The 144,179-nt window shown below is 49.2% G+C and overlaps 1 protein-coding gene across 1 annotated transcript; it reads left to right on the forward strand.

Annotated features, from left to right (window-relative positions):
• The first annotated feature begins 27,183 nt into the window (after window positions 1-27,183).
• WNT7A (Wnt family member 7A) lies at window positions 27,184-91,428 on the forward strand. Its single transcript, XM_019753572.3, has 4 exons — window positions 27,184-27,566; window positions 32,387-32,613; window positions 50,961-51,232; window positions 88,879-91,428. The coding sequence occupies exons 1-4, from the start codon at window positions 27,496-27,498 to the stop codon at window positions 89,356-89,358; spliced, it is 1,050 nt and encodes a 349-aa protein (XP_019609131.1). The 5' UTR covers window positions 27,184-27,495; the 3' UTR covers window positions 89,359-91,428.
• Window positions 91,429-144,179: the final 52,751 nt, after the last annotated feature.

Genomic DNA, 144,179 nt, shown 5'->3' on the forward strand with positions numbered 1-144,179 from the left:
ACAAAATGCCCATAGTTGTGCAAGGAAGTGGGCAATGCAGGCTGGGCTGTCTGCTGCCTGAGAAAGTGCCTCTAGTGTTGGGTGAGTTGTGTGGAGCAGGGTCCCAGGGAGTCACCAGGGTGGAGTGAGGAGAGTTCACCAGACCAATTCAGATTTGGCCATGCGCATGGGGGGAAGGCTTAACATAGGATAGATGGTACCTGTCTGCTGACTGCATGGGAGAAAGATACCACACAGGGAAAATGGTGACTGTCCCTCCAGGTCTTGCCCTGTAGCCACACAACTCAGTTTCTCCCCATACATCTCTGACACCTCCTGAGTCACTGTCCCTCCGCTGGAGCCCAGGGTGAGTGCCTGTGAGCAAATGAGTCTGTGCATGGGCCCTTTAAGGGGGCATCTGGGTTTTCTGCAGCGTTGTGTCAAACCCAGATGGTGGGAATCCCCACTGTTTTCCACAGCCAGATGTTGTGGGGTTCCTCTTCTTGGTACCAGCATTCTGGGCTGGGGAGCATGGTGTGGGGCTGGGGTCCCTCACTCCTCTGCAGCTGAGATATCTCTCCTGATTCTCAACCACCACATTGAGGATTGGGTCCGACTCGTTCTTTGTTTCTGCCCTTCTTACCAGTCTTCATGTGGATTTTTCTTTATAATCCTAGTTATAAAACGTCATCAACTAGACTTCAGATGGTTTTCCAGGTTGACTGTTTTATAATTTAGTCGTAATTTTAATGTGTGCATGGGAGGAGGCAAGCACAGCGTTTATTTACTCCGCCAGGTTGGATCTCGCTATAAAGTTTAATTTATTTAATCATTTAATTTAGCAGACTTTAAGTACCTGAGTAACCAAAGGATTTTGGAAAACTATTTACTGAAAAATTCACTCAGAAAGCTGTATCCCATTTACTTCTAGCTAAATCATTTGTTTTTAACAATCAGTTTGATTACTCCCCAAAGATTTAATGTGACTTGCATGATTAACCATTATCTTATTTTTCATTTTTTGCTAACAGTTTTGTATCAAAAATAATATGAGCTTTTTTGACTACTAAACCCAAGTAGCATGACAGTGGTATGTTTGCATTATGTTACAGTTCTGATACTCTAAAGACATGTCTGTTTTAATTAAATCAACAGCCTCAAGCTAGCTTTTATTTATTTTATTTACTTAATCCTAGATGGTGTGCACTTGAAGAGCAGTTGGATTAGTTTCCACTATATTTCTTTAATTCACATAAGTGCTTGTTTGTTTTTAAGCAACTTGAGTAGGGCTCCTTAACAACCTAATTTTGAGTTTGCAAATTAATCCTGGCCATACCATAGAGAGGTAGATAAATTAGATAACTACCATATCTATAACATATGTATATAGATATACATAAACAGACAGAGACAGAGATCTCATAGCTTATATTTTATAACCATTACCTTTTGTGTCTCAGGCACAAAACTTAAATGAATAATTGGATCCAAATTATGTTTCCGGATGATGGACCAAATTAAGCTTATTTGTTCAGATGGGTTAATTTTTTGCATGCTGTAAGAATTTCTTTAAAACTGTTTTTAAAGTTAATTAATCTTCTACAATTTCCTCAATCCATCAAAGAATGCATTCCATTGTCTCTGAGAGTTTCGGGATCCTCTCTTTTAAAGGTGCCCCTTGAGGTGGACTTGTGTCCACAATAAAGTTGGAGCACTCAGAATGAATTTTAAAAGGGGCAGATTTTCCTAGAGGGAGATAGAAGAAGATGGCATTGGAGGGGGGGCCTGAGCACAAGATGGCTGTCATACCCCTGGAGACAAAGAAGATGGAGAAGGGGAAGAGAGGCCTCCCAAGTCATTTCACTTCTTTCAATTGTTTGTTCAATTTGGTTAATTTAGAGTTCTGAATACATTTGGAAGCCTCGAGGTACCATTTAGAATAGGTTTACCATTCACTTTGTTTTATTTTAGAGCCGTAGTTCTCTAATTTAGTTTTGAGAAAACCAAGCTTTGGGAGGTCAAAAGTTCCCCATGATGACCAATTTAGCTATTAATCATTCTGGGTAATCATAAAAGGGTGGCTGACCAGTAGGGAAAGCTTAGAGCATGGGTTCCCCACATGCCCTCATCTGATGAAGGTGTCCCTATGAGTGCCCTTAGCGTGAGTGTCCTCATAAATCTTATGAACATGGTCTGAAGAACCATGTGGACTGAGTCCAAGCTTTATGGATGAGGTCTGAAGAGCTGTATGGACAAAGCCTGAAGGGTCACTTTCCTGAGCTACTCCATGTAGACAAGTGGAGACAGAAAAATCAAAACCCGAACCTCTGACTTGAAAAAAAAAGGAGACAGAAGCTGGCAGACAGAAAATGAAAAAGAAAAGAAAAGAAAAGAAAAGAAAGAAAGAAAGAAAGAAAGAAAGAAAGAAAGAAAGAAAGAAAGAAAGGGAGTTCCGGAAAAATGGCGGAGTGAGGTGAGCCTCTGTAAAGCTCCCCTGGAATTTACAAAGAATCGAACAACAAAAACTCCACAAAGGACTCCCTGCACAGCAGACAGGCAAGACGAAGAGGCCCACTACCGACTGAAATCACCTACAGGTGGGAGATTCGCGCGCGCGAGCGGGGGGAGGAGGAAAGTGAGAAGCGGGCGGAGACGCAGCTCCGCGGGCGCAGGACTCAGACCCAGCTCAGTGCGCCGAGCTCGCTGCTTCCCGGAACTACCGCAGCTGCGGGAGATCGGACTGCTAGGGCTCCGCCAGGGCTCCACAGGGCTGAGGGGACAGCATATAACACGGCTGAACCCAACGCTCACGGCAGAGACCTCGGAGAAAAGACTGAGGGAAAAAGGCTGAAAACGGTGGTTTAAGCCCACACTGCCGAGCAGAGAACGGAGCCTTAGGCACTGAGACTAGCCGCCCCCTCCCTCCCCTCTCAGAGCTCGCCCCGCCCCCACCTGCCCGGTGCTAGAAGCGAAACAGTAGCAGTGTCAGATCAAAACAACAGAAAATTTGCTATATTTGAGAACTGTGGCCCACAAACACAAATCCACAGCCCAACTAGTTCCGGCAAAGGGAAGAGAGCTGTGGAAGCAGGACAGGCTGTGGTGGTGGTCGCTGCCATTGCTCTGGGCCACCTCTCACAGCTCACCCCGCCCCTGGCCCCACCTATCTGGGCGGTTCCCTGCAGGAGTAAACAGAACTGCTGAACAAAAGAAAGACCTCTTCCTATCAACTTGTTGCAGAAGTCACTCCTGTAGATGTCTAGGAAGAGAAATAGTAAACCAGTAATCGCCATGAGTAACCAAGGCAACAAGATAGCTCAGAAAGAAAGTGAAAAATCTCTAGAAAAGGCACTTAAATATACAGAAATATGTGACTTAAATGACAGAGAATTCAAGGCTGCAGTTCTGAAAAAACTCAACGAGATACAAGAAAACACAGATAGGCAGTTAAATGAACTCAGAAACTCAATTAAAGAACAGTATGAGCATTTTACGAAAGAGATTGAAATTTTAAAAAAGAACCAAATAGAATTTCTGGAGATTAAGAACTCAATAGAAGAAATTAAGAATGAAATAACCAGCTTAGGTAGTAGAGTTGACCAGATGGAGGAAAGAATCAGTGACATCGAAGATAGAAACCTGGAAATGACACAGATAGAAGAAGAAAGAGACTTGAGACTTAAAAGAAATGAAAGAACTCTACAAGAACTTTCTGACTCCATCAGAAAGAGCAATATAAGAATAATGGGCATACCAGAAGGAGAAGAAAGAGAGAAGGGAACAGAGAATATATTCAAACAAATCGTCGATGAGAACTTCCCAAATTTGTGGACAGAACTGGACCCTCGAATCCAAGAAGCAAATAGAACACCTAGTTACCTCAATCCCAACAGGCCTTCTCCAAGGCACATTGTACTGAAGCTGTCTAAAATCAACGACAAAGAAAGAATCCTCAAGGCAGCCAGGGAAAAGAAGACGGTAACTTACAAAGGAAAGCCCATTAGATTATCATCAGATTTTTCAGCAGAAACTCTACAAGCCAGGAGGGAGTGGAACCAAATATTCAAACTATTGAAAGAGAGAAATCATGAGCCAAGAATAATATATCCAGCAAAGATATCCTTTAGATATGAAGGAGGAATAAAGACCTTTCCAGACATACAGAAGCTGAGGGAATTTTCTAATACACGACCTGCACTACAAGAAATACTAAAGGAGGCTATTCGACCACCATCAACAGGGACAATTTGTGGCAACCAAAACTCAAAAAGGGGGAGAATAAAGGCCTGAACCGGAATATGGGAATGGAGAAAGTAAGCGTGCTGAAGAAAATGGAATACTCTAAATATCAAACTTACTTTTACATAAACTTAAGGGTAACCACTCAAAAAAAATCCAGAACTGAAATATATACTGAAATAAAAGAAGAAACAGAGGGAAACATCATAGAATACCACCACACAGAAATAATAGACAACAACAAAAAGGCAAAGAAACAATGGAGACACAGCCTTACCAGAAAACTAAAGATAGAATGACAGGAAATTCTCACATATCAATAATCACCCTAAATGTAAATGGACTGAACTCACCAATAAAAAGGCACAGAGTAGCAGATTGGATCAAAAAACTAAACCCAACCATATGCTGTCTTCAAGAGACACATCTCAGCTACAAGGACAAGCATAGACTCAAAGTGAAAGGGTGGAAATTGACACTCCAAGCAAATGGTGCCCAGAGAAAATCAGGTGTAGCCATAATGATATCAGATGAAACAGACTTCAAGGTGAAAAAGATAACAAGAGACAAAGATGGACATTTCATAATGGTGAAGGGGACTGTAAAACAAGAAGACATAACAGTCATCAATATTTATGCCCCCAGTCAGGGAGCACCGAAATACACCAAGCAACTACTAACAGAACTAAAGGGAGAAATTGACCAAAACACAATTATACTAGGGGAATTAAATACATCATTGACAGCTATGGATAGATCATCCAAACAGAAAATAAATAACGACATAGTAGCCCTAAATGACACATTAGATGAAATGGACATAATTGACATTTATAGAGCACTTCATCCTAAAACATCAGACTACACATTCTTTTCTAGTGTACATGGAACATTCTCAAGGATAGACCATATATTGGGACATAAAATCAGTCTCAACAAATTTAAGAAGATTGAAATCATACCATGCATATTCTCTGATCACAAGGCTTTGAAATTGGATATCAACTGTAAAAAGAAAGCGGGAAAAAACACAAATACATGGAGACTAAACAACATACTTTTAAAGAAGGACTGGGTCAAAGAAGAAATTAGAGGAGAGATCAAAAGATACATAGAAACAAATGACAATGAAAATACATCCTACCAAAATTTTTGGGATGCAGCGAAAGCAGTTTTAAGGGGGAAATTTATCTCATTACAGGCCTATCTCAAGAAACAGGAAAATTCCCAAATAAATAACCTCATGTTACACCTTAAAGAACTAGAAAAAGAAGAACAGGTAAAACCCAAGGTCAGCAGAAGAAAGGAAATAACAAAAATTAGAGCAGAAATAAATGAAATAGAGAACAGAAAGACAATAGAAAAAATTAATGTGACAAAGAGCTGGTTCTTTGAGAAGATTAACAAAATTGACAAACCCTTGGCTAGACTTACTAAGATAAAAAGAGAGAAGACACTGATTAACAAAATCAGAAACGTAAAAGGGGAAGTTATCACGGACACCACAGAAATACAAAGGATCATCCAAGAATACTATGAAGGACTATATGCCACCAAATTCAACAACCTAGAAGAAATGGATAAGTTCTTAGAAACATATAGCCTTCCAAGGCTGAACCATGAAGAACTGGAAAATCTAAACAGACCGATCACCAGTAACGAAATTGAATCAGTCATCCAAAACCTTCCCAAAAGCAAAAGTCCGGGACCAGATGGCTTCACTAGTGAATTCTACCAAACCTTCAAAGAGGATCTAATACCAATTCTGCACAAACTCTTCCAAAAAATTGAAGAAGAAACAGTACTCCCCAACACATTTTATGAGGCCAACATTACCCTGATACCAAAACCTGGTAAAGACAGCACAAAAAAAGAAAACTACAGACCAATATCTCTGATGAATACCGATGCAAAAATCCTAAATAAAATTCTAGCAAATCGAATACAACAATGCATTAAAAAGATTATTCATCACGACCAAGTGGGGTTCATCCCCGGGGCACAAGGATGGTTCAACATACGCAAATCCATCAATGTGATACATCATATAAACAAAATAAAGGGCAAAAATCATATGATTATATCAATTGATGCAGAAAAAGCATTTGACAAGATACAACATCCATTTATGATTAAAACACTTAATAAAATAGGTATAGAAGGAAAATACCTTAACATAATAAAAGCCATATATGACAAGCCCTCTGCTAATCTCATAATTAATGGAGAAAGACTGAAGCCCTTTGCTCTACGTTCAGGAACACGACAGGGATGTCCCCTATCACCTCTGCTTTTCAACATCGTGTTGGAAGTCCTTGCCAGAGCAATCAGGCAAGAGAAAGAAATCAAAGGCATCCAAATTGGGAATGAAGAAGTTAAATTATCACTCTTTGCAGATGACATGATGCTATATATAGAAAACCCTAAAGACTCCACCAAAAAGCTATTAGAAACAATCAACGAATACAGTAAAGTTGCTGGCTACAAAATCAACGCACAAAAGTCCATTGCCTTCCTATATACCAACAATGAAATCTCAGAAAAAGAAATACAAAAAACAATTCCTTTTACAATTGCATCAAAAAGAATAAAATACCTAGGAATAAACTTAACCAAGGATGTGAAAGACCTATATGCTGAAAACTATAAGACTTTTCTGAAAGAAATTGAAGAAGACACAAAGAAATGGAAAGACATTCCGTGCTCATGGATTGGAAGAATCAACATAGTTAAAATGGCCATATTACCCAAAGCAATATACAGATTCAATGCAATCCCCATCAAAATCCCAATGCCATATTTTAAAGAAATAGAACAAAAAATCATCAGATTTGTTTGGAACCACAAAAGACCCCGAATAGCCAAAGCAATCTTAAGAAAAAAGAACTATAATGGAGGTATCACACTTCCTGACTTTGGCCTGTACTACAGGGCCACAATAATCAAAACAGCATGGTATTGGCAGAAAAACAGACATATAGACCAATGGAATAGAATTGAGAACCCAGAAATAAAACCACATAAATATGGACAGATAATTTTTGACAAAGAAGCTAAAAACATACAATGGAGCAAAGACAGCCTCTTCAATAAATGGAGCTGGGAGAATTGGATAGCCACGTGCAAAAGAATGAAACTGGACTGCTATTTGTCACCATGTACCAAAATTAATTCAAAATGGATCAAAGACTTAAGCATAAGACCTGACACAATAAACTGCATAGAAGAAAACATAGGTACTAAACTTATGGACCTTGGGTTCAAAGAGCATTTTATGAATTTGACTCCAAAGGCAATGGAAGTAAAAGCTAAAATAAACAAATGGGACTATATGAAACTTAAAAGCTTCTGCACAGCAAAAGAAACCATTGACAAAATAAAGAGGCCACCAACTGAATGGGAGAAGATTTTTGCAAACAGTGCCTCCGATAAGGGGCTAGTATCCAGAATATACAAGGAACTCATGCAACTGAACAACAAAAAAACAAACAACCCAATTGAAAAATGGGCAGAGGACTTGAAGAGACATTTCTCCAAAGAGGACATACAAATGGCAAATAGACATATGAAAAAATGCTCAACATCACTAATCATCAGAGAAATGCAAATCAAAACCACAATGAGATATCACCTCACCCCAGTCAGAATGGCCATCATCAACAAGACAAATAGTAACAAATGTTGGAGAGGCTGTGGAGAAAAAGGAACCCTCATACACTGTTGGTGGGAATGCAGACTGGTGCAGCCGTTATGGAAGGCGGTGTGGAGGTTCCTCAAAAAATTACGAATAGAATTGCCATATGACCCAGCAATCCCTCTCCTGGGTATCTACCCAAAAAATCTGAAAACATTTAGAGATAAAGACACGTGTGCTCCAATGTTTATTGCAGCTTTGTTTACAGTGGCCAAGACATGGAAACAACCAAAATGTCCTTCGATAGATGAATGGATGAAGAAGTTGTGGTATATATACACAATGGAATACTATTCGGCAGTAAGAAAAGATGATATAGGAACATTTGTGACAACATGGATGGATCTTGAGAGTGTAATGCTGAGCGAAATAAGTCAGACAGAAAAAGCAGAGAACCATGTGATTTCACTGATATGTGGTATATAAACCAAAACAACAAAAGAACAAGACAAACAAATGAGAAACAGAAACTCATAGACACAGACAATGGTTTGGTGGTTGCCAGAGGGTAAGGGGGGTGGGGGGTGGGGGGTGGGGGGTGGGAGATGTGGGTAAGGGGGATCGAATATATGGTGATGGAAGGAGAACTGACTCTGGGTGATGAACACACAACGGGATTTATAGATGATGTAATACAGAATTGTACACCTGAAATCTATGTAATTTTACTAACAACTGTCACCTCAATAAATTTAATAAAAAAAAAAAAAAAAAAAAAAAAAAAAAAAAAAAGAAAGAAAGAAAGAAAGAAAGAAAGAAAGAAAGAAAGAAAAAGAATGCTCAAATAAAGTCCAGAACTGCCTAAGGAATGAGGTTCAGATCCAGGAGGATTTATCACCAAAAGCAGGACCGCCTGATGAGACGGTAGAGAGCAATGGTCTCTTGCAGGTACTTTCGCGAATCGATGGCAACAGCAAGAATCAGAGGTTGGTCACTCTGAATCTTACCACTACCACCATTACTGTAAACCAAAATTAATTGTAGACTGTAATAAATAATAAAAAGCATTTGTTTGAGTGAAAGGAGCTGCAGCCCAGGAGACAGATTCAGGTAGGAATCTAAATAGTGCTCCAGGAGAACAAAGAAAGCCAGAGCTTATAAAGGCAAAAACCACAAGCTGGAACAAAGGAAACCTTTCATATTAGCTAGTTAACGTAGTGTTATGGGTAATTCAAAAAGGATTAGTCAAGTCCAGATGATGAAATTCTGAGATAAGTGTTGGCATGGAAACAAGAGGGACCAAGCTCCAGGATGTACATTTATGGCAAGCACTAAAATCCAACAGTCCAAACCTCATCTGGGTTGGACTTGCATAAGCCTGACTTCCCTCATGACCTCCTGACTCCATTTTGGGGTCCCCTGATATTGGTGACTCCGTTTTGGATATTTCAGTTCCCAGAAGGAAGTAGCATGTGCTGCCTTCAACCTAGCCCCTAAAATGTCCCCCTCATTCCTCCTCTCAGAGGCTGGAAGCAGGGATCAGGGAGTGGGCAGCGTCACAAGTTCTTCCAGCCCAGACCCCAAGACCTTCTGGGCTTGCTGCCCAGGGTCACCTCCCAGCCACAGCACCGTGCAGTGAGTGAGAAAGAAACTTTTTTATGTTAGCAACTGATATTTGGGAGCTTCTTTGGCACTGCAGCTAGCATGTACTCTTCTAAATACATGAAAAATACACACAGAGATGGAACCATTTAGAACAGTAGATGCCTCTGTGAGGGTGACTGAACTGGGTACATCGGCACGGTGAACTTCAGCCTAATCTACAATGATTTTCTTTTCACAAGGATAAGGAACATATGGATTTCAGGTGTGGACAACAGTTAAATGTAAAAGAGAATCCCTGTGGTCCCCTCCTCTTGTTCCTGGAAAACTCTGTCTATCCTCCAACATACCTTCCAGCATTCACCTCCATGGTTCCTTGGTCTCCATGGCCAAGGTTCAGCTAGGGCAGGAGAGGAACTATAAGACACAGTCAGCAAGTCAGTCAACAAATACCAGGACAAAGCACTTGGGCTCTGGGCTGGTACAAGCCAGGCACCAGCAGGAAAATGAGTCATGTTCCCTGGCGTTGAGCAGAGTGACCACTCTGTGCTGCATTAACTGAGCTCACATGCTGAAGACGGACTTGCCTGGGAAGCAAGGGAGTCCATTCTCTGGGTCTCAGTCTCTTCATGTTTGCCCAAAGCTAGCAGAAGAGACAGAACAGAATAGATAAGTGCATCAGGGCTAGCCTAGCACAGGGGTGTGTGCTTAGATGGAGGGGAGGGGCCATAAAGGTAGAAGTGATCAAATCAGGAAACCTTAAAGACTTGCTTAAAGTGTGTCATCATGAAGGAGCAGGAGACAGCAGGAGTAAGGGGGGGGGGGGGCATACAAGTCAGTGGGACCCACACATGCCAGGGTGTAGAGGGATGAGATGCTCCTCTACTTTCAAGGCACTGACGGCTTCGGTTTGGTACAAACAGGGTATGTGCATGGGAGAGGCACTCAGGCAAGGTCCTTCTACATGAATTTAGACTTGATCCACAGGGCTGCCACCACCATGGTGTAGACTGTGTCCTTGGATGCCTGGCCAGGAGGGCAAATGGGGTAGAAATCCAATCAGGCTCACTCTCCATGCCATGGACCCTGGCACAGGTTTGGGTCTATCAGGAGAAAAATGCCTTTTTCTAATCTGCCTAAATGTGCTAGTGTTCTAACAGCAGCCTTGTATATCCTGCCCTCAATACCACAACTTTCACAGCCTTTTCACATGCAGGATCTTACTAAATTCTCACAACTCCATGTAATAGGGATTATGAGAACAATTTCAGAAATGAACAAATGAGGCTGAGAGGTGGAGAAAAACAAAATTCTCCAAGGGACGTTACTCAAGTTGCAGTGGTTCCGGTCGGGCCAGAAGATCACGGGATGACCCGAGAAGACTCCTGGCCATTTGCTCTGTGCAAAACACAAGGTTGATGAATACAACTGAGATTTATTATGGACATTACACAACATGACCAAAACATAGAAAATTTTAAAGGTAAAGTAAATAATAACTCTTTTTATCATCTTTATATTTTCCCCACTCTATTAGACTTTCTTTGGTGAAAACTCATCTGTAGAAGGATGGTATGTCCCCTAATGACCTGGCAGCAAAGCCCAGGTCACGACTACTTTTTGACACCAGATGAAAATCCATGTTGTGGTCCCTTTGAACATGTGGAGAGGCCTACAATCTCACACATTTGAAGTGCAAGAAGTTTTGCTGGGAAACGAATGCAAGTAATATCTGATTAGTACCTAACACTACTCGGGTGGAAAACAAATAGTACTTGGAGGGAAAGATCCTTCTGATTGAATTCTGTTTCTGGCTTATGAAAAACAGAGCCTGAAAACGAGAAGAGAATGTCCCAGACCTTGGCCAAGGTCCCTAAAGCATCCAGGGAACAAAGGCTGTAGGAACAGGCTGTGAGTGAATTCGGACCCTGAAGCAGTTTCTGAGTACAAGTGGCTGGCAGCCTGCGGACTAGGTGATGGACGGGAACACTGGGTAGATGTCTGGAACCTTAATTAGATACATAAAAATCATTGAGAGTTGTACTAAAAATATATAGGCTGCTTGTAAAACAAATTGTAAGGGTCTTTCTAAAAGGTTAATAAGCAAGCCAGTTTACAGATAGCCAGTACTCCCTGGCCGTGAAAGAGAAAGCCGTGAATATAGTTCTGGCGCCATCTCGTGTCTAATATTGAGATCAACACTTCTAAACAAGAACAAAATATGTGGAGCAAAGGATGAAGGAGATGACATACTTTGGGAGGGGTGAGTAGTCAAGAGTTCCTGAAAATATGGGGAAGGAAGGGAGCTGCAACTGGAGAAGTAGGCTGGGAGGCCCGTATCCCAGAGGCACAGAAGGGCTGTGAGCACTTCAGGGACGTGACCAGATGTGTGCTTTAGAACAGTTCAGCTGTAGGCATGGACTGGGTGAGGCTGGCAGAAGGTACCAGATGCCCATGGGGTCAGCATGTCCAACACTGTGCTTGCTGCCTGAATTCTTGGGCCAGACCACTGCAACAGGCGCCTCCTACTAGAATATAAGCAGAGAGTATTGCTTACTTGTTCAGGTCAATATCTAGAACTGTGCCTGGTACATAATAGTTTTTATTAAACATCAAAAGAGGCATATTTTACTATGTAAAAGATTACATGATAATACTGTCAAAATAAAGATCCCCTACCGCATCCATCCCCAAAGAGCCTTTGTGAGAATAAAGAATAAGCTCTGGGCTTCACACGCCCTGACAGGCAGTCCTCAGGCTCCTCCCCTTGCAGACGCAAACAAAAGGCCCAGTGAGGTAGTCCTCAACCCCATTTACGGGCCCGTGTAAGGGGCAATTACAGTTCCAGAAACACAGTCTTTCAAGGGACATTCCCCAGGCCCTCTGCCAGGTTAATGGGACCCGAGGAACCCCAAAGAAAGAGGTAACATCTAATCCCACTAGAAAATATGAAAACTCTATATTATCTTACAAGTGGGAGAGCTTCAGAAAGGCTGCACACACCAGAGTCTTCTGCTTCCCTCCATTACCTTAAATTTATTAATACCAATGGGGAAACCAGGGCCCCCAAAGGAAAAGATTCTCTCTGAGGTTACTTCGCAGGCTCGGGAAACCATAGTGCCCTGCTTTCTGTTGGTCCTTGAACGGTTGGGTCACAGGTGATGGGTTTCAAGAGCAGCCTCACCTCTACACACTGACATCGCCTCCACTAGGCCCGGCCCGACCTTCTCGGCCTCCTTCCTGTCACCGGCTCCTCCGCGGGCTGGACCAGCTCAGCGCAGCAGCTCGGCGCCGCTCCTGCCCTCTCGGGCCGCCCACCCACTCGGCTGCACGCGGCCCCGTCGGCTCCAGTCGCCCCTCGTAGCCCACCTCCGCCCACCTGCTTGGCGTCTTTCAGCTGGTGGAACTACGAGGACGCACACGTTGGCTTCTCCTCGCTGGGTGGAGTCGTTTGCTGGTCCAGCCAAGCCCCAGTCCTGCCTCCCGCCACCTTGGGTTGTGTCCGGCACTGCTTGGCTCCACCTGGCCCGCCTCACTCCCTTCTTCAGTTCCCTAAGAAGTACTTGTGGACCTGCCAACCCCTCGGCGACCCGGCCGCTCTGGGGGAGTCCGTCCCACACGACACCGCAGGATCGCCCAGGGTTTGGTCGTCACCGAGGCCGCGGGGGCTGAGGAAGGAACCTGAGTTCTGGAGCATCGTGGACTTGCCATCGCGTCCAGGCGTCCCACATTGCAACTGGATGGGCTTAGGGCAGGTCTCTCACCTCTGAGTCCATCTCTCCATCTGCAAACCAAAGCTGCTGAGAACCCCACTTTCCTGGGGCTGGTGGGAGGACTAGGGAGCGTGTTGAGCGCCTCGGTGTGCTAAGCCAAGAGTGGACAGAAGGGACAGTTAGTTGGGTGACAAGATGATGAATGCACTGCCCCTAAATCCTCCAGGGGCACACAGAGGACGAACCGGAGGGCGGCTTGTAGAATACCTGGCCCTCTGCTTTCCCTAGCTGCGTGGCTTTCAGCAGGTTGCTTAGACGCAGGGAGCCCAGTTTCCTGAACGTGAAGTGGGCACAGCACCTTGGCCAGCAAGAACTCTATGTTCTGGCCCTGCCCTCCAGCCTGTTACATCAGAGTCAGTCCCATTCCCCATCCGTCAGAAGGTGGGGTTAGGGGAAATAACGGCCTCTTATAATGACCCTCCGTTCATTCCTAAACCTTCAATAGCTTAGAACTTCAGACTGGGCAAGCAGCAAAAACTGAATTTTCTGATTTAAATAACAACAGTTGTTGAAAGGACATAGTGGAATAAGAGAAACTGGAAGACAAGGGAAGCAGGAGCTGGGCTGTCTCTGGTGACCTCGGTACTAAAAACTTCTGAGCCGCCCCAGGACACTGCTGCGGTATGAAGGCATCCCAACCCTTTCTGTTGTGCCTGCTCAGACTGTATGTGTCCAGAGACAGGATCTGATTAATGATGTGTAGGTGTTAGGAAATTCTTCACATTGGAGTAGGTTTTGAAGGATGAATATAAGTTTGCCACATGGAGAGGGAAGGACCGTCCAGGTAGGAGCTACCTGTACAGGGCATGAAATCATGGGGCAATCTCAGAAGTCTGATTGCCACACCATGCCAGGCACTTTCCTGGTCATCTTACTCAGTGCTCACGAAATCCTACAAAAATAAGTGCTACAATTTTTTGGAAAGTGATTTTTATTTTCTTTATAAAAATAGTAAGTGCTTTTATAAAGAATTCAAGCTACACACCAAAATGCTGCAGAAATGAATGGGTGGGGGAATTGCCGCAAAGTCTAGTACCTTAAAAATCCAGTGTTAATATTAGGCAACATCGTTCCAGATGTCTTTCTAGGCATACAGACATATATATGGCAGGAGGCAAGAAGGAGAGAGGATTGATGGGGAGGAAGGGAGGGAAGGTAAAAGGAAGGAAGAAAGGAAAAGGAAGACCATTTTGTAAAGTGGGATCACACTCTATAGTCTAAATTTTAAAATACATGGAGTTTATTTAAAATTTTAAAATATATGGAGTTTATTAATACTTAAATTTAACAAAACGAAAAGAATTTAAGTGAAATCAAAGCAGTTGTAACTTTACCTATTGTTTTATTACCACAACAGATATTATTTCCTACAATACCCCCTCCCAAGTTTATGAGGTTGGGGGCATTTGTTTTCTTAAATTACATGTTTCACTCTTAGGTCTATTTTTCCCTATTATTAAGAATGAAAAAAAAAAAAAGTTCCTCACATTATCTTCCATGCCCACACTCAACATTCTGCTGTTGGGCTATTGTTCCTATAATGCCAAAGTCTATAAAATTCACTGTGAATGAAAAATGGGTTCTATGGAAAGTAACCTCACAGGGTGATCTGATCATAAATTCCTAACTGGGCAGGTCATGGTGGGTATGCCCCAGGCATCCACGAGGTCTGATAATTAAGTTCGAGAACTTGTTGGAACGATGTTGCTAACCTTTTCTTATGTCAGAGGGATTATTCATTATGAATTTGTACCAATTGGATAAACAGTTAACCAAGTTTACTATTTGGAAGTGCTGAAAAGGCTGCGTGAAAAAGTTAGACGACCTGAACTTTTCGCCAACAATTCATGGCTCTTGCATCACGACAATGCACCAGCTCACAGGACACTGTCTGTGAGGGAGTTTTTAGCCAGTAAACAAATAACTGTATTGGAACACCCTCCCTACTCACCTGATCTGGCCCTCAGTGATTTCTTTCTTTACCCAAAGACAAAGGAAATGTTGAAAGGGAGACACTTTAATGACATTCAGGACATCAAGGGTAATACGATGACAGCTCTGAAGGCCATTCCAGAAAAAGAGTTCCAAAATTGCTTTGAAGAGTGGACTAGGTGCTGGCATTGATGCATAGCTTCCCAAGGGGAGTATTTCAGAGGTGACGGTAGTGATATTTAGCAATGAGGTATGCAGCATTTTTTCTAGGATGAATTTGGGATCTTAATTGTCAGACCTTGTATCTTCTTTAGTAAATGGTTTATCTTTGCCTTAAGAAAGCCCTGTCCATTGTTCTTGGGAATCTAAGTTAATACATTTTTGAAACGCCATAATAATCTTCTTTTTCAGACCCTTTTGAGGCACAACTACCCTCAAGGGAGTATATAATCTTGTTAACTATCCTATAATCCACTCCCACATTACTTTCTCCCACCTTCATTTAATCTTCCTTAAATTCCCTCCTTAAATCATAAAAGAACCTGCAAACTGTCATTTCTAGGAAGGATTTTTCTCAGTCATTCGAGATCTTGCTTCCATGTGTATTCTCTGTTTGGCTCAAATACATTTTTATAAAAATCCTTTAGAGATTTGGATGCTCTTAATTACCCTTCCCTTGGGTGTTTAGTCCTAGTTCTGGGTTTATCTGAACTATTGTTCACCTCTAATCCTCTTACCTTGGCTTTTCCCTCTCTGAGTTTCTTGTTTAGGTTTATCACTTGGCTGGCATAGCCCCACTTTACAAATGTGAACATGAGGCTTGTTCAAAGACACTTTGCCCATGGGGTATCAGTGCAAGAGGCAAGATTCTGATCTATATTTGCTGACTCCAGAGACAGTGCTCAGGATCCATGAGCTCTTGGACTTGGGGGTTAGCATCTGGGGAAGAAGGGAGTCATCTCTCTTCTGGAACCTTCTGGGGAGGCCAGAGCAGCCTGGACAGGACACAGGGCTAACTCTACCTCAAGGGATCAGATTCAGGGCCGGGCAGGTTTCCTGTGGTGCCCCTAACCCAGCCCCAGAGGTCTGAGGAGGGAATTAATGACAGGCTGCTTGGTCCTCTTGTTCTAGATTTATCTGGAGCCTGAGGACTGCGGACAGAAAGTAGGACGGTGACATCTGCTTCCCTTCTACTAGAAACAAAAATTCCCAGCCAGAGGCCTAAACCATAAGCAGTTTATTTTTCTTTCACTTGGGAAGAAAAAAAAAAAAGCCCAGAGGTGGGCTGTCTCGGTTGCAATTGCAGCTCACCCATGCCAGCACGTCCCCGGATCCTTTTTGTTTTCCATTCTGTCATCCCTTCTCAAAATGGTGACCAGAGAACAGGAAAGAAGGGAAACCTAAGGGACTAAAACCCAGTGACTTCCACCTATGTCTCATGGGCCAGAAGAGAGTCATGGCCACTCCTAGTTGCAAACGATGCTGGGAAATGTAGTTATTTTAAGTCTGTCAAAAGACAGACTTCACTTTATCTTCATAAGTGATATTTCTTCATCAATTTTTAATCTCCAAAACGGTAACAGCTACACTTGTTCATTTACAGATATTTGTTCAAAGTGCCACTTGCGGTGCTCAGTATGTGCAAAGCACCTAATATCTATTGCTCCTTTTAATTCTCATACAACACTGAGAAATGTGTATGATTACCCCATCTTATAGACAACAAAATGGAGGCTCTGAGAGGCTGATAATCCATTCAAGCCTCTGTAATCATACAACAGAGGCAGAATCCAAACCCCTGTTGGTCTACTCCAAAGCTTTTGCTCTTAGCAGTGATTCCATACTGGTGGTTTCTATCCCTGGCTGCACAAATGCCTGGGCCTACCCCTCAGAGATCCTGATTTCGTTGGTTGGAGGTAGAGCCCAGGTATCGGTCTACCTTATTCAATCCTCACAACAACTGGAGTTGGAGGTGTTTTTCTATTTAAAATCAGGGAAACTAAGATCCAGAGAAGTAGACCCACTTGCCCCAAATCACACAGCAAGTCCACAATGGAGATGGATGTGTGTCCACATCTCTTTACCTTCTCCAAAGAGCTGTCCTTGGCTCCAGAAAAAAAGGTGGCTTCTGTACATTTATGTGTGTGTCTGTGTGTGTGGCGGGGGGGGTGGGTATGACGGCCAACCCTTCTGCCCCAGCCGCTAGCCCAGAAGCCTCCCTGGGAATGTGTGTGCCGGAGGGACAGAGCACCACGTGGCAGCTGGGTGATGGACGGGCCAGGCCATGCCAGGAGGTGCAGTGGAAGCCCAGCCTGCTGAGCACAGAAGTGGGGCTGAGCACAGGGTGGGGACTGGATGTGGGGACGCACTTTTTCCCCAGCACAACAAGTGTGGACTTCCTCCTTCCCAGCTGAGTCCTGCCTGATATGTCAGGCCCAGAATGGGTCACCCAGGGGCTGAAGGGCTGGTAGGCAGGCAGGGTTCCAGGGCCAGTCCCAGAGGAAGTCACATGGTGAGGGGTCACAGGCCTGACCCAGGAATGGTGGAGGGAGGGAGATATTTCAGGCCTGAGAGGAAGGGCCCAGCCCACAAGATGAATCACCCGGGACAGAGCATCCTGAGGAAGACCTTGGGGGTGGAACTGTGATAAGCACCCTCCTCCCAAGGTGACTAGGAGCTCACGGTCAGCTGGCCGGTGATCAGCAAGTCCGAGTGTGGCGGGACCACTCCCAGATGTATCTAAGAGCTCCCACTAACTCCCTCCAGGTGCTTCCCACAAGTGACTTCTCAGCGACGTTGCAACATGATGGTGAGCACCTCCATTTGAAAGGTAAGAAAATGAAGACTTGCAGATAAGTCACTTGCTCAAAGTCACACAGTCAGACATGGGATTTGAAATGGGAGTGTGCCTTTCTGTCATTGCCAGCTTTTCTCCCCAAAGCAGGGAGCTAAGGCTGCTACCTCCCTCCCCTTCCACCTGCTCCCAGCGTGGACATGAAGTCTCGCACATAAAATAACCAGGCTCTAGATTCATAACGCAAACCAGGCTTCAGGTCTCTTGCTGGCTTCAGGATGAGTCACTAGACTTGTCCAAACTCTTCATTGTTCAAAGGATGGAGTCCAGAGGGAGTGAAAGGCTTATCCAAGTTTCCATAGTAAGTCTGGCAGAGGCCCACTCAAACTGACTCCTGCCTCCCATCACATGGGTCTGTGCACGGCACTATTTGGGGTGAAAGTATTACTGTGGAACATTTTCTGGATCTCTAAGTGTGGTCCTGGACCATTAGCACCAGCGGGGGACTTGTTTGACATGCACATTCTCAGGCCCCACCCCAGATATACTATGTCAGAGCCTGGGGTGCGCAGCCCTGTGCGTTAACAAGCCCTCCAGTGGGTTCTCATGCCACCAAACAGCAAGCACACACACACACACACACACACACACACACACACACACACACACTAAAGTTATTTAATGTAAAATGGCCTCATCTTAACTCCAAGTTCAGTAAAAAAAATCCCATTCACCTGATGGACTCATAGCCATTAGAGTGCACAGGCCCTTGAAAATCAACGGACGGCGTTTCTCATACTTGAGGAACATGCAGGCTCCTTGAAAGGGGGAGGTGTTTATGTGCTACTTCCTGTGCACAAAAGGGTGGTTTGACTAATTTTTATTGTGCCATTGCTTAAGTGCATGCTATCATAAAACTAAGTTTAGGCCCTTATACAATTCTAAAATCAGCAGGTTCTAGATTAAATAGACAACTACAATCAACATTACAAAGCCTAACTTTTAACTTAATGATATTGACAGCACGGCAGAGAATGCTGATTTGCTGAGGCCAAATGGCAACCTGACTGAGGAGCCCTTTAAATTTGACACCATGAATTACCTGTGTGGTGTGATGAATCAACCTCCCAGCCTTTCCTCTATTCCAGCACCTCCTAACCCTTCCTTCGCACAGCGAAGGGGCTTCAATGCGTCAGCTACATGGCCTCGCCTTCTGCGTTCTCTGAAGCTCCAAATCATGACGGTGGCAACCTCACGACTGTAAACACAAAGGCAGGCCCAAGCAGGGAGCTCAGCTGGGAGGGACACCTCAGTTATGAAGTTATCATCTCAATAGTCCAAAGAGGGGGCATCAGATTCATGTGCAAATGAAACATGACAATTTAAAATTTTTCACTCTTGGAGCCTTGAGCCCATCTCTGGAAAACTACGGTGCTGCAGGAATCGCTTTTGGAGAGATCCTCATGTAGAGCTGCCATGCCTGACTCTATTTCTGAGCTGGAAAAATCAAGGCCCACAGAAATGTGGGGACCTGCTCTTCTCTTCTCTGATCCCTCTAATGTCCACCAGCTGATACCACACTGATTTGAAGAGCTGTGTCCCAACCACAGTTGTCTGCCAATGCAAGGGGCTCCCCTAAAATGAAGTGAGCTGCCCTTCCTGAGAGGGGTTTGTGCACGGAGAGTGTGTGGACACTGGGCAAGCACTGGGGTGCCGCAGGGTCTCCAAAGGCCTCTGCTCAGTAAGCTGGACATGATCAGCACCTAGGGAGCTGCTTATAAGTAGAGCAGTTGCTCCCACCTCTACCAGCAAGTCCTTTAAGATTCCTTCTGGTCGTAAAGGGCTGGATTCTAATATACATCATTCATCACCACCTTCTTCATCTTCATTATCATCATCACCACCAAATAGTTATTATATGCTGAGGACATGACGTAACACCAGACATTCTGCTAAATGCTTTATATATATGATTGCATGTCATCCAAGTAGCAGCATTATTGCTCTCACTCCCATTTTACAGGCAATGTAACTGAGACTGAGGGAGGTTAATCACTTTCCTAAAATCACACAGCAAGTGGCTGAACCAAAACTCAAGGACGGCTGTGCTGCCACAATGCTCTCAACAGCATTTCACATCTGACTCTGCTCAGCTGGCCATGTGTCGGGAGCTTCTCGTACCTGCTTTGGGATTCAGCCTCCTCGTCTGTGGGACACACCCTTCTGCTCCACTCTCTGCCCAAGTTTGCAAATAGGCCTTTGGGGTTTGCCACCCAGCCCACTGGTCAACAGGACTTTGGCAGAGGGAGTAAGAAGCTGCTTTTCCAGCCCTGATGCCCACGTTCCAACTCCTCCCTGTCAGGATGCTTCAAGCATCCCTGTCCTGGCTCTCCTGGGCTAAGCCCTGAATCACTGGCCTGCAGTGAGCAGACCTCACACACAGCAGTGGGAGAGCTGTAGAAGAGGCCATGTGGATGAAATCGGCGTGGAGGCCCCCCTTCTTAGCCGGGGTGGGGAGATGTGGGGAAGACAAAAAGGGGGCTGAATGCTGGGCAGCCACAAAATGATGGAGGCTCACCTTAGGAAAAGCCACATAGGACTGTGTCACCGTCCTTCTCAGACACAGATGACATGAGCAGCTTCCCACATCTATGGAATGAAGTCTACAGACTTTTGCTATCAACTCCTGAACAGCTTCTGCAAACTTCTCTCCAACTCCCCCTCTTCCTAACTCTGCTTTGCATGGGCTGGTTACTCTGGGACCCTGTGAGCCTCAGCTGGGGTCCCAGCCACAAGTGCTCCTCTGGAGGTGCTCACATCAGGCGAGGGGGCAGACCAACACACAGTGCAATGGCAGCGTGACGGGTCAGCACAGGACTGTGGAGATGGATATTCCAGGTGGAGGAGTTGGCCAGGGACGGCTTTGGGGAGAACTGAATCTTAAAGTGCGTTTTCGTTATTCAGTTCTTGGCCACCCTGGCCGAGACTCCTCACCAAGTCACTCTCTGACAGCTGCTTAGGTGTGATGGGGAAAGGACACTGTGCCAGCCCCTGACACCATGGAGCTCCCCTTCTTGTGCAGGGAGACAGACAAGAAAGAAACAGTGGCACAGAAGTAAGGCAGGGTTCCCTGGAGTGGCCAGTGCTCTGAAGGGATTAAAATGGGTGAAGGGAGAGAAGGTGGCTGGAGATTAGGCTACTGTAGGTTGAGTGGCCTGGAAGGCGGCTCTGAGAAGTGACATTTCAGGGACTTTCTGAAAGCCATACAGAGTGGTGACAAAGCTGAGAGGAGAATCTCATTCTCTTGGCTTCCACACAGGAGCCTCTGGCCTGTGTCCCATGTCCCCAGTGTTCCCCGATGCTGGAAAAGCCTACACTTTTTCAACTGCCTTCCCAGGTGCAAATCACTGGGAACCTGGCTTGTGGGAATCTCCACTCCTCCCAGCTGCTCCCAGCAGCTCCAAATACTTTAGTAACAGAAGCTTTTTCTCTGGTTTGCATTGCTGAAGTTTTCTTATAAGTACAAATGAAGAAAAAGAAACCCACAATAAAAACCTCTGCAATCTGAGCCCCAGGAATCCATCGACGGAAACTGTCTTAAGCAGGGATGTCCTTTACTGATGGGTAGTGACACCAAGTGGTGGCTATGGTCTCCCCATTAATGTTACAAATGCATTCACAGCACTTACCTCTTTCCAGGTAGCGTTCTAAGCTCTTTACCTGCAGCATCCAAACCTCACAACCCTTAGTAATAGAAACTGTTATCGCCGGTTTATACAGGAGGAAACTGAGGCAAATAGACATTTAAGTAACTTTCCTAAAGTCACAGAAGTGACAAATAGTGGAGCTGAAATCTGAATCGTTTTAGAGCTCTCATTTGCAGCAGTTTCTGATAACTAGCAGGGCTGAGTGCATGTTGCAAATTATTATTAATGCAAATTATTATTAATGCAATCCTTGGGGCCCAAGCCGCTTCTCCTTCTGTATTCAGCAGAGGGAGCCAAAGCCCCTGGCTCGTGAGACTGAAAGTGGAACAGCCCTACTGAGTCGCAGGCCCTTCTCCTCCCAAGATTCAGGCTCCTGAGAGCGAGCCAAAGGGAAGGAAGACTGGCTTAGCATGGCTCTGTGAAAGAAGAACTTACCGCAGTGCGCCCCACTGAGTCATGAAACAGTTATTCACACCTGGTTCCTGCCTTGGAACAGATCTGACAGTTGCCCCGTCGGGGAGCTCTCAATTGAGTGAGAGATGAAGTGACCTGGAAATTGTTAGCCCCAGGGATAGCCCAAAACTTTCAAAAATCAACCTGTCCTGGATCATGCAGCTCTTAAGTGGCAGAGCTGGGATTCAGACCCAGGCTTATTGGACCCCAAAGTCTGTGGTCTTTTTATCAAGCTACGGTCCTCCATCCATGCTGGGTGCTGGGATACAGAGATGCACGACACAGGGTCCCGTAGGACAGGAGCTCATGTTGTGCCGGAGGAGGGAGAGGCGTGAATCCAGACACCATTTGGGTGGGAAGGGCTTTGCCAGGATCAGCTCAGGGGTCATGGAGCACAAAGGAAGAAATGTATTAAAATGTGCTTTCCTCAAAGGAGGGGGTGCATCTGTTGTGTGTTCTGCTGTATCCTGTACCCAGCACAGGGTCTGGCACACCTCAGTCTTCAGTAAAGTTCTGCTAAATGTATGAACCAGAAGAGACCAAGTGCCTAGCACAGAAGCAAGGTTCGTTAGGCAAGGCTTTTCCGATGAAGTGCTATGTGGGTGGGCCTCGAAGGATGAGTTAGGAGTTTGCCAGGTGGAAAAGAGGGGGAAAGACATTCAAAGGAATAACAGGGTGGAACAAATAGTCTCTCACTGACTCTGGGTGGTGAACGCATAATGCTATGGGTAGATGATGTGGTATAGAATCGTACACTTGAAAACTATGTACTTTTGTTGACCATTAGTCACCCTAACAAATCCTAATAAAAAAAGGTAAAAAAAAAAGTCTCAACATTTTTTTAAATCACAACTCACAACACACACTATATATTAATATATATATGATATACACATGATATATATGTACACACACAATTAGAACTTTATTATGTACATGCCCTCTGTTATTTTCTGCTCTATTTCCATTTTGTAAATGTTAGTGACAACCCACTAATTTGTTGTGATATGTGTACAGGGAATTTGGGAAAAGTGGAGGCTGGATGGGGAATTTGGAGCCAGAATGTAAAGACCTTTGGAAGCTAGGTGATGATTTGGACCCTTTCAGTCTTTGCCTCCCTTGTAAGGTTGGACCCTGCAAACTCTTTGCTCCTTCAGTAGCTCTAGCAGTAACTTCCTGCAGTTCTAGCTAGTCTGCTTCAGGTGCCTCTTGCAGCTCCTTTCCCCAGCTGGTTCTTTAGATCATGCTGAGTTCCTGGGGCTCTGCCCTGGGCTCCCCAACTAGGCCTACTGCAGCGTCCCATCCATGCTTGGGTCTGAAGGACTGCCACTTCTAGCTGTGGAGATCCATCACCTTGAAAGCCCACACCCTTCCTCGTGAGTACCCCACGCACACTTTGGCTGCCCCTCCAGTGCCCTACAGATACCTTAGACTTGGCACCTCTGAAACCGAGCTCATCACCCTCTGACTGGCTGCTCCCCCATCCAGCTCCATGTTGCCCTCACCAGCCAGTGTCTCACAGGACAGAGTCCTGCCCTTGCGGCCTGTCCTCCTGTCTATTCTGCTTTCAAATCCAGCTACTTCTCTCCCTGCCACTGCCACTAGCCTTGGCCGGGCTGGGCCTTTTCTCCCCGGATAACAGTTTAACCTCATGCCCTCGTCTCCTGCTCTCTTCTGCCCCATAGCAGCTGCCACGAGCCTTCTGAAACATAGATTGGATCATGTGACACCTCTCCTTCCCATTATGATAAAGCCCAAACTTATTAATATTCCCTAGATATTAGGTTGGTGCAAAAGTAATTGTGGTTTAAAAGGTTAAAAAAAAAAATTACAAAAACTGCAATTACTTTTGCACCAACCTAACAGCTCCCCAGACTTCCTGTTGGGCTCATTCTCTGCACCCTTCTCCCACCCCCACTGCCTGTAACACTCCGTTCTCCAGACCCTTCAGACCTTCATGGTCCCTGCTTCCTCCAGCTTCAAACCTCTACCTGGTTACCACCAGCTCATTCCTTCAGATCCCGGTTTAGACACACCTCCTCCAGGAAACCTTCCCTGAGCCACCCACGCTGGCTAGGGAGCCCCTCTCTCTGTGTTCCATAGTCCACTGTGCACCCCCCAGCTCGATGCCTAACACCTTTTCTATTGCAGTGGCCCACGTCTCTCTTCTCCATTAGAGAGCCAGCATAATCAAGGGGTTCAGGGCAGGTGTCAAAGCCAAAACTCTCTAGGTTAAAATCCCAGCTCTGCCATGTACTGGCTGTGGGAGATTGGAACTTTATTTAACCCCTTCATGATTTGCTTTCCCCATACTGTAAAATGATGATAATTATGCTGGTAATAATATTAACCAGAACAGTAACACCTACCTCCCAGTACTGTTCAGTGAGTTAATATGCTGCTGAAGTTCTTAATGACAGTGCCTGGTACACAGTAAGTACTGTCTATGCATTTGATAATTAAATCAGCCTTCAAACTAGTTACTCCAGGGCAGCAGACACTGGATTTATTTGATCCATTGCTGTGTCCCCAGCACCTGCCCAATGTCCGGGTCATGAGTGTGACATGAATGAGTCTTTGCTCTAAGAGAGTGATGATACATATAGAAAAGAAAGTAGGCATTTGAGCACTGCTTTTGTAGGTAGACAGCGGAGGGTTCGGTGCTGACTGCATTAGGGTGAGTCAGGAGGGGAAGAGGAGGAGTACAGGAGGGAGAGCATGGCCACGACAGACGCTGGGACTTTTCTTCCCATACCTTTGGCTGTTTCAATTCATAACCACCCCCCCCACCCCACCCCCCATCATTCAGTGACTTCTCCATCCATTCAAGGACTCCAGCTAGCATGAGTCATTGTTTACTCCTCTCTTCTCTTTCTCCCCCTCCACCTCTCCACTGGGTCATTCCAAGTTCTATCAGTGCTGCTTTTGCCCTAGGCCCAGCGTCCTCCATCTTTTCTGCACTTCACTTCTACTTTAGTTGTTTCTGTTTGACTGCTGTGTAACAAGGTGACCCCCGAACATAGTGGCATAAAACAAGCATTTCATTATACTCACAGTTATGGGGCCCAGGAATTTGGATGGGGCACATAAGGATGACTGCAAAAGCCACTGTCCACAGTGCCTCAGCTAGGAAGACTCAAAGGCAGGGATGGCTGGATGATCGAGGGCTGGGACCATCTGGTGACTCCTTAGCCCACATGTCTGGCACCTGGACCCAGGTAACTCCAATGCTGAACTCAACTGGGACTGTGAACTAGAAGACTTGTGACCTCTAAATGGTCCTGAGCTTCCTCACAGCATGGCAGCCTCCAGTCTCCTTCCAGCGTGGCTCAGGGATCCAACAGGAGTGTTCCAGCCAAGGCAGAAGCTGCATTGCCTCTTGGAAGTCTTGCAGCATCTCTTCGGTCATACCTGATTGGTTGAAGCCCTCACAAACCCATCCAGATTCAAACAGAAAGAGCACTGGAGGCATGTCAAATAATTTTGTGGCCATGTTTTAAAACTGCCACATGAACCGAAATCACCAATGTTTCATACCTGGACTGATGGGTGGTCTGCTTACTGGTCTACCTGGCTCCACTTTGCCATCTGCTAGTGGATTTGTCACCAAACACCCAAGCCAGAGGAATCACCCTTTCTTCCTGTCTCTCCAATGTCTTCCCACCAAACTTTTCACTGAAATCTAAGCTCCCTGACATGCCGACACAGCTCTTTGAGATCTGTGTACCTCCTTCCGCCCACCTCCACAGCCTTCCTTCTTTTCCTTGAGCACAGGCCCATGTCCCCTTGTGGGACATTTCACTGCTGCCCTTCCTGAAATGCCAGCCCCCACCCCAAATCCTGTGTCCTTCAGATCTCTGCTGGAATGTCACCTACTTGGAATAAACCCTCCAGCACCCAATGTTGTCTCGCCCATAACTCTCTTTTAATCATCTTCATTTGCCCCTGGGATGTCTGGAATTATGTACTTGTTTATTTCTGGACTGTCTGCCTCACAAGCTCCAAGAGAGAAAGAAGCACACTTGTCTTTCTTGTTCCTTGTTGTATCCATGGTTCCCCACCATGGTGCCGCCCCCCACAGACATTTGTGGAATGTGAATGAAATGCATGAACGGTAGGTAGTTTTCAGGAAACGAGTGCATGGTTTAAAACAGCAATTCTGAAGGATAGGCAGGCTTGGCCTGGGAGGGTGGGGGTGGCATACTAACGTCAGGCACGCCTTGTTTCCAATCTAGCTCTGCCACTCACTAGCTGGTGACTTTGAGAAAACACTTTCGCGTCCCCGAGCCTTAATTTCTTCAGCTAAAACTTGAGTCTAACTGCCCCAAGGTCACTGGACTGGGGTGTATGTCATGGGAAGGGTTCAGCACCTCTAGTTAGCCAGGGCGCTGTCCCCTGGAGTGAGGCCGAGCTGCACCACCCAGTGCGCCCGCCAGGTGTCGCCGTAAGCGCGCGCGGAGTGGTACGCTGCACCCTGCGCTCCTGGCTGGCTCCGCAACTCCACGTCTTGGATCCTTGTGGGGCATCCAGGCCTCAACCTTACTCCGACTGTCCGCTAGGAGCCGGATTCGTGGCTGCCCCGCCCGGGCAACCACCTGCTGTCCCCACTTGAATAGAACGGGTGAGGGAGGAATATTGCTGAGCCGGTTATCCCCGCTCTGCCAGTAGCCCTAAGGAAGGGGGCGCTGTCCTCCAGAGCGGGTCTCGGAAGCCGGGGGAAGGCAAAACCAGGGTACGACCTAACACCCCTCCGCCAGTTCCAAGCCCGGCCACTCGAAGGGGATGGGAAGGCAAGGCCAGGGCGCAGCGGTTCTTGGCCGAGACCTGATTCCCCCCCACTCGAGGGCAGTCCTTGGGCGCCCACTCTCCCCGAAACTTGCGCGTTAGCGACGGGTGGGGGCTCCCACGTCCCCTCACTCGGTTCCGCGCCCCGGAGCCGGGAGGGGGCGCCGCGGGAGCGCGTGGGGCAAGGCGCGAGCGCGCGCCGGGAGCAGGCGGCCGGGTCCCGCGGGCGCGGGGGCGCGGGGCGGGCGCTCTGGGGAGGCGGGCGGGGGAGGGACAGGAGAAGGGAGGGAGGGAGGGGCGGGGGCGGGTGGCTACAGCGCCCCCGCACTCCCCGCACCTTGCACATTTGCACCGGCAGCTAGCGCGGAGCCCGGCGTCGCCCCGCGAGGCGCTCGCTCCTCCCTCCCTCCTCCCGCTCCTTGGCTCCCGCGCTCCCGGCGAGGCTCAGGCACCTAGCGCGCGGACGGGCGCACAGACAGACGACCCTGGGGACGCCTCGGCCCGCGCCTCCCGGGCGGGCTATGTTGATTGTCCTACCGGGGCCGGCCCGCGGGATCAGCACAGCTCGGCCCGCGACCCCGGCGGCCAGCGGGGACTATGAACCGGAAAGCGCGGCGCTGCCTAGGCCACCTCTTTCTCAGCCTGGGCATGGTCTACCTCCGGATCGGGTAAGGGCCGCTCGCAGCCCCTGCACGCGTGGCCCGGCAAAGTTGGCGTGGCCCGGGGAAAGGTTGTGCTGTTCGCGAGCCGCCGTAGGCCACCAACTTCCGTGGCCCCTCAGAGAAGCCGGGTGGGCACCATGCGGGAGCGGTGGGCGCACAAAGGCTCCTCGCAGGCGGGCATCCCAGGGCCGCGCACAGCTCGAGAGGCATGGGCAAGGGGACCGGCTATCCTGAGAACGTAGGAGTCTGGAAGTCCCCAGAACCGGAGACAGCCCGTGGGGACGCTCCACCTTGGGGGACTCAGAAGAGGGCTAGCTGCTGCAAAGGGTCAGCTAATCCCAGGAGCCCTTCAGACCCGGGCATCGGAACAACAGGTCCAGCAGGAAAACCGAACCCGAAGGCGGGACCACACCGTTCCCAGGGAGCTTAGCCCCCAGAACCCGAGAGGAACTAAGTACACAGAGGCGCGGGCACAGCCGCTTCTAGAGAGACAGGGCATTCCCCGGGTGGCAGGCGGGGCCGGTCCGTGCAACAGGGAACAGGTACCCAGAGGGAGGGACGTGCGCTGGCAAAAAGCACAAACCGCTCCTCCGAGCCCTGGCACCACCCGATTTCCAAGGACCCTCAGGCTCCCAGAGCCCTTTCCTAGGCCGAGGGGATAGCGCCTACCAGCCGCAACAAATACACACAAAGGTAGGACGAGAGCTGGTTTGAGACACCCAGGGAGACAAGCTCGCAGAGCCAGTGCCCGAGAGAGGCGGGACACCACGCCCCCTAAAACTGGGCGCCGGAGTCCGCCGACTCGCGGGTAGAGCAGCCCTCACCGCTTCAGCACTGCGTTTCTACGGAGGTGGGGCCTGGGGCGGTGCTCTGGCTGGAAGGTGGGAGGGGGTGACTCGGGACGCGTCTTGGAGTTGCATTTGCACCACCAGTCACCCTTTGTACTTAGGAGATAATGCGTGTGAAGAAAGGAGGGGTGGGGGTGAGGGGGCTTTAAGGATTGATAGAGGTTCTGGCACTAATGGGCCACCTTGGCAGGGTGTATACAACCTGCTCCCCCCACCCGCAGCAGGGAACCTCCCCACCGCTCTCCTTGGGGAGGGGGCGGGATGCGGGAGCTGCGGCGAGAGGGTGTGTGTGGCAGGTCCTTTGTGTTTTGTCACTGCCACTCCTCCCCTTTGCCTACCCCGCGTCTCTAGAGCGGGGATTTCGCACGTTGACCCGCAGTAGCAGCAAGCAGGTGCGCGCAGAGCGAACTAGGAGGTCCGCCAGCCCCGACCGCGGGCCGAGAGGCGACCGCGGGCGGAGAGGCGGCTGCGCGGCTAGCGTGCTGCCTGCCGGTGTGTTTTAAGTGTTATTGATTCGTCAGTGTCTGGATGGTTTTTCTTTATTCCCCTGCTTTAATCTTCACCTTGGCTCGCGCCCTCTCCGCCCTGCGCTCATCCAGCATCCAGGAAGCCTGTCGGGCCGATTGGCGCTGGCCGCTTGCGGCTTTATCTCCTTTTTAATTAGAAACGGGGCGGAGGGACTCGGGAGGGGAGAGAAAGGGAAAACAACAGAAAATAACCTCCCCGGGCTGCCCCGCCCGCTCGACCTCCCGCCGGCGCCAAGACCTCATTGGCCCCGCGGGGGCCCAGCTACCCAGAGGGAGGGAACCAGGGAGGGCGCCGGCCTGCGACCCAGCGGCTGCCCTTTGGGGCGGGGCGAGGTCCAGGTCGGAAGGAGTTGCAGGGCGATTTGGGGCCAGGCCCTAATGCTCCCTGAGCCTCAGGTTGTCCATCTGTAAAATGGGCATGAGGGGTAAAATTCCTAAGAGGCCTTCTAGTTCTCCAGATGTGACTGGTTCCTCCTTGCGCAGGACTGATGTAAGAGCATGTGTGGCATTCTTATTTTATTTGGATAGTTCAAGTGACTCAAGCACCAGCACTTTGTTACAATCAGATCCAATAACAACAACAACAAAAACAACAACAACAATAATATCAATAACAGCGCCTCCTAAGCACTTTCCATGTTTTAACACGTTTAATTTTCACAGCAAGCCTATGAGGTGAGGTGTAATTACCAATATCCTCATTTTAGCGATGGGAAAAACTGAAGTACAGAGAGGAAACATAGCTTGCTTTAGGTCACACAGCTAGTAGGTGAAGGAAACTTACTTGGCACTCTAGGCCTGCTGACCTATTACATGCTAGACTATTGTTCCTATAAAATTTTGACCCTAATATATCGTTATACTGTCTGCTGGTTTAGGAGTTACCTGGTGGTCAGCTAGGTGGTCAAAGTTTCCTCCTGACTTGTGACCAGAACATCCACTTGACTTAATCTTTCTATGCCATCTGTTCCTCAAACATTTCAAATATTCTAGCTCTATGCTAGACTCTCTTTTAATGGCTGAGATGAATGACCAGCAGCTCTCCCCAGGCTCCTGTTTCAAATCCATCACCTGCTAGCCTCCATGTGTCAATGTCTGTGAGCCTCAGTTTTCAGATATGTGAAATGGATATGGTGAGTCTTGCCCAACAGGGCTGTTTAGAAAGTTCTCATGGGCTGTTTGTTACAGGCCGTACTGCCTTGGTACATAGAAGGGCTGCTGTAGAAGTTCACTGATGCAGTCAGTGCTGCTCACTCTAAGTGACATTTTTGAAGCTCTACAGTCCATTCATTCAGTAGCCATTTAGTGAACCAGTAGACAGCCTTCCTGCCCTCAAAGAGCTCTAATGAGAAAGGCAATAAGCAAGTGAGCACACAAATTAAAGACAAAACATACAGTAAGATATTTCAGAGGACCGTGAGTAATCAAGAGTATTAAGTAAATAAAACAGATTGTAATGGAAAGTTGGCAGGAGTGGGGTGGGGAGACAGGTAGCCCTTGAGGTCGCATGAATGATGACAAGAAGCATGTGAAGCTCAGGGGGTGAGAGAGCTTCCAGGAAGAGGGACCAGCAAGAACAAAGGGCCTGAGGCAGGAAGAGGGCTGATGTGAGGCAGGAACAGAGTGAAAGAGAACAGGGATGGTCAGCTGTGTGCTTGGAAAGGCATAGCATCACCTCATCTCTGGTGCTGTTGACACAGGGGAGGGAACCTCACTTTTAAAAAAAAATCCCAATTCCAGAACAATTTCCCAGACCTGAGTCCAGGATGGAAAGCCTGAGGCACATAGCCCAGTGGCTGACCATGGTCCTTGATAAGTGGAAGCTCTTATTATTATAACCAGAGTGAGACATCTGGGGTTAGGTCTTCTCTTTCAAAGTACTCTTGATGACGGTTAAAGGAAGCTCCTGACAAGTGGGCCAACTTTGTGTAAAGGAACGGCTACCCGCATCATCCTGGTTACCGTGGGAGACTGTTTGGGGTTATCTTGATATTAGGAGATGGCTCCACCCTCAGGCCAGACACCCTGTCTTTACCTTGTACCTCCCCCATCTCTCCCCTCAGCCCCACCCCTTCCATGAGTCCATCAGCGAGTTTGGTCAGCTCCATCTGCAGCTACCCCATCACTGCCACCAAGGCCAAGCCACCACCACCTCTTGCCTGCCCACCTTCCCTGTTCCTGCCCTGATATCCCCAGTCCTCTCCCATGAGGCTGGAGAATGGGATCCTGTCAGTATTGTGCTTACAGCCCTTCAGTGCTTCCTGACCACCTGAGACAATTCCAGCCCTGAACCATCTCCTCTCCCCAGACTGTCCTCCTTCCCAGACTCTGGTTATGCTTCAGCTTCTGTGGGTTCTTTCTGTTCCTTGGCAACCCCAAGCTGGTTCCCTTCCCAGGGCTTTGCATTTTCTGTTCCCTCTGCCCAGAATACTCTTCCCCAGACCTTTCCACTGTTGGCTCTTGACCAGTCAGGTCTCTGCTTCACTGTCACTTCCTCAGGGAGGCCCTCCTTGACCACCCAGCTAGTTGTCATCGCAGCAGCCTTCTTTACTCTTTTCATAGTATGCATCACTGTCTGAAATGGCCTACTGTGTTCCTCTGTGACATGTGCATTGTCCCCTGCTAGCCTGCCTCACCTGCTAGCCTCCACGTCTCAATCTCCATGAGCCTCAGTTTTCAGATATGCGAAATGGTTATGGTGAGTCCTGCCCAACAGGGCTGTTTAGCTCCTTGAGGACAGGGCCCATCATAGTGCTTGGCAACTGATAGGTGTCCAGTGTGTGTCTACGCAGTGAGTGACTCTTGCCAGAATAGTCGTGAGTGTCCTCTAGGCCAGTCGTGTCCAGAGAGGGATACACATACTCCATCAGCATGCAGGGAGAGAATGCTTAGAACTCCTATCAACAATTTCTCTTTAAAGATTTTTTTGGGGTAATCACTCATACATATATACCTGAGCGTATCTATAACATGTGCGAACAGTTGTTTTTTAATGGACATCTGTGCACCCACCATCTTTCCAAGATCACTGCTTCATGAAACTTCGTAGTTTCCCTTGCTTGCCTTTGTGGTTTTACCACATAGAGATGATTGTAAACAATACCAGGGTTCATTTTGCACGATTTTAAACTTCATCTCAATCAAATCCCACGATCACTACAATGGCAACTTTCTTAGTCCATCAACATTTATGTTTGTGACAAACATCTTTTTTTGATCTAAAAAGGAAACCCAGCCTCACTAATTACTATTGTATATACACACTGCACAGATACCAATGTAAAATCACAAATGAATAAGCAGGGGTTGGGGGTGCAGTATCAGAAAAGTTGGGAGACCCCTGCTGGGAGATGCTGGGTGAGGTGACCTGGCTGCATACCCAGCGGGGTCTGGAGGCTGTGCCACCAGCTTGCTGGCCTAATGCTCGGTCTCTCTGTGTCCCCTGCTCCAGTGGCTTCTCCTCGGTGGTAGCTCTGGGCGCGAGCATCATCTGTAACAAGATCCCAGGCCTGGCTCCCAGACAGCGGGCGATCTGCCAGAGCCGGCCGGACGCCATCATCGCCATAGGAGAAGGCTCACAAATGGGCCTCGACGAGTGTCAGTTTCAGTTCCGCAATGGCCGCTGGAACTGCTCAGCGCTGGGGGAGCGCACCGTCTTCGGGAAGGAGCTCAAAGTGGGTATGTGCTCACCCAGACACTGCAGAAAGGGTCTGACAGGCTATGGGAGACCAGAATACGCTGAGGAGCCCCCTGGGACAGCCTTCCTGCCCCATGGTGGAGTGTCCCCCAACATGGGGACCTGAAGGTGCCTCTACTTGAATTCAGATCTCCTAATGAGGGTTGGTTCTCTGGTTTGAATCCAGACCACCCTGACGGTTTATGGCAAAGTTGAAAACCAGCGGCCAAAATGTTAAGTGGCTGATACAGCACTTATGTTGTTTTTCAACTGAAGCCCCAAATTTTAAATGAGCTGTTTTACCTAACAATATGAATTTCTGGCTCCTTTTGAAAAGTTGGCTTACACATGTACCCACATAATTATAATGGGCTGGAGCTGAGAACACAGCTTCCGTTAGGTGGAGCCTGGGCAGCTCTTTCACTGCCACTGTCCCCACCACTCCCTATTGCCCACCCTATATCCACTCTTGTATGCCTTGCCTGGCTACCATGGGCATTTGAATTTCCAACACCGGTTTTGTAGGAATTGTGTGTTGCTCAGACATCCATGCGCCCACATACACAGACATGCACAGTTTCGGGCCACACACTTGGTTTTCAAAGCAATTATGAGAAAAGTCTGGTGGAAGGGGTTGGTCGCTGGGAGGCTGTGATCAGGGTGGGGAAGGCTGGGGTGTGTGTCGTGCTTGTGTGTATCTGGACTGGGGGGCCAGGAACTCTGCAGGCTTGCTTTGAGCTGTGAACTGCCCTGAAAGTCAGATCAGCCTCAGGTTTCTTTACACTGGAGTGTCTCACCTGGCCTGCTCACCTGCTCAAAGGGCACCCCTGAGTTCTCTCTCTCCTTCAGCCCCAACATCAGCAAATCCAATGGTAATGGAAAAGATCCACCTAAAACCCAGTCACTGCTTCGTGTCCTCACTTCCTCCCCCTTGGGTCACACAGCTAGCATGTACGGGCCCCCCACCACCCTGCTGCCTCCTGGCCTTCCTGCAGACCTCCAGCAGCAGGGTCACCCTTTGTAAGTGGAGTCATACCATGTCATTTCCCTACTTGAAACCCTGGGGTCAGAATGAAATCCCAAGTGTGGATCAGGCACGGCTGTCCTCTGCCCCCATCTGCTCCCATCGTCCCCTCCCCCTTGCCCACCCAGCCTCATCCTGTTTCCCAAGCACAGCACGATGGGTCCTGCTCTTGGGCTACAGCACCATGAGTTTCTTCCACCTCAGATCCTTTCCCACAGCCCATACCCCAAGCCTCGGTGCACGTGGCTCCCTCCCAGCGTCCAGGTGTCCCACAGCCTCCCTGCTCACCTGTCTGAAGTCCCCTTGGCCGTGAAGCCCTGTCCCCTCAGCCGTGCACTTGGCACTGTCTGCATCTGTTTCTCACCTGTGGAGAATGCCAGCTCTGTGGGGCCAGAGCTCTCCTGCCACATTCACCCTTGAATGGTTTCTTCCCCCTTCTTCTTGGAAGGAGGAACAGTTTCCTCTTGGTCCTGCAGCAGCCTTGTTTTCTCACCATCTTCTGAAGCCGCTGTCTTAGACCTGAGGGGACCCTGAGGATCCAGGTTTGGGGTGAGGCTGGCAGGGGGCGTGGTGACCGCCTCCTGCAGGGCCTCTCTCCACACGCACGCCCTTTCTGGTATCTTTGTGGTGTAGGTTTTGCCTTGCACCCCCTGCCCTTCTTCCCACTCTTTCCAACATCAGGGCTTGCTTTTCAGGTGGAGAACCAAGGCCTAGAGAGACAGGGACTGCCCAGCTCACACTCCGAGGTGGCACTCTCATTTAGGTCACTGAAATCCCCATATTGTGAGCCTTCCCTTGTCATCACCTGTGGTTTTTCTGCCTTCTCTTGCTCACATCCCGCTCCCTATTTCTGAGTGCCAGGCCTGGGCTCTGGCATTATTTCCATGATGAGGAAATTGAGGCTCAAAAGGGACCCACCCAAGGTCAACAGAAGTGAGTGGCAGGGTCTCCCAGCACAGCTTGTGGTCTTGGGACAGCCAGCCCATTGGTGGCACCGTGACAGTGCCTGCTGGGGTGCAGTGGAAGGCCATGGTGCAGGGCCTCTGCTGTCCAGCAGAACCACCCCCTCACTCCCCCAGGACAGCCAGAGTTGAACAACTAAGGGATCCCTGGCAGGCAAAGGTGGGGGAATGCCACCAGGATGCACTGCCAGTACGTATATATGGGGGGAACAGAGGCCTGAGGCAAGGAGTATTCTTCAGGAGGAGGGCTTGGGGAGGCAGGGTGGCCTCAGAGGGTTCAAACAAAGAGAGGAGTCCTAGAAAACCCATGGGACAGTGACACCGGGGCCTGGAAGAGAAGGGGAACCACAGTGTGGTCAATCTGAGCAGTCTGGATTTCTAGGTGGTGGGAGCAACTGGAGAATTTTGAGCATAGGCGTGACTGCCAAAGTAAGGTCACATTTTATAAAAGAGCCACGATTCAATTACTTTTGGCCCACAAAAATGACAACATCGTATGATTCAACCAAATAGGAATTCTGGAAGAGTCCCGGTACAGAATTCATTCGTTCATTATGTCATTCATTGATTCACTCATGCATTCACCAAATATTTAGTGTGTGCCCACTGTGGCTGGAGGTGGCTGCTGCAAACTGTTGTCAGGGAAGACCTTTGGATTGATGAGGGCGGTGAGCCCCAGGTGTACCTGGGGGAAGAGCATGCCAGGCAAAGGGAACGGCATGTGCAAAGGCCTTGAGGCAGGAACATATTTGTTGTTTTGAGAAACAGTGAGGAGGCTGGGGTACCTGGAGAACAGCAAAAGAGGGGAAAGAGGAAGTCTCAGGGTCAGAGAAGGAGCCAGGAGCTGGACACTGCAACGTCTATGAGGCCAAGTCAGGGGGATGGGTTTTCCTTCAGTGAATGGAAAACAAGGGAGTGACAGGATCCAACTTCAGATTTAGTAGCATTGCTCTGGCTGCTGAGAATGGAATGAACTGCAGAGGGGCAAGGGTGGGAGTTAGGAGTCTGGGACCGTTTTCTAGGCAGGAGGTGACATTGGCTGTGGACACATGAGTGGAGATCCACTTTGGAAGTGAGCTGCCAGGATGGAGACGAAGACCTAAAGGCCACTTAGGAAGGAGTTACCCTTCTAAGGTGGTGGTAGTGGGAGCAGAGGAAGATGAGGTCAAGACGGGAACTGCATCCCCACAAGTCTGAGAAGTCACTTCCCTTCTGAGCCTTGGTTTCCTCGTGTATAAATAGGTATCCTGCTCAAGGATACCAAGAAGCAAGTCTCAAATTTAGACTTTCTAGGCTCTTCATCAGTGATCTCACTCCATGGGGTTGCTTCTTTCTGGGAATGACCAGCCAACAAGGGCTGCTTTGTAGCGTGAGGGATCAGGAGTGTAGCCTTTGACTTTGGGAGCCCTGGCCATCAAATTCACACTTGGACAGCAGGACACATCATTTGCCTTTGAAGAGACTTCCCAGAAGCTCCACCCCATGCTTCTGTTTATATCTCATTGGCTAGAACTCAGTCACATGACCATACTAGCTGCAAGGGAAGCTGGGAAGGATAGTCTTTTATTCAGAGCAGCTATGAGACCAGCTAAGGGTCTGTGACTGAGGAGGAAGAGGAGCATTGGTATGGGGTGGGCTGCATTCCCTGGCATAGGTTCTCCGTCCTATGGTGAGACCTGAAGACTCGCCTTGCACCACTTCCACAACCTCCACTCCAGCCCACCATTCTGCCTTTGTTGCATGGTTCTGTCTCCCCTCCTGAGTGCTCCAGATTCTATTGCATAGATCTGAGGAGGAGGCCATGGGCAGGGCCCTCTTAGATGCTAGCAACTGAAGCCCAGTTAAAGCCACCTCAGGAGAAAAGACTTTCCCTGGCGGCAACTGTGGAAGGTTCATTCTGACTGCATCAGCTAGCAGGGCTTGACTTTTGGTTGTGTGTCCACCCAAACCAATCTCAGAGGCCACGGGCAGCAGTGCTTTTGTTGGCCAAGCCTGGGAGCCCCACCCAGACAATTTCTCATGGGAGAGGGACTGCTCACGACTCTGTTAGAGAGCTTAGGCTGCTGTAATAAAGTACCACAGGCTGGGCAGCTTAGACACAGACGTTTATCTTCTCACAGTTCTGAAGGCTGCAAGTCCAAGACCAAGGTGCTGGCAGGTTTGATTTCTTCTGAGGTCTATTTCCTTGGCTTGCAGATGGTCGCTTTCTTACTGTGTCCTCACAAGGTCTTTCCTCTGTGCGCGTGCCTTTAATATCTCTGTGTCCTAATCACCTCTCCTTAAAAGGACACTAGGCTGGATTAGGGTCACCCTAATGGTCTCATTTTAACTTAATCACCCCTTTAAAGGTCAAACATCCAAATATAGTCACATTCTGAGTTCCATATGAATTGTGTGGGGAAGGGGATACAATTTGATCCCTAACAATGAGCAACCAGATTGCAGCCTGGGGAAGGCCTATGGGGTGTGGTGGGGGCTCAGGGGTGAGACTCCAACGTGGGAGGAGTGGACTGGACAGTGAGATGGCCCTTGACCTGGGTCTTGAAGAGTGGGAAGAATTATGTTGGTCAGTGAATGGGATCCCAGGCAGAGGGAACAGTGGCACAAAGACATGGATGTTTGATGGCTAAGCGGGTGGTGAAGAGGAGTCTGCAGCTTCAGGGGGTAGGGGTGAGTAGCCTCAGGTGAAATGACAGGCTGGCTATTCAAGGGTCTTAAAAAATGCCAGGGATTATTTGGGCGTGGTGTGTGGCCCCTATCAGCTTTATCAATTGCTACCCAGTGTGGCCCTTGAGGACTTAAGAAGGCCTTCAGCCCCCTCCAGGTTTTTCCTTTTCTTAAATAGTACAATGAACCCTCCCTTGAATCTACCACCTGATAGAGCGAGGGTGGGTAATTTACACCCACCCCTGTGAGGATCCCTTGTGCTCCCCTTGCCTCTCCCTCCCAGGCCACACTTTCTCTCTCCTGGTTCTTGGGGTTCCCATTCTTTGCTTATTTTTAATTTTTATTTTGTTTATTTTTAATTTATCATATAAATGTATTCCTTGGAAGTCAAATATTTGAATTTAATTTTATGAAGAAAGGCTTCACACTATATGAAATCTTTGGCGATTTACTTTTTCACTCACTGGTAATAAGGCTTATTTATGCTCCTGGTAGCTGTTGTTGGTGCACTTTGGCTGTAGTGAATAGATGCCAGTCTGTGCACGCATGCTTTGGGTTGCGGGGTCCGCGTTGTCTCTGACCTCTGCCGTCCCTAGCAGCGACACCATCGTCCTGGCGCACATCTCCGGCACCCCTGTGCATGCATTTCCCTTGGGTCTATACAGAGGAGTGGAATTGCTGGTCACAGGGTGTGAGTGTCACCTGATTGCCAAACAGCACTCCCACCAGGAAGCGGTGTTGACACACGGCTTCTCCGGCACATGGGTGGCCTAGGTGTCTTCGTTTCTGCCTCGGGGATGACTGTGAAGTGCTTTTCCTCTGTCATCTTTAGGCACCGCCCTGAAAAGTGATGCAGTTCAAATTTTTTTCCTACATTTACTGGCTGTGCATGTTTACTCTTCTGTGAGTTGCCCATTCATACTTTTGCCCATTTTTCCATGAGGTTATGTGTTCTCCCCTCAGTTTTGGCCATCGTGGTGGTATCGTGTCCTGGCGCAGGGAGCAGAGTGAGAGAGGCTGGGCTGTGAGGGGCTTCCCTCTCCTGTCCTTCGCATTTACACTGAGGACCAGTAGGGGCCAGTGGCTGAGACAGCTCTCCCTCATATATCTCCTCGTTTGGTGTCGTCCACCCCTGAAAGGAGGCCTGTCTGCCTCCGTCTCAGGCTCAGAGCAAGGTGGAGGCTGACCAAAGTCACGTGGCTGTTCTGTGGCAGGACTGAGATCAGTGGTAGTTCACTGTTGCTGGGAGATTCTTCTGTTTGTGTGAGCCTGCCAGGTTTGAGATTTTCAAGGCTGCTGTGAACTTGAGAACCTTGTCTTGTTGCTGGGTTGTGGGGCAGCCAAGCGAGCACTGGCATCAAAGTCACAGAGCCAGGATTCCATCCCAGCCCCACCCCTACCTCGCTGGTGACTCTGAGCAGTACTGCACCTTTCTGAGTTCAGTCTGGCCATCTGCAGAATGGGGGCGTCACACGGACCACCTTGCCAGATGGCAGCAGTGTTCTTCAGGGTATAAGACCTTGGCATCAGAGGATGTCCCTTTGCCCCTCCCTGGAGGCCTGCATGCTCCTCTCAGATGAAGATGAGCTTCAGAAATTGGAGATGCATGCTCTAGATTTTATTCTTGTTACAACAGAATGTGGAGATGGAGAGTAGAATGGGGAGAAGCTATTGGTTCAATTACTAATCTAAGCTCACCTGTTGGACTCTACCTACAAAATCTATCCCCCAGCCTGTCCACTTCTCACGACCTACACCACCACATCGTGGTTCAAACCTCCATCTTTAGAGAGTCGTTGCCCAGACAACTAAGTCAGCCTCCTAATGCACCCCTGCCCCACAACCCACACAGCCATCCAGCATAGCATCTTCTCCGTGTTGCTCTGATCGTGGCGGCCCCCGTGTAAAACCTTACTGAGATTTCCTATTGCTCTGGGAACAAAATACTGACAGGCCCCTTACAGCCTCAGTGACCTGCCTACCAACCCCATCTCCACCCCAGCTTCTCTGGCCTTCTTCCAACCCTCAAGCATTCAAAAGTCTTTCCCACCTCAGGGCCTTTCCCCTGGCTATTCCCTCTCCTTCTGTTCTTCCCTTCTGGGCTCCCATGTCACCCCACCCTGCAGACGCCTTCATGACTCCCACATAGTGTAGACTGCCTGTACCTATTCACCCCTCACCTTGCCGTGCTTTCTTCGTGTCACTTTACTACTCCAGGGCCTATTCTCAATGTATATGCTCATAGCGATGTGTAACGGTTCAGCCCTGAAGCCAGCTGCTCAGTTCTTTTCCCAGCCAAGGACTTAGACCAAAAGGCAGTAATGTCAGTGCCCATCTCATAGGTGTAGGAGGAGATTACGTATTCCCCGTGAGACACTCAGAGCCATGCCAGAGACATGCTCCACAAATCATAGTTGTGCTGTTGTTATCGTCTGTCTCGAGCCAGAAGGCAGCTTCACCAGGAAGCAGTGCCTGGCACAGGAGGGCATGGTCACCACGGGCTCAGTGGATGTGACGACAGGCCTGGCGAAATTCTCTCTGGAACAGGAGGAAGAGCAGAAGGGTGAAAGGCAGAAGCTGCTAACGGCAGGTGACTGGCCCATGCCCACACTCTGCAGTCTCTGCTCAATCGCCCCTCCTCCAGAGGCCTTCCTTGGCCACGTGGCCTGAGACAGCATCCCGGCAGGTTCCTCTGTGCTGCTGTCTGTGCATACTTGCCACTTGCACAAGTGACTTCGCTGACTTTTGTAATGGTGTGTCCAACAGCAATCTTCTTCCTCACCACGGGGAAGTCCTTAGAGCCCGGGCCTATCATGTTCTCCCAACACCCCCAACTCCTGGCACATAGTAGGTGCTCAGGAAACACATGGAGAAATGCATGATTCCCAGGCAGGCCAGCTCCTCCCTGCCCAATATGCCAACCGTTGTTCTGAGCCCGTGAGGACCAGGCCCAAATCTTGTTTACCTTTTGACTCCCAGGTCTGGGTGGCACTTCATACACAGGAAACACTCTTTCCTCTCTGTTGTGTGAGCAAATGCTTTTCATTTCTGACTCGAAATACAAGATTGAACATTCGTTCCTGCACATTTTCACATTTACCCATTTTCGCCCAGCAGTCTGTTAGCTCTCTGCATTGGCTTCAGAAGGGATAAAAATGTTGATTAAGTCAAGGCCTAGGGCAGACCTGTCCCCCACAGCATGACTCAGAGGACTGTCCCCAGGGTCTGCTCAGCAGAAGGCTAGTCTCTACTTCTATCCCATCCCCACCAGCTTCTCTGTGGAAAAGGGAGGGAAGGGGCGTTCCTGGGATGATAAATTTAGAACTCAGAACACTGTACTCCCTGCTCAAGACATCCAGAATCCCCACACGCATGCTGAAGGTTCTTACAAGTCCTGCAGATGAGAGAGGAGTTTGAGCAGGCTTCCGCTGCAGGGTCCGCTGTGCTCTCACCTTAGACTCGGCGACCTTCTGGTGGAGCTGCTCTTCAGAGGCATCCACACCAGGGAGCACTGCTCTGGAGACCCTCACAGGTTGACTGTGCACGTGGCGTGGGTTTTGTACTAACCAGGAATCCTCCAAAGTACATTCACTCACACCCACATCCAGCATCTTCCCACAAGGGCACAGCAGAAGCACTTTGGAGCTTCTGACGATGTGGATGGTGAAATGTAATTCTAGTCAATGTTACCCTTGAAAGTCCCTTAAGTCAGGCACAGAATTCAGAATACCTGGTTTTCTATACAAGTACAGTATAGACATTATACCTGTGGACTCATGTGTATAATGACATGCAGTAATGCACAATACACAATGAGGAGTACCTATCCAAAACATACGTATAGTATTTTTTGAGTTCTTTTCTTTCTTTTTTATAGTCCACATATAAGTGAGATATATATGGTATTTGTCTTTCTCTGTCTGATTTATTTCACTTAGCATAATGTTCTCTAGGTCCATCCATGTTGTAGCACATGGCAGGATTTCATTCTTTTTTTATGACTGAGTAATATTCCATTGCACATATACACCACGATTTCTTCATTCATTCATCCTTCAATGGACACTTAGGTTGTTTCCATGTCTTGGCCATTGTATATACTGCTCCACTGAACATAGGGTACATATCTCTTTGAGAGAGTGATTTTGTTTTCTGACATAAATACCCAGAAGTGGAATTACTGAATCATAAGGTAGTTGTATTTTAATTTTTTGAGGACTCCCCATACTCTTTTCCATAGTGGCTGCACCAATTTACATTTCCACATATACAGTATTTTAATCTATTTTTTCCCTTGGTTCATTTTCTTGAATTCATATAAATTAAATGTTCATGGGATCACATACTATGTCCCCCACCCCATGTGTCCACCATTTATTCATTTATCTGTCCCACAAATATTTACTAGAATCTTCTGAGTGGCAAACAGCTGATGAATGGGCCACAGGCTCTGCCCTCAAGGAACTCACTGGCAGGGACAGACAGCCAAGTTGGGGCTGAAATGTGCTCTGGGGGGTTCGTAGAGGCCCTGAGTAGATGAGCAGGTGGACTGTAGCATGGAAGGCAGGGGTCACCTGAGAGGGGCTGGCCACACCTGGGAGAGGAAGCGTGTGGCAGGGAGGAGCAGCCAAGAACAGCTTTCAGGTGTGACCCAGCTGGGGGGCAGGGATTCCGAGATGGAGCACCCTGGACTGCAGGGTGTGGGGAAGGGAAGGACGAAAGGCTGCAGAGTGACAGCTGCAGAGAGACGTGGGGACCGTCAGTCCTCAGGGTTTTATGTTCCTGACTCATGGGTTGCCTGGGAGCGGAACTGGTAGAAGAGTTTCTCACCTGTCTCAGGGGAGAGATAGGACATGGGAAGATAATCAAATTCTTAGCACATATAGAAATCTGCTATGTCTCCAGCATTATTGTCAACAAAGAAATGGTGATTTCCTGACGTGTGCTTCTGGGGACAGCTGCATTCTTTTGCAAATACTCATGACCTCCTGTTTGGTACTTCCCTGCCAGAATTTTTCCAGGGATGGGCACAGATGGCCTAGGATTCAGGCCCTGGGCCCCACCCTCCTCTGCCTACAGACTGGGTAACTTCGGTGCATTTCTGGGCTTCTGCTCCTGGCACATTTGTCAGCACTTCTCCTCCTGAATAGTCACTTCAGCAGCTCCCCTCTCTCTCCCTGGGGTGACCAACTGGGCCTAGGAGCCCTCCTCTGGGAATCCATGTGCCTTGCACAAATGGCACAGCACCTTCTGGGGCTGTGAGAGTAGATGTAACAAACACACGTCTGGTGAGCTAATGACTTCTTGGAGGGATGTGTTGGAAGACCTTTCCAATGAGAGAGACAGACACAAGGGGTGGCCAGCTCCACTTTCTCGCTGCCATTTCCTAACAAGACGCCATCTTGCCTGAGCAAAGACCTTTTCTTTCCCTATTCTTCTCTAGAACACAGCTAACAAAGAACTTTTTGTCTCATTTGCATTTTTTGCCAAACTCAGTTCATCCTGGGTTTTATCTCTCCTGACACTATTTTTAAGATGAGTCTTTTGTTGCAATCTCTTCTTTCTAGCTTTCATATGGTAGACAAATAGACACACACAGACACACACACACACAAACACACACGCTTTCACACCTTCCATCATTCATTCATTCACCTGTTGAGGCTTCCTAGATAAATAGTCCAGGTCACCACAGCACAGTGGGCAGAGATTGATCATTCAATTCCACACAAATTAAGGATGGCTAAGGTGCTCGCCACAAGCAGAGGAAGGGACTATCACCAAGTCCCTTCAGCAGGACACTGGAGCTGCGTGCGTCTTGACGGGTGTGGTTAACCAATAATACATCTAATCAGAGCTACTGCTCGTGGATCCCCTAGCAGGTGTTGTGTGGGCCTGTCATGTGCCTTGGGCAGAGACTGATAATTCAGTTTGACACAAAATAAGAATGGGAGGAGAAGGCATTTCCAGGCCGAGGGAATGCAGTGTGCAGAGGTATGGAGACAGGAGGGAGCAGGTGCCAGGAGGTCAGCAGTGTGCTCCGCCCAGCTTGGTGGCGAGAGAGACCCTTGAATGGAACCGAGACAGGAGAGAAGGGTGGAGGCGGGGGCCTGCACAGGTCCCGTCTCTGTGTGCCTTCTGCCTTAGCCAGGCTCAGCCCAAACACATACTCTCTGCTCCCTCCGTTCTTCCAATTGTTCATGGAGAGGCCCCCTGGATTCCCTGGATGGAGACAGCCAAGCGTGGCATTCTGAGCGCAGGAGGGCTGTGAACTGCCATGCTACAAGGCTGGCAAAAGCAGCCTTTTTCCATCTGTGTGTTTTCCAAATCATCATATATTTCAGCTTGTGTCATTGCAGATTGCTCACTCTCTGACCCATTGGCTTTAAATAGAAAAAGAAAAAAAATACAATGCACTTTGTGGTTTCCAGTAAGATACCGTAAATACACCCAGATAATATTCCGGTGCAAACCATTTACAGTGGCCGCACAGGGCGGTGGAATGGAATCTTTTGGGCAGGCTTGGCCACTAGTGTATTTCCTCTGTACCCGCTGTGATCGTTATACAGCTGGAATGTGTGGAGGGCGTCAGCCAGGCTCCCCATTTGCATCTCAGTGATAACACCATGCTTTACTGGGCACCTTCTAGAAGCCTGGGGGTTTCACTGAATCTTCATGGTAACATGGAGGGGCCCTCCTGGCAGTTCCCATTTTACAGATGGGGAAGCTGAGGCTTCCATGGGATTCCATGCTGGAGACCCTGGTTCAAATGCCCCTGGTCTCTCTGAGTCACTGGAGACTTTGGGCAAATCTCCTGGCCTCTGTGAACCTGTCATTCCAGGTGGTCTTCATGTCTGTGGCTCTGCGAGTCCATTCTCTGATTCCAGGGACATTTGGTGGGGGTTGTTAGGGCCTGCCACTGCCCTCTATAGCTTCAGCTCCCCATTTCTCCTGGCTCACCTGCTCCCAGCACCTGCTACACCATGTCAGGGCCATCAAACAGGCTGCCCCTGAGCGTAGAGCCCTCTCTCCCCCTACAGAGAGCCTCATGGCTGGCTCCTCTTGCCCCCTGATCTTGTCACTGCCCTGTTCTACGTTTTACAGAGTCCTCAGCTGCCACTGAGTGATTTGACCTCACCATCTGTCCCCCATAAAGGCAAGGCCTGTCTAAATCCCTCCTATCAGTTTCCCCAGCCCCCAGCATGGTGCCTGGCACACAGTAGGTGCTTAGGAAATATCTGTAGAGTGAAGGAAGAGGGCACATGGCTCAACCAAGGGGAGGGCTGGGTTTCATGGAGGTTCTTCCTCTGCTTGTGAGCAGGAGGGAGAGGTGGATGGTCAGGGCAGAGGTGGAGTGAGCCGGTTCCTGGAGGGTGCATGGTTAGCAATGGCAGTGTCCGCTGCTCACTGGCTCCACGTGGACGACTCAGGAAAGAGCCTGGGCCGGGGTCAGTAGGACTGGAGTGGGTATCATGGCCCTGAGGCAAAGAGTAGCTCAGATGCTGGAGCCAGGCTAAACAGGTTTGAACCCTTGGCAGCTTACATCACATCTCTAGGCCTCAATTTCCACATCTGTAAAATGGATATAATAACAGTCCACACCTCATAGGATTGTTGCAGGATTGAATTGATCCATACTGAGATTTGAGAACAGAGCCTGGCTAGTAGTAAGCAAATTTCTGACTTTGTTATGCTTATTGTGAACTATGTGCCATTGGGCATATCCATCTCACTCACCCATTTCTGCAGCAATTGAACATCTTAGAACCATCTTTACAGATATCTCATCAGAGACAAATGAGATGGCATTCAGGAAGTCACCCAACTGGAGGGGCATCCCCAGGCTAAGGAAGGGGTCCTTTTTGAAGCACTGAGCATGACCAGGGTCCGGGGGTGTCCCCTGGAGCTGTTGACAGCATGTGACCTCTGAGTCTGCATCCTGACTGTCTGGGCAAGCCACAGCTCTGAGCCTCAGTTTCCCCACTGATGAAGAAGGAGTTGTTAGTCATTGGGGTAGGTGAAGGAGTCATAGATGGCTGGGATTCAGTGTGGCTTCCCACCATGAGAGTCTGAGATTTTAAGATTACGGGATCATTTTCCACCTTCTTTCTGCCATCAAACCCTGTTCTCAGCTTAGAAAGCGTAGCTCATCTGAGTTGAATGGGTCTTATAAATTATTTATTGACAAGTCTGAGCTGATAACTGAGTGGCATCTCTTGACAGAAATAAAGGCGTTTTGATAAGAGTCGATGCCTTAGCCAAAGGAACAGTGAGCTTTCAGACACAGCAAGGGGCCAGGAAAGGAGGTAGGTGGGACTTAGGAAGGATGTTGCCCAGCTTGGGCCTAGAATCCCATTCTGGCCAGTTTCTAGGTGGGTCACCTCAGCGAATCACATTAATTCCCAGGGCTTCAGTTTTCTCACCTGTCAAATTGTGAAGAATGGTGTCTAATCAATGGAGCTGGTGTGAAATGCCACACAGATAGCCAAATGTGGGTCTGGTTCATCATAGGTGCTCAACAAAGGTTACTTTCTTTCCATGCTTCTCCCCACTGAAAAACAAAAACAAAACCCCAAGTGCCTGCCTAAGTCTGTGCTGACCCCCTGGGGGAAGTCATGCTGAGGGCTAGAGTTCACCACTGCTCCTTTCTGACCTCAACTGGTTGTTCTCTGTAGGAACAGGTGAGCGTACTTTCCAAAGCGCCAGCACAGAAGCACCACATGAAAGTCACATGGTTCTTGGCCACTGTTGGGAGCTTGCATTCATTCATTCATATTTACTGAGTGCCCACTACTTGCCAGGCCCTGGGGACACAACAGGAAACATGACAAAGTGCTTGCCTTCAAGGCAATTATTTTCTAGAGGGGCAATGGAGGTGTGGGTGTGGTGGACAGAGCCGATGATAAACAAATAAGTCTAACCTAGCAGGAAGGCTATGGAGAAAACTAAAGCAAGGGGCAGCCTCTTTCTGTACCTCCCAACAGTGCCTATAATTTAATCATTTTAATCATTATAATTATATTTTTAATTTAAGCACTGGTATGTGACAGGTGACACTGACTTTTTCCTATAAGGCAGGAATATTAAGAGTTATGGAAGTGGAGGTTGAGAGGTTATGTGACTTGCTCTGGTAGGGTTGAAATTGAACTCAGGTCTGCTCATTCATTCATCCCTCACACATTATGGTGGGAGTTGTAAACAGGGGGAGCAAGACAGCCATGGCCCCTGTCCCCTTGTGAACTGTTTTGGGCGGCATACAGATGTCGGATCAGCTCCATACACTTGCCTCAGCATGAGGCTGTCCTGTCCTCCAAGGTATCATGGAGCATGAGCAGGTGACATGGGACACAGCAGGAATGATAATAACAACAACAATAGCGGCCATTAACTGAGCACTCACTACATATGAGGCACTGTAGCCAGCACCTCCCCTTCATTCTGTGATCCAGTCCACTCAGCCCCAGTCCCATAATGTATAGATGCTGCTCTGCCCATTTCACAGAGGGAGCAACAGAGGCTTAGAGGCTAACAGGCCTCCTGACATTAGTTACACAGCCAGCCTGATGCCCAGGGCAGTTCCCTCAGTGGTCAGTGTTGGGTCGTGGGGGGAGGTTGGACTGGGTAGTGCTAGCCTAATGTTGGTGGGCAAGGTCAATGTCAAGGTCAACGGCAGGGGTCTACAGTGACCTTTTATCATCTGGAAGCATTAGACTTTGGCAGCCAGTCCCTGGGTCCCTGGGAGCTCTGAAGCCCAGAATGACTGCACCTCAGTGTCTCCCAGACTCTAGGGCACTGCCTTCACTTCTCAGGGGCAGTAAGTGCTGAGGTGAGGGCCAGCTACAGTGTTTTCCTGAAAATAAGACCTAGCTGGACCATCAGCTGTAATACGTCTTTTGGAGCAAAATTAATATAGGACCCAGTCTTATTTTAATATAAGACCGGGTCTTATAACATAACATACCATACCATACCACCAGGTCCTAGAGGTATTCACTTTTGCTCCAAAAGCTGCATTAGAGCTGATGGTCCGGCTAGGTCTAATTTTCGGGGAAACACGGTAGGTGGGACGTGGAATGCCATGGCCCATGATGACACTTCACTCTGGTCTGGAGATTCATCTCAAACTCACGGGAGGTAAATGTGTTGGGGTACAGCTGCCCTCCTCCCACCTCAGGGGATTTGATGGGGGCTTGCGTGGGAACAGAAGCCATCATCATTGTGTCTAGTTAGTCGTCTGTCCCTCATCATCTGCATAATCATGGGGCTCAGAGAGACCTCAGGGACTGTCACCACTCGGTGGTAGAGCAGCTGCACATAAGATTACCAGGAAGGGTGTTGAGTGGCAGCCCCGACCCACAGGGAGGAGCCTGGGAGGCAAGTCTCAGATGGTAGGCCAGGCCCCTCCCCTCCCAATTTGCATACTCCATTCTTGGTCTGATTAAGGGGGCTCAGTCTCCTTTCTTGGAGTCACTGACTCCCTGGGGACAGTGCTTGGTCTGCATGGGGTGTCCTGAAGCTGAATCTGCAGCTCAGCTCTGTAGCCCACCAGTTAGCTGGGTGGCCTGGGCAAGCCAGACCTTTCTCTTGGCCTCACTGTAAATGGAGATAAATGAAGACTTGTACTCCCTACCTCACAGTTCTCTTATAAGGAACTGTTACTATTGTCACCAATAGGCATTGTAATAAATCTAGTATTTAGAGCCACTTTCTTATGCCAGTCTCTGCGTAAATACTTTACCTTTGTTAATTTTTTTTTCTAGTCCTAAACAAAGTTGGTGGTTAGCATCCCTATTTTATAATGGAGGAACCTGAACACAGAGAGCTTAATGACTCAGCTGAGGTCACACAGCTAGAAAGCGGTAGAACACGGATTCCCCGCCACCCACCCTGTTCTGTTTTCACTCTCCATCTGATTATTCTTCCCTCTGAGGTCCACGAGGGTCTAATCTCACTGTTGGCTGTCTCCTCTAGTATATTGTTATCTGTGCACTTGATACTCTGTAGCAGTTTGCGCTGGTGCCCGGGGGTGGAAGGGTGGTTATCTTTGCTCCTCCGGAGGTTTTGGGAAATCATTGGCCTGGGACAAGTGTTCCCCCTTAGCTTGGGAGACCTTGGAATATGCAGGGGAATAAATGTAAGCCTTCAACCTGTGCAGAGGCAGGAATGAGGCTCCAGTTCCCAGGAGATCCTGGTTGCCCACCCCTCGCTCTCCCAGCTCCTGTTCTGGCTAAGTCAGACCCACTTGCTCGCTGTCCAGCTTTGTTGGAGGTGGGGGAATTTTTCCAGTCCACCCTCTCCCTGGGAGTCTATCCGTCAAGTGCTCTTTTCAAATGTCCTGCCTTAGTGGGACCTGAGGCCTGGTCTCTTGCCCTTGTGACCTCTGTTCCAAAGCTCCCTATTTTGCAGAGCCCAGCAACATGAGATGGCCACATTCTGCCCCTATCTGCGCTGCTGGTGGTCAGTTCTGTCTTCAACACGTGGCCCCAAAGTTCCCTGCCTTCCTGAGAGCCCAGCCAAGCACGGCTGGATCTCATGCATCATTTCTTAATTTCACATAATGAAAGCATTGGCAGGTATTACCCAGCCTCCCAAAGCGCCACACTAGAAGGCAAGCCTGTGTGTACGTCCCCCTGGAGCTACTTCCATTGAAGCAGCTCTGTCCTAGGCCCTCTGTCAGGCACGTGTTACACACATATGGCTTCCAATACAATACGATAATGTGTGCAGAGTCAGGAACCTGGTAGCTGTGTGGTAAAGCTGGCATTTGAGCCCCTGGGCTAACCGAGATGCCATGAATGTCACCACAATGTGGCCCTGGCACACGGAAGCCAGCAGTCCAGCAGATGGACAGGCCTACGTGTCTGCAGGTGGAGAGTGACAGTCGGGGCTGGGGAGAGGAGGTGCAGGTTGCTTGTGTCTCAGCAGCCCCATGAGGGAGGCCACGAGGTAGGTGACAGGTGGGTGGGAGAAGGGTGTGTCTGAGTGTGGGTCAGAGTGACCTGGGGCTCGAAGCCACTTGGAGGTGGCCTCACCCACCTCCTCCCCTATTGCGTAAGCCATCTCCATTCCAACATCCTGAAACACTTCTCTCCTATCACGTCTGGTCAGCTCCGCTTCCTCAGTGTGCTCTGGGCTCAGGGGTCTTCTCCTCCAAGGTGCCTTCCCTGCACCCTACCCCACGCTGGCACCAAGAGTGTACTTGCTGACCACCCGTCTGGGGCTCGTGCTGCACACAGGGCTTCCCACAGAGTGCCTTGGTTCACCTTCATCCTGTACAGTAGATGCTGCTCACCGCCCATTTTTCAGATGCAGACACTGAGGCCCAAAGAGGCTGAGTGTTGGTGGCAGCTCTCCTGCAGCCTGGCTACTTAGGACCCTCCTACCCCAGCACCATCTGGCTGGGCCATCTTCAAACAGATCGGAAGACCTGTGGGAAAGCGACTTCTCAGCAGCTCCCCAGACTCTCCACTGCACCTTCTTGTTGGTGTATTATACCTGCCCCTTTCCACATAACCATGGGCAGACCACTCTCCCTTTCCCCAGCCTCTGCCTTCTGTGTTGGACCAAGCCCTGCGGATGCAGACATGAAGGGGGCCAGGTCCCAGCCTTCTCAGGAGGTGCTCACAGTCTAGTGAGAGGAGCACAAAGAAGAAGAGGAGACGGACCTATGAGTGGCAGGTGACACACAGCAGTAATCATAGGGGCCAATAGAGAACAGGAGCTACTGTGACGGGCAGCTGCCCGGAGCCAGGCAGAGCTGAGAGTGGGAAATTGTTCTTTAACGTCTAATTTTTATTTTTTGAACATTTAATAAGAAAAAATTTCAACCACATTTTAAAGTTAGGATGGATTAATTTACAATAAAATAATCAACTTAAAATAGCAGCCCTTTTATTTAGGGCCAAGGAGGCCAATAGTTCCCATTTAAACAGAGAATTCCAAAATTCATATTTTAACCTATGTTTGATGGCACAGAAATATGAAAGTCATACAACTTCCACTGAGATCTTCTTTTCCCCAGAGTAGAATTCGTATAATTGCTCCTTAGGTCAGGATTCAGACTTTAAAGAAACACTAGTTCTGTTGTGAAATACCTACACTCCCCTGATAACAAGAACACTTTTAAAACAATTGTTATAGGGCAATTTTTAACAATTGTTAAAGTCTTACTGTTCTTTGTCGTCACCGTGAGAAAAGTACTACTGCAAAGTTCCCATTTTATAGCTGAGCTCACTGAGGCACAGGGAGGGGGTGTCCCTGGCTAATATTCCTGGCACGGACGCCCAGGCCGCTGGCTCCAGAGCCTGTGCACACTGTAGGTGTCCAGGAAACGCTGCAGTGTGGCTTGTTCCACAAGCTGTGAGCCCTGCGCACATGTACAGTTTACACCGCGATGCTGAGTGTGGTGGGGAGGGGTAGTAATGGACAGAGGGGTCGCTGCCGGAGGCTGGGCAACCTGGTGCCCAGTCAACCGCCTAAGGGTATGTTGTGACTGGAGGCTAGTGGGTGTGTGCATGACAGGGCTGCTCAGGCATCATCACAACCCCCAGACAGAGCTTTCCTGGAGGGAAGGAATGAGTGCTCAGAGGGTCTTTGTGGAGCTGTGACAGCGAGCTCAGCTTCCCTTCCTATCTGCCCGGCCTCCTCCCAGGATGCTCTGGACCTGACCCCTGTCCTTCCCCTTTTTTCCTTGCAGGGAGCCGGGAGGCTGCCTTCACCTATGCCATCATTGCTGCCGGGGTGGCCCACGCCATCACAGCTGCCTGTACCCAGGGCAACCTGAGTGACTGTGGCTGCGACAAGGAGAAGCAAGGCCAGTACCACCGGGACGAGGGCTGGAAGTGGGGCGGCTGCTCCGCCGACATCCGCTACGGCGTCGGCTTCGCCAAGGTCTTTGTGGACGCCCGGGAGATCAAGCAGAATGCCCGGACACTCATGAACTTACACAACAACGAAGCCGGCAGAAAGGTAGGCAGCCAGGGTGGGCGGGGCTGGTGGCTCCCACAGAAATGCATCGTACAGCTTGTTCACAGGGGCTGCTCTGGGGTCCCTGGTGATGGGCCACGGGGCACTAGCCTCCGCCTCATTCTCTTGACTCTGTCGTCAGTTTGCTTCTGCTCAGGATCTGTGTGTGGCATGAAGCTTGTAAGCTACTAGAGAGATCGAATAACTGAATCCTTGTTAAAACAAATTGGATATAACTCAGCAAGATGGGAAGAGGGATGCATGTGAACTCCACCCCTTAAGTCCACAAAATCATCTGTACAAAACTCTGATTGTGGGCAGGGGTTGAGGTGAGTTCAGTAGGATTCATCATGGTGGGGCAGGGCCACCAACATGTCACTGGTCATCTCAACCCAAATCTAGAGCTCAAAATAAAGGAGGTGACCATCTCCTCTTTATTGCCTCCTCAGATCCTCCTGGATTCTGGGCTTAGCTTAGAAGAGAGTAGGGATGTTCCAGGATGTTTCTAGTGGAGATGGCTGGGATCGAAAGGGGCCCCATCCCGGGAGAACGGAACAGATGGTATGCAGGTCCAGAGTACAGAGGAAGGCCATGGGGTTGAGGGGTGGAGTGGGCATGTCACACACAAAGAGACAGGCCCTGGTGAGGACACGCCTCGGCCCGGAGGCATGGAGTGTTCCTGAGAAAGGAGTAAGCTCTTTATCCCAGGAAGTATTTGGCAGAGGCAGCCTGACCAGTCATCTCAGGGTACCCAACTCAGTATTGCCTGGCTCAAGCAGTGCCTGGGCGGTGCCCTGGGGTTGGGAGTGGGCTCTGAAGTTCCTTTGAAAGCTGAGGTACTCACAACCCACCCTGGAGCCCCAGGCCCAGGACGTGCTGGGAGAGGACAAGCTTCGATGTGGGGTTGGAGGTCCACAGAGAATTGTGAGCCAGGGCAGAGGGAGTGGGAGGGCTCGGTGCTGCCTGGGTGGGGGACAGACCACTGCAGTGACAGGACTTGTGCTGACACCCCTGGGGGCCTCAGATGGGGGTGCCCAGTGGGACTAGGCGACCAAGGAATGCAGACCCCATCTATGGGGACCCCAGCTCGGCTCCAGCCCATTGTGACAGCAGGGATGCCAGCCCTCAGTGGCCAGACCCCCTTTAGACTCAGATTTTTATGTACAATCACTGCATTTTTAAGTGTTGGCATTTAAAACTGATAATCACTAGTAACTCTTAAAAATATAAAAAAGGTGAAAAAGGCTTAAACACACAAACCTACTGGCTAAGTGTGGGCTGAGCGGCCCCGTCAGGTGACAGATATACAGATCTGTTCTAGAGCACGTGCGTGGGCCAGCCAGTCCTCCAGCGCTGGATGCATCAGCTTCCCTAAAATCACTGGCAGCATCACGCCCATTTTACAGGGGAAGAAACTGAAGCAAAGTGGTTAAGGAACGTGCTGAGGGCCCCACAGCTAGTAAGCAATGCCAGAGTTTGAAGCCAGCGTACCTGGCTCTCCAGCTGACATTCTTTGCACACCACATGCTTGGTGGCAGGGTGGTCAGAGGTTTGCCTGTGGGCTGGCAGTGGACTGCCTGGGTTCAGATCCCAGCTGGGTCACTCATTCCATCCCAGGAAGGAAGCAGAGCTGTCAGGAGTGTCCTCTGGGCTGAGGTGAGGAGGGAAGGAGACAAGGCAAGAGAGCACTTAGCACAGGGCCTGGCACACAGTTAGGTCTCAGCACAGGGTGGGTGTGATTTCAAGTTGTGCAAACATGTGTCAGGCAGGAGGCAGTCTGTCTGGTAAGTGGTGTTGGGGGGTAGCCTGCACACCCTGCAGGTGAATGGGAGGGGACAAGCTGGTACTCCCGCCAGCCCTCAATACGCCTCCAGCCATCTTCCACTCCAGCCTCTGGCCACATCCTGTGTGTCAGAGCCTCCCAGGTGGCCATGGGGAGCCAACTGGCAGAAGCGCTCACCTGGCCTGCCCCAGGGTGATGTCCAGGGGTAAATAGCAAGGCCCTGCCTGGCCCTACCTGTTCAGTCCTGTGGCTGGGACCTCCTGCCTGGGGCCAGCACATCCCTCTGGGCTTCTCAGCTGTTCATTCCTCCTGGTTTCTGTGGTCAGATCACTCCTTAGGACACAGGTCACAGATCACAGCCTCCCTCCTAGCCTTGAAGCTCTCACTCCCTGGGGGCTGATGAAGGAAAACAACTGCCTTCCCTCTTCCAACCACAGTTTCCTCACCTGTGGCTTCCTGGTTGGGCCACTGGGAGAACTAAAGAAGAGAATTCCTAGTGTGGAGTAAGAACGATTCAGTGCATATCAAATGGGAGAGGGTTTGATAAGCCACACAGCTCCAGCCGGCGTGAGGGCCGTGGTTGCTGTTCAGGGCAGCTCTTGGGTGGTGCAGACTGTAGAAACTGTCAGAGTCGTATGACCAATCTCAGCGGGTTTCCTGGAGGAGGTGGACCCCAAAAGATGAGTGAGGTTTGCCTAAGAAGGGAAGAGAGGGGAAGGCAACCCAGCTCTGGTGTGGGCAGGTAGTGGGACTTGGGGCAAGTTCAGGGGACCAGACTGGCTGATCTGTGGATCCCTGATGGGATAACAGCAGTAACAGCAGCTGGGAAGCCTGCACAGTCACCTGCCAGGCCGAGTGAGGGCCTTGCTTTCTCCCCCCAGACTTTTCTGTGGCTGCACTTCAGGTTTCAGCTGAGAAGTCCCTTCCTCAGACAAGCTTCCCTGTCAATTCCTTCGTAGCCTTTCCTTGGATGTCACCTTGCTCCTGGGCTTTCTCCCCACCCCCAGACCATAAACTTGAGGGGGACAGAGACCCCATGTATCTCATTCACAGCTGCACCCCCCAGGCTGGCATACAGAGTTGATCTATATATGTACAGAGTGAATGGCTGAGTACCTGGGGTCATTGGGGAGCCACTGATGGTTCTAGAACAGGGAAGGGGCAGAAGTCACAGACACTGACCCCAGGGAGGCATAGTGAGGCCACGGGCGGTACCAGGGCGGGAGCCGTCTGGACTAGAGCCATCTGGGCCGTTCCAGCTCAGGGAAACTAGCCGAAGGGCTCTCCCTCCACCCATCTGCTTCCACTCTGGTTTGTGAGGATCGTTGTAGATGGAACAGCATTCCAACCTGACGCTATGTGTTTTCCAGAGCTAAGATGTGGAATTTGGGACTCTGCAGTGTATACAGGGAAAGACCTGGCCAACTACCTTTGTGGTGTGGGAGTGCAAACAGAGGTCCAGTGAAAGTCTCAACTGGCCCTTGGGCACCCAGGGCAGTGGCTACAGTGCTCAACCAGAGCACAGCAGGAAGCTGGTCTCCCATCCTAGCCCTGGGGTGGCCAGACCCTCACTCTCTGCCACAGGGCATCCGAAGAGTCCAGACACATATCCAAGTGGTCAGGAACAAGGACAACCACCTAGGCTGGGGGAAATAAGGCTTAGTGTATATCAGCTCTGAGTTCCCCAATTGGGGTCTCAGTTTCCCCATCTGTCAAATGGGACTGTGATACTTGATTTGTTCTGGATCCCCAGGTGCTGGTCAGGGCCAGGTGACGGCACACACGGAAAATGCCCCAGGATCTTGCTATGTGCCATTTATTCTCCACCCCAGAACCTCCCCCTAGGTAGGCTTCTGTGGGCCTCACACACGCACGGCAGAGGTGGGGAACCAACAGGAGAGAAAGGGCCAGCCGGCAGCCGCTCCTGGCTGAGTGTCTTGGAAAGGATCACAGATGTGTTTATCACTGGCTCCCTCACTCCTGCTGTGAGGAGACAAGACTCAACCTGACGACGGGCTCTGGGGCTTGTTGGCAGCTGGTGTGCAGAAAGGAGGAGGCAGGGGAAGTCAGGGAGGGGCGCGTGTCCCAAGGGCCAGAGGTGTTAGCAGGCCCAATGAAGAGGATCCAGGGCAGCCCACTAACTCAGCTGGCAGAATACACACCGTGGAAGCATCCTGCCCTCACAGGTCTCCAGTCTGGGTCCAAGCCCCAGGCAGAGCCAGGTGCAGGCCTGTGGATGTGGGCCGCAGGGCTGAGGCGGTGGGGGCGCCGCTGGCTGTGCTGGCCTTCCCCTCATCGTCTCACGCAATGCTGTGGTCTGCAGGCTCCAATAAGAATGACCAGGTGAGGAGACAGAAATTGCAGCCTTTCCCTGTTGGAATTCTAGGGCCATAACTCAGGCTTGGATTGTAGAATATTAGGTTCACAGCCTCACGCGTGTGGTTTGCAGTCATGGCATCTTTGGTCGGGACGGAGAGAGAGGCATCAGAAGTGTTGGGCTGGAATCTTCAGGTGCTAGGATCTTTGCGTCTCTGAGTAATTTCTTTCCAGTCTTCTGGGCAGTGAGGAGATGAACTAACCATGATTCTTGCCCTCAAAATATTCAGTCTAGTGAAAGAGTCAGACAAGGGGAACAAAAATTACAATTCTGGGCTCACACCAGGGGGAAATGCCACACAGAAGGCTCAGAAAAGAGCCCAGAGGACGGCGTGGTTTCCTCTCAGAGAAGTCTGGAGGCCTCTTGGGGAAAAAGAAGGGACCATTAGCGGGGCTTTGAAGGATGAGTAGGAGTCCTCCAGGTGGATAAGGCAGGTGGGAAGAAGGAGGGCAGTTCAGACAGAAGTAACAGAATCTATAAAAGCATGAAGTCGGGCTGTGGGTGGGGCGGGCTCCGTGTGTCTGGGGAGAGGGGGGTAATGGACCACAAGGCTGAAGAGGGGGTCAGGCCAAATGCAGGGTTTTGAATGCTGGGCCAAGGAGCGGGACTTTGCCCCTATGTGAAGATTCCTGAGGACGCTCTGGCTGGGCAGTGCAGTGGGCAGGTCTCTGTCCTCTCCGGGACAGAGTGGAGAACTGAGTGAAGGGGCATAGGGAGGCAGCTGCTGTCCATACCCAGCACAGGCCTTAGGGTGGATGGGAAAACAACAGTTTGGGAAGCAGAATAGACAGGACCTGCCTTCGGTTGCATTGGGGATGGATGGGTGAGCACCACCCCTCACTGGGGTCAGGAACTGGGGCAGGGGGAAACCTATCTGGGCAGAGATGATTGGGGTAGCTTTGGATGATGGGGTGGGAGATCCTGCAGTCAGCAAGTGGGCATGCCTCAGGGGCCACTGGGGAGAGGTCTTGGTTAGAGCCACTTCCTGGCAGCTGCCAGCAGGAGGCGGTAACAGAAGCCCTGGTGTTTGGTAGGATTGTCCAGCTGTTGGATTCAAGTGGGAAAGCCAAAGAGCTTCCGGGAAGGGAGCACTGGGGCAGGAGGGCTATGAAAGCAGACCAGTCATGGAGGTGGGAGGAGAGTCAGGAGTGGGCCCTTCAGATGCATTCCTGAGCATGTCAGATGCCCCATCGGGTGCAGAGAAGCCCAGACTGTGCTTTGAGCTTCGCTATGTCCTAGTTCTGGAACCCCAGCCAAGAACTAGCCTTTTGGAGCCTCCGTGATGATATTACCTGGGCCACGCTGTGAAGGCCTTGATATACGCTGGGAGTAAAGGGTGCAGGGAGCTCTGGGGGCCTCAGGGGAGGGAGGGGCCCTCAGCCATCCCTTCTTGGGGATAGGGGCCCAGCTGGGACAGGGCTGGCCCCTGCTGGAATGTGCTGCTTGCTCCCAGGGAGGTGAGCTCAGGAGGATGGAATTCCACCTGAGTGAGAAGTCACCTCCGAGGCCCTGCCCAGCCTCTTCTCACAGAGGGTGCCGGTCTTGTCCCTTCCTGCCCTGCCCCGTCTGGTCTGGGTGCTCCTGGGAGCTGGATTACCACCCTGCCCTGGCTACAGGCAGGCCTGTGAGTCAGGGGCCATCAGGGACCCAGGTAGGCCGCTGGGGTGGGGCCCAGATAAGGCTTGCTCAGCTATGCTTCTCTTCACTGTCCTGAGGGCCACTTGCATATTTCACCAGATAGAGTGGTCAGTGGTGGTACGTCGAGGGCCTAGGAGCCAGGCCCTGCCAGGCCTGAAGCTGGCTGACCAGGCCGGGCTGTGAAGAGGCCTCCTCAGGCCACCGTGCCCTCCATTCCTGCCCCAGATCCAGGAGCCGGTGTGTGTTCTCACCTTCCCAGATGGAAAGGCCTTTAGCCAGAACTTGAGGGACTTGGACCAGGGGCATCCTTGGGCAAATGTCGTCCATTTAGGGCATTGGTTTTTTTCCATGGTGGGAGAAACTAATGCCCACCGTGGAAGGGTGGTCTCAGAAGGGTCTTCCAGGTCTGACATGTGTGGGTGGAAGACGCAGGGTACTTAGGACCAATGGACGCCAGCCTTGTCTGCACCCACACACTCCTGGGGTCCACCAAGCTTGTTCCTGTCTCAGGACCTTTGCACATGCTGTTTCCGCTGTCAGGAATGTTCTTCCCTCAAATCTTTGCATAGCAAACTCCTTCTATTTTTTCATGTTTCTGCTTAGATGTCCCTTTCTCAGGGAGGCCCTCCCTGACTCCCCTCCCCTATGTCCACATCACCTCTCTCTGTCTACTACCCTGCATTATTTTCTATGTGACGCTTTATCACCTTGTGAAGTTATCTTATTTACACAGCTCTTTATGTGCTCATGGCCTGTCTTTTCCCACTACAATGTCAGCACCACAAGGGTAGGGACGGCTGAGTTAACAGCTGCTTCCCTCTGTGCCTAGAACAGTGCCTGGCATATTTGTTGAGTGAATGAATGAAATGACAAATGTTTGCTCTGACCTTGGGGAATTTCTCAGGAGTACAGTTGCCAGATTTAAACAAAACAAAACAGTAGTTCTAGTTAAATTTGTATTTGAGATAAAACAAATAGTTTTTAGTATAAATATATTCCAAATATCGTGTGGGACATACGTATACTAAAAAATTATTTGTTGCTTATCTCAAATTCAAATTTTACTTGGTTTCTTGTACTTTAAAATAAAACTTCTTATGTTGAGATATTGTAACTTGACATGTAGTTATGAGAATATGGAAATATGCTGTGTGCCCTTTGCCCAGTTTCCCCAACAGCTTGTAACACTCGAGTGCAGTGTCACAGTCAGGATGCCACACACTCACGACACAGAACGCTTCCGCCACGAAGGCCTCTGCGCTGTTCTGTGGAGCCACATCGCCTGCTTTCCCTCCCTCACCCCGCTCCTAATCCCTGGTGGACTGATCTGTTGTCCATTTCTGTTATTTTATCATTTCAAAAATGTCATATAAATGGAACCACACAGTCTGTAACCTTTGGGGATTGGCTTTTTTCACTCAGCACACTTCCCTGGAGAGTCATTCATGTTGCAGGGGGTGTCACTAGTTCCTTCCTTCTTACTACTGGGTGGTACTCCGTGTCTGGATGGACCACAGTTTGTTTAGCCATTCACCTGTTGAAGGACACCTGGGTTGTGTCCAGTTTTTTGGCTATCACAAATAAAGCTGCCATGAACATTTGTGTACAGGTTTTGATGTGAACATAAAGTTCCTGGTGTTATTCTCCGGGAATGCCCCAAAGTACAAATTCTGGATCATATAGTAGTTTTACATTTAGCTTTGTAAGAAAGTGTTAAACTATTCCCCAGAGTGGCTGTGCCATTTTACATTCCCACCAGCAATGTAGGAATGATCCAGTTTCTCTGCATCCTCACCAGCATTTGGTGTTGTCACTGTTTTTCCTTTTTGCCATTCTGATAGGTGTGTGAGGTATCTCACTGTGGTTTTAAGTAGCATTTCCCTAAGGGCTAATGATGTTGAACATTTCTCCACCTGCTTCTTTGCCATCTGTGTATCCTCTTCAGTGCAGTGTCTATTAATGTCTTATGCCCATTTTCTAATTAGACTGTTTATGTTCTTACTGTTGAGTTTTGAGAGTTCTTTATATGTTCTAGGTGGTAGTCTTGTCATATATAGAGTTTGCAAATATTTTTTCCCCCAGTCTATCACTTCTCTTTTCATCCACCTTCATGGGGTTTTGGCAGAGCAAAAGTCTTTAACTTTGATAAGGTCCAGTTTATTTCCTTTTATGAATAGTGCTTTTGGTGTTGCCTAAAACTCTTTGCTCAGCCCTAGTTCCCAAAGATTTTCCCCCATACTTTTTTCTAAAAGTTTTGTAGTTTTACATTTAAATCTGTGATCTGTTTTTAAATTAATTAATTAATTAACTATAAATCAACAAAGGTTTATATCTTTCAAAAATTTATTAATTCAAATTTATTTTTAATTGTAGTAAAATATACACAACATAAAATTTATCCTTCTAACATTTTTCATTGCACAGTTCAGTGGCATTAAGTTAACTCTTACTGTTGTGCAGCCATCACCACCATCCATCTCCAGAACATTTCATCTTCCCAACTGAAACTCCGTACCCATCAAACACTAACTCCCTCCTCCCCCTCCTCCAGCCCCTGGCACTCACCATTCTACCTTCTGTCTCTATGAACCTGACTACTCCAGGGCCCTCATCTAAGTCTCATATAAATAGAATCACATGGTATTGGTCCTGTGTCACTGCCTTATTTCACTGAGTGTAATGTCCTCAATGTTCCATGACCCGTTTTGAGTTAACTCTTGTATAAGGTGCACATCTGAGGCCAAGGTTTATTTTTCTGTCTTGTTATGTGCTCAGTCTGGTGACTCTCCTCAGCCCTACAACCTCTGGAGGAGAACGGCCTCCGGACAGTGCTCAGGAGAACTGTAGAACAGTTTTAGAACCAGGAACTCTTCTTTCCTTGGGCCCATTTAATAGATGAGAGGCTGACACCAGACATAGAGGGCCCTTGGCAAGACCGCACGTACCCAGAGAGTGGAAGAGCAGGATTCGCCGCCAGGGCACAGCTCCCAGCCCGGCCTCCTTCCTGCTCCCTGTGTCTGGCCAAGGTAGCTGGTGCCGGGCTGGGTGAGGGGCTGATGTGGGGTCTGGGAGGTCCATCAGGGACAATCCTGTGGCTTGACTAGGCCATAGTAAGCGTGACCAAAGCAAAAAGCCAGGACAGGTCCAGGACAGGAGCTGCTGAGGAGACAGCAGACGGGAGCTGGCCCAGGCCCAGGTGGAGAACGCCCAGAAGGCCTGAGGTTTTTCCAGTTTTCTCTGATGACACAGCAAGGGCAGGGCCCCGCCAGGTCTGGTCAGTGATGCCACAGAGATATCAGTGGATAGTGCCCGGGAAGGGAGGGGACAAGATAAGGTATCCATGGTGGTGGCAGCAGCAGCAGAGCAGGAACAGACCTTCCCATGGAGAAGAGACACATCTGTGGCCCCCAGCGTCATGGAGCCTGGTCCTCAGGGTCCCACTTTGCTCTAGATGGGCTCCTCAGACCACTTCTGCACCCCCACCCCACCCAGGAAGCTCAGCCTGGGGTGGGGTAGCCTCAGTCACTGAATGGCAGAGGGAGCAGGCAGGACTGGGACCCAAGAACTGGAGGGATGAGGGATGATGCGCGTTTTAGCTCCAGTGAGAGAGAACTTGCTACCAGAAAGTGAGAAGAGGGAAGGCAGATATACTTTTGCTGGAAGAATAAAGACATGCTTCTGACATTAGCACTTGAAATGCACGTACTAGTTTAATCCCACAACAGTCCAACAAGCTTAGTATTTTCTGTTCTCTCCATTTTTGCAAATGGAAAAATGGAGAAACAGAGAGGTTAAGAAACTTGCCCAAGGCCCCCACAGGTGGCAGGTGCCGCCTTGGATCTGAACCCAAGCAGTCTGGCTCCAAACTCACCTCTTAACCACTGAACTGTCTCACCGGTCCCGGGGATTCCTGGACTTGAGTGAGTTTATCCCTACCCCCAGTTCTGACATGCTATGATTCTAAGATGTTATCCTAAGATTCTCAGATCCACTGTTTTGGGGAACTTAGAGACTGCAGTCCTCAGCCACCCCCTACCCCCCCCCAAAAAAAAGCCCTGATATCTAGTAGTTTGGGGATTGTGGATTATTGTGAGCTTCTCCCACTCTGGTCACTGTGGCCCTGGGACAGTCCTTAGGCTTCTGTCATCTGCCTGGGAGAGGACACTTCTGGGCCAGGAGGGAACTCAGCTGTATGGAGAGGAGAATTCTGCATGTTGCCCCTCCCCAGCAGGAAGGGAATCTGGGCTGTTGTGGGGCGGGGGGTGGTTTCAAGGTGACACTGGGCAAGGAATTGCCCTGACTAGGGCATGCCTGGAGTGCCCATGCCTGTGCAGAGACCTGCGGCACCTCCTGTTTTAAGGGAGTTTCTGGGCATGCTCGGTGGTGAAGGCAGCTTGGGGAGCCACATCGTCTTCCCCTGCAGAATCCTCCTGGGCGGTTCCCAGAACTCAGCCTGGGTGCCCTCAGCTGAGTGGGGACTTTTACCTGTGCTGTCCAGTATAGTGGGCACAGGCCACCTGTCGCTATTTCCATTAATGACATACATAAGATTCCTCATTCAGGTCCCCAGTTCACGTGTTGGTGGCTCCTGGCTACCATATTAGACAGCTCCATTCCCATCGCAGTAAGGTGTGTTGGACAGCGCCCGCAGGCTTAGAGCACACAACTTAGTGTGATCAGTAAGGGGACCCGGGAAGGTCTAGGCAGGGGTAGAGCCAATCATTTCACTTCCCTGTCTTCCCCCTCCCGCCGGCGCAAGGGGGAACGTCTCAAATAGTGGCCATCTGATTTCTCTTGGAAGGAATTCCCAGTGTGGCTGCTCGCCCTTCAGCCTGTAGCTCATTTGAAACCAACCCGAGGTGGGGAGGGGGCGTGTGGGGAGGCCCTGGTGGGCCTCCCAAGTGAGGTAAAGCCGAGCAGGCTCGGTTACACCACGGTGAGAGCAAGTCAAAAGGCGCCCACAGGGACAATTGCTGCCTTTGTCCTCAGGAGGGGGACTGGGACTCCTGGGTGTTATCAAATCTGCTGGGATGAAGGGAGGGGAGCCAAGGGTGGTGAGGAAGGCAGGCGAGGGGCGGGGCAGGACCGGTCCTAGAGGGAAGGAGGGAGGAGTGGGGCGTGGCTGGGTGCGGAGGAAGTGGGCGGAGGAGGCTGCTGTCACTTTCCCTAATTCTGAACACTTGTGTGTTCTTTGTGCTGCTAATCCAGGTTCTCTTCTGTTCTGAGAAAGGACTCTTTGCCTGACAAAGGGGCTTCTTTTAATTGTCACCTGGCAGTGTGCATTTAAGATGCAAATACTAGTCACTGCTCATAGTGGTGAGCACTTGCTCTGTCCCAGCACTCTGTCTACATGGCTTAATCCATTTCACTGGCCCAACAACCGTGGGGCTCCTTGTTAACTCCATTCTGCAGATGGGCCGCTGAGACCCAGGCAGTGATTGAGCAGTGCCCCAGGCTCCTGAGCAGTCGCAGCTGCAGCAGAGTCAGGGCTCATCTGATCTCAGGGCCTCCCAAAGATATCGGGGAAGGGGGACAAGCTCTGGGCCAGTGGGGCATGGGCAGTATGAGACACGCACTCAGCTGCTCTGTGTGCCCCTCTCAAGACCTGACACAACATGTGCCCACCCCATTCCAAGTGCTCTCCATAAATGATCTCACAGGGAAGGCCCTATTTTTTTTTTTTAATTTATTGGGGTGACAATTGTTAGTAAAATTACAGGGAAGGCCTTATTTTTGTTACTCCCATTTTACAGATAAGGAAAACTGAGGCACAGAGCAGTTAAGTAGTGTATTGAGGTTACCCAGGTAGAAAACATCTGAGCAGGATTCCCTCCCAGCCATCCTGCCTCGGGCAACCCATGCTCTATGCGGCCTCTTCTTAGCCCTCAATAGCGCAATAGCGTGTGTGTGTGTGTGTGTGTGTGTGTGTGTGTGTGTGTGTATTTGGGAGAGGCCTGGAAGGATTGGTAGTATTTTGAAACAATAATGATTCTAACAACAGTATTTTAAAAACATTTTATAATTTACAAAACCTTCCTTTAACACTTTTATGGCCTAGCCTCATAACTCTACTCCAAACGAGTGGCAAGCGGCAGTATAACTGTGTCCATTTTGCAGGCACGGCATCTAAAGCTCTGGCTGGGTGCTGCTCAGTCTGCTGGGAGGTGGCTCTGCAGGGACTGCTCTCCTGGGCTTTGAGAGCCCTGGGTGTGGAGGCAGGTCAGGGAGCACCTAGCCACGTCGAGCTCTTGACTCATGAGTAGATGCTGGGCTTGTGTTTCATGTGGGGAGATGGGAATGCAATGGCCGTGGAAAGACCTGTAATAAGAAACCCAACTTTGCAAGTTGTTTGCCACATGACATGATTAGTCCCCCTACTGCAAGCCTCAGTTTCCTCCTTGGGGAAAGGCCGATGGCAGTTTGTGCTTCTCAGAGCTGTTGTGCAGGTCGAGTGCAGTGAAGCCAGGAAGTGCTGAGCCCCTGCTGCCTGCGTGGTACGTGCTCAGGAAACAGTAGCTACTATTATGAATATTGCTGTTATTATTGGTAGTAGTAGTAGGAATTTTAAAGCCATGTGAGGTTTTAATCCCTAAATTCTACTCCTAAAGTTCTTTCTGGGTCTAAAACTCTGTTTTCTTCATGTACCTGCCACATAGCGTGCTAGGAGGACTTGGGGAGGAGATGTGCAAGAGGTCACTGAGATTTTCATTTTACTGAACAGAGAGGGTCACAAGAGGACCAAGCCAGTGTGATTCCCATGTTGGTAGTCCCCTCTCTAAGACAGGTGAGGTATCTGGGTATCTCAGTCGTGTCTGAGCAGCCACCTCAGGAGAGGGCCCTGCCCTTGCTCTTTGCAGCCCCATGCCACAGCTACTCAAGCACAGGGGCCCGTAAAATCCAAGCCTGGTGTACCCAGCCGCACCCTCCTGCTCCCTGCTGTCCCAACCCTCCTCCTGCTCTTTCTCCTACGAATGTGAATGTGCTCCTGCTTTGCCCCACCCTCTCAGTTCATCCCCACCACTCAGTTCAGGAAACAGCAGCTCTATCGTCCAGTTGTCTAGGCCAAAAACTTAGGCTTTGTGCTTGACTCTGTCAACCATGTTGGTTCTACCTACCACATCTATCCAGAGTCTTCCCCTTTCTAAGAACCTGCACTCCTGATGCCGTGGTCCAAGCCATCGTCATCTCCTACCTGGCGTAGTATACAATAGCCTCCTAACTTGTCTCTTTGCTTCCACATTAGCACCCTGAAGTCTTTTCAAATGTAAGATAATCATCCTCCGTCCACCCATAATCTCACAATGGCTCCCAACTCACTCAGAGTAGAAACTGATGTCTTCACATGAATGGCCGGCCAGTAAGGCTCTTCATGACTTATGACCCTCTGACCTCATTTCCTTCTACTTCCCCTTTGCTCACTCTGTTCCACCTGTTCTGTGCCACCTACACTGTTCTTCAAACACACTGGGTACATCCCTACCTCAGGGCCTTTGTACATGCTGTTCCCTTTGCATGGAGTGCTCACCCTCCAGATATTCGCCTTCTCACCTCTTCAAGTCTTTGCCAAACATCACCTTCTTAAGGAGGCCTTTCCTCACCACCCTATTTGAAATTGCCAGCCCTCCCCCATCTGCTTCACCACTTCCTGTCCCCTTCCATGTTTCCTTTTTCTACATAGCACTAATGACTACCAGACATAATATTCGTAGTTGGCCAAATGATCCCAGTTTGGCTGGGAAAATTAGTGTTTACTGTAGGAAGCCTCCTGTGGGAACAGCTCAGGCTCAGACAGAAGCTTTCTTCTTGCCCTTTAAACTCAGGAGTCTACCTTCAATATTTGTTCCTAAGGGCCAGCTTTAAATGTGGGTTTTATTTTTAAACACTTATGCAGGTCTTCTCTTACTCCAGGTGCTATTATATGTAATATATATATATATGTATAAACTCATAAAATTCTCATAAGAACCCATTTAAGTAAGTACTACTATTATCTCCCTGTTATAGATGAGGACACTTTTGCACAGAGAGGGTCACTGACTCCCCCAACATCACTCGATAATATAGAGCCATGATCTGAACCAGACAGTCCTGCTCCAAAGTCTACACTTTTGCTATATGCTTCCTCTCTTTTGGGCACTCATTCACTCACTCATTCATTAAATACTTCTAACATATCTTCTTTGTGTCAGGTGCGAGATTTTAGAGACCACCAGATGACTAAAATACCGTCCCTGCCATCAGGGAGCTCACAGTGTAGTAGGAAACACAGAACAAGTAAATAAGGGGAAAGAAAAAATAAATTCATTTAGCAAACATTCACTGACATCTACTAAGTGTCAGCCCTGGTTTTTTTAGGCATGGAAATCAGAGATAAATAAGGGACAAGGATAGATGGTCAAACCATCTGGGGGCTGGTTTGGATGGGTAGATGGTGGGTGGGTGGGTGGGTGGATGGATGGATGGATGGATGGATGGATGGATGGATGGATGGATATTTGGAAGGAAGGAAGGATAGATAGGTGATAGATAGATAGATAGATAGATAGATAGATAGATAGATAGATAGATGATAGTATTTAGAAGAATGGTTGGATGAATTGTTATATGGATGGACAGATGGATGAAGGGGTGGAGAGATGGATGAATGGATAGGTATTTGGATGGATGGATGGTTGAATGGATGGATGAAATGCTGAGCTCACTGCTGGTAAGTTGGATGTTTTCCCAGTGAGATCACCAGACCAGCTGAAAGAAATGATAGAAATCCATGCACTCATTCATTCAATAAATGTTTATTAAGCACCAAAGTATGTGTCTGGAATTGTTTAAGGCTCTAGGATTAGATAGCACTTGTCTTTATGGAGCTGAAATTCCAGAGGGAAAACAGAGGACAAACAAATAATCAAATATATCTACTGTCAGAGCTTAATAAATGCTATGATGGAAAATTAAATCAGGGTGAGGGGGCACAGATGACAGGAGGGGGGAATTTATATCAGGTGGTCAGGAAAAGTCTGAGAAGGTGAGTTCTGAACAGGAAGTGAGGAAGTGAGCCGTCTGGGGAGTAGCGGTTGAGATCCAGGGAACCGCAAATACAAAAGCCTGGAGCAAAGAGGCTCAGTGAGCAGAGTAAGAGAGGAGATGAGATGACAGGTGGGTGTGTTTAGGGTGGGAGGGAGTCGGGACTGGGGAGACAGAAAATTTCCTGGACCCTGTGAGGAGTGTGGGTTTGGTTGTGTCCTGGAAAGCCTATGGTGGACTTTGAACTTCAGCTGATTTGTGTTTGGAAAGACACCACCCTCCCCGCTCCCCTCTTAGGATTTCCCAGCCCTGTTCCCTCCTGGCATGTTCACCGCTGGGAGGCTGTCAGCATTTTAATTACAGCTCACAGTGCTCGATGGTTTACAACTCAACCATAAAAGAGGCCCTGGGCAACAAGTGGCACCTCTGAGTGATTTACTTGCTCACCATTTCCATATTTAGTGCCATTTAATGCCTGTGGGCCAAGTTTTCTGAGAGAAAAAGAAGGAGGAATTTAGGGGGAGTTAGTTAAAAAAATTTTTTTTAACACTTGTATCTATTTTTCTGTTGTTTCCTGAGATTATTTCCAACCCTTTAAAAAGTTACAGGATGCCAACTAATGGTGTATTCATTCCATATTGTTAATTTCTTGTTATGCTGCCCTTTTCTCTTGAAAGTACGTGTTTGCTTCCTGTCAAGAGAAAGCTGGTTTAAAGGACACCATGCACTGAGTGGGTGACTCAGGGGAAAAGGCATCGATTACCTAATATTTCACATATTCAGGGCTGGACTTTAGGTCACTTGCTCCCATTCCCTCCGGAAACAGGGATCCCACCGACCTCCAGCCAACGCATCTGCAAGTTGTCTCATTTTTTAATGTGCACATGACTCACCTGGGAAATGTGTGAAAATTCACCTTCTGATTCTGTAGGTCTGTGATGGGGCCTGAGAATCTGCATTTCCAGCAAGCTCCCAGGGGATGCCCTGGGACCACACTTTGAGCAGCAAGGATTTTGACCATCTTAGTCCCACAGAAATTTAATTTAATTTAAATTTAAAATTTTTGAATTTTTCTAGTGGCCACATCAAAAAATTAAAAAAGGGTAACATTAAATTTAATAATATATTTTATTTAATCTAATATGTCCCAAATATTGTCATTTCAATATGTAATCAATATGAAAATGCTGAGATATTTTAGGTTCTTTCTGTTTTTTTGTGTGGTTTGTTTTTTTTTTGTAGTAAGTCTCAAATCTGACATTTGCTTTACACTTACAGCACATCTCAGTTCAGATGAGCCATAGGTCAGATGAACCACAGTTCAAGCTGTCATATGGCTGGTGGCTCCCGTTTCAGATGGTGCAGATCTCACTCTGGCTTGAATACCTCTGGTGACAGGGAGCTCACTCTCTTATGGGAGGTCCATTCCATCCCTGCAGGCTCTCCACCTGAGAGTTGCCTCCTAGCACAACTAGGAAGAGTTTCATTCCCTGGGTCTCACGCATGTTGGCACCCTCTGCAGAGAACAGTCCTGAAAAAATATGGAGGCTCCGACCTCTTGAAACCCTCTCCTCCAGCTCCCTCCTGTGAGATGGGCACTCACATACTTTGCCTCAGCGAGCAGCCCTGAGGTGGTTTCTGTTGTCGTTCTAAGTCCCAGTTTTCTTGTGGAAGAGCCAGGCTCAGAGAGGTTAAGTGCTTTTCCAATGGTCACCCAGCTAAAAGCTGGCCCAGCTGGGACTCCAAGTCAGCATATTGAAAGCTCTTTTCCCCCTGTTGTGAAAGGCTCCATTTCCTTCAGCATGACCTGGTTTCAGAGGCCCTCCCAGACCCATTCCCCCTCAACCAGACGCACAGGACCCGCCTGCGAGGCGCTGACAGAGCCTCAGAGACGGCTAGGAGGGTGAGCATCAGGGGCCACAGCACTCCTGGTGTCAGGCCCGGAACAAAAACCCAAGTCCCTCTGAGCTCTGGCTCTCAGATCAGCCGCAGCCCCTTGTAGCTTCAGAGCAGTAACAAATCGGTTATTCCTCAGCCCTGCCCACCCCCTCCACCCATGGGAGAGGCCCACACCACCTCAGCTGGAAACTGCCCTGGGATAGAGATAACCCAAGGTGTTTTCCCAGTTGCCTGGCTGGAAAAATCCTGACTTCATCGGGGACAGGAAAACAGCTATCTCAGTGGAGGTGTCCCTGTGCCCATGTCCTATGGGCTGGTTGTGGGACAGCATGGAATCTCGGGACAGGCCAGCCCGCCCTCTCAGACACTGACACAAAGGGAGCTCCTGTTCTGGGGTGGACTCTTCAAAGAGCATCACTGATACCTGGTCGCCCAGACAGGGCCTAGCTGGGGTCAGGCATTTCATCCGGGGGTGGCCAGGGGCACAGAGGCTGTTCTGTCAACATGCCCTGGCTCCTGGGTCCTTCCTCTATGCTCTGCAGCATCCCCTTCTGTCCCAAATCCCTTCCCTGGGGGCTTCAGCCTTGGTCTTCTGTGGACTAAGTCAAGGCCTCTTCTGTAAGGCCCCGCGGTGAAGGAAATGGCTGCTGAGCCAAGGTGACTTCGTGCATTCGTCCATTCACTCACTCAGTCACTCACTCACTCAAATGCTTGCTGAGCATCTTCTCTGAGACCGGCCTCTTTTCCATGCCTCCTGAACAAGACAGAGGAGAGAGATGCATTTCTGGAGGTGGCATTTAGGCAGGGAGGGGAGAAGCAAGCAAGCCATCCTCAGATGCCCTGAGTGCTCAGGGCTGTAAATCAGTGTGACATGAGGGAGAATTGGTGGGGGCACCATGGAGAGGGGCGCCAGTGAGGGTTGCTTTCAGGAACAGAGGTGTCACATGCGGAGGAAAGAGCAGCCATAGAGGCAGACATGGGCATGGTCTGGGTCAGAAAGAGCTGTCATTAGTGACCACAGAGGGGATTCAGAGTTGTGCAACCATCTCCACAACCAATTTGAGAACTTTTCATCACCCCAAAAGAAATTACATACCGATTAGCGTCACTCCCTGCTCCCCTTTTGCCCCAGCCACAGGGAACCACTAATCTGCTTCCTGCCTCTGTGGATTTGCCACGTCCAGACATTTCATGTAAGTGGGGTCCTACAACTTGTGATCGTTCGGGACTGGCTTCTGTCACTCAGCGTAGTGTTTTCAGGGCTCATCTGTGTTGTAGAGTGTGTCAATACTTCATTTCCTTTCATGGCTGACCAATATTCCATTGTCCGAACGTGCCACAGTTTGTTTATTCATTCATCAGTTGATGGACATTTGGGCTGTTTCACTTTTTAGCTGTTGTGACTGGTGCTGCTGTGAGCATTCATGTCCAGGTTTTGTGTGGGCGCTTGTTTCTGGCCTGACTGTTGCACCATCCGGTGGGTAGGTACCCTATGTCTTTAAAGACCACCATCTTCAGGGTGCCGCTGAGAGAGCCCAGGCCTCTGGGTCAAGAGGAACGGAGGGTCTGGCCAGATGCAGGCGCTGGCCTGTGGGCAGCAGGGACCAGCTTTGCCTAGTCCTCTGGCTCTGCAGTGCCACAGGGCTGGCCAGGGCCATGCGGGTCAGGTGCTGTGGACGCCGGCTCAGCCCTCATTGGCTGGCCAGTCTGTAGCTGATTTGTCACTGAAGCAGGCCTTTCCCTGGAAAATGGCCAAGTGATCCGTCGGCTGCTACTGCTTCCTTGCTCTTCATCTGCAGTTCCACCTGGCCCAGCCTCTATCGTACATCTTTCTGTCCTGGCTCAAGCCTCTGGTCTGTCCTCCACGTGGCTGCCTGAGGGAGCTTCTCACATGCCAAGCACCCTTCTGACCCATCCTGAGGCCCGGCCGGCCCTCCAGCCTGACCCACTGGCTTCCTTCCCATCTCTCGACTGTTACCTGCTCCATCTGCATTGGGCCTCTACTCATGCTCTTCCCTCGGCACAGCCTGCTCTTGCCACCTGTTTTGTCTCGCCAAGCCCTTCTGAACGCCCTGTTCTCAGCTCAGGGGACTATTTCCTCACGTCCTCATTGCAGTTGATCCCACTGTTGCTGCTCTCAGTCATTCAGTCAGCAAGTGTTTTCTGAGTGCAAACTATGTTCCAGGCACCAGTCTGGGTGCTGGGGACACGGCAGGGAGCAGAGAGGCCGACTGCCTGCCCTTGGGCAGTTTGCATTCCAGTGGGAAACAAGAGAAGCCAAACAAGGGAAATGTGTACTACAAGTATGTCAGGTATTGGTGTCTGTGAAGGAGCAAAATGAACCAGGGAAGGGGTCAAAAATAGTGTCCGTGGAAAGGTGAGATTTGAGCAAAGGCCCCAATGACATGGGGGTGGGAGCCATATAGAGAGTGGGGAAGAATGTCCCAGGCAGAGGGACAGCCAGTGCAAAGGCCCCGAGGCAGAAGCGGGCCTGGTGTGTTAGAGGAACAGAAGGAACAATTGCCACTGGAGTGGAGGGAACAGAGGCATAGGAGGTGAGGTCAAAGTGGCAGCAGAGAATGACTAGGGGTAGATGGGAAGAGAACAGTGGTGTGAACCCCTGTACCCAACCTCCAGCTTCAGACATGAACACCCTCTCAGTCGCTGCACTGGGACAGTTCAGGGCAAATCCCAGACGAATTGTTGTGTATACATCTCTCATCAATAAGGATTTTTAAAAACATAACAATAGTCTGTTATTACTCAGAACAACATGAACAATTCTTCAGTGCCTTATAATACCTTGTCGCAGATTCCTCCGTTGTCTTAAAGACACTTTCCAGCCAGCTTGCGGAAGGGGAACCACTGTGAGCACAGGAGAGGCAGGTCTGCACTGTCGGTAGGAGTTGGTGTCGGCCTCATGCTCATGTGACGTTTGGATGCATACCTGCCTTTCCCTCCAGAGCATAAGCTTCAAGAAAGCAGGGGACTTGCTCTTTTTTGCCTACCTGGCCACCAACCTCAGGGCCTAGCCCAGGGCGGGGATTAAATTAACATATGGTAGAAAGATGGATTAGTGAGTGTATGATGAAAAATGAATGAATGAATGAATGAATGAATGAATGAATGAATGAATGAACAAACGAATGCCAAGGCCAAGTCACTGAGGCTCCAGCAGTTGGGAGGAGCATGTGGCTTTGTTAGCTCTAGCTGCCCCCTGCCAGCCTCCCTGCCCCTCATGCTAGCGTTTGGGTCACGTGACTGCCTCACTCTAGGCTGCAGGCCACTTTCCACACCTGAACCCCATCTGTAGGCTGGGCCCCATCAGAGGCAGCCCCTGCTCCTTAGTCAACCCAGCTTCCTCCAGGTAAGTCAGTTCATGAAAGGGAGGTGCTGGCACGTGTTTGGGAGACAGGCCGGAGTCGGAGGCTGCACCCTGAGCAGCCACTGGAGCTCGTCTGTTCCACTTCTAAAATGGGCTTTGTATTTACGTGCCTACAACAGCCCCCTAAAAGGGCTGTGTCAGCCCCAGCTTACAGGTGAGCAAAGCTGCGGCCTGGCCCGGGGCCCCTGGCTAGCAAGCACTGTGGAACCCACCTGTTGGCCCCCACTGCCTGGGCTCCCCACATGTGTGAGGACATATGTATGACTGCGAGCTCGTGTGTGTGTGTGTGTGTGTGTGTGTGTGTGCATGTGTGAGCATAGGAGGGTGTGACTGTGAATGAAGGGCTGTCTGAGCATGTGTCATGCAGGAGCGAATGGTGTGCAGTGGGAGGATACACGTGTGTGTGAGCATGTGCGGGGAGGGGGAACGTGTGCAGGGGTTTGTGTATGAGCATGTGGGGCATGTGTGTGACTGTGAATGAGGGAGCGGGTGTGAGCACACATGTGACAGAGTGTGTGGACAAGTGTGGGGGTCATGCATATGGGGAGAACGTGTGTATAGCACATGGGGGTGTATTTGGGCATGTGTGTGACTACGTGAAGGGCATATGGGTGTACTGAGGGGAAGTGGGAACCTAGAAAGAGACAAGTCTGGAAGTGAGGGAGTACCCTGCCTCCAGAGCCAGGCAGCGACCTCTGGGATCTCACCCCAGGACAACAGGGTGTCACGGATGGCGTCTGAGCAGCTGTAACTGGCCGACACGGAATTTCAGAAGACCAGGAAACTTCCTCTCTGGTTTGGGTGGACGCTGCTCTTCCCGAGGCCCAGGCCGTCCATCAAGGCTACCCCAGTGGCATTCCGGTGGCCCTGTTCTGTGGAACGCAGCGTTCCCCCTGCCAGCCCACCCGAGGCAACAGGAATATTTTCTTGAAGTCAGTGCATCCAGTGTGACTTAAAGAATGTGACCAAGAAGAAAATACTCCAAATGTTTACAAAAAAAAAAAAAAAGCTGTCTTTTCCACTCTTTCATCTGAGTTGCCCAGAGGAATACAGCTGCAGCTGAGTGAAATGCAGCTTTCTGCTCATGATGGATTGACAAGCAGGAGGAGGGCAGGTAGAGAAGCAGGAGGAGGAGGGAGAGCAGCAGGAGCAGGAGAGGCCGTGTAGGCTCTGGGCTTGCAGCCTGTCGCCTCCCTCCCCGGATGTGTTCATACCTGGGCAGGGTCCACAAAGGGCTCTGGGGAGATACACCTGTAAAACAGCAGCAGCAGAGGCTTCAGCTGGTCCCATCAGAAGCTCTAGGGCTGGAATGGACCTTTAGAGTTGTCCCCTGTTAAGGCAGGGAGACCAAGTCTTTGTAACCAGCATCAGCCAGTCGCCGGCTGGGGCTGCCGTAAGGAGGCGGCTCCCATGATGACAGGGCTATTCCTCGGAGGAACTGGGCCAAAGCATCAGCAGCCACATGCCAGGCAGCGGGGCGCAAGTGCTGTTCCTGGTGAAGGACCTGGTGAGCACGGCAATGCCGACTACCTAAAGCCACCCGAGAACTGTGGCCTGAGGGGCCATCCCAACCCTCCACCTTCCATGTGTTCAGCTGCATCCCAAGCTCTAGCCAGACTGCCTTGGTTTGAACGCCAGCTCCAACACTTCCTAACAGTGACCCCCTTGGTGCCTCAGTTTCCTCATCTGTAAAATAGGAATGATAGTAATAAATCTGCCTCATGGGATTTCTGTGCCAATTCAGTGAGTTGCTTTATGTCAAGTACCTGAACAACAGCTGATGCAGCCAGCAGCTTTTATTGGGATTGGGCTTGGTTCCTGCCCTCACGGGGCTCACAGCCTGGAGAGAGGGACAGGTGGACAAATGGGAAGTTATGACAGAGCAGCTTGGGCCCAAAGTCAGCGTGGAGCGCTGTTCTGAGAATTTGTCCCTGCTCTTCTCCAAGACCAACCCAAGCATTTCACACAGCACCGTAAAGAATTTAGAAGCCATAATAGCCCAGCTCAATTTCCTACGAGCCTCCCTGGCCCCACACTGTGCCTTGAGTCATTCAGTCCTGACACTGCCACCACTGGGTGACAAAATGGAGGCTCGCGGAGGAGGTGTAATCGACCCCGTGTCCCATCTAGGGTCTGGCAGACGGCACAGTCGGGATAACAGAAAAAAATGTAATGAAGGGATTGCTAACAGGAGTGTGTGTGGGTGGTGGCAAGGGATTCCTTCTGTCACTTGGAAGCAAACGCGTCTTCAGCAGTTTGCTTCTTCTTGTACAGTAGGAGCAAGTCTTCCTCAGACGAAGCAGTGTGTCACATCACAGGCCCCCTACCTGTGTGACTTTTTCTGCCTCCCTTCAGTGAAAGCTGGGATGAGCCCGCACAGTCTGGGAGGGCTGGGGCCAGGGAGCAGGGTTATGGGGTAGAAGAGCAGCCTGCGGAAGGGTCCCTTGGCAGGAGCCACGGTTGTAGGTGAGGGACGTGGTAGCAGCCGCCATGTGGCCCTACAGAGAGGGAGTCTGGGCATGAATGTCTTAGCCTCTCTCTTGGCCAGCCCTCCAGTCTCCTGTGGGGTTTTCCTGCTGGCTGGATCTGACTGGAGGCCTGAGGGTAGGGAGTCCATGGGTGGAGTGTACATTGGTGGCCTCCGGGGACAGGGAAGGGGCCCACAGAGACTGCCCAGCACCCCGGTTCTCACGGAGCCACCCGTGACTGCAGCAGGGCTCCCGTCTTGTTGGGCCCATGTGGTGCCCCGCACAGGAAGTGGCCCGTGTGCAGCACATGGGCAGTAAGGGGGACAGGTGCTGCGGAGATGGGAAACAGGCATAACTGAGGCCTGGAGACCTGGGAGAAGCAGCCAGCCAGACTTGGTGACCATCCTCCAGTCTCAAGTTCCCTAGGGTCTGACCTAGGTAGGGCCTTCTGTGGAAACCAGACATCAGCCTAGGAAGAGGAAGACGCCATGCCCAGCAGATCTGCCACCTGCTTTCTGTGCCTTTCTTGGACTGGTGCCCACCATTCCCAGGTGATCCATCTGACTCAGGGTTTATTCTGAGGAGATTCAGGAACCAGGTGCTGAGGAGAGGGTGGCTGGAGAAAGCACCAATGGTGACATGCTTGCGAGAGGAGGCTGCAGGGACCCAGAGCAGATGGTCTGGGAGAAGATGGTGGTGGCCACCTTAGGGCCTTCTGAGCCAGCAAACAGCAGCACAGGTGAGCTTCAGGAGCTGGGCTGGGTGTTCACAACAGGATGGGTTTCTGGGATGAGTTGGCCTGGAGCTGGGAAGGAAGATGAAAGGCCAGAACTTCTTTAGTGGGGTTCACTTGACACTCAATGACCTCTGGGGGAAATGGGCATTTCCTCATGTCTGCTGCTACTGCGCCACCCTGAAATTGATTCCTCCCTGGGGGACACGTGGGAGAACGTAGCAGACTTTAGCCTAGCTGTTCCTTTCCTCACCCTTACCCTCCTTATCCCTCTGTGTCCCTATCTTCTCTCTTCGGGATTCCCCTCTGGCCCCTTCATTGTACAGGAGGAGGAAACTGAGACCCAGAGAAAGAAAGGGACTTGCCTGCAGCCACGTAGCCGTGGAGAGGCAGAACCAGGGCCTTCCGCAGGCTGCTCTACCCCATAACCCTGCTCCCTGGCCCCGGCCCTCCCAGACTGTGCGGGCTCATCCCAGCTTTCACTGAAGGGAAGCAGAAAAAGTCACACAGGTAGGGGGCCTGTGATGTGACACACTGCTTCGTCTGAGGAAGACTTGCTCCTACTGTACAAGAAGAAGCAAACTGCTGAAGACGCGTTTGCTTCTAAGTGACAGAATACCTACTGCGTATGACTTTATTGGTAGGAGATTGCTTTTTCTTGCAAAACGGAAATATGGATGTAGTTTCTTTCAAGGGCTCAACAATCTCTTCAAGGGCCCAGGCTGTTTCCATCCTTCCAGTCTGCCATTGTCACCTTTTTAGCTCCTGGGTCTCTTGCCTTTTGGTCATAAGATGGCTGCCTGAGCTCCAGGAATCATATCTCACACCACAATTTCCAAAGATAAAAAAACGAAAAGTCACTCTCTCAGGTCTTTTTATCAGGCAGTGCCTCATGTTTTCAGCCTCCCTGGTCAGAGGCAGGTAGGCTGTGATGGGAAAATGGAGATTCCTGTGCCTTTGGCCATTTCTATCATCACCCATCTGGTGGCTAGAGGTAGGATTTGAACCATGTTTTCAGGCTCCCTGGCCCTGATGCTGGGCTTGTCTGCTGCTTCAGGCTGCTTTTCGTCACAATCTGCTACTATTTCAAGACTCATTCGGATTGTCTGGATCACTGCTCATCACCTGGGGAGCAAATGGTCCAGAACTGAACCCTCCCTGCAGAGGAGCCAGGTGGCCAACGGCAGAAAGGACCAAAGGGAAGGAAGCATCAGATGCCCAGCTAACCCAGAGCCTCAGTGCCCAGCCCTCAAAGTCCTGGCCTCCCCAAGGCCCTCAGGCAAACCAGTTTCTCAGCTCCCAAGTCTGCTGCGCGCTGTGACTTAAAGCCCATGAACTAAGCACTGGCTATTGGCTTTACAAAAGGCATCTCCACTGCACAGGCGAAAGAAGCCCAGTGCTAATTAGGTGTTCTAAGCTGCATGGGGCAGAAACCCCACCCAAGCTGACTTGAAAACAAAGGGAATTCATTAGAACTGAATAGTCTTGGGGTAATAAAATCAGGTCCGGTTTGATCCATGGCACAAACGATATTCCCAGGAACCCACTACACACGCCCCTGAGCCCCGCCCCCCTGCCCCCAGCTCTGCTTCCTTAGTGACCTGCATTCTCAGACCCACGTGGTTGCAAGATGCCCGTCCACAGCTGTGGTCCCTGCATTCTCTCCTCATCGTACGTGGAGAGAAAGAACCAACAGTTCTTATCTACTAGTCCTACCAGGTCCCCAGGACTCTAATAGGCCCTGGCTGGCCTGAGTCACCAGGCTGTCCTTAGCAGTGACCACTGGGAGCTGAGAGAGATGATGGGCAGGATCTTGAAGTGATGACCAGTGTGGGAACCGGGAGTGGTGGCAAGCGGGGCTGCTTTAGTTTCGGTGGCTCGGGAAAGCCTCAAGGAAGAGTCGTGTTTGCAGAGTTCCAAAGGCCACGCTGGGCTTTCTGTAAAACAAGGCAAAAGGAAGGGTGTCCAGAGCAGGATAGATGGGGCTGGGGGAGTCCTGCTGGGGTTGGTTGGGGCAGGGACAGGACTGGATGGCTGTGGGGAGAGGTGGCATTTGCGGAGGCCCTTGGAAGGTAGGACTGGGCCAGGCCATGCGGGGATGAATGGAGCCACATTCCTGGAGGAGGGCATGGCAGGAATGACCGGTCCCCATGAGGTGGGAAAACCCTGGACTATGTTGGGGACATCAGGTTCTTCCTGGGGGCTGCAGCGTGGGAGGGGAGGTGACAGGGCACAGTGGAGTTCAATGCTGGGAAACAGCTTTTGGTTTTTAAAACTTCGATGTCCTTCAGAACGCTGTGGAGGGTGACAGAAACTCCCAGTCACAGGAACACCATGTGGCATGGACCATGGGAGAGGTCACTGTGTGACCCCTGTCCCCTCAGAACACTTTCCTCCTCCAGGAAGTTCACCGTCTGGACCCTCTGGGCAGCCCGAGAGTCTGGGAGGCACCGTCAATAACACCTATTTGGTGTTTCGGATCAAGGAATTATCTGGAGCCACGTTCCCCCAGCACCCCTCCCAGACCTAAGAACCCCGCCCTGGGTAATTCTGAGCTCTGGGTAGCACCTGGTACATTGTTGGCACTTCCCGGGTGACCTGTCAGAAAGAGATTGATTTTCTTCCTCCAGCAGTGTGGAAAACCCTTCCTGCCTATCCAGACAGGTTTGGGGCTGGGCTGGGGGACAGAGAAGCAGAGTGAGAACAGCCATCCCCACCCAGTGCAGGACTCCCCATTGCAGACCCCATCTGTTTCTCTCATACACTCCCAGGACAGAGAGCTCTTCAGCTCCACAGCCCCCTCTAGCTCTGGGTGGCTTGGTGGGGAGGGCTGGCCCCTCAATGAACTGGTATCTGCTGCCCTGTGACTACTCCCGCAACTAGGGTTCCAGTCCTGCCCTCTGGACACAAAGTCCCTCCCCCACCCCTTCCCCCTGCCCTGGTAAAGGCCTGGGGCAATAACCAGGGCAGAAACTGCCGTCTCTAGACTGAGCAGCTACAGCTCCTTCAGTCTTCACTCCGTCTTCTGCACGTGTTCTGTTTCTGTCCATCTGCTGGGGTATAACCCAGTTTTGAAAAATCACATCTCCTCCCTCATTGTGGGCACTAGACATCAGTTAATATGGTCTCAGATGGTTGACTTTTTGGCAGCCTCTTAGTTCATATTGAACTTGTGGTCATATAAAGCTGTCGTTCTTTCTCAGTGTCTCCCATCTTGTGCTTTTGCAACCAGTTTTTTTCAAACTGTAGGTGTTTACCCCACTTCTGGCTGGTTTCAACTACATGTTTCAATCTGTGGAAGTGACTGAATCCTGACTGGGACTTAACGCATACTATCCCCTGTGGGTACCCAAGCTGACCGGAGCCAGATTTCCATGGTACCAACACACGCTTCTGCTTCCCAGATGTCATTCTTCCCTGCCACTCACTGTATTTGAAATGTCCACATTATGCCCACAACGCACCCTCTTTCCCAAGCCTAGTCCTGCTTCCCGCTCCTTGTCTCGGTGCATAGCCTCTGCAGCCATCAAAGGCCTGTGAGTCACCTGGCCCCCCGCAACCCACCACCCCTCATTCACCACCAAGTATTGCTGATGTTGCTCCTCCCCTCCCCTCCACTGTCACCATCTTTGTCAGAACCACCATCGTCTTTGGCCTGGATGATGGGGATACCTTCCTGCCAGATCTCCATCCAACTTTCTCTAACCTAGCTGCCACTCCATCCGGAATGGTCTTTGAAGTTGTCAGTCGGACCTCATCACTCCCTTGCACAAAAACCCCTCAGTGGCACCCCTGGGCTTATGGAGAATCCAGATGCTTCCTACCCTGAGCGCCAGCCCCACCGCCTCCCAGCTCCACGTCCCTCTCACTCTGCCCAGCCACGCCTGCGCCATCCCACCACGTCTGGCCGGTCCTAACTTAGCCTTCCTGTTGTCTAGCTGCCAGCTGGCCTCTCGGAGGGGGCTGCCTATAGCTGCACAAGAGCAGCTGCTCCTGAGTCAAGTTTTCTTTGCCCTCCGGTCCACTCCTTCACAGCACTTACCGATTTATAATTACACTTGGAGGTTATCAATGCCATGGCTTGGGTCTACAGGCTCCGAGAAGGCAAGGAGAGTATCTGCTTCTGTCGTGTTCCTCCCAGGGCCTCCAGAACAGGGGTGATGCCAACAGCACACAGTGAGTGCTCAATGCAAAATGAGAGCGCAAGTGAAAGAATGTTCCACACAAGAATAAACACACACTTGGTCCTTTTCTCACCTTGCACATAGTCAGCACCTTTTCCATGCCAGGCGAGTCTTTGCCAGAGGCTGGGGAGATGGAGATGCATGTCCTGGCCCCGGCCTTTTAGGGGTGTCACAGGTGGGGTTCTCCAGCAGCAGAGGCTCAGATGGAGTTCCAGGTCCAAGCTGTTCATTAGGGGTCAGTGAAGGGAAAGCGTAGGAGAGAACTGGGCAGAAGTGGAGCTGTGCCCTGGCCGGCGACGCTCGGTGGGGCCTCCGGGGCACATGCTGCACATCACGGTGGCCACAGCTTCACACCCCCTGCCTCTCTCTGTCCCCAGCTGCAAACCACCAGAAAAGGCTGCAGTTCTCTGCAGCTGGGACAGACCCTGAAGGATGTGATTGACAGCTGGACAATGTATGCTGATCTCACTCCTGGTCCATGCTGTGCTTCAGCTCCCATGGGCTTGCAAGACCCAATGTTAGACATTCAGGGATTGCTAATACATTGGTAGCTTAAAATTGGCCACGGTGGTAGCATTTATCCCACACTACAAAGCAGGGCTTTTTGGGCAGGGGCAGAGCTGAATTATAAGCACACCACTACCTGTAGCTATGAAGCAGGACCTCCCTTGAAGGGAGACCTGGGTAGTATATCTCCATGTTCACCCCAAAGAGCTGTTGGCCTGATAGGGAATGCTGACCGGTAGACAGTTATCACAGGGTCAAGGCAACAAGTACTCAAAAGCCCAGCACAGCTATGGAAGCCATTGAGGGAGTTACTGACTGCCCTGGCAATCACGGAAGGCTTTGTGGAAGAAGTGACTTTTTTTCTGCCACGGTAGAATATTCAAAAGGTATGAAAGGCAATCCCATGAAAAGTAAGGCTCTTGTCTACCCAGTCATCCTGTCCACTCCAGGTGCCTGCCCCAGAGGCAGCCACTCTCACCAACTTCTCACCTATTTTCCAGAGATCTATGAACACACATGCACAAGTTTTTTCTTCTTCACACAAATGAGCTCGTGCTCTGCCTACTTGCTCTGCACCTAGCTTTCTTCTCTTAACCATGTACCTTGCAGATCGGCCCTCATTAGTAAGTACAGGCTGCCTCGTTCTCTCTACCAGCTGTAAGACATTCCACTTTATAAATGCACCATCATTTGCATAACCAGTCCCTATTGGTGGAGCTTTGGAACCTTTTGACCTTTTTTTTTTCATCTTTTGTTATCAATATGTATTGAGTATTACAATTTTAATACAGTGTTTTCTTTTCATATATATATATATATATATATATATATATATATATATATATTAGTTTCAGGTGTGCAAAACAATGTACTAGTTAGACATTTACACCCCTCACAAAGTGAAACCCCCCACCCCCAATCTACTACCCCTCTGACATCCTATATGTAGCTGTTACAATTCCATTGACTCTATTCCTTCTGCTGTACTCCATGTACTTTAGATATTTCAGGTACTTCCTCTGTGAAGCTCTTTGTCATTTCGCACATGCATGAGCCTCCCCGGAGGGCACATATTCAGTAGTGGAATTGTTGGGCCAGCATCTGTGACAGCAGTAAAGATTGGCCTTCCAGATAAGGAACAGCAGGTGCAGAACCAAGCATGGCACAGGACTGGGAGTCTCGAGGATAGGGTTACTGCTGGGCTCTCCCACAAAGGAACGGGGTGTAGCTGTGGGGGTTGCATTCAATGCAATGGACACACTCAGACTGGGAAATTAAGAGGAGTTTAAAAGGAGTGCTGTCTAACAACTTATGAATGGGTGGATAGTCTGTGACATATCCATACAATGGACCATTATTTAGCCATGAAAAGGAATGTAGTCCTGATACATGCTACAACATGGACGAGCTGGGAACAGAATACACTGAGTAAAGGAAACTAGATACACAAAGATACACTTACCGTGTTTCCCCAAAAATAAGACCTAGCCAGACAATCAGCTCTAATGTGTCTTTTGGAGCAAAAATTAATGTAAGACCCGGTATTATATTATATTATATTATATTATATTATATTATATTATATTATATTATATTATTAGACCTGGTCTTATGTTATAGTAAAATAAGACCGGGTCTTCTATTAATTTTTGCTCCAAAAGACACATTAGAGCTGATTGTCTGGCTAGGTCTTATTTTTGAGGAAACATAGTAAATATTGTATAATTCCATTTATATGAAATGTCTAGCATAGATAAATAAATAAAGACAGAAGGTAGATTAGTGGTTGCCTGGGACTGAGAGGGAGAGAGAAATGGGGACTGACTCCTAACGGGTGTGGGGTTTCTTCCAGGGGATGAAACTGTTCTCAAGTTAAATGGTGGTGATGGTCATACAACTCGGAATATACTAAAAACCATTGAATTGCGTACTTGAAGACAGTGAATTGTGTGGTATGTGATTTATATTGCAAGAAAGGTGTTTTAAAAGAGAGATTGCTAATAAAACAAAGGACAAAGTTAAAGGAACAGAAAGGGATGGTGCAGTACCCAGCGCTACAACAGTGAGGGGCCGTCACTCCCGAGGCCTGAAGGCCCAGGAGGCTGGAAACAGTGAGGGGCCGTCACTCCCGAGGCCTGAAGGCCCAGGAGGCTGGAAACAGTGAGGGGCTGTCACTCCTGAGGCCTGAAGGCCCAGGAGGCTGGAAACAGTGAGGGGCTGTGACTCCCGAGGCCTGAAGGCCCAGGAGGCTGGACCACCAGAATCCTGGGGGACAGTACTGAGAGGACCAGTGAGCAGGAGATGTGACCTTTGGTGGGGAACACACCATCGTGTGGTGCCAGCAGGAGGAGTAACTCCAGGACTTTCCTCCTGCCTCTCAGCTCTCTCCAGTGCCTTCTGCTGGCCAGACCCACCTGGTCCTCGTATGGCTGTATTCAAACCTCCCCACAATCCAGACGGCCTGGGCCCAATCACCCACCGGTAAATGGCCAGGGTCCTAGAACAAGCAAGCGCATTGCTACAGCCCTGCAGTGTAGCCTCCTGGGGCTTGGAGCAGGAGGCAGAAGTGTGGGAGTGGCCTGGAGAGACGTATGGAGGACACCCTGCACACTCTATGACTTCAAGTTCCTTCCTTTCTCTGAGTCTCAATTTCCTCACCTGTGAAATGGGAGGTGTAGGAAAATCCCGTTCTGTCAGCGCTCTGAAAACACTTTGTATAGTTTAAAGAGGTCATGAATACAAGGCTAAGATTCTCAGAGAGAGTCAGAAGCAGACTTAGACATCATCTAGTTCAAACTCTTGTGTTCAAAATGGGGAAACTGAGGCCTAGAGAAGGCACCCAGGCAATCAGCTTCAGAGACAGCCAAGTCTCAACCCCAGAGACAGTCCTACATACAGCTTCTCCCCAAATCTTTTCTCTAACAGACTTTGTTTTTCAGAGCAGTTTTAGGTTCATAGCAAAATTGAGCGGAAAGCACAGAGTTCCTACATACCCCATTCCCCCACATACACACAACCTCCCTGCCCAAAAGTGGTACATTTGTTACAACCAACATGAGATCTTTTTAGAATCATCAGTCCTGCTCCTGCTCCACTGGCCTTCCTGTTGCTCCCCATAAAGTCTCATCTCTTAGCCTAAGGAGACAGGCTAACAAATGTCATGTGTGGCCTAGACAGGGTCCTGGAGCAGAAAAAAGACATTAGGTATAAACCAAGAAAATCTGCATAAAGTATAGGCTTCGGTTACTAATGCCATATTGATATTAGCTCATTAATTTTAGCACTTACCATACTAATGTAAGATGCTTAGTCATGGGGAACTGGATGCAGGGTGATGGGAACTTGCTGCACTATTGTCACAATTTTTCTGTAAATATAAAAATGTTTTAAAAAATAAAGTCCATTTTAAAAAAAACTGAATAAGAAAAAATACCCCACTCCGTCAGCCTGGTCCATGGCACCTGTGAGGTGGGACCCCCTCCCCGTGCCACCCCAGCACCGGTACCTGTTGCCCCAGCCACCACGCTCCAGCCTCACAGGCTTGGCCTGCTGTTCCTCGAATGGAAATGAAACGAGAGATTTGCGCTGCCACGTGCTGGCCTCCTTTTGAATTCTGCCCTCTGCTCGAGTATCATCTCCTCAGAGAGGTTGTCCTCTGCCATCAAGGTCCTGTAGCCTCCCCCACCCCCTCCCTCACTCTGCAGCTCCTAATCCTGTCCCACTTTCTTTTTCTCACTTGTTTTACTACTTGAACCAGTTACTTGTTCTCTGCCCCATAGAATGAATGTGCTCTTTATAAGGGCGGCAGTTCTGTTCTCCTTTTCTTTGCTGAGTACCCAGTCCTTGCATGTTGCCAGCACATAGTAGATGCTCACTTCGTCCTCTCAGTTCCTGTGAAGGCCAGTCCCCAGGCCTGCACTGACTGACCAGCAGCGACAGGTGGAAGTGAGTGGGGGCTGTGGGTGGAGCTGGAGGTAAGAAGGGACCACAGCCCCCTTATCCTGTCACCGGAGGCCCTAGGTGGTTTTCAGACCCCAGGTGAGAGGCGGAAGGGGAACTGCATGTGCTCAGGGCCTGCTAAGACCAGACACCAGGCTCTGAGCCTTACGGATCTATTTCCTCATTTCTTCCTTTTGCACTGAGGTATTTCTGCAACACAGGATAGTAAAATGGCAGACCTCAAGCAATCTTCTGTCACTGGTCTTTAAGCTGGGACCCCACACTACAGAGAGGGACTTGCGATATTGATGTTGATCCATGCCAGCAGTTCCAAGCCCTCTCCACGTCCTCCCAACCTCCCCTCCGTCCTCAATGTAGGGTCAATGCTCAGGGTGGTAGCTGGGGCCTGGGCATGCCGCTTGTGGAATAGTTTAAATGCACCCTGTTGATGAATTTGCCTTTGGGCATTTCCTGAGAGTATCTGCTGTGTGCCAGGAACTGGGAAGGTACATGGAGTCATGTCATTTAGAGCTTGCAAACCCTCCAACTGCCTAATACTGAATGATAATGCGGACTCTTCAAGCATAAAGGAAACCCTGGAAGTCCCCCTGGGCAGCTCAGAAGCTGGTAGCCAGCCTGGCCTCATGGGTGGGAACAGAGTGAGTCCTGCACACACTTCTTCTGCTGTTGTCCCCTGCCTCAAGCAGAAAGTGTGGTGTTTAACGGGATGCCCCTCTGGGTGATCAGTCCTGGCCAGGAGTGCTGTGACCATGTGTTCCCCGAGAACAAGACCCAGCCGGACCATCAGCTCTAATGCGTCTTTTGGAGCAAAAATAAATATATGACCTGGTCTTATTTTACAATAAGACCTGGGTATAATATAATATAATATAATATAATAAATATAATATAATACCGTGTCTTATATTAATTTTTGCTCCATAAAACGCATTAGAGCTTATTGCCCGGTTTACGCGCAGCTTGGTGTAGACATAAAGTGATCACTGACACAAAATGCAGAGTTGGCAGGGTTAACAGGCTGGTGTCATGTGATTAGGGGCCCACACAAACTGCCACGGCCTCAGGCCATGGGAGACCACAGAGGAAGAGGGGGCAGTGTGCAGGAGGCAGCATGCAGGAGTGGCAGACGCCCCTACCCAACCCAGGAGCCCGGCCTTCGGCACTGGGGTTCATTTCCAGGGTCCACCACACCGGAAACATTTGGTGTTACATGCTTGCAAATACAACCCATGGATTTCTCTAAACTTTCTGGGGACTTTGTTTTAAAAAGCAACTTTATTGAGATATAATTCACATATTATACAGTGCCCTCAAAGTGTTCAGTTCAACATTTTAAAAAGTATTCGCAGAAGTGCACAACAACCACCACAATCGATTTTAGATGTTTTCATTACCTCAGAAAGAAACCTGTACCCTTTGGATGTCACTCCCCATGTCCCCAACCTCCTCCCAGTCCACTGATCTTCCTTCTCTATATATAGATTTGTCTATCTGGACATAGCATATAAATGCAATCATACGATATGTGACCTTTTCCAACTGGCTTGTCACTTAGCTTAATGTTTTCCAGGTCCATCCACGTTGTCGCATGGACCAGCACGTTCTTCCTTTTTGTGGTTGAGTAATATTCCATTGTATGGATAAACCACATTTTATCCGCTCGTTAGTTGATGGACATTTGGGTTGTTTCCACTTGATAGCTATAATGAAGAATGCTACTATGAATATTGTTTTGTTAGTTTTTGTATGGACACATGTTTTCATTTCTCTGGGTATACACCTAGAAGTGGAATTGCTGGTGTCTTGGTCTATTCTGGCTGCTATAACATCCTATACCGGGTAGCATGTAAACAACAGAAATTTATTTCTCACAGTTCTGGAGGCTAGAAGTCCAAGATAAGGGTGCTAGTGTGTTTGGGTGCTGGCTCCAACCCTCTTCCTGGTTCATAGCCAGTGCCCTTTCACCGTGCCTGCCCATGGTGGGAGGGGCTGGAGTCTCTTTGGAGCCCTTTTTTATAAGGGCTCGAATCCCATCCATGAGGGTTCCACCCTCATGATTTAGGAAACTTCCCAAGGCTCCAAGTACTAAAATCATCACCTTCCTTCAAGGTTAGGATTTCCACATAAGAATTTAATGGTGTGTGGGACTGGAGGGGAGGACACAAACATTCAGACCATAACACTGAGTCATATGATAACTATGTTTAACGCTTTGAGAAACTGCTGGGCTGTTTTCCGCAGAGGCTGCACCATTTTACATTCCCAGCAGCAGTGTGTGAGGGTTCCCATTTTCCCACATCCTCACCAACACTTATGTCTGAATTTCTTCCTTTAGCCATCCTGGTTTGTGTGAGGTGATATCTCATTGTGATTTTGATTTGCATTTCCCTGTTGGTAGTAATGTTGAGCATCTTTCCACAAAGTTATTGGCCGTTGTACCCATTGCATTTTTATAATTGCACAGTATAGCTTACATGCAAAAAAGCACACATACCATCTATGTTGATTTAAAGAATAATTATAAAGCACCCCATATCAAGAAAGAGAACATTGTCAGAACCCCGGAAGCCGGCTGGGTGAGCCTCACCATCATAGCTCTCACGTCCTGCCCCAGGAACAACCGCTGTTTGTGCCCCTCATCTCTACTTTTTGTCCTCTCCCCCTCTGTGTGCCCCTAAACAATGTAATCCAGTTTTGCCCACCATTGAACTTGATACAGATGAAATCATTATGGAAATCTTGATTGCTTCTTTCCCTCCCTGCTGTATTTCTGAGGTCGAGCTCTGTGAGTGTGGCTTGCTGTAGCTGTTCAGTGTCACTGCCCTATAGTGTCCCGTTGAGCACACACGCCTCAGTTTACCCATTCTATAGTGATGAAAGGACGTCTGGGCCGTGCCCAGTTTGGAGCTATGATGAATGTTGCTGCTGTGAATGCCTTTGAGCCTGCTTCCTGGGCATGCGCACATGTTTCTCCAGGCCACACACTTGGAAGTACAATTTCTGGTCATGGGTCTCTGTATCTTCAGCTTCCTCACCCTGCTGTTTCCACCACCACCGGCAGCGTGAGTCCCAGGCGCTCCTTCTCCTCACCAACGCTCAGTAGCGTCACATTCGCTCTGGAAGCCCCCCAAGCACCTCTGCGTGGAAGTCTCTGACGGCACTAAAATCTCAGTCAGCCAGCCCATCGTGCCTCAGTACCAGCGGTTAAGTGTGTGTAGGTCATGTGAGGATGCCAGACACACACTTAACAGCTGGTACTGATGATTAGCCACCCAGATAACACAAACGTCCCTTTTGGCTGTCAGATGTCTAGCCCACCTCTCTTCTTTGGCCTAAAAAGCGTGGGAAAGAGAAAGGCTCAGAGGTGTGATGCATGTTGGGGGCAGAGTTAGGCAGGTGTTTCTGAGGTGCGATGGGCTGGCTGACTGAGATTTTAGTGCCGTCAGAGACAGCACACTAGGTATGCTGATACTAGAGCAGTCAACCAACCAGAATCTCCGTCTGAACATTCTGGATGCTTGAGCAATCACTGGCTCATTTGATTGCAGCTACTGTGGTTGAAACATAGGGTCCCTCCCTTCCTGTTGAGTATATTGACCAAGCCCTGCTCATCTCCTCCTGGAAGCAGAGCATTCGGGGCTGAGAGGATCCCGAACACAGACCCATCCTTGGAGACAGGGACTTCATCTTGTCATCTCTGTGTCCCCAGCACCCGCACAGACCCAGACCCAGAGGCAGAACTAACGGCTATTTTTGAATGTCTGATTCCGTTCTAGAACTCTGACTTTTGTCAGAAAAGATAAAATTGCCTTCACTCTATGTTTCAGTGAAGGTGACTGAGGCCCAGAGATGGGGTGTGACAACCCAAGGGCACAGAGCCAGTGGACAGCCACCAAGCACTTGATTCACACCCCCCGGCAATAAGACCCTTGCCTCTGAATGCCTCACCCAACAGCCCACCTGCTCAAGGAGTTAGCTGAGCCTCAGCTTTTTCCCCTCAAATGGAATCATACTAACCTCATGGAGTTAAATAAGATGCCATATAGAAAAGCATGGGCCCAGTGTGTGTACAGGCGATTAATAAATGTTCAGTCATCTATTCATTCATTCATTTATTCTTTCACTGTACAATAGGCAAAGGCAATTTGACAATCCAGATGGAGGACCACGACGATGCTCATGAACTATGACTCAGAAACTATGCTCACTAACACATCCCCCGCCCAGTGCCTGGTACTAGGAGCTCAATAAATGTCTGTTAAGATGAAATCAGGTTGAAGATGGTGAGGAAGGAAGAGAACCTTCAGTTACAAATATACTTGCTTTCATATTACATATAGTTTAAAAGAAAAACAGAAAGAAAGGAGGAGAGAAAGACAAAGAAAGAAGAGAGGGAGGGAGGGGAAGAAAAGATTAAAACAAAAACTTAAATATCCTACACTATGAGGAGTTTGGTAAACATTGCCTTCTTTTATTGCTGGGATATTTCAAAGCTGGGGTCAGCAAAATATGGCCCATGGGCCATCTCTGGCCCACTGCCTATATATGGAAAAAAGAGTAAATGAAAACCAGTCATTAGTTCTGCCTGTCCTTGAACTTTATTATCAGTGGAATCATACAGTATGTTCTCTTTTGTGTCTAATTTTTTTCACTCAACATTACATTCCAGAGATCTGTTTTTGTATGTATTAGTAGTTCACTCTTTTTCATTGTTGTCTAGTATTTCATTGTATGATTATAATTAATTACTGTGTATTATTATCCCCATTCTGCGTATAGGGAAACTGCAGCACAGAGGGCTAAAGTAGTTGCCCAAGAACACAGCAGGTTCACGTTAATCTGGCATGTAAACCCAGGGTCCAGAATCTGTGCTTTTTCCTCTTGTACAATGCTGCCTCTCATGCTGTGTTGATGGAAGCCCAAGGGGTACTGGGAACGCAGAAGAAGGGGCATAGCACTGGCCTGGGAGTCAGGGAAAGCTGCCAGGGAAGCTTAAATCAGAGCCATGGTTCCCAGACTTAGATGTCCACAGGGTCTGGCAGGTGTCCTACGTGATGAAAGCAGATGACCTCTGAAAAACCAGAGCTTAAGGTCAGGGAGGCAATAGGGAGCAGTGAGGACTATGGGAAATTGAAGGACACCAAGCGTGAAAAAGACAGCTGCTGGCACAGCTCCATGTGACAGTGCTGGCAGAGACTGTGAGGAGCCAGAACACAGCAGGGCTCCTGGGCTGGCATTGGTGGGCAGCTTCCATGCCAGGAGGTCAGCGCCCAGCTGCACCAGTTATTAAATCATTTGACTATCACCCCAGAATTGCCGCATGCCCTTTGCCAAAGATAAAACATGAAAGTCTACCTGTTAAAGTCTCCTGGTTTTTAAACGTTGGTTCGGAAATTATTTTAAACCTGTGCAGGCCAAAGAGAACCTATGTGTGGTCTGGACTGGCCTGAGTTGATCTGAGAACCCGTCTAAGGGCAGCATAGGAGTGGGAGACAAAGAAGGCAAGTTAGCTCGGGTGGAAGGCACAGCACAAGGGCTAGACACGAGAGGGATTCGAATCCAGGCCCGGGTTTCCTGCACCAAAAAGGAAAAAGCAAAGCCCGCTGGGTGGGGCGGGGTGGGGGTGGGGTGGGCCAGGCCCAGGGCTGCGCGGGCACGCAGTGACTGCGCTGAGCTCTTTCCCGCCCCCTGCAGATCCTGGAGGAGAACATGAAGCTGGAGTGTAAGTGCCACGGCGTGTCGGGCTCGTGCACCACCAAGACGTGCTGGACCACGCTGCCACAGTTCCGGGAGCTGGGCTACGTGCTCAAGGACAAGTACAACGAGGCCGTTCACGTGGAGCCCGTGCGTGCCAGCCGCAACAAGCGGCCCACCTTCCTGAAGATCAAGAAACCACTGTCATACCGCAAGCCCATGGACACGGACCTGGTGTACATCGAGAAGTCACCCAACTACTGCGAAGAGGACCCAGTGACGGGCAGCGTGGGCACACAGGGCCGCGCCTGCAACAAGACAGCCCCCCAGGCCAGCGGCTGTGACCTCATGTGCTGCGGCCGCGGCTACAACACCCACCAGTATGCCCGCGTGTGGCAGTGCAACTGCAAGTTCCACTGGTGCTGCTATGTCAAGTGCAACACCTGCAGCGAGCGCACAGAGGTGTACACGTGCAAGTGAGCCTGCGACGGCACCATGCTGCTTTGGGTCCGTCCGGGACCGCCTCCAGCTGTGAGCTAGACTGGGGAGGACCAGTTTCCAAGCTGCAGTCACCCAGGCAGGTCACTTCCCAGATCCCAGGGGACTGCAGGCAGGAGTGCTGAGGTTGTCTTTTCCGCGATGGGGGCGACTCTCCTGGGTGTCCTGCGCACCTGTGCGAAGGAGCCCTCCAGAGCCCTGAGGGTTCTAGCCCCTGCAGTGCTGCTCCACCCTCCCCCACATACCGCCCCGACTCTGGCCCTCCTGGGCTGCAGCAGAGCCTCAGACAGCAGGAACCCTGTATCCGAGGGCCTCACATAGCAATATTTAACAATTTATTCTGATAAAAATAATATTAATTTATTTAATTAAAAAGAATCCTTCCACCTCATCGGGATCCGTTTTCTGCAATCAAAGTGGACTGTTTGCTTTCCTTGCAGGATAATTTTGTTGCTAGGACGAGGAGCCAAGTAGAACTGTACATAATTATTCTTTATGCAGGTATTTCTACTAGTTGATTTTGCAAGTACCCCTTGCTGCACTAGACGTCTAAGTACAAGAGTAGATTATATATATTATATATATATAATATATATAATATATATATAACATATATATATCTATATATATATATATATATATATCTCACACATGCCCCCCCCACACACACACTGTTATTTTCTGTTTTTGTTTTCTGTTTGCTGCTATTTATGCAGAAATTTAAGCTGATCCAGAATTGGAGACATTTTTCAGAATATGTTTCCCATCCTTTAGTCCTCCCCCACTCAAACCAGAAAAATCCAGTTTGAAATACATAGAAAGAGGAAAGACAATAATAAAACTCCCAGCAGTTTCCATCTTTTGGAAAGTGAGCCGCTGGATAAGAGAATATTTTGTAAGAGACTATTTTTATATGAATATTTTATTTATACTGAGTTTGGCTGTGTCATTCCATGACCTGTGCTTCTTCTTAGTTCTGGCACTTGCTTTGCGATAAGGAGGGGCAAGGCCTGGGTGTGTAGTCAGGCACCGCCAGGACCCTCACACAGCTGGTACTTGGAGTCCTGTTGGCCCAGTGGGAAAGGCGGCCCCTGGACACCTGGGCTGCCATGTCAACAGTGTTACCTGGGTCAGGAACTGGCTTCCCAGCCCCCGCCTGTTCAGCTCAGGCCTTGGGAGCAAGGTCACTGAGTGGTGAGCTCGTGAGCAGCCATGTACGGAGCAGGTCTGTGCCCTCAGCATCGTGCGAGTGTCACGGGGACTCAGTCAGCGCTACTCTACAGAGTCCAGCTCAGGGAGCCTGCCGTTGCTGTGTGGCACCCCACCCCCACCCCGGGGGGCGTGAGGTACGTCCTCAGTTATAGGGCAGGAAAGCAGGAGTGAGGGGTCCAAGCAGGAGTGAGGGGTCCAGTCAGCAGCAGGGCCCAGCAGGGCTTCCTAGATGTCACTGTCCCAGGGCAGACTGTCAGAGAGAGGTGGATGAGGACTCTGTTCTGGGTCCACCTACACCCAATGCCTCTCAACCTGCAAAGCTTTCCTCCAGGAGGCTGTGGGTGTTCTGTGTCTGTGTGTGTGTGTGTGTGTGTGTGTGTGTGTGTGTGTGTGTGACTTTAGGGATTCTTCGGGTAGTTATGTGACTTTGCACCTTTAAGTACCTCTGGGGTGCTGATGTGTATATGTCTTGTGTGTTCCTTTGTGTATCCAGATCTCTCTGTATCTCTCTCCATCTGTGTGCCTGAGAGATCTGGGGTGGTGTGTGCATATGGGTGTCTGTCTGTGTATCTGCTGATCTCCAGGTCTCTGTTTGCAGGGAAGAGCTGTGGTATGAGGCAGATTGCAGAGACTTTTGGCAATTGTGTTGAGCCACCAAGAGATGGCACATCTGAACTCTAGGCTCATAGACACTGGTGAAACTCAGGTACCTCTGAGACCACAGCCCCAAGGCCCCATTCACTGGGAACCCCTTAGTGTCTGGGCTGTGCCGGACACCCAATGTCAGCAGTGGGCCTGGATCACAGCACGGACAAATAAAAAGGCTGGACAGTTTGTTGATTTTTTTTCCCTTGGACCATTTTTTTCTTCTTGGTTGTCAGGACGGGTAGGCATGTAAAGGAATGAGTGGATGGGTGGGTGGATGGATGGATGGATGGATGGATGGATGGATGGATGGATGGATGGAAAGGTGGGTAGATAAATGGGTGGGTGGATGGATAGATGAATGGATGAGTGGATGGGTGGGTGGGTGAATGGGTGAGTGAGGAGAAAACATACAGAAGTGTCTTGATGCCCCCCATGTCACAATCTATCTCTGCCTTGGCAAACCTACTGTGTCTATCATGAACAAAGAGGGCTCCCAAGCCTGCCCCTGGCCTCAGGGCCCCTGAGAATAGGGGAGGTTCTGACCAGCCTCCTCGGCTGACCATTTAATGTTAAACACATACACATGATATCAGAAGTCACCCTCATGTCCAACCTTACTATCCAGAAGAGGAGTGGACCTGGCATGAGGGCAGCTGGACTTGAGAGAAGAATAGACACACCAGTTGGCAACCTTTCACCTGGCCCCTTAGCACACTCTTAGTTCTCAACCGGGGGCTGCCCTCTCTCTGAGGTGCCCAGTTCAGCTGTGCTCAGCCTCAGTTTCTCCATCTATAAAGGTGGGATAAAAATACCTACCTCCCAGGACTGTTGTGAGGGTCCTCCCAGGAATGATTGTATGGCACTATGAGTTTCAAAGCAATGGATGAGTGCTATTATATTATATTATTGTTAACTATGATTATTACTATTATCTCCATAATGATAAGATCCTTCAAACACAGCTTGTGGTGATAAATATTTGGGTCTGTGTTAGGCAAATATATTCCTCCTGCCTTTGCTCTAATCCTAAGGTGGCTTTTCAATAAAACTGACATTAAAACGGCAAAAATTGAAAGAGGCTGAATCAAAACACCAGGTGGTCCAGGACGCTAGTGTTGGAAGCTCCGTGTCCAGGTGGGTAACAACCATGGGAAGCGAGCAGCTCGACACAGCCCATTAGAGCCACATGGGAACGTGGGCCTCCTCATCGCCAGGCCCTCTGATTCCTCAAGAAGGGTTGAACATTCGGGTTTTTAAAGGAAGAACTCTTAATTTTTGTTATGTTGACAAAACACCATGAGGATGGAGCAAAACATGACTGCAAGCTGAACGTGGCCTTTGTGCAACCAGTGTGCAGCCTCTGACTTGATAGAATCTCTTGTTTTAGAGAAAAACTGAGGCCCAGAGAGGGATAGAGTTTTATGCAAGGCCACACAGCAAGCACAGCAGAGGGAAGACCAAGAACAGGACTTGTGCCTCCTAGAAAGGACTTTCACCAACACTGAGGCAGCAAAATAATGTGGAGGGGTGGGGTTGGGAGGGATAAAGTTCCTATGGCACTTTGTTCAGATATATGGACGTGTTTTCTCACGTGTGTGTGCATGTGTACTGACACACCCTCTGGACCTAAGTTAAGAACAAGCTCAAGTTCCACAGAGCTAAGGGCCTGTGCCCTGAACCATGTAGGCGGGTGCCCTGGCAGCCAGCCAGGGGAACCCCACGTCCTCCCATTCCCCCACCCACACCTTTCCAATCAAGGGAATCCCTCCGCAAGACTCAGGTCAGGAGAGTCCTGGGTAACGTTTTCGCCACCTACAATGGAGCTGTTCCCTGCAATCTTCACAGCATGTTTGTGATGTGTTTTCTGAGCCCCTAGGAAGCCTCCCATTCCCACTTACAGATGAGGATGAGGCTCAGGGAAGAGAAGTGACTTCTTCAAGACCCCATCTCCAGGAAGTGAGAAAACAAAGGCTGTAGTCCAGGCTGTCCCACATCAGCCCGTGGCACTTGGCCCTGAGCCTTCTTCACCTCTAACAGAAGCTTTAGGAAGATAGGAAGGCCTATGGAACACACAGGGCATCCAAGCCTGACACAGACCGTCATTGTCAGCTCCTTCCTCCACCTTACTGAATGCATCCGACAGGTCCCCAAGCTCTGGCACTTCTTCCCAGGATATCGCACAGCCCACCCACCTTCCTCACTTACTCTGGCCATCATCATTTCTCACTTAGAAGAATGCCACCATCTCCTCCCAGGTCTCCCTGCCTCCACTCATGCCCTATCAAGCCAGCCTTCCAAGCTCTGGCTGAACCAGTATAGACCAAGTTCCTCAGCCCCCATGACCCGGCACTTGCCATGCTGGCAGCCTGGCCTCTGCCTCTTCTGCACAGCAGTAACAATGATGCCATTTGTGAAGTAATTGCTCTGTGCCAAGCAAGGTTCTAGCAATTTTTATGTCCTCTCTCTTATCTTCACACCACCCTGTACATCTTGTACTTTTGACAGACACCCAGGGGGCTGTGGGGCGTGAGTCGTGGAGCCACAGAAGAAAGATCTCTGGATCCCTTAGTGGCCACTTGGAGGGGAGCCACCTGATGATTAGCAACACCCGTGGGCAAGAAGTCTGTCTGTTGTGGGAAGACACTGAGATTGGCGTTCGTCTGCTATAGCACAGAGCCCCTCCCTCACTGGGCTCCAGCCACAGTGACCTCCCTTCTGTTTTCCTACATGCTAGGCTCCATCCTGCCTCTGGGCCTTTGCACATGCTGTTCCCTCTGATTTTTTGCATAGCTGGATTGTCTGGTTAATAAGACTTGACTCAAATACACTTAAGTATATACCTCCAACCACCCTTGCTTCCAGCAACTTTCATCCACTATTTTCATTTCTTTTACCACTATCTGAATGATATTGCTCATTTATTAGAGGCTGTACATTACAGTGGTTAAGAGCATTGACTCTGGAGCCAGATGCCCTGTGTTCAAAGCTGGCCCTGCTATTACTGGCTGTGTGGTTTAGGGCAAATAATTTAACTTTTCTGTGCCTGTGTTTCACTGTGTGTAAAATGGGGGCAGTAAGAGAATTATCACAGTGATTCAATGAGCTAACACATATAAATTGCAAACTATCATGCCTGGAGCACTTCAGGGTCGTGGAAACGTGAGGTTTGGGTGTTGCTATGTTGATTAAGTCCCATGAGTGCAGGCCTCCAGCTGTCGATGTTGCCACTGGGTCCCCAGTGCACAGCACATAGTTAGGGTTAATAAATGTTTGCTGAATAAGAATGACTAAAGAGCCGGAGCCTGTTTCCCGACTTACCAGGCCCCTACCCCAAGCTGGGGGGCGGCAGGCTCAGGCAGGCGTCTGAAACTGAGAGCTGGGGGAAAAGAGACAGGGGCTGGGTGGGGGCTGCTGAGAGAGAGCAGACCCCCTTGATGTGGTCACTGGCGCATCTGCTCCATTGACAAGGTGGCTGTCGGTTGCCACAACAACACTCCTGGCCCCAGAAGAATGTGTTGGAGACAACGGGAGAGTTCTGCAGCCACCCCCCAGCTTAGCCTCTAGGGTGGCAAGCTGCCTCTGACCCAGAGAAAGTGTCATATCATACGCTTGTGCACGCAAACACAGACCCATGGTTGCACATGGACACAGAGCAAGAGACACAGAGGGACCCTCATGCACCCAGAGGGCCACACATGGCCGAGGGAGGGACCACATCCTCACAAAGGAGGTGTAGACACACACAACCGCTATGGCCAGAGCACCAGACAGACCCCCACAAAAGGCCCCAGGAGACATACACAGACCACTGCAAGGAGTCCAGGTTCACACTCACAAGATGCCACCTACCCAGAGGCTGAGTAACTTGTCTCACCTGGGAGGCCATGGTGTGACCTTCACGATTCACCTGTGGTCCCTGGCACCTGCAGGCCCCAGTGTGCGTGCGTGCATGTGTGCGTGTGTGTGTGTGTGTGTGTGTGTGTGTGTGGTGGCAGGTGAGAGTCAAGGAAGTACATGTTGGAGGGAGGCCCAGCGCCACCTCCCTCAGGAGGGAGGCCACACCCAGACTGGAGATAGTTGAGGAGGAGGAGAGACAACCTCTGAGGCCTGAGAGAGCAGCTCCTGAGGCTCCAGTCCTGCTCACTCACAGAGCCGTGTGCCCCCACAAAGCCCGCTCTCAGCCCCAAATGCTGGGTTCCAACCACAGCTCTGCCCCCTGCTACCGTGGAGAGATTGGGCCAGGCCTCCCTCCCTCTGAGCCTCAGCGCTCTCGCTGCAAAGGGCAGAGGGTGACTTAGGGTGGAGGCCCAGGGCTGCCAAGAGCAGACAGCAGCTATGAATACTGTGTCGACGAGACAGCACCCTGCACGGCCGGGATTCAGTCCCCACTGCCAGCGGGCGCCAGGACTGTGGGCCTCTGCCCGAAACAGGCCTCAGACAGGGATTCTGAAAGCGCAGGCCCAGACCTCGTTCGGGATCAGGAGGATCAACAGGGCAAAACTATTTTCATGGTAATACTAAGAAATGTGCCTTTTCCACACTCATTCTCCCACGAGTGTGCAGCGGAGTTTTCATGAGGCTACAGTGGCTGCCGGGTGGTCTCCTGAGCTCCTGAATGCAGGGGCAGATATGAGACTCCAGCTGACTTCTACTAAGCCCCACATGAAAGAAATTCGAACAAAGTCAAATAATGCCACTCTTCTCACTGAGGTTTATTTTATTGGTTTCAAAACAAAAAGCTATTTTTCATTAAAAATGTGTTATTTATGTAAACATAGTGGGTTCATTATAATTTTAAATAAATGAATACATAAACATTTATATTTTTCTCAGCTTTAATTTCTGTTACTGTAAATATTGATAGATATACAAATATACAACAGCTCTGTGTGTGCAATAATTTTTTTTAAATGTTAAGGGGTCTTGAGGCCCCAGTGATTGAGACCTATTGCCTGAGACACACGGCTAGCGATTGATTAGAGTTCCTCCCTCTGCTCATCCAAAGTCAGTAAATAATAAAAATAGGGAGTATATCCTGAGTCCTTACTGTGTGCCAGGCCCTGTTTTAGGGGCTGTAGCGGGATCATTGGATGGACTCCCCAAACCAGGCTTGTGAAGTAGGTATTGCGGAAGCAGAAGAGGAAACCACGGCTGTTTTCCGGTAACCTGACGAGGTTGTGGGACCAGGAAGTGGCAGAGTCAGGACTGAAATCCAGGCCGTCTGACCTAAGAGCAGCCCCCACCCCAAACCCAGCCTCTCTGTGCTTCCTAGGCCTAGGGTTGCCAGATAAAATACAAGATGCCCATTTCAATTTGAGTTTCAGATAAGCAACAACAGCAAAAAAATGTGGTACAAGTATGTACCGGACATTGCATGGGACGTACTTTTACTATACTAAGAATAGCTTGTTTATCTGAAATTCAAATTGCACTAGCATCCTATATTTTTATTTGCTAAATCAGGCAACGCTAACTGTGCCAGGCCAGCTCTGGGAGCTGACGACCCTCACCTCTCAGGCGTGTGCCCCAGGCAGCATGGCCCAGCCACTGTGTACCTGGGTCCAACACCTCCACCTCTCTGAGAGGGGAGGCAGCAGGGCAGCTGAGTTTCTGTGGCGGTCAGGGGCAGTTTCTCTCTCGTGACATTTCCCCTCAGATCCAGAACTTGGGGAGGTGTCTCCACAACCACCATCTGTCCCCCCCAGCCTCCACCCCGGGCCCCACAGCTAGTCAGGCTTACTCTGACAGGTTGTCCCAGAGCTGCTGCAGTCTACTTACCCCACCCATGTAAACATAGTCTTTCTTCCTTCTGCCTCAGCACCCCACTGCACCCCATCCCAGACCTGCCCGGTAACAGGGCAGGACTGAGTTCTCTGGAGTCGCCCTCGGACCCTCTGGCCTCCAGCAGGGCACTGCTGGGCAGTGGCCGTTCAGCTACAGGAGCTTGTACATCTGTAGGTCCTGGGTCTCCCCCGTCACGGTGACACCCATTCAACCGACAAAGAAGCTGAGGCTCAGCTCCCAGCACCTATCATTTAGCACTTAATTAAGCATCAGGCTGTGCATCCTGAAATCCAGACCCTCCTCTTTGCAGGAACATCTGTCTTCTGCCCAGAACAGCCTTCAGCCCACTGGCCGACCAGCACACCTGGGATGGGGCAGAGAGGAGACTCATTGCAGACACTCTGATGCAGCTCTTGCCACTGGAAGACAGCCAGAGCCACACATCCACCAGGGACACGGCGGGGCTGACTCAGTGAGCACACTGGTACTCTTTGACTTAACACATAATTACTTCCCTGAGTAAGTTCCTTTCTCCACCAAGCAGGCCCTCTTCTCGGCTGTTTCATATTTTGTGTGACCTCTGAGATGATCAGTTCATGTAGTTAAGCACCGCTGAAGGCAAAGAAGTCACCACGTGTCAGGAGCCCCAGCAAAGTGCACTCAGGAGAGAACTTGAGACTGGAGTTCCGATGGGGGTGTAGGATTTGGGTTCAGACACTGTGTGCTGTGTGATCCTGGGCAAGTTGCTTAACCTCTCTGGGCCTCAGCTTCCTCATCTGTTATTGAGTATTAGTGTGTGCCAAGCCCTTTCTAAGCACTTTTACAGATCCTTTCATGTAATCCTCACAAAATAAGTATAGTTATCAGCTTCAGTATAAGAGTTGGCTTGGACGGCTGTGACATAGTACTACAAACTGGGCGGCTTACACAACAGAAATGTATTTCCTCACAGTTCTGGAGGCTAGAAGTCCAAAACCAAGGCACCGGCAGGGTTGGTTCCTCCTGAGGCCGTGAGGGAGAAAGTACTCCACGCATCTCCGATTGGCTCATAGGTGGTCGTCTTCTCCCTGAGAATCCATACTGTCTTCCTTCAGGGGGTGTCTCTGTGTTCAAATTTCCCCTTTTCATAAGGACATATTGGATGAGCATCACCCTAATGACCTCATTTTAACTTGATCTCCTCTTTAAAGATCGTATCTCCAAACAAGGTCATATTCTGAGGTACTGGGGGTTAGGACTCCAACGTACGAATTTAGGGGGACACAATTCAACCTATAATACCTGGTTACAGGTGAGGCCAAGAGTTTAAGTGACTGGCCCAAGATCACACATGCTTTAAATGCTAGAAGCAGGACGCAAACCCAGGTTCTAGAATGCCCACTGCTGCCAACCCGTCAGCAGTGTTGCCTGTTCAGCCTGAGCCAGTCCTCCCAGCCTGATAGGGCTATGCCAGGGAGGAAAGCATAAGCCATGTAACATGTTTAGAACAGTGCCTGGCACAGAATCAGTACTGGACAAATGTCAGCTGATAATATAATGGTCTACCAGGCCTGGGTTCAAATGGTGCCCTGACCTCTCATGTTGTGTGACCTCCGGAGGGGCTTTACCTCTCTGGGCCTCAGTTTTCTCATCTATGAAAGGTGGGGTGGATAAGAGTTGTCCCCCAGATGTCTGCATTGAGGCTCTTTGGGGCTCCCCAATGTCCTCCAAGCACATCCGCCAGCACCAGGAGAGACCCCGCCCCCTCCACCTTCTCCCCAGGTGCTGGGGCCTCTGCAGGTCTGAGGGGCTCCTGAGACCACCTCCATGTGGCCTCCCGTAGGATATGGCAGGAGGTCTGACCCAGGGCACACAGCAGCCAGCGGGGCCAAGGTACGAAAAGGAAAAGAGGAAAGAATTGAATTCGATTCCGTTGAGAAGGGCACAGAATCACTAGGTGTCTGCTTCAGGCCCAAATGTGTCACAGGGACCGGTTTGCCCTCCTGCCTGGAACAAACCAACAAAACAGACAAAATAAGATGAAAGGGTGACACTGAATTTCAGGCCACCAAGGGCAACGAACCCTGCAATACGGAAACAAACAAGGTGAGCTCTGTGATTGCCCAGCTTGCTGCCTTGTGAGTGTCTAGGCTGGGCCGTGGGAAGAGGGGGGCTGCACAGGGCCCAGGGAACTCCATAGGTACATGGAGATCAAAGCAGCCACCGTTTGCAGAACAGAGCACCTGCAAGGAGACAGTGCCCAAAGGGAAGCCTGCAGACTCACAGGGGCTCCCCGAGTCCCCAGCAGGGTAATCGGCGTATTTGAAAGGTCACTGGTGTCACACAGAACTGGGACTAGTACCTGCCCCTGCCAGCCAGACTGAAAAGCCTCCCAGATCACAGGGCAGTGGGTGGAGCGCTCGGGAAGGCCTTGCCTCAGGGCTGAGGAATGGTGCCCCTGGACTAAGCCCTACCCCAGACGCACCAGACCACAAAGCCAGCTTCCAGGTGACTTGCCTGCCTCTCTGAAGGAGATTCATAAGAATACAAAGACCTCCAGTACCCGACCAAGTAAAAGTCGAATGGCTGGCATCCAATGGGAGATGAACAGGCACACAGAGGGCAGGAAAACACACCCACGGTGAAGAGAAAAGTCGGCCAATCACAACCAACCCAGAACTGTCACACTTGCGTTAGCAGAGAAGGACAGCAAAATAGTTACTGTGACTAGATACCACGTGTTCAAGCATTAAGTTGAGAAGTGGAGCCCAGGAAGAAGGCCTTGTAGAGATGAAGACTACGAGGTCTGAGACGAATGTGCTAGACAAGGAAACAGCAGATCACACCCTGCAGAAGAAAAGAAAACTTAGGCTCAGCTAGAGAAACTATCCAGCGTGAAATGCACAGAGGAAAAATAATCGTTTTTTAAAATGAAAAGTGTATTTGTGAGCTGTGAAGCAACTTCAAGCAGCCTTACATACAAGCAGCTGGAGATTGGGAAGGAGAAGTGGGGAGGAGGGCAGCAAAAAAACATTTGAAGAAGTAACTATTGACAACTTTCCAAATGTCATGAAAAATGATAGACCCCAAATCTCAACAAACCCCAAACACAAGACACAGGAAGAAAATCACACGAAAGCACATCGTATCAAATTGCTCAAGTTGTAAAGAGAAAAATCCTAAAAGAAGCCAGAGGGAGGTAAAAACATTACTTTTTCAGACACAAAAGTTGAAAGAATTCATCAACAGCAAACAAACACTCCAAGAAATGCTGAAGGAAGCCCTTGCGGAAGGAAGACGTAAAACGACCCAGATGGAGAAACCTAGGTAGGTATATACACAAAGGAGTGGAGAGCGCTGGAAACGGTAACTCCATGGGAAAACATAAGAGATGATTTTCCATATTATTGTCAGATCTTTCAAAACTAATTGACTGTTTAAACAATGAACTATCTGTTGTGGGGGTTATAATTTTGATGAGAAGAAAAGTTATGTCACCTGTCTACCAGGGTAAAGGCAGGTGTGAATTCAAGTCTGTAAGCTCTGCTTGAAGTTGAAGAATTTGGTTTTCTTTCTGGTGGAAATAAAAATATTACAGTTACAAATACTTGGAGATATATGTACATAGATATATAGATATGTGAATTTACACCTATATAATGAATATATTCACATGGGATTTGCCTGGAAACCTATACACTGCGGTTACACCAGTGGGAAATTTACGCATTTTGTGTTCTTTTTGCTTATCTGTATTTTGTAATTTTACTTTATTCTGATTTGGTGCAAAAACTTTTAATTCCTTTGGGAAGAATAAAGCCTTTGGTTACATGAGGGTGTGGGAACTGTTTTGAGAATCCATTTCTTTTCCTATTCATGGATTAAACTTGGTCCCCCCACAGGGCCCCTTTCTCAAGAAGCCCCAAGGCAGCGTGACCCCCACTTGGAAATGTTCTGGCCTGCGTGGCCAGAGGCAGGGCTCTGCAGTGCCTACAGGATCCCCGCCAGTGGAACAGTGATCCCCGACTTGGCTGCATATGGCCAGTACCCCCCAAGCTTTGCAGAGCCGATGCCTTGACTTGACCCCCATGGGGTGGGGGTCAGACTGGGTCTGGGGACCTCTCAAAGCTCCCTGCTTTCTCCTGAGGAGCTGAGGCTGGGGACCATCGAGGTGGTACTTAGGTGACATCAGTTAACTGTGCCCTGCCCCAGAACTTTGCAAGGTACATAATATTTATTCCCAGGTTACGAGTAATAAAATAAGGCTCAGAGAGGGCTGCCCTTCTGGTGTGTCCCAGACCAGAAGCCAGGCAAGGGCAGACCCAGGCTCGATGCCCGGGATCCCACTATTAGGCGGCACACAGTCCCACCAAACACTTCACTCTCCATGTGGCCAAGTCTAGACTTACTTTTTTCTGCATCCCACATTCTTAATCTCAGAAAACAGCCCCTTCTCAAGCTTCCCAATTACCAGTCACTCAAAGTCACCCACGGTTCCCCCTTCTCCTCCCCGCCCTCAAATCCAATCAGTCACCAGACGCTGCTGCGTCCACCACCTGACTCTCTCCTCTCCAGCCCACTATCACTGTCTACTCAGGCCTTGTCCTTCCCCAGGACTACGGCCCTGCTCTCCTAGCTCTCTGAGCTCAGGCACCTCTCTGGGCATCCCTGACCACTGTGCTTCTTTCTCTCACACTGGATAGAGGCTGCGTTCCCTACCAGACTGGCAGCACCTCAAAGACGGGGACCATATCTGATCCTGCACCAAGACCCCAGCACCACACAGGGCAGGGTGCTCTAATGGGCTCTAAATAAATGCTTAGTGGGTAGATGAGTGAATGAATGAATGAATGAATGATTGCCAGACCTTTTCTTTCTTCGCCACTGGGCTCTGAGGTCTTCAGAGTTAGGCATTATTGCATTATGCTCTGTGTGCCAAGCTCTCAGCACCTGACCAACCTGAGAAAGCCCTAAGAAACGTTTGTTAATTGAATAATGGAAAGGGCCTTTGTTGCTCCCTCTATCTGTAACGCACTTCCTCCAGACAGCCCCCAGGGGAACCGCAGTGTTTTTACCCTAATGCTGCCTTTTGGGATATCGATTTTAAACTGGTCGTTAGGAAGCAAGACTCAGAAAGAACCTTTGACCTTCCCCTTTCCCTTCCTAAAAGATTCAGAGGTAAAGACCCACTCCAGGAAGAAAATCTTAGGTTGTTCACCTTAGCAGCCTAATTTGAACTGAGCATGGCAGATAGGAGGGTGTCACACAGGCCCTGTTCATTAGATCATCCCCTGTGTGTAACCCAGTGTTTCTGGGTTGCCCAGCAAGAATATTCCTGCCAAGTATGTCCACTCTTCCTCAATTCCCTGTAAATCACCCATCCTCACGTTTGAAATCTAAGACCCCTCCCTTTCTCCTTTGTCCAAAACATCATATGTACCCAATGTTGCCTCACTGCCTTTGGAATTTTCATGCTTATGTGAATTACCCATGTGCATATATTAAAATTTGTTTTTCTCTTGTTAACCTGTCTCTGTTAATTTGATTATTAGTCCAGTTAGAGGTTTGAAAGTGGGAGAAAAAGCATTATATTTTTAGCCTCTGCATCCCGATGGTTCACTCCCTCACCTCCTTCAAGACTTTGCTCAAATATCACTGATGAGGCCTGATCTCCCTGCTTAAAACTCAGTCTTTTTCCTTCCAGGACTCAGATCTCCCTTCCTTTGCACTACTGTCCACCTCCTCACATATGAAATCATTCACTTATTTATTATGTTGACTGGTTATTGTCTGTTTTACCACCACCACCAGAAAAAGAAAAGTTTTTTTATACACAGATCTTTTTGACTCTCTATTTTGCATAATTTTGCCAGTGCTTAAAACAGTGTCTGGCACATAATAGCTGCTCAATAAACACTTGTTGAATAAAGAAATGCTTTTTGTTCTGCCAGTGACTGCTTTGTGGTCTGAGGCTGACTCCTTAATCCCTCTGAAAATCATATTTAAAAAAATAATAGCAACAACAATAGTAGTAATAAAGGTTGTGTGGTATGGCAGGCGTTGGCACTGCTTGCAAATACTCTGTGCTGCATCCCCCAGGCACATAGGAGACCTGTGCTCCTCGCCTTTTGGGGCCATGTGACTGCCATCGGCCAGTTTGAGTGGAAAGGGAAGTGATGCGTCTCACTTCCAGGCGGACACTTTACAGGGAGCCAGTAGCAACTCCCTTTTCCACCCTCCCCTCTGCCACAGTGACTGGCAGTGTGCCTCATGTGGCTACTGCATCAGCCGGACTCAATGACACAAGCAAAGCCACAGCTCACCCACTCTGGACATGTCGCAGGAGTGAAAATAAACTTTTGTTGTATTAAGCCACCAGAATTTGGGGCTTTTGGGCATAACTTAGCCTCTCCTGACTGATGGTCCTGACAAATCAAATTCTGTAGTTCCTGGGTTACCCTGAGGGCTCATTCCCCTTTGCACTGGAAGATGGAAGATGGGGGGAGGGGTAGACCTGCAACAATAACAATGACAGTGGCTTATCAGTGCCCCTAGATTGTCACATGGTATGGTCACAACAAACCAGAGGAGGCACTGCTGTTTTCCCCTTGGATGTACAGAAAGGTGAGACACTTGCCCAAGGAACTGTGAGGTGGCAGGATCGGTGCTTGAACCCAGGCAGTCTAGCTCCAGAGCCTGGGCTCCTCACAGGAAGCCACACCAGAGGTGTCCCTTGTTTCCACCTCTGTCATTCTTCAGGTTCCTGCCACCCTCATCCCAGCTGCCAGCTTGAGCAAGGCTTGCAGCTCAATGCCTGGCCTCTCTGCTACCCTTGGGCCCAGGTGAGGCCGAGTCCAAGTATCTCTGCTAAGACAGTCGCGAGGACGGGTGTCTGTTGGTCAGGCTCCCAAACACAGACTGTGGCTGCTGGGAGCCCTGTGGGCCCAACATGTCAGTGTGCAGATTCATCCACACTCCTTTGGGGGTCCCTCTGTCCTTCATAAAAAGCACCAAAAGCTCCTGGCCCCCACCCAGTAGCGTTGCTTGGGTCAGAGAGTGACCATCTGGTTTAACAACACAGGAGACAGAGGCTCTGAGAGGGACACGCACTTAATGAGGGCCACACAGCTGGAATGAGGCCTCAGTTTGCCTGGATTTAACTTTTGAGAAGCCAGTTTTCATGATTAGACACACCCTCCCTTGAGAAGTCTTCCTTATTTAAATTTGGGGTGCATGATGAGAGACTCCCCCGCCTCCGGACCTGAGGAATGGAGATAAGAGAAAGAGACATTTGTTGTGCCAGGAGCTTGACATAAGAAACCTCACCAAAGCCTCTGAGATGGGTCTCATTGTGCCCATTTCACATGTGAGAAGACTGAGGATGCCAAGCAAAGAGGCCACTTTTCTGAAGTCACAGGGATGCTGAGTGGCCAAGCCAGGACTCACACCCCTGCTCCTGACGATAACCAGGGCTCATCCTGCAAGACCACTTACCGCCAGCTTCATGGCTACCACCTCTGCAGGAGTTGCCCCTTTGGAGGGGAACTGAGTAGGAAGCTGCAAGCACCTAGGACAACTGACTTTGGGGGAGGCAGAGTCTCACAGACTTTAGTTCCTGGCTCTGTGACTTGGGCCAGGGCTTCACCTGCTGAGCCTCAGCCACCTCAGCCGTACAATGGGCATAATAAGGGATCGTTTCGGCAATGAAATAATGAGGTCAAGTGCACCGCACAGCACCTGCCGGTAGTAGGTGCTTCGTACACGTCCAGCCCGAGCACTCCCTGAGTGGCAGGCACCCAGGTGCCTGCAGTGCCCGCTGGCCTAAATAGCCCTGCAGGGCATCTCCTAGTGGCCTTGCATTGCATGTCGCCTAGGGAATCTGTGATAATGTCTTGGGAGAGGCATCCAGGAGCAGAATTGTTGAGTCACAGGTAAGTGTCACTTCATTTGCATGAGCCCTGGGAGATGGCTTCCTTGATTGGCAGCACAAATTGCTGTTCCCACTCAGGGCACCAGGGGTCCTCTATGCCCATGTCCATGCCAGCACTTGGCAGTACCCAGCTTTCCAATTCTTGCCAGTCTAATGGAGACGTAAAGTGATGCGTTGGGCTTCTCTGGTCCTAACGCATTTGCCTAATGCGTTCTGCATGTACTTCTGGGCCTTTTGTGTCTCCTCTCCTGTAACTGGCTTGCTTACACCTTTTGGCTCAGTTTCCCACGGGGGCCACTACCTGAGAAACCTTTCCTGATGTTCCTATGTGGCCCGCCTCCCTGCCCCCCAGGAGGGTCTCCTTGGGAGACTGCACTGGCCACACATCTGCAAGGCTCCCCAGACTCCTGCAGGGGCTGTGCTTCCCCTTCCCTGCCAGAGGCAGACCGTGCTGCATTCTCACCCATTTATTCTTCTGCAGCGTCCCTTCATCCATTGGTTTCCCATCACAACTGGAATAAAATTCAAATAGTTCGCCATGGCTGGAGGGACCATGTGCCCCGACTTCTGCTGGTGTCTACCTGTCCTGAAGGGCTGCCTTGCTTGCTGAAGTCAGGGCTTCTAGGCTGGGTTTGACCTCCCATGCTCATCCCCACCCTGGGGGACTCCACAGGGCTCCCTCCCTCCAGACAGGTACCTGTTCAGGTGTCACTTCCTCATAGAGGCCCACCCAGACTGCCCTACCTCAAATATCAGCATGAGGCTGTATGCTGCTTCCTGCCCTGAACTCAGCTTTCTCTCTCTTCTGCCACTACCAATACTGGTCATTATGTCCTACGTGTTTTGTTTAGTGGTGTTTAGAGGGGAGGAAGCCGAGGAATGCCACGTCCACAGCAACCACAGAGTAGTCCCTGTCGGGACAGGAGCAGACCCCGGGGGCCTTCCCCAGCACCTGAAGTAGTTCCTGGAGCAGTTTTAACTCAAGTCTACCTGAATAGTTTGCACAGTCCACCTCACTTCTTTCCCGAGCCCCACCCACTGCCTGTTTCTAAGTCATGGAGGCTTACTCAGCACAGGAGAAGACGTGGGTCGTGGAGGCAGAGAGGCCCAGGCTACTGTGCTCACTTTCTCGGAGCACAGCCACTTCTACAGGTCGCAGCCCCTCCCGCATCTCTGCCATGCTTCCTGGGACTGCTTCTCCTCTGGGAAGCAGGAACAGGACCCACTATGCATCATGTCCAGACCTACCTGGGGAGGAAGCAAGTGGGCCTTGCCCACCTCTCCTCCCCCACAGCCCCCTTCACAGAAGAGCCCAGGTGGCAGGAGCACTGAACGGCGCCCTCTGTGGGACGCCTGCCACACGCCCATTCCAGACTGCTGGAGTGCATGAAGCCAACCTCAGTTGCATCCAGTCACAGAGATGCCAGGTTTCACCAGAGCAACTGGAATTGCCAAGGAGAGCAGCAGGAGTGGGGCCATGTCCATCTCCTTAGTTAGAGCGACTGGTTGACCCAGTCTCAGTGAAAGAACCCAGAGATTCAGCGAGCCAGGCTTCTCTCTCTGTGCTATCTCCAGGTAGATTGTCTCAGTGTAAGGAGGGATGTTCTCTTTCTTTCTTTCTTTCTTTTTTTTTTTTTAAAGATTTTTATTGGGGAAGGGGAACAGGACTTTATTGGGGAACAGTGTGTGCTTCCAGGACTTTTTTCCAAGTCAAGTTGTTGTCCTTTCAATCTTAGTTGTGGAGGGTTCTGTTCAGCTTCAAGTTGTCCTTCCAGTCTTAGTTGAAGAGGGCACAGCTCAGCTCCAGGTCCAGTTGCCGTTGCTAGTTGCAGGGGGCACAGCCCACCATCCCTTGCGGGAGTCGAACCAGCAACCTTGTGGTTGAGAGTATGCGCTCCAACCAACTGAGCCATCCAGGAGCTCAGCGACAGCTCAGCTCAAGGTGCTGTGTTCAATTTTAGTTGCAGAGGGCGCTGCCCACCAACCCTTGTGGGACTCGATGAATTGAACTGGCAACCTTGTGGTTGAGAGCCCACTGGCCCATGTGGGAATCGAACAGGCAGCCTTCAGAGTTAGGAGCACGGAGCTCTAACTGCCTGAGCCACCGGGCCGGCCCTCGGGATGTTCTCTTTCTTTATATTTTCTATATATTTATATATTTTAATAACGAAAGTAATACATGCTCTCTAGCTTAAAAAAATATATGGAAGATCTAAACTAAAAGATGATGAAAATATGCACGTCACTTCCAAAACCTCCTTCCCCAGAGGAGAGCACTAGGCTCAGACTTTGTCTGTGTGAATACACATATATACATATATAGCCCACTCTGTGCCTGCTTGGAAGGTTGTTTTCTGAAATTCACAATGCACATAAGTAGACCCGCCTCATTCTTTGGAACAGTCATGGAGTATTTCATAACGTGGCGTACCCAAATGTATTTCCTCAGCCTCCTGTTGGTGGACATTGAAAAGGATTCCACTTATTTTTCCACTATCACACTGCATCGTAACAAAGATGCTTGAACATCCATCTTTCTGCACTGGTGTGAGTCTTGCTCCCAACGTTGGCTTAGAGGCGGGGTTTGCAGGTCAAACAGTGGTGGCTTTCACACTGTGATAGATCCCCCAGGGAAGAGGGTTGATTCTCCCAGGGGGCAACCCTGGATAAACGCTGGAGGGAGGTTTCCTTTGCTAGAGTAATTCAAAGGGCTTTAAACAACCACGCACCACAAGTTCTGGGTTGCCCTGGACAACCTTGCATTTGACCCCACTGGCAGATTTTATTTTCGTACAGACCTTTTTTGGGGATGATCCTGGTTGAGATCTGCATGAGGTTCCTTCACAGCCCCTGTCTGGAGTCCCCTCTCCTGGGGGCCTGGAGGGGAATGGGAGCAGCCTCCAGCCCGACACCCAGTTTGAGGACACAACTCCCCACGCTCCCCTGAGATAGCCCTGTGAAGTCCACACAAGACATGCACAGACTTGTACAATCAGTGCCACTCTTTGTGGCCAGATGTTCAGAGGTGACGGTGCTAATTTATGCAGGCAAGTCGGAAAGGGAAGATGGGAGGGAAGCTGCTAGGAGGATGGGCAGGCCGGGGGGACGGCAGGGAGCCCCACACTGGAGGTGTGCATGGGAGTACATCCATAGGAGAAGAGAGCAGGACAGCAGGGCTGGGGGCGGGGGGACAGCACAGAACCTTTAAGGGTCTCCTGGCAATGACGTATAATAAGCCTGAGCATAAGGATCTCTGGTTTTATTACAAGATCCTCTAACACTGTTGAGAATTTCTACCATCGGGGTCCTGGATTCTACACTCTGTTTTAAAATGCTTAAACATTTAAGATTTTAAATGTTTTAAAATCTTGTGATTTTGAGCCTCTGATTCTATGTTTTTAAACTCCAGGACAGCCATACAGGGCAGGCAGCTTGGAGATAAAAATCCAACTCATATGGGTGCTGAGAACGTGGGCACACTCCCTGCCAGCTCCATTCCTCAGTTTCTTGGCTGGTAAACGCCAATAGAATGACATTGGCTCGTTTGCCCCTGGGAGGGTGCGAACATGCTGGAGCTGAGAGAAGGAAGCCTGGCATCCAGTGGACACACAGAAAAGGCTGGATTTGATTGCTCTTCAATTAGTTTCAACGGCCAGGAGTCCAAGATTTGATTCTGAGATCTGAGGCCAGGGATTGAGCTATTGTTCTAAGCTGCCTTCCTGGTCTGGAAGCATCCGGGGCTCTGGGGTTTGGGTCCTTCAGCGGGCGGGCAGCTAGCCCTCTACAGCAGGCAGCTGCTGGGAAGCAAAGCAAACACAGAGGGAAGGAAGCTCCTGGGGCTGCGGGAAAGCAAACAAGGGCCACTTCCTCCAGCCTCGGACTGCAGAGGACAACCTTTCCCAGGGTCTTCCTTGGGAGTCCTCATTGGGCGCCCGGCCCCTGTTTGTACAGCTTGAGTGGTGCGGGGGCAGAGAAAGCAGAAATGCAGAGTGGCAGGCCTGGCCAGGCCAGTTTGGGGCCCATCCTACCTGTCCCCTCCACAGCGCAGTGCAGCGCATGCCCAGCTCGGCCAGAATGGAGTGCTGGGGCTGGGAGTACAATCACATCAATGATAATGGTTTGCATTGACTAAAGACTTACCTGGAGGGAACCAGGCACTATGCTTAGTGCTTTATGCAGAATATTTCACTTAATCCTTATAGCAATAACAGGGGCTATTATTACCATAGCTTTGCAGGTAAAGAAACTGAGGCAGGACTAATTTTACAGCCCAGATAGAATGGCTCTGGACTACACGTTTGATAGACCACACATTGCCTTTCAAGAGATAATGCTAATGTTGCCAAATATAATGTTGCCAATAACGAGTCTTTTCTGAATATTCTGCTTGCATGATCTCGCTCAAGTCCTTTAATATGACACCCCAGTAGGTAGATAGCATTATAAGCCCCATTTTTCAGCTACGGTAAACTGGGGCACAGAGAAATGGAGCCACTTGCCCAAGATTATCCAGTTAGAAAAGGTAATAGCTGGGATTCAAACCTATTTCAAGTGCCAAAACCGGTAATGTAAACTAATATGCTACTGTATTAGTTTCCTCTTGCTGCTGTAACAAATTATCACAAACTTATGGCATAAAACAACACAGATTTATTCTCTTATGGTTCTGGAGGCCGGAAATCAGTGTCCAGGAGCTAAGGTGTCGACAGGGCTGGTTCCTTTTGGAGCCTCTGAGAGGAGAATCCATTTCCTTGCCTGTTTCAGGTTCTAGTGGCCACCTGTTTTCCTTGGCTCCCGACCCCTTCCTTCCTCCTTCTTCAAAGCACATCACTCCAATCTCTGCTTCCATCATCACACCCTCCTTCTACTTCTAAGACCTTTATAATGACAGCAGGCCCACCTGCATAATCTCCAGTCCAGGATCATCTCCCTATCTCAGGATCCTTAATGTACTCCCACACCCAAAGTCCTTTTGCCACATATAAGGTAACATACGGTCAAGTTCCAGGGATTAGGACAGGGGCCTGCTGGGAGGCCGTTGTCCTGTCCACCACAGGGAGGCTAGGTTGTGTCTTGCTGAAGTGGAGGTAATAAGTCCTCATTCCTGGAAGTGTGAAGCACATTTTAGGCCCACTCAGAACTCCTGTGGTGGGAGTCAGGGGTGCTTACCTCGGAACTTGAAGGCCTCGGGCTCACTGTGAGCCCATCTTGCCCATTTCTGGGTGGAGAAACGGAAATGGGATTCAAACTCCAGTGTGTGTAGAGCATATAAAATATACTATAAACAAGGTTCTTGTGGGATTGAGGTTTGCATGACAAGTTGTTTACTAGTAAATGTGAGACTGATAAGAGTGAAGTGAAAATAAGCATGTTTATGTGTAGAGCATGAGAGTAACCGTGTTTATATTTATGTGTGAAACTGAGAGTAACAAAATCGACTGGTAAACACACTCACCAAAACAGCTTCTGGTTATCACCTAAGAGATAAACAACTCCTGGCAAACAGCTTCTGGTTATCACCTAACAAGTAAACACGTCCAAGGAAAAGAGGATAAAAGCAGAGCTCCAGAGCAATGCTGTGAGCAGTCTGACTGGAAGGTCCGACTAAGACCCTCTGCGAGGTGTAAGCGCGATGCTCTGATACTCCGGGACTCTCCGAAGCTCTACCCGTCGTGGGCCCTGTCGTCTCTCCCGGACCAGGGACTTTCACCATCTCAGTTGACTCTGGGACTTGGGTCGTTATTAAATTCTACTCTATTCTGTATAACCTTCTGTGCTTACCAGAGCACTGGCCTCTGGAGGGACATTGGCTCCCAAATAAAGCTGTGTTACTCACTCTTTTTGAACCTGTGTGCCGGGACTTTATTTCCCACTTGTGTCACGAGTGCCACGCAGGGACATAGGGCCCTGCCGAGAGGTTAATGTCCCTTTGACTTTCAGGAAGAGACTGAAACGTGGTGACTGCTCTTCCATGCACGCTCGACACATTGGCTGACTTCTCCAGCAGGCCCCAGCGCCCCTGGCTGCACAGTTCTCTGGGGACTTAGACACCCAGGTTTGTGTTACTGTGATGTGCAGCCCAGCCTTCACTCCACTGCCTGCTGCGAGCTTGCAGACAGCAGAGCTCAGATGCCCTCCCTCTAGGCCAGCGCACAGTACCTGCCTGGGAAGCGTGTGTGCAAAGAGCAGGCAGTGTGAGCGGAGCCCGGCACATTGTACTGCTCTGTAGTGCATGTCCCACACCAGCCCGTGCTTCCAAGAGAACTTTCTGCGATGATAGACACATCTGATAGCTGTACTGCCCAGGGTGGTAGCCAGTGGCCACATGCGGCCACTGAGCTCTTGAAATATGGCCAGTGCTACTGAGGAATTACATGTTAAAGTTTATTTTTCGTTAATATAAACAGCCACCTGTGGCCAGTGGCTACTGTGTTGGGTAGACAACAATGAGGTGAGCCCAGGACCTGGGCTCTGCCACAGACTCAGACCCTTTTTCAGGGCCAGGCCATTGCTCAGGCTGAATCCTCTCAAAGACCCAGTGTCCCAGTCTGAAGTCAGCCCTCTGCAGCCCCCCGCCCCACTTCTCTGACTGGTACAGGTACACTCAGAGACTCTCAGGTTTGGCCCCAGACCCCACAATGAAGCGCATATGGCAGTAAAGTGAGTCACACTAATTGTTTTATTTTCCCGGTACGTATAAAAGTTATGTTTCCACTATACTGTAGACTATGACATGTGCAAAAACACTGTGTCTAAAAAAGTACATACTTCAATTAAAAATACTTCATTGTTAAAAAATGTTAGCTATCATTTGAGTCTGTTGGAAAATGGTGTTGATAGACTTTCTGGATACAGGGTGGCCACAAACCTTCACTTAGAAAATAATCTCTGCAAAGCGCAATACAGTGAAGCACAATGAAACAAGGCGTGCTTGTATCATCGTAAAGGTCTCAACCCCAGTTTTTGGAGCTGAGCCTGGTCCTTCTCACGGCCCTCAGGGAAAAACTCTCTCCCCTGATGTTCCTACTCTCGTTCCAGCTCTGACAGAGCTGCCCCCACCTTGTCAGCATTAACTGAGGACCTACTATGGTCCTGGCAACAATGCAGGAGGTAGGTATCATTATCTCCATCTTTCAGATAAGGAAGAGCAGGTTCGGCAAGGGCCAGCGTCTTCCCCAGTTCACCCAGGAAAGCAAGACAGCCCGAGACCACAAACCCAGGCCGCCCACATGCTGCTGCAGATAAATTTCTAAAGCAAAGGCGCCCAGCCTCTTGGGGCAGGAAACAGACAAAATTAGGGCCACCCTGGGGCACAGGCAGCAACCCCCTCACCCCATCCCCCAATCTCAGTCTGCTTTCTGGCCTTGAGCTGGTGTCCTGCCCAGGGCAGGGCAGGGGCCCCAGGGGCTGCCCACAGGCAGATGGCTACATTGGCAAAGGCAGGGCAGACCCTCATCGTGCCAGGCCTAGTTTCGTCCAGGGCTGAGGAACAAAGGCCTTTCATGGGGTGTAATCCAGGCCGAGGGGAGAAGAATGGTTAGGTGTATGGAGAAGCAGGTTCACATGGAGGGAGAGAGAGAGCGGAACAGGCCTGGCTGGCACGGGGGCCCGGGTTCCGGCTGCTCTCCCAGGGCGGCAGACGGTCGCTGGCAGCCAGTGAAGGCCCCGTTTGTGCGATATGTCAGCAGGGAGGGCAGGCCTTTTAAGGGGCGAGATCGTGTGGCCCGATAGCATGCCTGGGGCCTCTCCCTGGGGGGGCCCGGGCCCCCTGTGAGGACTGTCAGCCATTGTTAACTGCACCTCATGTGAAGGAAAACGGGACACAGGCGGTCAGCTGATACCTGTGCGATCTGGCCACGGGGACCAGCTCCACCGGCTGCAGCTCCAGTTACACAGCCGGACAGGCAAGGGGGGTGCGCCGGCCCTGGGAAGGCCCGTGGAGCTGCTGGCCCAGCTGTAGACCCCTCGGCACGTCCACAGCAGGAGGGATGCGGTGACCCAGCCCAGTCCAGAATAAAGGGTGAGAAGCACGAGACCACAGGTGTGCTGGTGCTGGGTACAGGGATGGCGTGCCACTGTGGGCTTTCCCCACCCCTCCCGGGGCCACAAAACCCTCGCACAGGAGAAAGGAGAGAACATGGACACATTCTCCAGGACCGCTTGACACGTCTGCCCAACTGTCAACAACACAGAAGAGGAAGTCAAGGGGAGAGAGCAGTGGGGGTGAAGTAGTATTTGCCAATTCCCATGGTGGCAACACCTGTAGGCCCACGGCAGTGTCTCCACTGACACTGAGCTTCTACCAAACACAGGCGGGTTCTGTGGCCACTAGGTAATGCGTGGAAGTTCACGTGTTTAGTCCTCATGTGACAGGTGTTGTAATAACTAACATCCCCATTTTACAAGTGAGGCACAGAGAGCCTGAGTAACATACCCAAGGTCACACAGCTGTGATATGGTACAGCTGGGATTTGAACCCACACTGTCCGGTTCCAGAGTCCATTCTATTAACGACTGCCCTACCTGTCCCCCTTCCCCCAGAGCATGGTTAAGTCACAGCCATTTACTGTGCATGAGTGGCGAGCTGCCGTGCTGCTAGGTGAATTCTCTCATTTAACCTGTTCAATCCCTCATAAGGTGGTTACTGTTATCACGCCTATTGTACAGAAACCAAAACTCAACTTCAGTAAGTGACATGTCTGGTGAGTCAGGCAGGGAGCCCTGGAAGAAAATAGAAAGCATAGTCAAATGGGTAACTTACAAAGGGGCTAGTTGCAGAAGCATAAGCCGGGGTTGGCAAGGGACATTAAGGCACCCAGGGGCTGGCCACAGTGGGGAGCCGTCCTCTCCTGAGGACTGGGCCACGGAGAGCCTTTCCTGGAACCTGCCCAGGGGCCAGGGCAGCTCTAGCTGGAGGAGTGGGCTGCCCAGCAGGAACCACGGGCATTGGTGGACAGCTACAGCCAACCTGCCACCCTGCAGGAGAGGCCAGGGAGCTCTGCTCACCCTCTGACCTCCTTTCAGGTCAACAGAAGCTGTAGGGCTGGGAGGCCTTGAGGTAACTGCAGGGTCAGGCCCCAGGGCACTGAGCAGGGCTGAGAGTGAGTGGAGGGGCTGGTGCAGAACAGCCAGCTCACTGTCTTCACAAAGCGCTGGGTGCCAGCGCCTGGGCCCCATACAGCACATGCTTCCCATCGGCCCACTAGCTCACCTTGCTGCCCAGGGACCAGGCATTGGCCACAGAGGTGACACAAAGTCCCAAGTGTGCTCACAGACCAGAGTGTTGTACAAGCTGCAGTGAGGCTGCACACATGTGGGGCCAGGTCACCTCCATGTAACCTGGGGACAAAATAGCAGGTGGAACCTGGATGTTAAATCCAACTGGCTGAGGTAATGATGACAGAGTTTCAGGGCCATATGCCCAGTGGAAAGGGGGGGAAATTTGGTGAGAACCCCTCAGGTCTCACATGAGCTGACACTCTGGATACCTGGGTGGCAACAAGCCATTGCTACCAACCTGAACACCTGCAGGAGAGGCTGCACTACCCACCCCCACCCAGCCCCCACCCAGCCCCCAGCCGTCTCCTGGTCTTTGCCTTAAACCAGTGTCAGTCGGCTTTATTTCCTAGAGCCTACAACTGAAATGGGGACCATCTACCACCACCCCAGCAGTGCGCTCTCCAGCAGGTCGCTCCCTCTCCAAGCCTCTTTCTCCTCCCCTGTCAAGTAGGAATGCTAACAGAAAGTACATCATGGGGTTTCGTAGGAATGAGCTGCCGAGCTTTGTTCACGCAGACAAATAGCAATTGTCATTGCTATTCCACGCTCACAAAAGTTAGTTTAATGCCATTTCCAACATAAATGTAATGTGAGCCATGTAGGTCATTTAAAATTTTCTAAAAAGTAAAAAAGAAACTGGTGCAATTAATTTTAATAATATATGTTATTTAACCCAATACATCCCAAATATGATTTCAACACATGGCTCCAGCCACATTTCAAGGGCTCAGCAGCCACAGTGGCTGGTGGCTACATTGGACAGCGCAGGTTAATGGATGCATGCAAACATAACCGAATGACTGAGTTTGCTTCAGCCTGCGGAAATCAAGAGACTTCCTGTCGAAGGAGGTATTGGCATCGGATATCCAAGGGTGAGTGGAATTTAGACATATGGGGATGGGAGGGTCTACATTTATGTTCTACAGATGGGGAAACTGAGGCCCAGAGAATTGTGAGCAAGAGTTACAAGGAAAAGGTGAGTAGGGAACAGGGGTGATCCCTAATGCCAAGTAGAGGGTGAGTGAGAGGGAGCAATGGAAGATGGGACAGATGGAGGGACAGAGCGGGGACAGTGTTAAGGGTGGGTAAGAGGAGAGGGGAGGATGAGGAGGTAGAGAAAGGAGGTGAAGAACCTTGAAGGGAAATCATCCAGGGCTTTGAAAGATTCGGCTGTATCCTGCTGCTGCTTAAGATTCTCAGCCTGCTGTCACCCTGGTAACAGGAGAAAAATCACAGAGCAATTTGTAATCAGTGGTGGTTTCTGCTCCACTGGAGGAGGTGGGGGGAGGGCTCCTGGCTCAGGCTGCTGACAGGGTCCTCAGGCACCTCTGGACCAAAAGAAGGGCCTCAGAGTTTAAAGTTCACTTACTGTGTGACCTTGGACAAGCCCCTTCCCTCCCCTATGTCTCAGTCTCCAATTCTGGAAAATGGAGCTGCCAAGCCAACCTAGGAGGGCTTGAGAGAGGCTCAGAAGAGAATGGGCCATGATGGGGAAGGACAAGAGACATGCCACAGCTTAGCTGCACGGGGCCCAACAGCCCACCCCAGCCTCCATTGCGGCCGAGGTCGCCTCTCATGGCTCCATAACTCATTCTGTGGTCCATTACCGCCTGTCCCAACTCCGGCCCTGGAAGTTGTCCAGTCACAAATGGAAAGGAGCATGGGGAAGTGGGGCTGGCAGAGCAGGGAGCCTGTGGTTGTGAGGAAGGGAGCCTCCTCCTTCAATCAATGGGGTCTGGGGAGGGGGGCGTGGGAGACAGCAGAACCTATGTCCACATCTGCTTTCTTTAACCTCCCACCCCTGACCTAGGAACTGCCCTTTAGTTTGCAAATGTTGACCTCCCTGTCCTTGATATAGAGACCCAGGACTTACCTGTCAGGAGACCGGGTGAGAGGGCAGGTGATTTCCCTGAAGTTGCTCATCACACAGAGCCAGCCAGAGCTGAGTTTAGGGAGCTCCAGTTCCTGTTCACAGCTCCTGCCGCTTAGTCTCCCCAGGTTTTCACCCTGGGGAGTGGCATTTTCATTTGTAAGTGAAGGAGGCTCATAGATCCTTGAAATTGGAGCAGGAAGGACTCTCCTAGCTAAGCTTCTACAAGAGTTAGGTGAAAGGGCAGCTCAGCCATTCCCTCCTTATGTGTCTTGGGTGGATGGGCCTTTGTTTCCATATCTTCAAAATGCGTTCAGCATGGGGAGGTTTAGCAAAGGAAGCAATCTTGGGACTCCTCCCTGGTCTAGGAGATACCTGTCTAGTTCAACCTCCACTTGCCATTACACACGCCTCACCCCAGCACTCCCCAGGGCTGGTGCGCAGAGGCTATGAGGGCTCCACTGTGCATGAAGAGAGAAGGGGATGCCCTAACCCGGCCTGGGGGCAAGGCCCCTGAAGGAGGGTGCCTGCAACACGATCCCAGGGTGCCTACATCTGAGCAGCCGTGAGCCAGGGCTCCGCATCACTTTGTTCCTCTCCATCTCCAGGCCATGAAGGGAGGTGCAGAGAAAACACTGATCCCCAGAGAGACAAGTGGCCTGCCCAGAGTCACAGAGCCGGTCAACAGCCCAGGCAGAGTGTGAGCACACCCACTGGTCCCCTTTAGAGCTGTGCCATCTAGCACGACAACCACCAGCCACGTGTGGCCCTGAGCACTTGCAATGTGGTGAGTTTGGATTGAGACAGGTCGAGTTTCTAATACCCACCAGATTTTAAAACCTTAATAGGAGAAAAATTCAAAATGTCTCATTAATATTATTTGAAATATAGATTACAAGCTGAAATGAAATTTTGGGGAGAGCTACATAAATTATACTATTAAAGTTCGTATCACCTGTTTCTTTTTACATTGTTTTAATGTGGCTACCGGAAAGCTGTGCTCGGTTTCTACTGGCTAGCGCGCTCCATGCTTGTGTCCCAATGCCTGGACACGCCACCACACCATGGCGTGCCCCTCCATGCCTGGCCCTTCACTTATGGTGCATGCTCCATAAGCTGCCCCACCTGAAGGCTACTATGAGAATCCTTAGACGGAGTGCATGCCCAGTCCTCCTGGCAAACTCTCGGAAATACTCGCTTTCATGGCGATTATTATCGACACTACTGTTATTACCACTGAGGTCCAGACAGGGAACTCCCCAAGATGGGGGCCTGGGGGTCCCTGCACCCACACCCTGGACGTACAGGCCTCGATGGCTAGAGGGAAGGAGGGAGGGAGGGAGGCCGCTTGGGGACCCTTGGAATTGCTCGGATCCAAGCGCCTGACACAATGGAATTACTGAGCAGGCGATGCTGGGTGGCCCAAGGCCCCAAGGCGGGCCTGGCCTCTGCCTGCTTAGCATGCGAGGCGGAGGCCCCACCCCTTCCCAGAGAGGGTTCCAGGAGCAATCATAATGTCCTGATTGTCGGACAATGCTGTGATGGAGGGCCTTGTCACATTTTTGTCCCCAGTTACTGGGATCCCCATTCACGGCCACTGTCACTGTGCTCAGAACAAGCCGGGCCTGGCAGCCTCCTTTGCATTAAAATTGGATGAGAAATAAGCCTTGTCCGAAGTTCAGCAAGGCAGAAAACGAGATTAGGCCAAGGGACAGGGCTGAAGGCCCCTGCTGGGGGCCGACCCTGCAAAAGGAAGTGTCACCCACTGCCCACCCCAGCTTGAGCAGGGCCTCACACCTGGAAGCCCCTCTCCTGGGCCTCAGTTCCCCTGGATCTAAAATATGGACGTGGAAGGAGGTCCCTGAGTAAGTGAATGCCTTTGGACATGGCCCTTTAGCGCAGAAATTCCACATTTACAGTAAAGAACTCCATATAAAATGGGACATAACAGAGTTGCCCGGTTGGTTGGTGGTGATGAGGGATAGAGGGGCAGAGATGTACCTGTCTATCCTTCTTCTCACCCTCCAGGGTATTTCCCATCAAAACTTTGGCGTTTCCTATGGCAGAAGCCGCAGAAACAAAGCTATTTCTAACGCAATGTAGACTTAGCATTCAGAAGCTAAAAGACATGAAACATGCCAAAGGACTGAAAGCAGCCAAAGGCCCAGCAGTGGGGGCCTGGCCCAACCAGTCAGGGACCTCGCAGCCGCTGAGTACGTCACCACTACCAGGTACATATGCCAAGGTGTGTGTACGAAGAAGTTCATGCAGGCTGGTGGGGTGGTGAGACTCCAAAACAGCCCCAATGTCTATAAATAGATGGCCGGCTAAATAAATCATGACAATCCACACCTTGGAACTCCATGGCCCACTAAAACGAATGGGGGAGGTTTGTGAATCTGAAATAGAAGGATGTTCAAGAAATTAGGAAATAGCAAAAAAAAAAAAAAAAAAAAAAAGCACAATAAAATAGATGCAGACAAGAGTGTTTAGAGGGTCCTTTGGTAGAGAAATATATACTGTGTGTAGATGCATAGAACATATGCAATGAAACTATGAACGTTCTAGAAAATTCAAGAGGTTGACAAGGAAAATTTACTTTTACTCTATGTCCTTCATCACTGTTATATCTTTTTTCCTTGTCAACATGTATTTTCTTTAAATTTTTAATTAAAAAGCACAAAAGTCCTCTGAGGGTCTTCCTTGCTTGTTAATTCAATAGGATCAGTTCACCCAAAATTTGGCAAGTTCTTCTGAGGGCCATGCCCACTGTGGTTATGATGCCGGCCACCAAAACACCCCCAACACCCCCACTTGGAGACAGAGAAAAGCCAGTGACCTACCGGAGCTGGGTGCCACAAGAGCAGCCAGCACCCAGCAGATACTGCCTGAGAGGAGGAAAGGGGACGGCAAAGACTGGACAGAGGAGGAACTAGCTGGGTTTTGAGGGTGAATAAAAGTTCTCCAGACAGACCCGCAAGGAAAGTTTCAAGGAGGAGAGGAGCAGGAGTGTGACGTGACTTGTGGGCATATGTGCAGGAGCTGGGGCTGTCCCGTCCCCTGCCCTCTCCACAGCTCCCAGCATAGGGCAGGCGCTCACAGCTCAAATGCCCTGAGCACTACAGGCCAGGCACTGGCCCAGGCCCTTCATGTTCATAAACTCATTGCATGAACTCTCTGAGGTACATAGCATTCTGTACAATTATCCCGTTTACAGATGGAGAAACGAGGATTTCAAGAGATGAAGCAGCATATGCAAGTTCAGAAAGCTCACAGGTTCCAGGGCTGGGATAGGAACCTGAGCAATTGGCACCAGAGCCCACACTCATAACCACGATGCCACGCTGCCTCTTGCAGCTGGAGAATGTGTTGGCAAACCCTGCGAGCTGGGCATTTTATACACATGCATAGTCTTCCTCACACATGGGGAGTGAGGACCCCTTCCTTTGCCCAAGGCCACTCAGCTGGTAAGGAACAGAGTGTAAATTCAACCATTGGGTATCAGGCCCCAAAGCCCATATTCCACTTACCAGGGGCACCACCTCTGGGAAGGGGCAGGTCATTCAGTGCCCACAGGGCCTGGGTGTGAAGGTGAAAGTGAAAGTGAAAGAAAGTGGACTGCAGGGGAGACAACAGGGTCACAAGAGGGCACCTGTGCTTCCTGAGGCTCTTTAGATTCATTATTTCAGAGCAGCCCACATAGAAGACATCGCCCACCTGTTTCCAACTTCTAATTTGGTCCGGCCCCTACCAGTACAAAGGAAGCCAACACAGGTTCCTCTGTGGGCTCGTCTCTGGGCCCCAAGCCACCTAGGACTCCAGACTTCTTCTTCCACCCCCAGACGCTTCCACATCCAGTCTGAGTGTGACCGCAGTCCCCCTTCCTGCAGTTTAAACTGGAACTTCTGGGAAGTCCATGCTTCATGGAGAGGGAATGTCGTGTGGGTCGGCCTGCGAGGTCTCTGCTCCCGCTCCCCATATAAGAACGCAGGATATGGTGAGGCCAAAAAGGAACACCCACGGAGCCATAGGTAGGGGAGTCATACCACTATATTCTCTCTGGCGGCACTATACTCTCACTGGAGGCTGGATCCACACTGTCCGCAAACCGCCATCCACGCTTGCCAGCCCAGCCGCCATCTTCTTGCTAGCCCCATTCTTTTCTTTCCTCTCTGCTAGCGTAGCCACAGCAGTTATATTAGTGGCCAATGGCTCACTGGTTACAGCTGACGGCCAACTAGCCACAGCTGATGGCCATCCAATCACATTGATGGCCATTTACTACCTGAGCCAGCACCTGTCTATGTGAGGCCGAGAGCCTGTAAACTACTTTCTGGGGCTCTGCCCCCACAGGGAAGTATTAAAAATCCATGGTGGCTGGCGTTTTCAGCCCAGTGTCATGCTAGTCACCTCGTTGTGGCACTACAAGCTACATGGAGGACGTCCCTCATACTCTGCCCTTTTCTGAGCCCCAGAGACACTGGCTGGGGAGCTCCACATTCGGCTAACTGGCATTTACAGCAGCTGTAAGCACGTTTGAGGTGATTACCCTATAATTTGTATGCAGTTGCGGGTCATTACCAAAATTACAATTAAACACTGGCACCCTGTAATTAGATGTTTTATGAATTAGGTCCCGAGGTATTAACGTCAAATTTCTAAGTTCTGCCCCTCACCCAACTCCAATGCCCTTCCCCTGCCAGCTGGGGACGCAAGGCACATTTAGGCGCCTTGGAGGCCTGGGGCTGACTTCAGCAAGAGACTTTGCCACTTCCCAGATAGTGGTCACCAGTGTCAGCATCTACTGTCACCCACCAGAATGTCAGCTCCTTGAGGACAGAGATGGCTTCTCACATATTACTGCAAGAACACAGCCTTGTCTAGTCCATAAGTATTTGCTGAGCACCATCTATGTGTAAGGCATTCACCAGATGCTAAGGTTACCGCCGTGAATGTATTAGAGAAAACCCCAGCCCGGTGGAGTCGATAGTCAAATACCAACAACCACAAAAATGAGTAATACACTTGGTGTGCTAGAGCACAAGAAAGGTTAAAACGAAATAATGAAGCTGGGAAGGGAGATGTAACATGTTGTATGGAAGAGGGTGTTGAAACTTCAGACATGGTAATCATAGAAGTTCTCCCTGAGAAATTAAAGGTCTTCAGAAATGAGGGAGTGAGCCAAGGAAAGAGCTTTCCTGGAAAGAGAACAGCCGTGCAAATGCCCTGGGGCAGGAGTGTGCCAGGGAAGTGCAAGGAAGTAGCTGATCAGAGTGGCCAGAGTACAGTAACCAGAGGGTGATGAAGGCGATGAAAGGTGATGAAGATGGGTCATAGCATCCAGACCACAGAGGCCTGTAGGCTGGGGGAGACTTAGGCAGGTGTTTGAAAAATATTGGTTGAAGGGATGAATGGATGAACTGGAGGGAAACTGAGAGGCAGTTTAACTCCAGTTAGGATCCAAAAAGGCTTTTTAAACATTTCTCTTTTTCTTTCATTGTAAACTCTCATTCCATGAGTGCTCCCTCTGTGTTGTGAGGTCAGCCAAGGGCTGGGTGGACCTTGTCAGCACTGCATGGGGAAGATACTACTATCCCCAAAACACAGTGAGGAAAGCAAGTCTCAGAGGGGACCAGCCTGACCCAGCGTCATTGTAGGAGCCAAAACTTATGCCTCACGGTGTCTGGAGACAGAACGGTTTTGGGGTGAAGAACATGGACCCAAACCAGTCTGCTGGGGCCCGATCCCAGCTTATCCACACACTGGCTGTGCAGCGTAAGCAGGCCCCTAAGGCCCCCTGTGCCTGCTTCCTCTCCCATAAAGAGGGGATCAAACAGCACCCATCTCAGAGGGTTGTTGTCGGAGACTCAGCCCAATTCCTGGCACACAGCAAACAATTAAAAAGTGCGACCTAGCTTTATCATCAGCTCTGCCCCCTCTGGCCATGTGACTTTGGTAAGTATGTGTCTCCAAGCATAGTTTACCAAAGTGGCGGTTAAGGGACATTCACGAGATTCTAGTAGGAAAAGGAGGTGTTGGTGTCGGTTATTGCTGTGGTGGGGCCATTAGAACTAAGCCCCCAAAGATGCTCTCCTGATGCCGTTGAACATGATGGGGCTGTGAAGAGGCAAAAGTAAAATTCTCAAAACTTGGAAGTCATAATTACGTCAGGTGAAAAGGATTTTAAGGCCTACTTGAGAATTAATTGCAATCAACAATGGGATAGCATCTCTAAAGAAGGATGTGCCTAGTTCAGATCATATTAACTAAGATCTCTACCCAGCATTAGGGAGGTGATTCCTCAATTCTGTCCTGTACTATGCAGAGTCCCCCTGGAAGGACCTGAGTCCTACCTTGAGGAGAAGCAGGGACATCCTAGAGTATGTTCAGAAAAGGGGAGGATATGAGCTGGTGACCCCATCCTGGGAGGAGCAAGGAATGTAAGGGAAGTCACAGAAGGGCAGATTCTAGCTCCTTGCCAAAAGAGCATCCTCACTTCTAGAGCAAGGTAGGTAACGAATGGGCTGCCTAATGTGTATGTGTGTGGGTGTTGGTGTTGGGAGGAGGAGGGATGCAAGCAGGGCTTGCATGGGATCCCGGGGAGCAAATTCCAGCTCAGGGTTGGGGTTCAGGCCCTTGATGCATGAGTACCCATGCCTCCATGAGATCCAAACCTGTGGAGGCCACACAGCGGACAACACAGCAGGTTGGTCAGGCCAACTTCACGGGTTTAAACCCTGGATTCTCTGGGCCTCAGTTTCTACATCTCTAATACCCTGTTTCCCTGAAAATAAGACCCAGCCAGACAATCAGCTTTAATGTGTCTTTTGGAGCAAAAATTAATATAAGACCCGGTCTCATTTTACTATAATATAAGACCGGGTCTAATATAATATAATATAATATAATATAATATAATATAATATAATATAATATCAAGTCTTATATTAATTTTTGCTCCAAAAGACGCATTAGAGCTGATTGTCCAGCTAGGTCTTATTTTCAGGGAAACACAGTAGTTCCCATCTCATAGGGTTGTGAAGAGTCACGGACTACACGCAGCTAAGGTGTTGAGAGTAGTGCAGGCAGTTACCTGGGCAGGGGCCTAGGCTGCAGGTTCTGTGTGAGAGTCCTGGAGAGAGAGGTTGCCTGAGTCTCACCACACCCCGAGGTGCCATGCCACACGGCATGGAGCTGTCTCCTGAGAACTGGCTTCCCTTCACCCCAGGCTGCTTAGGGATTCCCCTGGGAGTCGCCACTGCCCTGGGAGACAGTGAATGGGCGCTTTGTGTCTCCACAACAGCCTGTTGCTGCATGCCTGGGCCCCTGCATGGCTCGCAGCCTGTGCTCACGCCCTGGCTCCTTTCCGACTCCATGCTGCATGCCTCCTTCATCCTCAAGAGACAGAGCACCTCTGGCAGGCCCTGCCAGTCTGCCCTCCCCACCCACTCCAGCCCCAGAATTGGCCTGACTTCCTGAATGGCAGATGGGCAAGGCTGAGGGGCAGGATGGGATAAAAGAGGCCCATGTGAGTCCCCAGAGAGGCCAGCTCAATTCCCCACCCCTGGAGCAGGTGGGAGTCTGCTGGGCTGCTGCTCAGTACCCGTGAGAAAACGCCCTGTCTTCTGCCCCACTCTCAACTCCTTCCAGTCGAGCTGGTCCCTGCACTGGGCTGAGCAGGACGGCGGCTTGGGACCTCTAAAGCAGAAGTTTCTGAGGGACTTCCTGGGGTGCTGCCAGCAGAATCACAGTGCTGGCACCTGGACTGAAAGATTCTCTGGGGCACAGTCGGGGACACCCGTATCCTGCGGTTAACAGAAAACTGCAGCAGCCCAGAACAGGCAGAACCACTAATGGCAGAGTCCCCTCCGGAATGCAGCCAGGAGCCTAAGAACCAAGCTCAGATGAGGGCGAAGGGGAGATGGGATGGGGAGGGGAAGAAGGAAGTTAAGTCACATGACTAGTGCAGAAATAAAGACTGTAGAATTTATGCGTACTTTTTCTTGCTTTCAGGTGAACATACTTGTATATATTAACCCATTGTTTTTCTCTTCCCCTTGTTCCATTTTCATCCTGTCAAGATATAAGGCACACCAACTGTGGTAACCCTGTCTCTCAGCATTTCAGTCACAGACATCAAAGGGGCACGTGGCTCAGCAGAAGCGACTAAGTGCCATGGGAGACTTTTGCGTTTTACAGAAGAGGCATAGCATTCTTTCAGCTGGTCAAAGGGTAGTTGCATCAGTGTAGGTATAAATTCAGTGTTGTCGTGGTCTTTATTCAGAAGTGAGTATTAAGGTCACGCTGTGTCTTACAATGGCAGCTTCCACAGATAATCTGCACGAGGTCACATTTCATGGTTACTTTCAGGAGCCAGGCCCCATAGTTTCTCAGATTTCTCTGCTTTTCTTATATGGAAATTTATATATCAGCTGAGGTGTAATAAACACCTCTGCAGGACGCTGAAGGGACAGGGAAACTTCAGCATGGGGGGGGGTTCTCCTCTGTGGGTGGGGACTTCATAAAGTGGCAGAGGCCAGGGCCTCTCCCCAAAGCTACTAAATACGCCAAGATTTCATGGTGCCAAGAAATCTGCACTCTTAAGAAGCCACGACCCTTTGGGCAATTGGAAAGCCAAAGAATGCGGAGATGCGGGACTCACACCTCATCTTCTAAAAGTTCTCAGCTACTGAATCTAAGAGGGATTAAACAGGTGAGCAATTCTGGTGGCTCTGATGACTCTTTCAAAATAATAAAATGAACCAATCAACATTGCACAGTTCCAAATATCCTACACAATCTAAAGCAACTTTAATCAAAAGTGGTTCACATAGCCTTGAAGGTAATCAAGATGATTTTAAGTGATACAAGAAAAAACATTTTCCTTTTGATAGCTATAGCACATCACACCCCTCACAATTTGGGGGACAGCATTTCTTTTTTTTTTCATTAGTTTCAAGTGTACGAAACAAGATAATGATTATACATTTATACCCCTCACAAAATGATAACCCCCATCCCCCAAGTCTACTACTCTCTGACATCGTACAGAGATATTACAATACCATTGACTATATTCCCTATGCTGTATTTTACATCTTGTGAATATATATATGTATATGTGTGTATATATATATACACACACACATATATATACCGGGGTGCTGAAAAATGTATACAAGTGGACAGTTTGGTCAAGGTTGCTCAAGCAGTAGTTTGCCATAATCAGAAGTGTCTGGGCACTGATGGAAACCACTTTGAGCACCTCTCGTAATTGCAGAAGTCAAACGTGACTTGTATTCATCTTTCGTTATCGGTATATATTGAGTATTACAGTTTTAATGCAGTTTTTTTCTGTTCTTAAAATGTGTATACTTTTTTTGGCACTATACATATATATATATTTGACATTCAATATCATTTCATATTAGTTTCAGGTGTACAGCGCAGCGGTTAGGCATTTATGTAATCTATGAAGGGATCCTCCCGATAAGTCCACCACGCATCTGACACCCTACAGAGTCTCTACAACATTATTGATTATATCCCCCATACTGCACTTCACATCCCTGTGACTATTTTGTGACTACAAATTTATACTTCCTAATTCCTTCACCTTTCTCACCCAGCCCTGCACACCCCTCCCATCTGGCAACCATCAGTTTGTTCTCTGTGTCTATGAGTCTATTTCTGTTTTATTTGTTCATTTATTCTGTTCTTTAGATTCCACATATAAGTGAGATCATGTGGTATTTGTCTTTCTTCATCTGACTTATTTCACTTAACATGATGTCCTCTAGATCCATGCACATTGTTGCGAATGGTAAGATTTCATTCTTTTTATGGAAGAGTAATACTCCATTGTATAAATGTACCACAGTTTCTGTCTCCATTCATCTATTGATGGGCATTTCAGTTGTTTTCATGTCTTGGCTATTGTGAGTAGTGCTGCAGTAAGCATAGGGGTGCATATATTTTTTCAAATTAGTGTTTTGGATTTCTTTGGATAAATACCCAGGAGTGGAATTGCTGGTTCATAAGGTAGTTCTATTTTTAATTTTTTGAGACACCTCCGTAGTGTTTTCTATAGTGGCTGCACTAATTCACAATCCCGCTAACAGGGCACGAGGGCTCCCTTTTCTCCACGTCCTCGCCAACACTTTTTTGTTGATTTACTGATGACAGCCATTCTGACAGGTGTGAGGTGGTATCTCATTGTGGTTTTTATTTGCATTTCTCTGATGATTAGTGACGTTGAGCATCTTTTCACATGTCTGTTGGTCATCTGTACGTCCTTTTTAGAGAAATGTCTGTTCAGGTCCTCTGCCCATTTTTGAATTGGATTTCTTGTTTTTTTGGTGTTGAGTTGTATGAGTTTTTTGTAAATTTTGGATGTTAACCCCTTGTCAGATGTATCATTAGCAAATATCTTCTCCCATTCAGTAGGATGTCTTTTCATTTTGTTGATGGTTTCCTTTGCTGTTAAAAAAGCTTTTTAGTTTGATGTAGTCCCACTTGATTATTCTTTCTTTTGCTTCCGTTGCCCGAGGGGATGTATCAGTAAATATATTACTAAGGGTAATGTCTGAGAGTTTATTTCCTATATTTTCTTCTAGGAGTTTTATGGTTTTGGGTCTTACATTTAGGTCTTTAATCCATTTTGAGTTTATTCTTGTATACGGCATAAAAAGGTGGTCCAGTTTCATTTTTTTGCATGTATCTGTCCAGTTTGCCCAGCACCATTTATTGAATAGACTGTCTTTACCCCAGTATAAATTTTTGCTTCCTTTGCCATAGATTAAATGACCATATAGGTGTAGATTTAGTTCTGTTCTGTTCCATTGATTTATGTGTGTTTTTATACCAATACCATGCTCTTTTGATTACTATGGCCTTTTAGTGTAATTTGATATCAGGAAAACCTACAGTTTTGTTCTTCTTTCTCAGGATTGCCATGGCTACTCTAAGTCTTTTATGGTTCCATATAAATTTTAGGATTATTTGTCTTAGTTCTGTGAAAAATGCCATTGGTAGTTTGATAGGGATTGCGTTGAATCTGTATATTGCTTTAGGCAGTATGGACATTTTAACTATGTTGATTCTTCCAATCCTACTTTAATGTCTTATAATTTTCTGAGTACAGGTCTTTTACTTCCTTGGTTAAATTTATTCCTAAGTATTTTATTGGAGTAGTGTTTCTATGGCTAAATTAAGTCAGGCAGTAAGCTATAAAAGGGGGATCAATTTAGATAAAAATATAAATGATAGCAGAGGTGGATAGTGAAAAAACACCTGACATACCCCCTGATAACATGTCCACAGAAGCACTTCTGTGACATTCTTGCCAAAAATGCATAACCTCATTCTAATCATGAGGCAACACCAGACAGATCCAAACTAAAGGACATTCTACAAAATAACTGAGCAGCATTCTTTCAAAATATGAAACAAAATATAAATGACAAAACAAGACTAAAGAACTGTCCCAAATTGGTAGAGACGAAGGACACATGACAGCTAATGGCAATATCAGGTTCTGGGTGAGGTTCTGGGCCAGAAAAGCGACATTGCTGTGAAAATTGGCAAAATTCACATAAGGTCTTCAGATTGGTTAGTGGCATTTCATCCTTGATAATTTCCCAGCTTTAGTAATTGCACTTAAATGTTGTTCCAAATATCAACATTAGGGGAAACCAGGTGAAGGCTATACAAGAAATCTCTGTACTATCTTAGTAAGTCTAAAGCCAGTCCAAAATAAGTTTTACAGAAAGATAAGTGGTATCTTACTGAATGAAAAAGAAAAAAGCAGTAAGGCCGACATGGGACGGGCAGGAGTTTTGCAGGACATGTAGGGAGCGGCTGACTGACAAGGCTCTAAAGCATCTGAGCACTCTCGAGTTTGAATGCTTCTTTAAAAACACTCGGAAGTTGTAACAATTTTTAATGTTCTCCCTTCCCTTAAATCAGAATATTAGAGAATTCTACAGATTTTAAACAGTCCAAAGAATCTGACTATTATAAAGTACTCAAACTAATAAAGACTTCCACGCAAAATATAGCAGTGATTTTCAAACTTTAGGATGTATATGTGTCCTTGGGTCACTTGTACCAAGAAGTTAAAACTAAGGATTGTTTAAAATGAAGTTTCATGGACTTTGCCCTGGGCTTTGGATTGGGTAGGTCTGGGGTCTGGACTGTGAACACCCTCTCAGTTATTCTGCTGTCAGCACCCCAGGAGCCCCTCAAAAACCCCATACCTCCTCTGAGACACACTTGGATGTGCACGTGTTCTCTCTCTCTCTCTCTCTCTCTCTCTCTCTCTCTCTCTCTCTCTCCCAGGAGCAGGGCAGGAACTCCATTGGCTTTCTCAGGGCTCGCACCTTTCCCCAGAGCAGCTGGACATCCCTTGCAGTGGCCAAGCAAACCCCAGCGCTGTGACAGTGACAGTGAAGGTCCATAACCCTTGGTGCCCAGCAGCTTTTTGCTGCCCCCTTCCCAGGCTCTCCTGGTCCCTCTCTCACTTTATTTGGAACCAAATAAAAGATTATCTGGTAGTTACGTGAGGTGGTAAGTCGCTGCTGGCTCTCCAGCTGCCCCCCACTCCACCTCCTTGTCCCCCAATACATAGCAGAAGATGACAATTTCAGAGCAACCACCTCCCAACCCCTGCGATGGGCCAGGCCTGCTTGCTCACCCAACTGCTTGGCGGCACATGCTCCACACTCAGATTCTGTCTCCCCAGGAAAGAAGGGAACACACCACATGAGCCATTACTGGGACCTGGCCTCACTGTTACCCTGCTCTGTGATTCATACCCACTTCCCAAAGGAGGAAACCGAGGCTGAGATAAGGACCTCACATGTCCAAAGTTACCGACAACGCAAGGGACACACACATCTGGCTTACAGGGCAAGAGTTCATCCTTCCTCTGTATCTCCCGGTACTAGGTGCAGAGACAGGTTGGGAGTCACCTGGGAAGAGGCCAGGCTGGAGATGAGGGTGGGAGGAACAGCCAAGAATTCGGGGTGGCCCTGCCTGGAGAGGAGCAGCCCCTGGGGCCCTGTCACTGTCCCCAGTCTCTGCAGGGCTGGATGCTCCAGGAGGTTCAGAGCAGGTGTATTTATGTCCCTGAGGATATAACCCAGATTGAGGGTGTGGGGTGGTCACAGGCAGGCACACTCGGCTCAGCCTGAGGAGAACGTTTATCCACCACGAGCTGCCCTGGACACAGTGGGTGTCTTATGCTGGGAGGTGTGCACGCTGTGGCTGCACAGACACCTGGGGTACCAGAGATGAAGTGGTGGCTGGTTGACTTCCTAGCACCCTTTCAGGAGGGATGCCTTGGGTCCTCTGGTCCCATTCTGAGAAGATATGGAGCAGCGGCCACCACATTCAGCATGGGCTCAGAGCCCCAGGGCTGGCCAGAGTCCTCTCCAGTGCAGGTAAGCCCCTCACAACCTCTGTGGCCCAGTGCCCACTCCCACCAGGGCCCCCATTGCTCCAGCTTCACTGCCTCCTTACCTACCCCATTGCCCTCCGTGCTTGTGCACAGCAGCCCTCAGGCCCCACGCAGCCTTCCCTCCCAGGGGAAATGTCACTTCCCCTGGGAATCCTTCTCTGACCAGCTGAGGCAAAGGCCACACTCACCCCTGGACTGCCCAAGCCCTGCCATTTTCCTCACTTCACTGGAGCTCTCTAAGATCCTGCTCAAGGACACGGAGCAGTCCATGGCCACTCATGTGTCCTCAGGCCCCTGTGGCCCCAGGCCCAACCTAGAAGGCACCTCTTGCCCAAGCTTGGCCCAGCTGCTCCATTTGCACCACCTCCCGTCGGGCCACGCTAAAGGAAGTGGTCCCTATCTAGGGTACAGTTCATTCACTTATGCTGCCCAGCTCAGGTGTGTGTCACCCCAGTGACAGCTTCTGGAGCCTCTCCCACCCACTGCAGGTCACAGGACACCTTGGGAGCCCATCCGAACCTCTGGCGGAGAAATGACAGACAGTAAGATGCAGAAGGACAAAGAGTTTGGACTGGAATCCAAATCTCGCTCTTCCCATAGTGCTCTGTGCCCTTCCCCACCCTCGTGGGCCCCAGCCCTCCTCCCCTGCCAGCCCACCCTCTGTGGGAAACCAGCCCAATCCCTGTCCTCCTCCTGGGGGTAATAGGCAGACAGACAAATGAACCTGGAAATGCGGCAGGTGGGTGAGTGCGAGAAAGAAAAGGAGATCAGGGTGAAGGTGCTGCACGTGGAATCCTAAATTTTGAGGGGCCATTTTGAAAAAAGTGAAGAGAATCAAATAAAATTAATATTAACAATATATTTAATTTAATCCAACAGATCCAAATATTATCATGGCAACATGGAATCAATATTTAAAAATTATTAATGAGGTATTTGACATTTTTAGTGTTGGGTCTTGGGAATCTGGTGCATATTTGACACTCACAGAACATCTGGATTCTGACTTGCCATATTTCAAGTGCTCAGCACCGCACGACGCTGGTGGCTGCTGCATCAGACAGAGCAGGTCTAGAGGGTGCAGGTCATACAAGGGTGGTCAGCAAAGGCCTCATGGAGGAGGTGATTTCCGAGCAGGGACCTGGAGGCGAGGGAGTGAGCGAAGCAGCTAAGTAGGGGGGAGCATCCCGGCTTCAGGACTAGAAGTGCCAAGGTCCTCAGGCTGCAGAGTCTGCAGCTGGGGAGTGAGGTGAGCAGGAGGTGAGGCCATCGAGGACTGGCTCCCTTGGGCCTGCGGCCACTGTGAGGACTGGCTCTTCCTCTGAGTAGGTGGGAGCTATGCAGGGTGTTGGGCAGACAGCAGGGCCCAGCCGGCTTGGGTTCTCACAGGAGCACTCTACATCAGGGCACAAGTTCTAGCCCCAGACTGCTGGGCATGAATCCTGGCTCTGCAGGTCCTCAGCGGTGTGACCTTGGGGATTATAGCAGCACCTAGCACCATGAGGGGCACAACAGCACCTGGCACACAACAGGCAATCCCTAAAAGCCAATGTCACCCACTCAATGCTCTGTGAGTGTGAGTCTTCAGCACCACTCACACCTTCCCAGGCACCAAGGGTCTGGGTTCTCCGCTTCTTGGAGAAAGGTGGGGCACCTCCCCCCAACCCCTCTCCTTCTGTATCCTCTGATTTTGGCCCCTCTATCTCCGAATTCCTGGAATTGCTGCAGGTGATAAATAGCTCCAAAGTAAGGCTGCCTTCAGGCATTCTGACAGGGTACTTCCTGCACTTCCTCTGCCTAATGGGCAGGTGGCTGGGCATGGGCTCCTGACCCAGCCAGGAAGCCCCTCCACCCCATCCTGGCCCCAGGGCTCCCCTCTCTCACCCTGTGAGGACAGCCCAGCCTCTGCACACCACACACGACACTCCTTCGTTCATTCCACAAACATGAGTGCCTGCTCTGGGCCAGGCACTGCTATACGCCATGGGAACACTGGAGTGAACAAGACAGACAGACACCTGCCCATGTGGAGCTGGCCTTCTGGGTTGTTGGGGTTACTTAGTGCCCCCCAGCCTCATTTGATGGGGTACCCAGAGCCCCTGGCCCCTCTGGCCAGACTCCAATGAAGACCCTCTTTCTTGCCCACCTTCGCAACCCATGGTGGCAGCTTCTCAGGGGATCGCCACTTTGGAAGGAATGGCCCATGATGGACCCTATAAAAGGAATTTAGGCTAGATCCCCTGGGGAATGGGCCCCAAAATAAGAAAAGAAACGATGGGACCTCCCATTGCCTGTAGAAGTTTTAAAAAATGCTTTGAAACTATGCATGACTAGAAAAAAGAGAAAAGGCCTGCTGACCAAACCCCACATACATTAACCGCAGGGGTCTCTTCGGGCGGGGTCCAGGATTCTAGGAGCCTTTGTGTGCCTTCTGCTTTCTGTTTTCCAGATTTTCTATAATACACACATACCTACCGAACATTCAAGGGTTTAACATGAAAAAACAAAAATGTGATAAAACAATCACAGTATTAAAAACCGGCACCTCTTAGAACTTGCTGGAGTGACTGTGTCTGGCTGGCAGGGCCAGGAGCTTGCCACCTGGGGAGGGACAGGTGACTGTTCACTCTAGACTGAGGAGCCCTCGCAGCTGGGGAGCTGGGCAGTCGGAGGACAGGGGCTGTGCGTGTGGAAAGGGAGGGAAGGGCTGGGCAGAGAGAGCCGGGGGAGGGGAAGCGGAGTTTGGGAAGATGAGGCGGCACGTGGAGAGGCTGGCTGCGGAGGCGGAGGGACACCGGGGTGCGGGGCCCTGGGCCCCGCGTTGGTCCTGTGGGCACTGGGGCCGCTGACGGTGTATGAACAGGAGAAAGCTGTGGCTGCAGAAGAACCACGGGGCGTCTCCCCGGTCCCTCTCCCTTCTCCTTTACGACATCGATCCGATACTTCTTGGTGGTATAAAGATCCTCAACATTCTCTGAATGATCCCGTGGTTATAAGAAGTGGCTTTAGAGCCTGATGGCCTGGGTTCGGCTCCTCGATCTGCCGCTTTCTAGCTATGGATTTTGTCCTCAGACTATGACTCAACCTCCCTGTGCTTCAGCTTTTCACCCCTAAATTGAGAATGGCCATAAAATACCAGCCTCCTGGGATACTGTGGTAGAGGGCATTAGATGAGTTAAAACGGGCTGGCACATAGTGAATGCTCAGTAAATAAATCTCCCATGTTACTCTGAGACTTTCTCAAGGTCAGAGACCTGCTCAGAATCTGTCAGCAGGTATACACCAACGACAGCTGTCCTGTTGTCCTTGGGCTGGTGTGCCCAAGGTCATTCTCCTCTGATTCCCTGTGCCTTGCTCAAGATGGGAGCACCCTGATTCAGCTATTTCTCTATCTCATTTAATCTCCTCAGCAACCCTGTTGGGGGGGGGCATTCTTAATCCATTTTACAGAAGAGGAAACTGAGGCTAAGAGAGGTGAGGGATCTGCTCTGTACCAAGCCCACAAACACCACCATTCTATCAAGGAACCCCTGCCACGCCTTTTGCAGGTCTGGCACTTACTAGGCAATTGTGATACACCTTTCAAGGCAGAGGGGACCCAGTTGGAGAGGGTGGGCACTTGTGTGGGGAGTGGAATAGAGAGAAGCTTTGATTTCCCACAATGCTCTCAGGTCCCAGAGCTCCAGGTGATAGAGCCGGTTGGGTGCGGGGCCCCAGGTAGGGAGGAGTTGAGATGGGAGTGCACCTCTGGCCTTTCATCTGGAGCCCGAGACCCCCTCCTTCCACTCCTTAGTGGGGGGCCCACAATCACTCACCTGGAACCATAAATGAGCTGGTTCTGAGGCCCACCTGTTGCCTGGCAGGTATGCCAGGACCTGAGAGAGGGAGGGGTCCCCAAGAAGGAAGCGTCACCCACCTCGTGTTGAACCACACCAAACTTTTGAAGTCCCATAAAAGCTCACAGACCTTCACTCTGCCAAACCTCATCCGCCTGCCTGCCTGTCAGCCATCCCCTCCCCCAGCCCAGCTGGGGTGTGAAGACGGGAAGCCCAGCTGGGTGTCCATTAACCAGAGACTGGACCCCTCTGAGCCTCAGTTTCCGTTTCAGGAAAGGGCAGGGGGAACGTTCCAGTGCATCTCAAGGACATGACCCCAGTCTGAGGAGGTGGTGGCAAAAGTCCACTATGCTGCCCACCCCTGGCCTGGCATGGCCCTTCCGACTGTGGGGAGGAAGCTGGCATCCTGGCAGCTGTCAGCTGTTTCTGTGGTTCTGAGCTGGAGTCTGCCCTGTAGCGGGCAGGCTGGCTGGGTGGTCCCTGGGGAGGTACCTGCAAAACCAAACCAGACAACAGGCCCAGCCTTGACCTGGCGGCCGTGCGGGCTCTGTCTGCTCTGTCCTAAGACAGTCAGTACAGGCTGGAGCTCTGTTTCTCGAGCACCTGTTGTATTCCAGGACCTGAGGGAAGCATTACTGTCCTCATTCTGCAGAAATACAGAGGATCAGAGAGGCTATGCTCCAGCCAGGAGTTACCAGGCTCAGAATCCTAAGCCAACTCTGGCCCTAGATCCCAGCAGCAATAGGGAAGCAGTTTTCAGCAGTGAGGGCCCCATCCAGAGAGGACCCACACACACCTTTCCTCACACCAGCCACAGAAGTGCCTGGGTTTCAGAAGTTGGATTTTCTAGAAAAACAGGTATGGAGTGGAATGGGGACAGACTCTGCCCTTGTAAAGGGAGAGGTAGGCCTCAAGGTAATAGTCGTCTGATAAGGGACTAATGCGTGTATTTTCTTTTCTTAATCTTCAAAGTGATTTGAGGAACCCAGGCTAATTACTTTTCCCCAGAGCAACAAGGACTGTCACCTGTCTTACTGCCCAGAGTCGCACCCTAGCCCCCAAGCACACCTGAAGGAGGGGGTGTTGACCCAGGAGTCTGGGAGATGGCAGAGAGGATAACTCAGCTGGCAGAGACCTGGAGGAGAAAAGAGGGTGGGACTGCCCCCTGGGAGGCTGCCCTCCTGAGCTGCAGGGAGAAAAGCAGAGATTAGAGGAAGTGGGAGGCCTGGGAGCAGGCAGGTCTCCACCTGCTCTTTGAGCAGCAGGGCTGCCTGGTCTACCCGCACTGGCTGTAACCGGGACTGTGCGGAGGGTGTGGAAGGAAGCAGGTAACCCGTTTCCCGAAGGAGGATGTGGAGCCAGGGCTTTGTACATATAAGTGAGTCAAAGGCACGTCTCTTGTGATTTCAGCATTGACTGAACCGCATTTTACATCTGTATTATATGTTCTTTGTAAAAATGCCATTAGAAATACATGTGCATTTGCATATCACACGAGCTGGAATCACCATTGTGTAGGACCCCCTCAGGTGCCTAACCAAGCTGGCTTAAGCATAAGGGGATTTTTTTCCCCTCACTAATCAAAAAAGCAAAGAATAGGTTTACCTTGGCGAAGCTTAAGACAGGAGTCAAATTATGCCACCGCTGATGATTTCTCTCACTTCCTCTATGGGACCTACCCCCTCTGCACTGGCTCTATTCCCAGGAAGACTCCCCTATTAGGGTGAAGGGGATGCTGCAGAGGGGTCGACATTCCACTTTTCCAGCATTAGGTCCCAGGGGGCAAGAGAGCCCAAAAATCTAGAATCGAGTCTTGTTATTTCTGATTGGCCAAACCTAAGTCACATGATCATTCTGAAACCAACCACTGTGGCTAGGGAAGTGATGCACAGATTGGAATGGGCCGGGCTCATGGGCTAGAGTGGAGCCCCTCAGGACCGTGGGGGCTAACCTCTGGAGAGGAGTGAGTTCACAAATTAAATGGGGCACTCACCAGAGAAGGGGTAGTGAGTGCTGTAGAAACAAACGAAAGTGTCCACTGTACAGACACAAATTCATTTAACTCGCGAACACGTTTCAAATTATGGAGAAGGCCTCAATGAGGATAGTAATGATGATAATAACAGCTCGAACCTGATCTTTTTTAAGGATCTACCATGTGCTAGTTAGTCTTCTAGGAATTTTCACATTCCTTATGTCATTTAATCTTCTCAATCAGAGTTGGCGGTAGGTACTATTGATACCATCTCCGTTTCACAAATGGAGAGACTGAGGCACAGATGTGGTAAATAACTCTTCAGTATCCCACAACTATATAAGTGGTTCATAGTTAAAACCCCCCACCCAGATATGTGGACACTCTAAGGAGATGGGTCTTTACTGAAGGTTATTATGTAGGCAGGGAGATAAATCCAGACACAAGTAACTGATACAAAGTGACAAAAGAACAGGCAAGCCAGTAACACAGAGCCAAGTGGAAAGTGGCTTGGGGCATGCAGGGTGTTCAGAGGAGGAAGGAGAGACTTCTAAAGGAAGTGATATGTGAGCCTCAGTTTCCTCACCTGTAAAACATTCAGGTTGGACTAGGTTAGCTGACAAACCTTCCACGTGCTGGCCGTCTCGTTGCCCATGCTTTTCCACTGCTGAAGGTGGAGGGTTCTGGTTTCCAACTTTCCTGTTTCTGACTATAAACCTCAAATGTCAGGGAGCTCCGTGCTGCCCCAGGCAATCCATCCTGGCAAGAGGCAAGCGGGTGGGGGGTGGGGGGGGGCAGGGGGGCAGCATTACAGCTGAACCCTCAGGTTTGAGTCTTGGCTCCTCCATAAATTAGCTGTTGGGGGTTGAACGAGATATCTCAGGACCCTCTGAGGTCTGACATTCCATCATCCATGACCAACTGTTTCCTGTGACATGAAGCTGTGATGTGTATACTTCTGGCAAAGTCGGCACTTTTCCCCTAAACTACCCGGCCCCAGCTTTCTGTGACTTGAGTTCTTACATCTGATTTTCAGTGTTTTCCTGAATCCTTCTACACCATCACTGTCACCAGTGTGTCTTACTCATTTAATCTGTTCACTGAAAAAGCATTTCCCTGGGCCAGACCTAGGGGTGCAGAGAGGATTGAGGCAGACCGACTGCCCTCAGGGAGCTCTGAGAGAAGGAATAGCAAGCAGCTCACCATCCTGGTCACCAGGGGGCAGTTGGGGTGAGGCTGTCCCTTCTGCCTGTGCTTACCTCACACAAGCTTGGTCATGGCTGCTCATTTGTCATCGCTCTGTTAAGGTCTGTGCATTGTTGGAATGACACACGTTACATTTAATTGCCACTACAAAATATCTCCAACAAGATTACATTATGATTTAGCACTGAAGTGAAACATTATTGTGTATGCAAAAAGACCTGGAAACAGAGCATACATGTGACATTAGAAAAGCAAATGTTTGGCATAGGAGGAATAACCATATTTTCTTGCAAAGCAACCACCAAATGCTCTACCAGTTCTAAAAAGAGAAGCTCTGCACACGTAGATGTTACTGACACATGCATGATGGTTGGCTATCACATGCCAAGCAAGAAAACACCAGCATCAAAACTTGCAGAATGTATGTCAGAGATTTGCAGGAAAGCCCCAGAGGTAGTCAGTGGAGCGCTCTTTTTAGAAATGCTGCAACCTCAACTGTCTTAATGACACAGAGGACAATACTATGTGGAAAAGCAGATACCAACAACCGAATCAAAAATTATTCAAAACAGCCAGACTTTGAATGTCAACAAGTTTTCGGAGTAACTTAAGCAACTTATTTCTCTTATGTTTTTATGAACAAGAGTAATACAGGATTAACTCTATGTCTAAAGAACTCTTACAATGAGAACAAAATAAAAATTCCAAGTGATAGGAAAACATTATGTCAAAGTTTATTTGGCAGAAATTCCTTTCTCAAATGTGCATAAGATAAAGGTGCATCTTACAATCAGTGATGTTTTCAATTCAATGAACTACACCAGATTTTGAAGTGGATTTCCTAGCCAGACAAATATGGATGAACATTTCCAAGGGAACAGCATCACAAGAGGGACGGACAATAAAGGACTTGGAGAGGGTCCACGCAAAGAAGCTCACTTAGGTCAGGGCGGCAGAGAAGGGCCTGGAGCAGTGCGCCTGGGGTTGGGGCGATGGAGAGGCGAGAGCGGCCACGTGCTGAGCTCCCCTCACTGGGGATGTCAAAGGAGAGGCTGGTTGACCCTGTTAAAGAGGAAGAGGAAGATTCAGGTAACATACTGTATGCCCTACCGTATGTGCCCACATGTAGAGGCTGAGAGTCAGGTGTGGATCCAACTGTCCAAGTTCAATTCTGGCTCGCCCCCACTTGCTATGGCTGATAACTCCGGCAAGGACAGGACCTTGCTGTGCCTGGCCTCCTCCTCTGTACAGCGGAAATCATAATTTACCTGGCTCCCAGTGTTGTGGTGAAGATTGAATGGCTTATTGCATTTTAAGTACTAGTTGTCCCTGACCAGTAGTCAACTTTCAATAAATGTGAGCTGCTTTTATCTCAGAAGTCTCCCTGTGAAAATTGGTAATTCATCCTTCAATAAATATTGTCAACCTCTACCATATGCTAAGCCCTGCACAGGATTACAAGGATAGGGAAGAATTCCACCCTGACCTTAACCTCACATATATACCATCTTGACCAAGGTCAGAGAAGCTCCTTTAAGACAGCCTAAGCAAAAAAGAAAAAGAAAAAAAATTTAAATATAATTTAAAGTGACTTATTGAAAGGATCGTTAAGAAAAAGGGTAAGTAAAAAGAGCCAATACCTGATTCTGAGGGAATATGGACAAATTCTCTCTTTCTTCTCTCTGGAGCGTGTACTGCTCCATGTTCTCTGTTCCAGGCTGGGAAGGCACAGATAACCTAGCAGTTCAGAGCCAAGGTCCTGGGACATTTGCTCTGCCACCTCCCAACTGGTGACTTTGACCCTCTCTAAGCTTCCATCTCTCTAAGCTTACATTTCCTCATCATACAAACAGGGGTAATAAGAATGTGCAGAGTTGTGGGGAGGATTAAAAAACTCTTGGAGGACAGTATTAGAATAGTGCAGGGCCGAGAGTAAGAACCTAGTAAATAGTAATTCTGGAATGCCACGTAGATGCTACGTCCTGGAGTGAGGCAAGGCAGTGCCCTGCCCCCCGCACACACACTTCCTCCTTCCAGGCCCTGATTCCAATTCAGGTGTTCTGGGTCTTGGCTTGAAGAATGGATGATGAGGGCTTCTCACTCAGAATCACCCATGTCTGTGGTCCATGGTCCCTGAAATCTCTGTACCGAAGACAGGCATCTTCAACAGCTTTGAGGAGGGATCTTGTCCTGCTTGAATGCAAGCAGAAAATGAATCCCCTGTTACGTTGCACCATGAAACTTCCTGCCTAACACCATTTACTGTCCCCCTGCAACTTTAACAGGCAGAAGCTCAGGGACACTAACACTTCACTTCTCCCTGTCCATGCCTCTGTGGGCTCCATCTCCGCCCATGGTAAAGATGAGCCTTTGCACCCATTAAATTACATCCAAGCCTGTGATGAATGAAAGAACCAACAGAGATGAAGGCTTCAGTAGAATGGACCATATCATTGCACAGCTTACTGGGTTTCGATGTGACACCATCAGCAAACAAATAGCATTTTACTTAAATTGGCATCAGCTTCGGCTCTTTCCCTTCTTTTAGCCCTCAAATGACTAGAATTGGACTAATTTTAATCTTTGATTAATAGGAACTCAAAGAACATGTAGAAAAATTACTAAACACAGTGGGAAGGTTTAGCAAGGTGACTGACTACAAGATCAATAAATGAAAGGCAATTGTATTTCATATACTAACAAAATTTTTTTCAAAGCATTATTTTTAAAGACGCATTTGAAATATCAAGAAGAAAATACAAACTACCTAGGAAGAAATCCAAGCATAGATGTGCAAGACTTGTACACAGAAAATTAAAATTGAACTGAAAAGCACTAAGAATGGACTAAATAAGTGGAAAGATAATGGATAAGAAAATTTTAATATTGCAAAGATGTCAGTTCAACTCCAAGTCGTCTGTAGAGTCACAACCTGATTCCTATCACAGTCTCATTGACAAAATGATGATAAGTTGTGTCCCGTCCACAAAATAAAACCAATTAGAACTAATAAATGAGTTCAGCAAGATTAATGGAAACAAAAATCAATGTACAAAAATAGGTTGTCCTTCTATACAATAGCAATAAACAATCCAAAGAGGAAATAAAGAAAACAATTCAATTTACAATAGCATCAAAAAGAATAAAATACTTAGGAAGGAATAAGTTTAACAAAAGAAGTGCAAGGCTTATATGTTGCAAGTTAAAAAACTTGACTGAAAGAAAGAAGATCTAAATAAATGGAAAATGACCCCATATTCATAGGTAGGAAGACTTAGTGATCCTAAGATGACAATACTTCCCAACATTTCAATCTACAAATTCAGGGAAATCCCAACCAAAATTTCTACTGCTGTGTGTATAGAAATTTACAGGCTGATCCCAAAATCTATGCGGAAATGCAAGAGGCTAAGAATAGCCAAAACAATCATAAAAAACAAGGCTGGAGGATTCATACTTCCTGATTTCAAACCTTACTGCAAAACTACAATAATCAAGACAGTGTAGTGCTGCCGTAAGAACAGAGATATGGATCAATGGAAAAGAATGGAGAGTCTAAAAATAAACCCATGCATCTATGACCACTTATTTTGACAAGGGTGCCAAGACCATTCAATTGAGAAATAATAGTCTTTTCAACAAATAGCTCTGGACAACATGATAACCACAGCAAGTGAATACATTTGGACCCTAACCTCATGCTATATACAAAAAGTAACTCAAAATGGATCAAAGATCTAAATGTGAGTTGAAACCATGAAACACTTAGAAGAAAACAGGTGTAAACTTTCATGACTTTAGATTAGGCAACAGCTTCTTAATGACACCTAAAGTACAAGCAGCCAAAAAGAAAAACAGATAAATTGGACATCATCAATCAAAATTAAACACCTTTATGCTTCAAAAACAACTCACAAAATGAAAAGATGCTCAACATCATTCGTCATAAGGTAAAGTAACTCAAAACCACAATAAAATTCCACTTCATACCCATTGAAACAGTTTTAATTTAAAAAATAATAGTGAGTGTTAGAGAGGATGTGGAGAAATGATAAAACTCATATATTACTAGTGGGAATGCAAAATGGTGCAGCTGCTGTGGAAAGCAGTTTGGAGGGTCCTCACAAAATTAAATGTAAGTTATCAAACGACCCAGAAATTCCAGTCCTAGGTATATATCCGAGAGAAATGAAAACCTACGTCCACACAAAGACTTGTACACAGATGTTCATCACAGCACTATTCATGGTAGCCAACAGGGGGAAATGACCCAAATTTCCATAAATTGATGAGTGGATAAACAAAGTGTGATATATCTATACCATGGAATATTATTTAGTCATAAAAAGGAATGAAGTGCTTACACATGCTTAACAGGAATGAACCTTGAAAACATTATGCTAAGTGAAAGAAGCCAGTCACAAAGGCCATATATTGCATAATTCCACTTATATGAAATATCCAGAATAACTCTGTAGAGATTAAAAGTAGATAGTGGTTGCCTGGAGGAAGGGGCAATGGGAAGTAACTGCTAAAGAATACAGGATTTATTTTGGGGATGATGATTTTCTGGAAGTAGATAGTGGGGAATAGTGGTGCACAAATGAATGTACTAAACAAACCTGAATTGTACACTTTACAATGATGAATTTTGTCCTATGGGAATTATATATCAACTTAAAAGAAGAACAAATAACACAAAACAATTACGCAAGAAGAGCCAGGACGTGCCTAATGAGGAAGGCTTGCCTTATCAGATACCAGAATGTGCTTTAAAACTCCAAGCATCAAGACAGGCATGCCCAGGTTTTCATAAAATCTGGTGCCAGCATTACCAGACTAGTGTGCATACTTTCATTCTGTGATGAGCCTCCATGAAAACACCATTGATGACATTCCACAAATGTCTGTGTGCATCTCATTCCAGTCACCCACAAAGTAATAAATCGTCCTGTCGATGGTGTACCTAGCACTGGAGGAAAATAGACAGGAGCTGCAAAGAGATGTTTCCCAAAGTGTGCTCCATGGGCCTCCTGCATTGGAACTACCAGAGTGCTGGGGAAAGTGGCAGACTCCTGGGACCCCCTCCATGCTTCTGCACCAAAAGCATAACTGGCTCACCATGTGGTTCTCCTACTGGGTGAGGTTTAAAGTGGTTACAACAATGGGTATTGCACTGGTCAAGTTCACCGTACTTAGTCCTGAGTTTGAACTCCTTTGAAGATTATTCGAAAAGAGAGTAGCTCGCCTGAAATTCTTTAAGATGCAAAGATTTGGGATATGTATTTCTTCAGCATGTTGAAGGCCTAAAGGATTTAGAGCCCTTTTAATATATTGGAAAAGACAAAGTGACTCAGATGTTGACAGCAATTCCACAAAACATTTGGCTGAAAGGATGGACAGGACTGTTGAACCGTGGGTTGACACCAATATCGAGAACAATATCATTGCTTTTCTAAGATACCTTTTTAAATTCGTATTTTCCACACCACAAATTCCCTTGGACAAAATTTTGACGGGCTCTGATTTTGTCACACATATTTCTTGCATCATCTAACTCTGCACATTAACCTGGGAAAAGCCTGGATGCCAAATCCCTAGTCTTTGACTGATTTTCCAAGGCCAATCTTCAAAGAATATTTGATTTTGCACTAATTACTTGTAGAACAGGATTCCAAAGGCTGAGTATTCTTTTGCAATTTTACTCCAATCATGTTAGCTTTGGACGCACCAGAAAATTTTCAAATGAACTGTCAGGATCATTACAAATACAATGACTGCTTGGCATGAAACATTTTTTTTTTTTTAATTAAATTTATTGGGGTGACAATTGTTAGTAAAATCACATAGATTTCAGGTGTACAATTCTGTATTACATCATCTATAAATCCCATTGTGTGTTCATCACCCAGAGTCAGTTCTCCTTCCATCACCATATATTCGATCCCCCTTACCCTCATCGCCCACCCCCCACCCCCCACCCCCCTTACCCTCTGGCAACCACTAAACTATTGTCTGTGTCTATGAGTTTCTGTAAACATTTTAAAAATCAGATGGAAAAACTTCAAACCATCCTTGAGTTTGCTTAGCGGGTTCTTATGGTACTAAATCGTGCATTGCAATTGTTCTTAATGCATTCTTATTTAATTATTGACAACTCCCATCACATTACCTAGCACAGGATGTTTTTTGACCTAATTATAAATTGTGTATAACACACTAATGATGGCCAAAAGAAGGTACAAGATCAGACTCCACAGCTGAGACACTGTAGGCAATTTAAAAACCTAAAATCTTAAGATTTCCTATAAGTATCAATCAGTGGCTTTGTTGATATCAAATGAAGGCAAAGCCTGGCTGGCACTGAAGTATGATTTTAGCTGAATATCTTTACAACCATCTGAGTACATCTTCTGATATGCATGAAATGTAATACAAAGATAAGGCTGGAAAAATGTAATTTTAAAGTTCTTGTTTGATATTTTCTCCACTTACCCTCCAGATAGTGAGTGCAAAAGGCATCATTAACGACTTGGTAGTACGAATGTGGTAGTCATTGCCACCCTTCAATAGATTTGTTTTCAGTAAATACTTATTAGAGATTTTTAAATTGTTTTTAATATTATTTGAAATATGGAACATTGCTGTCTTTTGTATTAAAGTAATTAAAGAAAATTTTAATATGAAAAATTTTAAATGTGTTTGCATTAAAGTGCCATATTACTTTTTCAGCTTCCGATTTTGTTTATGCAGTCAACCTTCTATTGAACAGAAAGACGAGTGATTAGTTGGTGAGGTGTGGCACGCACGCACAGCACGCACAGCACGCACAGCACGCACAGCACGCACAGCACGCACAGCACGCACAGCACGCACAGCACGCACAGCACGCACAGCACGCACAGCACGCACAGCACGTCACCCTTTTAGAGGAGTGTGAAGACGAGGGGCAGCTCGATTTCTCTTCCAGGCCCTTTTGAACATGATAAGCAAGTTTTGCTCTGATCTTGTGGAGCAGGGATTTCTTTTCTGTGACATTTCAGCACCTGTTTTTATTAACTTAAATTCCTGGGAAAATATTTTGTATGTAATATAATACAAACAACCACTGATAATTATTATTAATTATTGTTAATATGATAGCAATAATCATGCTTCCCCCTATTGAGCACTTGCCGCGCCAGCCTCTACGAGAGGATTTAGACTTCATTTTTGAGGAAAACAGGTGCTTTTACTATCTCTGTTTACAGGTGGGGAAACTGAGGCTCAGCAATAAAGTGAATCCAAAGCCCCACAGCTGGTCAGTGGGAACCCCAACCCTGTTTGATACTTACCACTGGAGCATAGCCTCTCACAGAGGCAGGCTCTGAGTCCCTTAGAAATTATAAAGCAGGCACTATGGATTATGTGACACACTGTTCCCAAACAGCCAGGATGTAGAATCCTGGGGAACTTGTTACAAATACAGATTTCTCAGTTCCGTCCCCTGCTGTTCACTGGGACCAGACTGGGGTCGGACCAGGGGTTCTTCATATATGCACCATATATTATAATATACTATAATGCAAATACAATATACACACAATATATACAATAATATATAATAATATAATATAATATAATAT

Source organism: Rhinolophus sinicus, chromosome 17 (genome assembly GCF_057876585.1).
Source record: "Rhinolophus sinicus isolate RSI-liver-muscle chromosome 17, RSI-T2T, whole genome shotgun sequence".
In the NCBI taxonomy this organism is placed as follows: Eukaryota; Metazoa; Chordata; class Mammalia; order Chiroptera; family Rhinolophidae; genus Rhinolophus; species Rhinolophus sinicus.

Coding starts and splice junctions, on each gene's coding strand:
- WNT7A (XM_019753572.3), top strand. CDS start 27,496: ATGAACCGGAAAGCGCGGCGCTGCCTAGGCCACCTCTTTCTCAGCCTG. Junction 27,567..32,386: donor ATGGTCTACCTCCGGATCGG/GTAAGGGCCGCT, acceptor CCCCTGCTCCAG/TGGCTTCTCCTCGGTGGTAG. Junction 32,614..50,960: donor CGGGAAGGAGCTCAAAGTGG/GTATGTGCTCAC, acceptor TTTTCCTTGCAG/GGAGCCGGGAGGCTGCCTTC.